Here is a 144,179-nt window from a genome sequence, read left to right as displayed (position 1 = left end):
GTTTTCTAGTTAAATTCAATTGATATTGTTGTGGGTAATGTTTCCTTGAGTTTTCTTATTGTCTCAAAGCTTTTCTAAGATTCTTATGGTTTTTATTATTATTCTATAATTAGGATTTTTTTGTAAGTTAAACTTATTTCACATGACATGATTATTATGCCTCAATGCGGTCCAGAAATTGAGCTGTATGAAGAATAAAACTGCTTGTGGAGAACTTGAAAATTTGTTTTGTTCTAAATTCTAGTGCTAAAATGCTAACAACAATCTTAAAAATGTTTTGTTATGGGTATTTTCATTTTGACTATTAAAATTGTGCATTGTACCATTGATTAAAAAAGGAAATTTGGAAAAGAAAAAAAAAGTATATATTCCCCAAAATAACAAAACAAGAACTTTTGACATTTTAGAACGCTTTTATCGTTCAAGAGAATTTCATTAAACATTTTTATTTAGATCGTTTTGGAATGCAAACCTGTTCCATCCAAGGTTATCTGAACAGCTGAGAAAACTCAAGTCTGATTCAGTTCCAGTTTTTAAAAATATCGATAAATGAAGAGTTTTGGATGCTGGGTTTTGCTACTATATAGGTAAAAGTCATTATCAGAAAAAAAAATATAAAGCATCCCTATTTGGATTCTAAACGCTTTCCAAGTTGCTTTCAGGTTTTAGATCAGTTCAATCTCTCGTTATGTATCATGGTAATGCATTTCATATATTTCTAGGCAACATCAAAGGTATTTGCCATTCCATTGCCATTCCACCACTGAAATACTGTTACTCTGAATAACTATTCCAGATAGACCCATATGAATGGCCAATACCATACTTTGCTACAAAATCATATTATAAGAATTCCCCATTTGATGTTGTTACTGTGATTTGGAAGTTCTCAGACAAAAATCACTCTTTCTTTTGCCAGGACGATTCGATCAGAATGCTGTCAGAATGGTTGCCTCTGAATGCAGTTGTGCCTGGGCAGAGGTCGGAGGTTTCTGTTGGCTTTCTGTGCTTTTCATCCTTCTGGTACCTGTCTTAATTGCCCATAACTTATTTAGAAAGATTACTGCTAGCAGTGAGGTAAAAATCCCAAAGATATGGGATATCAAGGAAATAATGAACTATTGCCATTTATTGCAGTAAAAGTAGACCTTTTTGCATAAGATATTAGTAGAGTTAGGGGAGTTGTGGGTAAAACCCATTCTTCCTTCAATTCCTTCCCTGCTGATCTGATTTCATGGTAAATTCAAGACCAGAATATCATGGTGATATTTTATACGTCCATAGGTAAAATAGTCAGTTATAATGAGAGCTTAGTACTATGCTTAGGTCTTTATAAGAGTATAAATCCATAGCAATTGCACTGATCTTCATAAAATACAGGTATAAATTAGATGAGAGTCTGTCAGTGTACAACATTCATGTGCTTTTTTTAAAAAAAGTAATGTCATAGGCTGAAGTATTTTAAAGGAAGGACCGGATTTTCATTTTGAGTTACGCTTCATTCATCAGGAGAGAAAAATTGCTTACACAGTGCTTTCCAAAGCAGAAAGTGCTTTCCAAAGCAGTGTGAAGGAGGCAGTTGATCAAATTTTCCATTGTACATTAACAGCATGTCATCAGGAATGTTCATTTCTTGGTGGTAGGACAGATTCCTGGACTAAGGAGACATTTTCAGAGTCATCAATCTAAATGTGAAATCTAACCTATTTCATTACAACAGTATCTTGACACCACTGTGGTCTACCTACTTCCCTAGAGGAATTCATTAGGTGTCCCTCTGTCCACTAGTGCCAAGTTAGCGAGCCAAGCCAGTTCCTCCAAGCAGCAGAAAGATCTAAGTGTGTCATCTGAAAAAAAAAAAAAAAAAAAAAAACCACCTTTCAGTGTAGTATATTAACCAGGGAGAAATACAAAGAACAAACCTGAAGTGGAAAGATGGAAAGACATGACTTTATCTACTAAGTATTACATCTCTGAATTCACCTTTCAAGGTCAGCCTTTACAAAACATAGCAGGGGACAATGCATGCTGTCTTCTCTTTGCTTTCAGATGGTTTCATGAGGCATGCAGTGGCATAATTAAGGAAAAAAATAGAAATAAAGACTCTATGGTACAACACTGTACAAACTCACCTGAGTTCTAGTAAATTATTTCATTTTGAGGATTCATCTGATAATGGCTGAAATCCGTGCCTAATTCCTCTTGATGAGTTAATTTATCATTAAATTGGAGGGGCATAGTTACCAGCTTTCTGTCATGTTTTAGTCCAAGGACTAGTTTATTATTTCTTCACAAATAACTTGACATTAAATAATTTCATCATAAAAATTAGCAACAGTCTGTGGTCTAGGTATTATTGTAGTTAAGTAGTATTCTGCCTGCATGTACGAAGTAATAGAAGACAGGTCTTCCAAATAATCACTGACTGCTACGTTCACACAATTATCAGTTTTGAGAGGGTATACATAAACGAAAGAAGGGATATGAAAAGATAAATATCAGGAAAGTCTAGTTGGAGGCCTGTAGCTAGCGGGGTCCCCCAGAGGTCAGTCCTTGGTCCAGTCCTGTTCAATTTATTCATCAATGACCTGGATGAAGGCACGGAGTGCTCCCTCAGCAAGTTTGCTGATGACAGGAAACTGGGAGGAGTAGCCGATACCCCAGAGGGCTGCGCTGCCATCCAGAGGGACCTGGACAGACTGGACAACTGGGCGGTGAAAAACCTCATGCAATTCAACAAGGCCAAGTGCAAGGTCCTGCACCTGGGGAGGAATAACCCCAGACACCAGTACAGGCTGGGGACCGACCTTCTGGAGAGCAGCTCTGCAGAGAAGGACCTGGGTGTCGTGGTGGACGACAAGGTGACCATGAGGCAGCAGTGTGCCCTTGTGGCCAAGAAGGCCAATGGGATCCTGGGGTGCATTAAGAAGAGCATCTCCAGCAGGTCGAGGGAAGTGATCCTGCCCCTCTACTCAGCCCTGGTGAGGCCGCATCTGGAGTATTGTGTCCAGTTCTGGGCTCCACAGTACAAGAGGGATGTGGAGCTGCTGGAGAGAGTCCAGCGCAGGGCTACAAGGATGATCAGGGGCCTGGAACATCTGCCCTACGAGGAGAGGCTGAGGGAGCTGGGCCTGTTCAGCCTGGAGAAGAGAAGGCCGAGAGGGGATCTAATCAGTGTACATAAATACCTCAAGGGAGGCAGTGAGGAGGATGGTGCTTGCCTCTTTTCAGTGGTGGCCACTGATAGGACTAGAGGTAATGACCACAAACTGAAGCACCAAAATTTCCACAGGAACTTAAGGAAAAATTTCTTAACAGTGAGGGTGACAGAGCACTGGAACAGGTTGCCCAGAGAGGTTGTGGAGTCTCCTTCTCTGGAGATCTTCAAAACCCGCTTGGATGCAGTCCTGTGCCACGTGCGTGTGACCCTGCGTGTGCAGGGGGGTTGGACTAGATGACCTCTAGAGGTCACTTCCAACCCTAAGCATTCTATGATTCTATGATTTTAATCTTCACTTATTTTTTATGGAACCCAATCCAGGGAGGTTGGACCAGATGACCTCTAGAGGTCCCTTCCAACCTTAAGCATTCTATGATTCTACGATTCTACGAAATTAAGAGAGGAAATACTTTTTTAATGAGCCTTAGGTAGATCAAACGAACCCGCAGATTCTGGGAATACCTGAAACACTTTGTTGAACTGTGGTCTGCATGTAACCTGTTATTATCAGAAAAAAAGAAGACAGACTATTGGCTGCAATTGCCTGTTTTATTTATTTTCTTAAGAACTGACTTCATGTATTTCCTCAGTATAAGCAAAGGCTAAACCATTAGTGAGTTGTAATTAATACCTCTGCAAGGGAAGGTGAATCCAGATATTGCACAATACAAATCTAACCATAAACAAGCCCTCTTCTCGTTAGGGATATATTTGCTACCTTGTATGTACAAGGAAAATGCCATGTTTTAAAGACAGTTAGTCAGGCAGCTTCATACCCTTCATGTTCCAGAAAGGCAAAATTCCCTTTTCACCCATGAGTAAACAGCGAAGTGTTGAAAGAGTTTTGTATGGTTAAGAATGTTTCCTCGTTGGCATTTATTTTTCTTTTTCTTTCTCTTTTTCTTTTATTTACTTATTTTTAATCAGTCAAGCCCCTTTTATTTCAGAAGGATTTTGTTTTGTTTCCTTTATACATAAGGTGTGTGATCTATTATCTAGCAAGTCACCAGATTTCAAGGAAACAGAGCACACACTGCTGCTTATGAAGGACTGCTCTGAATCTCTCTCATATGGAATATAGAATGGAAACTTTCTTGTGGGCTTGCTCTTCAGTTTCAAAGCACAGTCACCACATATTCATAGCTTCATAGTGGCACAGACATATTGACTTCATTATAAAAAAAAAGCTACTTATTTCCAATCTTTGTTAAATTAATTCAAAAGGGTTTCCATTTTATCTGAGAGAAATTATCTTATTCTCTTCCATATTATTCTTTACTCCTTTCTCACACTTACATCTCACCAATTTTAGGCCAATATTTTAGTCAAAAAGTATAGCTTTGGGAAATCTCTATGAGAATTCTTAGCTATTTCTGAGGTTTATTCCTGTAGGAATCTGAAATTTTATTTCATTTTGAATAAGCAGATACCAAAAATGAGCCTTTGCAGAAGCTCTAAATCAAGGAAGGGTCTTGAAAGAGCAGAAATTGGATGAAATTAAATAGATATAATCAACTGTTCATGAAAAATGTTTATTAAAAAAGTGTTCATAAAAATAGGTTTATCGAGTGTTCATGAAATATTTTAGGGAAGTCTTAAGAGAAAATATACTGAAGCACTTGTCAGGTTTATGGAGACAGATGAGTCACATTATCCACAGTCTTTCTTTCCTGAAATATAATTAAGGGGATATGAACACTTTGTACTCTTCTAATGATCTGGGTATGAATAAAGATTTACACCACAAAACACACCCTTGGAAACTGAGCAGCAAAAAGGCCAGGGGTAATCTTCCTCACTAGTTGCCACTGATAGCAAAGTAAGGCTCTGAATTTGATTATATTTGCGATTCTTGGGAAATCTACTGTGATTTTTGAAAGATGTGATAAACTTGACCTGTCATGGCAGCTAAAATTTCTTCAAACATGAGTGTGCAATCATGGAAGATCTTTCTACTAGCCAAAGCTGACCTTTAGATGACACTGGAAAATTTTCTCTTTTTTTTTTCACTTTGGGGTGTCTTATCTTGATCTAGAGGTAAAATACTCAAAGGGGTTGAGAGGATCTCTCTAGAAAGGCTAGGCTGCATTTCTGTGGGAAGAATGGGTACTGCAACAAGACTTTATGTTGCCTGCTTGCTGCTCATGACCTAAGCCCTCCTCCTCTGTTTTCTGTTATGTTTCTGAAGATAATTCATTCCTCCTCTTCTCCATTTCATTTGGCAAACCTTTGTAAGCTAGAATTTCTCTCTCTACATTTTGTATTCCCTAGAGAGACTTGGACTTTCTGTATTTCCAAGATTCAAAAATTCTGTACTTGCTTTGGGTTTGGAAACTGATTTCAGATTTCCTCAGTGAAAAGAACACTGAGCTACAGCAGCAGGTACACCTACCTTGGTTCTGTCAAGATATATAAACAGCAGCAAGCCTGTCAAAATATGTTGATAGATAGTGACCATATGAAGAACCAATAGTACTTCTCAAAACTAAGTTATGGGGCTTTTTTAGTTCTCTTTCTGTGGAGAATGTGGAACATTTTACACACACACACACACACACACATACAAAAAAAAAAAACAGTGAGGAGAGAGCAAATGTTAAAGAATTACTGAATATGAGCAGCAGCTGCCCATATTCTTGGTCATGCCCCTTTGTGTTATGCTTCTAGCCTTCAAACATCATGTCTGTAATGGAGCTTTTCCACAAAGATCTCAGCTTTTTCAGTGTGGTTACCGAAGATGGAAGTGTATGGAGGAAAAGGGAGCATGGTGTGAATCTGCATTTTCTTTTAAGTGCATGTCCTAATGGTGGATTGCCTGGATATTTTTCCCTCCCTTCCCCAGTCAAATCTGTTCTTCTTTGTTTCTCTTACTGCATGGATATACAGTCCTGTAAATATTCTTTGAAAGTCCTATAAAGCAGAAGGAATGGCTTTCTCTACTGAAGCCCAAATTTTCGCATGGATGCCTAACCGTAGTTGGACATTGCTGTTGTTACTCTGGTCATTTCCATGTTATCCAGCAGTGGAAGAACTAAATACTGAAGATTTATCACTTCATAAGGGTCATAAAAAAGGCACTTTAGAAGAGGTTCATAAAAGGCATTTATTCCTTTTTTTTTTTTTTTCCTGAGAGTCCTTCAGTCATCCTCAATTACGTAAGGCATATCTACATCTTGGCTGGATGGAGTCACAGGAAAAAAGATGTTTCATTGGGAGGTCATCTTTCCTATATTTGACTCAAAGTGCAGTCTTCTGATGTTATGAGATATATGTTTTATGTATGTATGCATATCCATGTATCCTATGTATATGAAATACTTCATAAAAGAAGATATATAACCTTTTTATACTCATGTATGTGTATATATATTATATGCACATATGTATTTTTTCATATGTGCATGATGCTGATTCCGTGCTCTTCTATTATAATGTACACATGCAATCTGCCAAAAAGTGATCCTTAAAGAGCATAGTTCTTTTTGCAAGAGGGAAACTGCTAGATGTGCTGTATATAGCTAAGTTCTAATTTGGCAGTGGTCTTCATCCCTGCTACAAATCCCTCCCTCCCACACATACACATTTCAAGTCTATTTTTCTTTGTTTATTTGATTTTCATTCCTACCCTAAGCTATTTTGTAATGTTGCAGCACTGAGCACAGCAGCTGTTTTGTGAGCATCTCACTTAAAGGGAGCACAGTCTCACAAACAAAGAGGAGCAAAACAGGGAAGCAGGCTCTGTGGGTTGCTCATTTTGGAGAAGAGAGGAAGGAAACTATGTAAATAAAAACACTAATGGTGAGCCTGTATGAGTAAATCCCTCTGGCTTTATACCAGCCACTTGTGTCAAGCAGTAGGAAAACACCTGTCTGCCTCCTTGCATTAATTTTGGTTTTAGTTTAATTTTAGACCTCAAATGTTGAGTTTTTGCTTTTTCTAATTTACATTTAGATCACAGCTGATACTTGTGATTTGATTGTGAGGCATGTGCAAAGATCACTTTTGCACCAGTATACAAACATATCCATGGATCACTAGTTGGATTTTCCCATATCTTTGTTTTTGTGCTTTTTTTTTTCTTTGCAATATCCCTTCAAAATACATTTGTTTTCTTTCATCCTTAACTTTGGAGTTCATTTAATGCTTAGCTATTCTTTTTCTACTATATTTTCATTTGAGTCACTTATGGATCTGATCCAGAGACTGTTGAAATCTACAGCAAGACTACACGGGCTTCAGGAGACTCCTAGCACCAGGCCCTTAATAGGCATTTAAGAAATGTGTTAAAGAAATTGCTCTGGGGTCTAAAACCCATTAGATATCCATATAGTGATTTTGTTTTGCCTGGTATATTCTGATTAACATGTCTTTCACTTGCCAGTCTTTTTTGTCATCAAAGATTAATTCTGCTAGACATAGTAAGTCTGTAACAACCTTCCTTTTTAATTGTTTTGTGCTATCTATAATATGGTAACAATTGTGAATTGTACAGGTTTCAGGGATTAATAGATTTTTCTTCCTTTCTGTCTTCTGTTTCAAGATGTGAAGCACGAAAGCACGAGATTTCCAGGCCACTATCAGGATGTGCTTAAGGTGAAGGGAGGCAGCACTGCCAGCTTCTCATGCATTAAAATCACTAAATTTCACCCTGAAAGGCTTAAGTGGGCAGCCTCGCAACTGCCAAGGAGGCTGTTCTCGTGATCTGGTTAATCTACCCCTTAGGGACTCACAGCAATTAAAGTTAGGGAGGTCTGAGGAAAAAACCCCATAGCTGAAGGAAAACGGAGAGAGAGCAGACTTTTTGCAGGACTGAATATGAGCCGTGTTGTAAGTGTTCCTCCACCTGCATTTTCAACAGAGAGGGCTTGATGCTGAGTCTGCAATTGCACCAAGTGCTCCCTTTACATATTGTGTGGGATCTGATAAATTTTTGCAGGATTTTTTCCAGCTGTGCTCTCATCACATTGATTTAATGGCCCTTAAGAGAAACCATAAAAGTGCTTTCTGGTTAGTGGGCCCCAGCTGTTCCTCATAGTATTGCATAATACAGCAGGCTGAGTTAACTATAGATTAATGATTATGAAATGTCTTGCTTAACCATATAATTTTTCAAATACACAAGACATTGGACTAAATATGGTTCACTGAGGTAACAAGATTACAACTTGCAAGAAGGAAAAAGGCTTAAGAGGTGAGGTAATTTTAATCTAACCAAGATAAGATTTTCCATAGGCCAGCCATGGCTTTGGCGAGTCAGTTATATATGTATGTGAGCCGTATGTATATGTGTACTCGCATGTACATGCATGCATGTTTGCGTGTTTCCCTTCACATGTGTTTTCCCCTTAAGGTCTAAAGGGTGATGGCTCACTGCTGGAAGCATTCCTCTGTTTTCATTACCAGGCAACAGTGCAAGAAGCCAACAATATCATTTGAGGATTATCAGGCTCTCTGATGAGCCTAAGAGCACTGCAGTCAGTGAGAAACCGAGGGCTCCTACGTCATCTGAGCTTTGCTGCTCTGTGAGCTGTAGTGCAGTTGAGCAACAAGCTAATGGGCTAAGCACTAGGGCCTCATCCTACTCCCGCTGAACTCAATGGCAAAGCCCCTGCTGGCTTGAGCAGAGAGGTGTGGCCAACCTCTGCGCAGAGGAAACGTCCTGTATGGGATGCTATTATACCAAGGGGCTCGTTAATCAAGTTTCATAAGAGCTTAAGATCCCCTATGGTCCCTGATCACCATAAAGGGATAACACGAGTAGCATAGCAAGGACACTATAAAAACAAATGAGAGCCAATGTTTCATTTTTTTCATAAGCAAGCCAAAAAAAGTATGCGCAGGAGAGCTAAAGTAGCGTTCACAAATTACTAATAGCGAACTCATATCGTACAAAATGGTCAGGGCACAAAAATTGTTTAAAGTAAAATAGACTTGCTGAGACTCTGGATTGCTTCTATCCCTTTGCTTTCACCTACTACTGTGTAGCATTTCGTGGGCTGTGGAAGTCAGATGTGCTTTGCTCAAAAACTGAAGTCGAACTAGAAAATGAAACAGAAATTATACAAGTTCTTATAAAATAGACTGTGAAAAGTCAACAGCAATTCCATTTGCATGCAATAAAACCACAGAAACCCAAAGAAGTCTCTGGTGCTCTAAAATTCAAGAAAGCCTGTATTCGACCTGTAACATCCTGAAATCAGGTGCACATTCTTTTCACCTTTTTATTTTTTTCCCCCCCTATAAGTGATGCAGCTGGTGTGAGTTTTGGTATGGTATAGTCTAAACATCTTGTTTTTTCAGGTGACCGAATGTGCAATGCAATATAATAATGTAAGACTAGAAGCAGTCAGCAGTATTAAGAAAGCAAATTAAAAGGAGTATTTAAAGCTGACAACATAGATTTTTAGTGGTTTATTTTCTTTTCCAAAGTTAGTAAAAAGTGAATGAGAAATAGCCCTTCTGAGAACTTGCAGCCCAGTAGATGAGAGTCCAAAGTTAAGATAGACTGTTATTCGTCATCTGTTATGACTGTAGATTATTTAATGCAACTAAACTACAAGTTTTGTTCTTAGATCTGCCAATGCTGGATGGTGAGTACATCAACATATCTTTAAGGTTAACTGCCCACAGCTTTTTTTCTTTTCTTTTTCTTTTTCTTTTTTTTTTAGCCCTTCGCTACATACCTTTAAACCATATAACGAAGTAACAGCAGCATCAGTAAGACATGGCTTAAAGATGGCTCATTTGTATGAATTTCTGGGTAGAATTTTAATCTTAATGAAAGGGTAATATCTTTTTTTTTTCTTTTTTCCCTTTCCTTTTCCTTCCAGCATAAAATAGAAATGCTTCATATATCTTTATAAAAAGACTCACAACTAAGAATTACAGGAGATAAGAATTAAATACTGTTGTCTCCTATATTTGTTGATGTCATTGAAATTTCTGCTTTCCGCCAGACTAATTTTCCATTGCTTAAAATAGAGATACATTGCGTATTCCAAGCAATAAGCTAGTTTATTAGCAGATGAGTATAATTTTCATATTGGCTTACTTGAGCTTGAATGCATTTCAGTTATGCAGAATAATCTCAGTCTTTTAAGACTTAGCTGGCTGCAAAAGGAAGTACGTGGCTTATACACCTTCTCTTATGTTTACCTACAAAGCAGCAGCCTCTTTTATGTTCTTGTGGGAAAAACCAATTGTTTCCTTCCTCTGGAACAGGAAACCACAGTCTGTTCATTCTGGCAGGTCTGCTATGACTGAGCATATTCCATTAACAGCTTCTGCTGATGGGAACAAGGAAAAGAGTTTATTCTGGATTTCTTCCTCATGCAATTAAGGAACAATTTAAATTGCAGGAAGTGCAGTGATTAGCAGTGAACCACCTGAAACACTACAGGTTCAGAGACTAACACCTGCATGCATTGGGCATGGATTTTGTCCAGCAACACTTATTAGAATGAATTTTTTCATTTTATGCAAATATAGGTTTTGGGGTCATAAACAATCTTTGTGAAGGTATTCTGTGGATATAAACACAAGTAGCTTAAGTTATACATGAATAATAGTCAAGGAGGTTCAAAATTTAATTAATTCTGAGTGATGGAGAGGGAAGGAGCCTCTTGGCTTGTTTTGTCTTGCTTGCAGGTCCAAGCGGATAGGACCCTTTGCAGAAGCAGGTTACTTCCTGTAAATTTAGCAACGTTTTCTATTTCTGCTAGACACATAATCCAACCTTAGGTGTTCTTTAGAGGGGTGCTTCCAGGGAGGCACTATCAGTTGCAAGTCAAGTGCAGAAATGGTTTATGTCTCATGGACACAGTAAACAGTCGTGATATGTGAGAATTCATCAGAGATTAGTTGACAGATTTTGCTGATTATTTTCTACCTATGGTTATCAACTTTTCCATGATCTTCATCCATTTCCTCCATCTACCTCTTCTCTTGTATATCTGCTTGGAATAAATATTAATGGTGCTGTGAACTGGAGAAAAGAGGTTGCAGTTGGCCCTGTAAACCGAATGCACTTCTGGGTTAAAAGCTGACAACGAATCATGAGAGCTCTGATGAAGTGAGCTCTGATGAAGTGAGTGCTGATGAAGTCATTCCTATATGCACACATCATAAGGCAAAAGCCCTTGTGAAAAGACATGAAAATGCCTCTTATGAGCTGAGGAATATGAAATAAGAGTGTGAATAATTCAAAGAAAACTTGTCTCACCTGATTGTTGTTCAAGGGTTTTGCTTTGGGTTCAGCTTTGCCACTATATAGACCATGCGCAACGAAGCATGTTTTAGAGTCAAGCTTCTGTCTTCCTAAAATAAGCAGAAGATACTTGAGGGTGGGCCTCACAATAACCAGTCTTCTGAGTGCAATGCAGAAGCTCAGCAAGGTCTTAGAGCAGTGATGCAAAGGACTGTCCTATTTCACTGGAGCATCTTGTCGACACCTAACGGAAGCCCTGAGTTAGAACAGGGGACATGGTGACTGTGCTGAGCTAAATTTCATGCATACTGGTGCAACAGGGAACAACAGGCATGCTTTCTCAGACCGGGAAAACAATGTAGACCAATCAAGACATATTTACTACAAGAAAAAGATTATGGAATATTGTTTGTCTTCATGGACAGTAAATTAATGGGGTAATTCAGAGACAGGCCCAAAGGGTGATTACCTAGAAGAGACTTTTTAATTAAATCAGCTTGATTATAAAGGTTATAAATAGGTATAATATTTTATCTTTGAGGAAAGACTGAAACTGGAGTGTGGGGAAAAAAAAAAAGATTAAATACTTCACCTAGAGCCAGTGCTATAGTATGTTTCAACAAGACCATTTCACCTGGTCTATATGAGCCTACAAGAGTACCCTTATTTTAATGTGGCTATTGTCAAATTTGGATGTAATGTAAAAATCATAAGTCTAACAAAAAAAATCTATTTCATCTTGCATATGTGCTATTATGTGTGGGTGAAAACCTAGACAATGTGCTTACAGCATTGCCACTTTCAGTAGGTAAAAAGCACTTCAGCTTTTCATTCAGAAACTGAAGAATGAGAGTAGTACTGGTAATATATCTGCCCATAATATATCAGAACGCAGTAGTCAGAGGATTTATGAAGCTATCAGCACATCCTTAGCCAAACAGTTTTAAGACCTTTAATTAGGACTAGGTTTATTTTAAACATAGCTGGGCTGGTTGCATGGCAAAACTTTCCCTTGGATCAGGAAGAAATGACATGTTATAAAGATGAGTCATTCTAAGGAAATGTTTTACTGATAGTGAAGATCTTCATTACCTGATGATCAAATAATTGGTATTATTTACGAAAAAAAAAAAAAAACTATCAATTTGCCTAAACTGGATGTTGAAAAGGGAAATAAATGTGGGAATGACACAGTTCTACAAATCTTGATATTTAATAAATATAGATGAGTCCCCAGATAAAGATTTTGGATATGAATGTTTAAATACTCTTCTCAGGAGACCTCAGTCTCTCCTCTCTTTACAACATATCTATTCTATTGACTTTCCACCCACTGAAGGAAGCGAATTACTAAGTATGGTACTAATCATGATACTGAGCTGTGATCCCTCTCTATTCAAGATGTCAATTAGATGTGGAAGGGGTCTTTTAAGAGGATTCAAGAACCCCCAGAACTTCGTCAAGATTTGTACACTTATTCTCCTGCTAGCCTTCAAAATAGCAGAAGTTTGGAATATCTCTTCCCATCTCGAAGCTTCTTTTTTTTTTCTTCTTTTTCTTTTTTCTTTTTTTAAATAAGTGAAACGTTACATTTTAGCAAACAGAATGTTATTAAATGAATGGTTGGGCAAAAGTCTTTTCAGTAATGGAGAGAATGATATAATGCCTTTTTGAGAAAGAGCATCTTCATTACAGTGACACTATTTAACATCTGGACAATCTGATACACCGTCTAGCCCTGATGAAGAAAATGGATCCTGCTGAATAGGTATGCTTTTGTTATTAAAAAACTGATTCCCTTAGCATTTTATGAACAGCCTTTACGATATGACCAGCCACAACGTTTTCTTAGATCAAGACCACAACTCTGAAGAGTGTTTAAATTGTTCCATCCTCCTCAGCAATATGCTAATTCCTAAAACAAGACTGAGCACTAATGTAAGTAAAATATACATGAATAGCATATCTGATTTATATGTGCATTTGAGAAATTACGTACCAAGTGGCTGAACTCACAGTGAATCAAAATCCTCAAGTGCCTTGCACAGGATTTTCATACTGAATAATTGAGAAGGCAAACAACAAACTAGTAACAAACCTGCTAACATTTTTTTTTCTTTTCCATTTTCTATAGTTTTTTAATATTTAATTTTTTGAAACCTAATTTAACTGGAAGATGGAGACTTCTGGATTAAAAGAATATCTCAACTTAAAATCATTACTTAAACTGTAATATGCTTTGGAGAAATAATTTTATACTACTTCAAGCATACCAAAATTATATAATTGAAAGAAATAGAACCCTGGAGATTCAAGTAATAGTAATTAAAAGAAATCATTATAAATTTGCTTGAAACTTCATCCAAATTAATCAATTTTGGAGAAGGTTGATTTCATTTAATTTGACATCCTAAACTAAATCCATTCCTAAGCTGTGATTCTAAGTAGCATTATACTTTTTTTCATAACTTTAGATTTTTTTAGAGTTTGTTTTACATGCACCCTCCATGTATCCAATAAAATTAAAAGGCATCACTAATACAACCTAGTATACACTTTCTTACGAACTGCTTGTAACACAGTATCAGGACTCAGAAGCTGCATGAATGTACAAGCTAATGCAGGCAAATGAATTTGCTGAATATGCATTCTAATAATGTTAACAAAATAACTTGTACTTAAATTTTGGCTAAATATGCTTCCAATGATTTCTGTGGAAAAAAAAGCAGTACAAATAATTCAAGAAGCAAGCATACAATTAGTTTTTCAAGTCTTGCAGATAGCAGGCATGATCTCAAAGTGGCTTTTTGAGGTGATTTCTATTAAAAGGTTTCACATTAAAATGCCTTGCAGAATGTAAAACAGACTGGCTTGGCCAAAGTCCAGTGTTCAAGCAGTTTTAGAGAGCTATTGTTAGCAGAAATGATCACTTTGGTGAGATAATGACAATTGTATGCAAATTCTGAAGTCTGCCACAGACTTACTATTTGTGGTAAAATTGTGGCAGCTTTCTTAACAAGACTGACGGAAAATTGCCAGTAGTAGAAATTGCTGGCAACCTCAAAACTGCAGCTGTGGTTGTGCTCTCAGATTACTGAGAAATTATAGCAGAGTTTGTAACAAAACTTTAAATTATTATATTGAGAGCGAAAGCGAGAGAAGAGACCCTGAAGAGATAAGTGCAAAGGATAAGAGAAATACCAGTCACTCAATATTGAGTAATCTTGTTTCAACTTAGTAAGGACAAAATGGCTTCTGGCTCAAAGGCTGACACTGTTGGTAGTTACAAGTATCTTTAAGCTGTTCATTTGTCATATTACCACAAGACTCGAGCTCCTGCCTTGTGGAAGAATTAGAATGATTTCTGGCCTTTTGCAAGGGTGATGACCACGGTTGAGCTTTCAAGGATTAATAGGTTAGGGCATCTCCCAATTCCCCCAGATTCTACACTGAGACCTCTGCTTAAACCAGAGATGCCTGCCATGTGCAGGCATGTGTCTGCTGCAGTGTCTGAGATGAAGAATGATAACCTAAAACCAAATTCTAAAGCAGTGGGAAAGAGTAGATGTAAGTAACTGATCCTGGGCACTCAGATCTTACATTCACAACACCTTGTACTCTGAACACTTTGGAAGAGCTACCCTGCTTCCTTGAGAAGACTGTCCCTACAGATAGTTCCCTTTTATAGTTTCTGTCAAACCTGGCCAGTCCCACAGAGCCCAAATCTCTGTGCTGCTTCTTGCACATCTTGTGCATGAAGAGGATTTTATGGGTGTAAAGATGTTGACTGAGAACAGCAAATGAAAATCTAATAGAGTTCTGAAGTAATTGGCTTACTGAGGAATGAAAGCCAAGTGATTTGGAGAAAGAACATGCATAAGAGAACCAAGAAAAACAAAAAAGTGAACAGGGATTATATTAGATTACATATATAAGTTTTTTTTTTTTCTCTTTAGTATCACAATGAAATCAATTTCTAACTTCTAATCCCACCATTTCTTTCCATAACAGTTATCTTTCCATGAAATCCCTTAGATATCCATGAAATCCCTTAGATAAAGATTTCAGGTTTTCCCTTATTCCATTCTTTAACCTTATATGCTTGCTTTTATTTTATGTATGGCTGAAAGTAAGTCCTACCGTGATGCCAAATGACTCAGCTAGCTCATCTTTTTAACATCTTTGTGTCTTCTGTAAGGAAAATTTATGACATTACCTAAGCACTGGAGGGTTCCTCTTTCACAGAGATTATCTAATCTAAATACAACTTTCTTGGTACAATAAAACAATGCAGCAGTGTTTAAAGCCCATGTTTATAGTTATATATAGCATCACTTTCAATAAGTGTAGAGGAAGAACCATTCAGTAGAAGCAGAAAGAGTTCAAGAGTTGACCTGAAACAACTAAATCTGGGCAAACTCCAAAAAGGGGATTCTGTGCTTGGGAGACAGATGAAAGAACTATGAATTAGAGGGAAACAATCTCAGTCCTCTTGTTCTGAAGGCCACAGGATTTGTTAATTACTGCTACCAGCTAGCTTGAATAGCTGATACAGACATATCAGAACGTTGTCAGGAATTTAACTCAATAAGAATTATGATATGACAGCTAGGTCATAAATGGTGAAATTTTTAGTGTCAAAATCTTGATTTACTTACCCAATGTGAAATCTAACATTCACTGTGATGCTTCTAATTCACATCTATATGCTGATCCTATAAATTCCTAATTTTAAGACAATACTATAAAGTTAGATGCCAGCTTGAATGTTCAAGGCTTGAATCTGTTGCTTGAAATATGTGCTAAAATATATGTTTAAAAGAGGTGATACATATTTTGAATACAAATTTTAGAGCATAATCCCTCCTGTCTTTCTTGTCCAGAACATAACTGAAAAAAATGAGAATAAAATACATTATTTGAGATTAATTCAAGTTTAAGTTGTCAAAAAAAATTAGGCTAGACATTATTTTGCAAAATGTTTAGCTTTCTGATGACTATACATAGATTTTTGCTTTTGAAGTTTAGCATTGGTTATTCTAGAATGATATTGCTTTCATTAAATCTATGAAAGTCATCATTTGATCTTGCTTCAATCATTTCTTAATGCCATGGTACGTCACCAGACATTGTTGATAATTTTGCTCTCTCTCTTTCTCTCTCTTCCTCTCTTTCTCTTCCTCTCTTTCTCTTCCTCTCTTCCTCTCTTTCTCTTCCTCTCTTTCTCTTCCTCTCTTTCTCTTCCTCTCTTTCTCTTCCTCTCTTTTTCTCTCTTTCCCCGTTCCTCTCTTTCCCCTTTCCTCTCTCTCTCTTCCTCTCTCTTTCTTTTCTGGATTTGCTAATATTTGAAGCTTCATTCGGTCTGTGACTTATTTTTCAGCCCAACAGCCAAAATGGAAATTATAGAAGGTTTTCTGGTTTCAGCTCAGATTTTTTGTCAATTGTTAATTTTTTCTCTCTTTATGGGTGAGATGACCAGTGTAAAACTGTTTCTGTTTTGAGCTTGAGTCAGAGCAAGGATGTAAAAGTGAGGCTATCTACTTTCTAACCACTAGAATATCAGGAATTCTGGGATCATTTGAAGCTAAATATTTTGTATTCAGAGGGTCAAAAGGACAGGTAAGAATGTCTTCTTATTCAAAGGCGAGGTAGTGCCCCCTCCAGGAAGATAAAATGTTCAAAGTGTGGCTCACAATCAAATAGATTGCCCAAACTGTAGGCTATATGCTGTAATTTTCTCCTCTGGCTGGTGTGCTTTGTTTTGTTTTTCTGGAATATTTTTTAATGTGCCTTTTGAATCTAGTCCAGAAAAGCAAAGTACTTCATTTTGGAAATGCTGAAAGGAACTGTTTGGAAATTTCTGCATTTTTTTCTTATTAATCAGAAACTTTTTGTCTTTGAATTTATCTCTAATTAAAAAAAAAACAACTATGCTTCAAATAAAATTACCATTTTTGGTGAATAAACCAGTTATTAAAAAGAGTGGGGTGCCCACATGAGTCCTCCACTGTCTCCATGTGGCCCAGACCAACTGGGCATGTCGTATATTCTTCCTATATAGCACAGCTACTGCAGTACAGAAGAGTGGTAAATGACTGCAACAAGGAAAAGAGAAGAATTTCCTTGAATATCTCAGATATTCAGGAGAGATTGGAAGCTTTTTGCTCTTTGGGACAAATACAGGGGCCCAATTCTGGCATCTTTTGAAAGCAGTAAGAGCCTGTTTTAACAGAAATGAAGCTGTTCTACTGATCCTAAAATCTGTTATCATAAGAGCAGGTAAAACCAAGATATCCACATGCTTTCTTTGATTCTGAAGGAACCTGAAGACACTCATTTATTATGGTTATCTGGCTATGGAGAAGGCAATGGCTTACAGAGCACTGCACTGCAAGTAGGATGAGGCTTGATGAACACCAACGAGATTTCATGGTCTTAGAGGAAAAGCAGCACAGAAAAGGAAGTTGTTGCTATTGCAATTGTTTCTTCTCCTTCTGTGAACAAGCAGAGGAGAAGAGCCCTAACAGTGGCTCTGCAAATGCCCCTCCAAATAGGGAGCCATCAGCTGTTTCCAGCGGGGAAGCGGCACCAGTGACTCTGAGCTCCCTTTCTTGGACCTGGGGTAGCTCTTCCAGCCATCTCACTTCTCAGTCGGTCCTAGTGGCTGCTTCTAAATGTCTATGGCCCTTCCAGATGAGTTGGTGGGAGAGATCTACCTTTTCGGGGCTGAAAGTAGAAACCTTGCTGATTCTCCATTAGGTGGCCGACTGGATAAAGCTAGCATCCGTGCATTGCTGAAAGCCTCACATTAGACAAATTTTGTGTGTGTGTGTGGAAATTTGCTTCAAAAATGTATTTGCTCTCAAATAAGGACTTGTCTGCCAAGTTTCACCCAGAAAACATTTTTGCAGCCAAGACATAAACCCCTCCAAGTAAGGGTATGCAATGCAGCCATGAACACAGACCAAAGCATAATGGCACCAGTTAGCTCCCTGAGAATGCCACCTTTATGATCTGTTATCTTCCTTTGCCAGCTGCAGCTTGACATTTCATGGGACTGGGTTGGGCAATTCATTTTAAGCTTAGTTTTGGACTTAGCTATCAAAATAGGACAGTAAAGCTCTCAAACATGCTGTATGTTCTTGGAAAACACTGGAGAAAGACAAATATTTCACTTGGACTGAAAAGAGGTATAAATCTCACACAGAATGTCTGTCAGCAATTTTAGCTAATATGCTAATTGTCTGAGGAGCGGACTGATGGGATATCCTATCTTAAGACCTTAATGTGGAAAAATCCATATCGGTCTTGTTCTGTGAATGTCACGTTAAAAAGATTCATATAACCCCTGAAATGTTTGTGTAATCACAGAAATAGTTTTGATATAGTTTTTTTTTTAATTTTATTTTAAAGGTATAATTTATTATTTCTGATAGTTGGCCACAGTTTTCAAAAACTGAATTCTGACTGGGATTAACACTGGGACCATTAGATATTTTTGAGCATATTGTTTTAATTGATGACAGCTTGCTAGTGGAGGCAGTGTTTATCTAGAGATTACAGGGCCAGTCCTGGGGCATGGTGAATTCTGCAGAGTCCCATTTCCATGGATTACACAAACACAGCCCAAGGGACATAAGGATTGGTGGTTAATCGGTCCCCACTGATGTAGCTGGAAGCAAGGACTACACCAAAGACCAGGCAATGCATAACACATGCAGGATAGCTCGAAGGAGAGCTCTTGCTCCCTTCCTGGATACACACAGCTTAGCTACCCCTTTCTAGCCAGACTGCTGCTGTTCTAATGCTGCACAGCAACATGCCCTTTCCCCACCAAGAGCCCTTTTGAGAAAAACATAAGTGTAAGTGACTGGCTCCCAAATCACCTGCAAGAGGGTGCCAGGGCCTGTTGACAGACCTGCCTGACCTCACCTCTCTCAGGAGGCCAGGAGCGTTTGGAGAGAAGAAGGCAGAGAAGGTTAGGGCAGTACAAGCTACCCCCAATTAAACATTTTTGTTGTGTAGTATCACCAGCACAATGTTCCCTGATGTGTCTTGGGAGAACAAGCTTGCAACCCAAAGAGAGCTCTTCTGTTAGCTATGGAGCATATTTTTAAATCACTGTACATCCATTTTCTGTCACATTCTAGGCACTGTGGCTGCCATAAGTTTAAAGCTTTATACAAAAAAATCAGCACTAAACACGAAAATATAGACAATGTGTATAGACATAGTGTGCCCAGTACTTTGGGACCAAATCCAACTTGTGTTGCAGAAGGTCCCATAAGGTGACTTATTTGTGCCTTTTTTCTTTTGAGGACTGTGAGTCAAACTCTGTTTGAAAAAGAATCGATCTATCACCCCTATACACCTCCCACAGCTGGTGGTACCTTTGGTATGATTCCGTATGACAGAGAGTAGTCAGAATACAAAATTTAGGTTTCCCAAAACAGTTTAGTGGCATTCAGAGCACGTACAAAGTGCAAAAGAGAAGATAATTCAAACATTACAGAGTTACAATTCTCCTTTTCAGTATTAGCACACTGCTGCCAAAAATATTTGCCAAGGTCTATTTGCTTTGCCCTCGGTCAGTCCCACTGACTTTAAAGGAATAATTTCCAAACTGAAATGCTTCAAAGTACCTCCTGCTGACTTCAATACCTCATTAGTCTCATTTAAGTTCATCTTTTAATGAGAAGACTGTACACCTAAGGAAGCACCCGGAAATAAAATCCAGGAGCCCTTCTAGCTTGATTATTAATGAACTAGCTACAGAGACTTTGTACAGCTGTAACTGAGTTAGAGCCTGGAAGATTCATTTTAATGTTAATAACATAAAATAGTTTTATCTGTAGCACTATGGACTTCCACATTTTTTTCCACTGCTCTATGAATATTATAAAGAGCTATGTCAATATTGCTCTGCAGTATTTTTCAGAACTCCATGAAGTCTGGAGTATTTGTTCATCTCTCAGAATGAAGACTGTAACCTGCTGAGGCCTTTTCATGTATTTTAACTTAATATACCAGAGAAATATTTTTGAAATCAGGAGGATTCTTTCCAAGTACACACATCTTGATATATAGAACATATCTTGATTTGGTTTTGCATTTAGCAGTCGAAGCATTATTTGATCTGACAGTGACTGTACCTCACTGAGGAACCCATAAATGCAGAGCTGAAAAACATTGACACTTTTTCTGAGCCATTGATATGACCTTTCTGTTCAGATGGAGGCATTTTATTTAACTCTGTGGGGAGAAATCTCTGGTTGTGTCAGTTATGGATAGTTTTAACACAAAAAGAATGCATTCTGAAAGATGCGGAGTTTTTTGTTTGTTTGTTTGTTTTTCTATGGTGAAAGTGATACTGGGTTCTAAATGAGACTGGCAGCCTGACTAGAACTTACATTAAAATGAATGTAGCAAACATGCTTAATTGGAGCCACATCCAAACTCCTGTTACACTAATGGAGATGACTTATAACTTTAAAAGTATGTTTCAAAAGGCACCCTGATGGGCTGTCATATGCCTACTACATTTTTCTTCTAAGTAGCCGCCGCAGCTACCAGAGAAGACAGTAGATGTCAATTCCTGTCTGCTGCTATTCTTTCCAGAACAATAATAGTGATGAGGAAACAGCACATGATTTTCCTAAAGTTATATTAGACATATCTGATCTTCATGTTTGCAGTAATCTGACTTTGGCAGGCTTTTTAAAGACGGGTTAGGAGTATTACATTAGACAGTGGTGATAGGCAGCCAAACTAATGATATTTTGCGGTTCCAGAAAAGAAAGCTCAACATAGCCAAGATCTGAACAGGGCAGATATTGTATATTAAAACAGGCTGGAAAACCGAAGAGAGAAACTTCCAAATGTTGCCCAAATGAGCAATTGCATTGGCAACTTATGTGGAGATGAAGGTCTGAATTAGATAGACAAAAACGGGGAGATTGTAATCCCTTTAATATGGGAAATGTGCCCTATGGGGGGCTGCTTGTCCCAGCACGTAACTGCAAAATGTCACCATGCTCAGTCACTCTTAAGCAGAATTCTTGAAAAGCATTTGAAATTACTTTGACACAAATGATGTTATGGACAAAATGGAGGCCATTGCTTCAGACACTGCTGGAAAATAAATCTCTTGTCTGTGTCCAGAAGAGGTGGCAAAGATGTGAAATTATGTTGATAAATATTTTTGTCTAGTTGTACATCACTCATAAGCTGTTTTGAACTCATCGCAGTCATTTGAGTTATGATGCTGTGAAAGAGAAATTTATTGCAAAGGTACTAAAATTAGCCAGCTGAGAAAGTCATTTTATTTTTGGCAGGGTGAACATTGTAGAAAATAGTATACTCTAAAAACAGAGGCAAATAAAGGAAATGGGCCTCGGTTACACTTTAAAATGGAAAATAGGAGATGTTTCTAAATACCAATTTAAAATTGAAGGGTCATACAACATGTATAAATGTTTAATGGTGTGACTTTACAAATTAAACTGAAATCAATCAAATGTTAAAAACAAAATGCAAGAAAAAAATACAAGAAAATTTAGAGCCATATATCTTCCATCTGCTGAAATGTCTTGCTGTGATACAGCAATAGAGGAGCATGCGGGATTCTTTCAGATTCCAGGATCAGTCAACTGAACTCATCTGATCATCATTTATCAAGTACGAGAATTTATTAGATATGAGAGGTTATAAAAAAGTTAAAATATAGTAACAGAACTGAAAATATATAGAGAGATCAGAGCCTTACAGGTAAACCATGGATGGTACAATGACCATTCCCCACTTTCTTACGGGTCGCCTCTCCAGTTTAGTTTCCGCTGACTGAAGCCATGGATGCATGGTAGAATCAATGGTCTTGCCTTTTCCTTGAGGGTCACTCCTCTGGTATAGTTTTCTCCGGGTTATTTTCACCATGGTTTTGGAATTGGGCAGGTCCCCACTGATGGGAGGATTCTCGGGTCTGCAGGCCAACTGATGGTGGTCCACGTCCATGGAAAGGTATGTGGCTTCCTCTCTTTTATATTCAATCAAATAGTGCCAGCCCACGGTTACACCACAGCAGTGGCATGGGCTCAGGCAATAACTGCATGAATTGCACACATCAGCAAAGACTTAGTATTCAGCCCACAACAGTGATCAGTCGACAACTGTGCACTCATCAGCACGTCATCCAATGGGGAATTCCACTGCAAGGGGGGATGGTCATGGTACGAATTTGCAGAGTCACTTCCTCTTGGCCAGACTGGTTTTGCTCCACAATCAGAGATTCATTAGAAACTATGCCACTAAGTTACAGCAACCTCACAGCATGGTGACTCCAGATGTAGTGCATTCAGGGTTCCCTAACTCTTGAGGAGCTCCGCAAAGCAACCCCCTCTTGTCTTGGCTGTGCCCCATCCTGAGTACCATATTAGCCCATCAATTGCTGTCTGCACATGTCTTCCATCTTCCAAGATAACCACAGTGACAGGTGCCAGCTCCACGTGGGTGCAGATCCCTCATCCAATGACAAGTTTCTCCAGAGTCCTATCTTCAAGGGCAGCTTTTTAGGGGAAGAGTTCATAGCTCCACTTTGACGATGGAAACAGAATTTCCAAATTACTGTTTAGCTGTTCTCCATGGAGTGACTGAATGCACATGTATATTTGCAGATAAAATCTACAGTGAGGTTGAAAGTACATACACAACAGTGATTTGGCACAAAATGCTTTTACGAGGCTGTTGTGGTATTCCTAAAACAAACATTGCAAGATCAGAAAATATAATGAGTAAGACTAAAAAACCCAAATATAGCAACATACATATTTGCACATGAAAACTACCAAACAACTTTACTTCTGCCTCAAAGTAGCACGATTAGGTATATATCAAGCACCTTAATAAATTACAGTCCTAGGCTAGATTGAACTGACATTAATGATTCTAAATCTCTCCCGATAATCATGAAATTATTATTTTTAGGTGTTCATAAAATAGTCATGTTAATTTTAACTCATTTCTGTGAACTACTTGAGTTTATAATGGGATTTTCTGATTAGCATGTACAGAAACACTGAAGTAAATAAAGTACATAAGTAATTTTACATAAAAACTCTGTAAATAAAGCAGAGTTAGCTATGCTTCAGCATTTCTTTTTGTTGAAGAATTTCATTTAAAGATGGTGAATATATAGCCATTTCATATGTGAACACTAAAAAAGAAATTCTAGAAGAATGAACCAATGTCTTATTTTTGATTATTAGTGAGTGTTTCCTTTTCAATTTCTTGGGTCAGATATGTTTCCACTCTTTTATGCTATTTTAAAGAACACAGAAATCAGATGGTTTGGCTTCTGATTGGAGCACTGTCAAGGATGGTTGTTGATGATTCCTTCCAGCTCATGTGCTCTTAAGGTAGCCAAACTGGCTGAAAACACTGATTGGAGAGCTGGGAGCAGTACAGAAGGGTGATGAGAAGGTGAGCTGCGGTCAGTTTGGAAAGAAGCACTGGGGACCAATTTCTGAGAGAAGGACAAGAAAGCTGCCTCCTCCTGAAATAGCTGCCAGCTGCAAAGTTCCCTTAGGAAGAAAGATGACAGTGATTGAGGGAATTCCTCAGGCATCACATCTACCAGAGTTCCTCTAGACTTGACATATGAGGGAAGTCTTATGAGGTTGTTTGGTAATTTAAATTGGTTAGGCACCAGTGTAGTGCTAAGTTTAGATAAATCTCATCAGCTTTGACTTGTCAACAAACCACTTATAGATTCTTAAAAAAAAATCATTCGATGGGTAGGCTGTTTTATAACTGTGAAGAGTAGTAGATTATGTCTTTAGTCTTTGAAGTTCTCAATTCCTTCTATTTCATAAAACAGAACTTAGTCTAATGTCTCTAGTCTACTGGCGGCACATGGCTGACCCTGAATACTTGCACTCCCCTTAACCTCAGTGATGTTCATGGGTAGTAAGGAGTATCACTGTTAAACCTTTCTAATTTAAAGATTGGAAAACTGATTGATTTTAAGTTAACCTGATCAATAATTATTCATTTCTGTTTGAATTGTTGAACTGATTAGTCTTCCTGTAAATGGATGCTAGGATATTAGGTGATGAAAAGCACTGAGTAGGTAGAGGAGATGTACTTAACAGAACTTAAGAGAACATATTCAACATTAGAGATGCACCTCTCTGCGGGGGGTACTGCAAAGTGTAAATCTGATATAAAGTTAGAGGTAGGTTTCTGTTATAAATCACCCTCTCAAGAATTCTGTCTCTCCACTGACAGCCTGCCTTGGCAAGGTTTATTTTTTGCGGCTCTCTCTCTGACTCCTGGCATAATCTGTAACACTCAAAGTCTTTAAATCAGGACTGGATACTTTCTGTAAGACATACTGCAGTTCAAAGAAGGGTTATAAGCCTCATCCAAAATCACTCAGTGATTTTCTTTAACTTTCTTTAACTGACATCTTAGAAACAAGATTTTCCAATCACGGTAATTCCTTTAGGCTTTATGATTTCTAAGACATGAGGTAAGCATTAGCATAACTAACTAATTGGAAATATGCATAATTTAATTTTGCTGACTTTCCAGACTTGTTGGGAAAGACAGCATACCTACTTGGCAGCTAAAATGGGACCTGTATAATTTTAGGTGCTTCTTCTCTGGAAAACAATCTGAACATCCTATAATCCTATGAAAGTCTCAACACACATGCTCTTGAAGCTCAATTGCATGTCCCTTCTCAGTTTGAACGTTTCCTGTGTACTAAAAGAAGTTAGGCACCTCTGAAGGTGTAGAAGCTCCTAGGTCTGAGGAGAATGATGGTTAACTCCTGTACAAATTTCTACAACTGAAATATTAATCACAAGAGGAGCCTAAATTTGATTTGATTGGAATGTCTAGAGAGATTCAATACACTGAGTATGCCTGTTGCATCAGGGGTGGTACTGAGTTCAGCATAAAACACAGCAGACATGGTTATTATCATTTTAAAAAGCCCACACAAGTGGTGGTGGTGGTGGCAGTATCTCCATATGTTGAACCATTCTACCACATAAATTGGAAACCTTTGAAGGAGTTTTCTGGATCCTGTGCTTTAATGCCGCATAGGCATAGGTAAATCCCTTATCATAACTTCTCACTTAATTTTGGTTAGATCCACCACAGTGTGGGTTTCTTGGGAAGTGCTGAATGCCAGTTCTTTGCTGCCGTACTCAGAAATGCTTCAGGATCCAGCACAGGATAGCTGTGGTTTATATATTGTTCTCAGTAAGGGTGCTTTCCTGACTGGGAAACACAATAAAATTACATGAAAGACATTTCCAGATGAAATCTGAAATACTCTGGTTGTGTAAGGACACACTGAAGAAATATCTTACCATGGTTCAATGAAGAGCCTCCTGTTTGGAAGAAAGTTGAGAACTGAGACCACCCCATTCTTCCTTCAGGTGAAGATATGACTGATGGAAACAGACCAATCAACCTAACCATCCTCTGGACATTAAAAACAGGAGACGGTGAAATTCTAACAATATTAAATGGAATGGGGATGTTTCCTTTGACTTTGATGGATCAGATTTTAATTCAAGGAAACTTGTCAGATTACCAACAACTTACCTGACTAAACTTCAAGATGAAATAAAAATGTTTCCCTACATACTGTTATTATATATCTGATAAGATGCACTATTTTTGCAGTAGAGTTCTGAAGTAGGTTATCCTTTTGCAAGCAGAGAAGGCAAATTCCCTTTCCCCCAGGAACCCTGTAAAAATTTTGCCAATACAACCTTTCCTACTTATGGAGATAATAGTAAAAAAAGAAAGGTCAGACGTGGGTATTTAATAGTTTAAAATATAGCTTCAGCTCTCCTGACATCTGCATAGACTAAATGAGTTGTTGAAGGATTTGAACAGTTTTACAGAGTATATTAGGTTTCATGACTTGAACACAAAAAAAATATTCATTTAGTTACACATAGAAAATTCAGAGCCAACAATAACTTTAGGATTTATTAAAAGCAGGCCACTGTTTTAATGGGAAAATATTTTTATGCTATGAGCAGTAATGACTTTTTTACAACTCTTGTAAAAACTCAAAAGAAGAGCAGAGAAGTTTCTTTGGATGGATGGATTTTGCTGCTCTTGATTTAATTAGTAGAATAAAATAGTTGTTTTTAAATGGACACAGCACCTGTTTCTTTAGCTAACAGGACAGCTTATTTACTATTTAAAATTTGGAAATCATCCTACAAAAACTAAAGAGGAGCAGGCGTTAACTGGCTTTGACTTATTATTTGTGGATATCTTGAAATTGTCCATTTCTAATAGAACCACCAGCTACCTGGCAAGATTTCGGTAATAATTCAAATTATTTCTTGAACTAGTGGTAGATTATATTTCATTCTGTCTGTCACACTACATTAGCCTGCCATTATAGTGTCTCTCTTGGAACTGCCCTTTTGTCTGGATTTCTCCTGATATACAACAAAGTTTCCAACCACACTGAGAAAGGAGTTTTATTACATGGTTCTGTTCAGACAAACTATTCCTCTCTGAGTGCCCGAGAACAGGTTCCCTCCCATCCTGTTCAACTGAGCCAGGTAATGGCAAGTTGTACCCACTTCTGAACCACTTAAAGAAAATACCCAGCCTGGCGCAAAAAGTTCAGCCTAATAGAGTCCAGCCTCAGCCACTCTCTACATGATGCTCACTTTCAAATCCACTTTCTAAAACTTCAGGAAGATAGTGTTCAGAGAAAGAAGAGAAGAGAAGAGAAGAGAAGAGAAGAGAAGAGAAGAGAAGAGAAGAGAAGAGAAGAGAAGAGAAGAGAAGAGAAGAGAAGAGAAGAGAAGAGAAGAGAAGAGAAATAGAGAGAGAAAGAGAGAGAGAAAGAGAGAGAAAGAAGGAAAGAGGAAGGAAGGAAGGAAGGAAGGAAGGAAGGAAGGAAGGAAGGAAGGAAGGAAGGAAGGAAGGAAGGAAGGAAGGAAGGAAGGAAGGAAGGAAGGAAGGAAGGAAGGAAGGAAGAAGAAAGAAAGAAAGGAAGAAAGAAAGGAAGAAAGAAAGGAAGAAAGAAAGGAAGAAAGAAAGAAAGAAAGAAAGAAAGAAAGAAAGAAAGAAAGAAAGAAAGAAAGAAAGAAAGAAAGAAAGAAAGAAAGAAAGAAAGAAAGAAAGAAAGAAAGAAAGAAAGAAAGAAAGAAAGAAAGAAAGAAAGAAAGAAAGAAAGAAAGAAAGAAAGAAAGAAAGAAAATTAGCTGATATTTAGACAGGACTTTGTCTAAATGCTCTCTTTACCTTAGTATCCACAACTCAAAGTTTTTGTCTTCTCATTTCTAGCAGACCTGGAGAATTCAGTGTTTCAATGAACCCCATCCTGTTATTTTGCCATAACTTGGTACTCTGCAGAGTACAAAATTTAGATTACAATGTGAAAAACTTGTCTTTAGCTTCTTCATGGATCATTTGCACTGCTCTGTGCTCCATCTCTACTCATAACATGATTGGAATAACATGGTATTTTGAAATCAGATAAGGTTATATAGTTACTTTTTCATACTTATTGGAGGCAATAATATGGAATTTGGGTGAAAGCTCTAATTGTAGTGGGGACACTATTACAATGGAAGGGTTTTTCCTATATATTCTTCATATGTGGCTAATATCGCATATAACTCCCCAGCTACTGGTGCTTTAAGATTTATCCCTAAGGTGTTCTCCATAAATGAAAGCTGTTATGTGTACCCTACCTTGTTTCACAGCTCTCTCATATACACTTCCAAAGGCGTCCAAATACACTTCTACTTTCTTCTGTGTGGAAATGAGCTTCTTCTACCTTCTCTTCCTCCTGTATAAATCTGTTTCTAGAGACACACAAATGGAATGTCTTATGTTTTTCTGATAATAACTGTGGCAAATATTCAACTTATATTTGGTGCCTGAGTCTCTACATCCATAGCCAAAGGTTCAGAATGGGTAGTACTGACACACATCCAGATACTTAATGGCAAACTCCTCCTATTTTCTCTATTTTCTGATTCCATCTTGTTTGTCTCTCCAGAAGGTCCCCTGATTTGATTATATGCTTTTTTTAAAAAATTTTCCTTGACATTCCTGTCATATTCTGAACTTCTAAGGAGATCTATTACAATATGCACCTGTAATCCCTTCTGTCTCTATATAGCTCACTAGGGTAAATCTCCCACTCCTTCCTCAACCTTAAGGCAAAATGATGCATCTCTACTCTCTTCTATCTGAAGAGGGAAGAGGCATTGGCAAATTATTATGTATGCTGCATATTGTTCCTAAAATGTCCTAAGGGACATAGCAGGGTAAATTTACATCACCACCTTCTGAGTAAATAGTAGATGATATAGACTGCCTTAACACAGTTACCTTTTCCCATCCAAATAACTTCACAATGCACCGGCATATCAAGGAGTAAGGTACAGTGTGATGAGAATTTTCAGTGCAAAAACTACTTTTTCCAGTAACTGTATTTGTGTATGTTTATAGCCTGGGATAAATGTGAGATGATGCACAATGCATGTTTATAGACAACTATTGCAAGGAAGGTGGTCTAACTGTGGTGATTTGTTTCTGCTCCCATACCTTAGAATACCACTGTTACTTTCTAGATCTAAACAGTGAAAAATATTTCAGACACCAGAGTGATTCTTTAATAGAAAGCATTGTAAAGGATGAACTTGATGTTATGGCATTGAAAATGTGTTTTCAGAAGAGCCCCTTAATTCTTTCTCCTTTAGGCTTGTACACAGGATGGATCTGAGGCTGAGCTGCCTCCTTATGGAGTGACAGTTGGGAAAACATGGAAAAACGCATAACTTTTAAGCTATACTACTAGCTGTAGCCCATTTCAAAATAGCCAAAGAGGTAGGTAATTTCATCATGCCTGCCCATTGCTATTGAAGAGAAGGAGAACTGAGCATGACTGGCTGAGATTAGCTCTCTTACTGTTTCACTCAAACTTTCCCTTACATCAGGATTCGGCTTTACAGACATACTTTAAAATCATTTGGACATTTAAAGGTGCATGCAAATGCTCTGTGGGCATAATGTACATAGGCACTTACATTCATTTCAATGGAAGTTAGGAGATTTTGGAATTCCCTGTCCGCCTGTTTACTCCCACACATTGTGAGTATGAACTATCAGATAAGCATTAGCTTGTTCAGCTAGGGGCACTGTATATGCACATACTTTGATCTAATCTTTTCTATGCAATATTAAAAAAAAAAAGCTCACCTAATATGTCTTCTGCATTAAAAATGTGCCGTATATGTGTAAATGCATATCATCTAAAACTGTCAAATGCTATCTGCATTGCAAAGCCACAAATACAAAAGTAGTGGATGTCAGCTGTACTTGCACTGTTGCTGCTCAGTATGTGGCTCCAGACAATTGTTACAGCTGGTTGTTGAAAACCTGAGTATCATATGCAGAATAATTTAGCTCCTAGGCCCTTCTGCAATTCTCATCACCTTGAATCTCACAAACTGAGATGAAGTAGCTGAATATAATTATTATAATATTATGTTACAGAAGGAGAACCAAGATGCTTCCTTTTTCTTGCCAATAAGGGAAACTGGGAAAATCGAAAGTCTTTTTTTTTTTAATCTAGTATCAGAAGTATTGGAATAGATTTATCATGGCTGTATTTTCTATTACAGTGCAGTTAGATACTTGATTTCCAGAGGAGTAAACCAATGGACATGTAGCAGAAGCCTTTAAGATAAATAAACTTTTTTTTTTGGTGCATACAAAGGAATATCATATGCTAATATTTGGAGGCTTCTTTAGTTTAACCCTAACTCTGCATTTTAATAATTTAGAAAGTTGTGTTGAAGATAATTGCAACATCTCTGGATTTTTTTAAAATTATTATTATTGATATTTGCTTTTGACTTTATCTTCTTCAGAAACAAAGCACTTTCTTATTTCTTGCTTCTAGTGGTATATATGAATATATAGATAAGATATATAGTTAGTAATTATATACTAACACATATGCACTTCTAGGTGCTATAGCATGTTGAAATGGAGTTAAGGTACACTGTAGAAATGAGTAAATATAAAGCAAAACTACGTGCTTCAGGATCATGACATCTTTTCAATACTAGTGAAGAGCTACTGCCACAACCTCCAGGCTGATTCTCAGGAGAGGTGTGGAGAAACTTCTGGCTCTTGATTGAGACTTCAGTTCAGTGAAAGTTAAAGCACTGAAGCCCACAAGGAAATTGTTGCCAAACCCACAAAAATTGGTCTTTTTGCTGAATAGAGCCCATAGAAAGTAATCTTTCCTTCCGAGTATAGAATGCAATGGATACTTCATTTCAGCTGAGCTCAAAGCCATACACTTTGCATCTTTTAGCTGCTTGAAAAAGGAATATCTTCAATGACAAAAAACCTTTCACCCTCTCTGTAGACTTCATTTTATTGTGAACAGTTTTCCACAGATGGCAAATACAGAAGTTCACTCCATGACACTCTCATAGTTCCACTTAAAGTAATATATTTCTTTGTACCTCCATATAGGCCACAAATGCACACACAATTTAAAACAAGACATTTAGCCAACAGAAGTGTGGTAGAAGTCTATAGAATACCAAACTGAATAAGCACGAGCAATTTGAGCAAATCTTTTTGCTGGGACCTTCTGAAGATAAATACTCATCCATCCAGCTCCCTTCCTGTTTTGTAATGTCTCCCTGTCTAATTTAATAAATGCCTTCTTGCTCTTTCTTGGCATCTTCCAGAACAAGGAATGTAAACTGAAAAGACCGTGGAAACTAGTGTTGGCTCAAAATTCCACAATGAATAATATCAGGAGACACAGAGACGAGCTTGTCAACCCATACTTCATGCTGCCGCCTCTACTAGTGAAAGGTATTTGATGCTGTATTGAAGCAAGCACTTGTTATACAATAGTTAGCACATGTGGAAACAGGAGGAAAAAAACAGGAAAAAAAATCTATTTTTCTTGTACTATATCTAGCTCAGTAAAGGAAAAACTATTAAAATCAGAAGCATAATGCTAAAGGAAAACAGTACTGCACAACAACTATCCCAAAAGAATTATTGGTAATATTTTACCAAACTTTCTTTTTGGCAGGTAGAACATTCCAGAAACGGGCAGTAGCTACTGGCTAAATACCATTTGCATATTTCTAACCTAGAGTTGTCTTTTATTGTCTAAATGAATGAAACGAAGCTTGTACTGTGAGAGCTGTTCTTCAGAATTAGCACCACAGCTTTCAAAGTGTAAACTGTTTACAGTTAAGACAATTTCTTTTTAAATAGTATGTCACAAAACTATACATAAAATTCATCTCTTTACATGAAGTAGACTTTTTAGCATGCTCCTGAGATTTATTTTCTATTCAGTCACCAAAGAATCATTGCCATACACAAACACAAACAGGTATACTGAAAACTTCTCATTAATTCTACCTCTGGGTGGTCTTGGAAATCTGTGAAGTATCCTCAGACTCTAGTAGTATGCTTCCATATATGTTTGTCCTTCAGAAATAGCTCAGTGCTTGTCTACATGTTCATGTGCCCTAGCGCTGGATCTAGCGACAGGATGTCGATTCCTTTGCAGAAAAGAATATTTAAAGGGAAAACAGCTTCATGTAATATACAATATACAGGACATCTTTGTTTCCAGCACTGCTCCTAGACAGTTAGGTATCCATGAATGTGTTCAGTTTTGCTTATGTATTCAGCTATTTGTAAAAGCCTGCAATATTGCTACAGTTTGTTGAGAAATGACTTGGCAGTTATGAAGGAAGAGTGATGTTTTCCTGTTTATTCCAAGACTGGCTTTATAAAAAACGTTTAGGGCAGCTCAGAGATTAGGAAGATCCTTCAGAGACCCTTCAAAGGGCACACAGGAGTCACTGCCTCTACAGTCTCCCTTATCTGTTTCATTTCTAGCAAGGACATCCAGGGTAGATGACTAGGGATGATTGTTTCCCTTCCATATATCTGTATGAACAGGATTTTGCTCACTGGATGAAGAATTCTCTTGTCCATTTCGTGGCTTGCTTAGATGATGAAGCAAGATGTTTGTTATTTTCTGTTATTTGTTAGGTTTGTGTTCCTACCATTTTCAACAGTAAAGAGATAGTACTAGCTATGCATATCCTAGTGAAAGGCAAGTAACAAGTTGTCTCTGTTTTTCACAGTGAAAATCTTATTGTCAGCATTGAATGACAACCACAATATGGGTTGTGTTCTCAAGCACATGTGTTGCATCTTCTTCATGAGTCTGTGGTTTCACTGGCTTCAAAACAAGGCATTGCAGCCAGTTTGTGTGAATATCTAGTTTTCAGAGGCCATAATGATGAGGTTTTTGTCTCTTTTAAGTAGGCTGTTCCTAATTAGGAGTCCTTAATGGACTCTTTTATTAGTGCTCTTAAGACTTATGCTCATTTTCCATACAGAGATTTCACTTTTCCTCTCACACAATAGTTTTCCTATTTCACTTGGATTTCTTCATTTCATTTTCCACAATTTTGTCTTTGCATGCTTCTTTTAGGGTTACTGCGGGATTTTGACATTAGAAAGATCTTAGAAAGAGCACAGATCCTATAACATCCCCAGATCCGTCATTATCAATACTCTTCAGCTGACATCCCCTATACATTCATATAAATACATATAAATACACATATATATAAATACAATCTCTCACCTCTCCTTTTGACTCTAAATTTCAATTTAGTGGGGAAAATTCTGCCCTTCATCATGCAATGGGCGGCTAGGCATTACAAGAGTAGATCAGCAGCGGCTTGCCACCAAGGACTGCAATTCTTTCAGAAAATAATCACTTGGGTTTCCTGAGTCACTCTGAATTCACTGCAAAAATATTAAGATTATTATTTTATTAAGATATAATTTATTGCAATTAATAATCAGCTTGAAAAAACAAATAACAGAACAGTTTATAGCTACTAGAAAATTAGAAGAGCCCCAGGAACTTTTCTCTGTAATGTATGTATAAAATGATGTCATGATGCCCTCACAGACATTTTACTTGCAATTCAATGCTTAGTCTGGTGAGATACTATGATTTTGCTCTCAAGACAAGTTTGGACATGGATATGCCTTTTATCCTGAAGCAATCTATTAATTTTAAAACATCCATGCAAGAGCTTATTATCATTTAAAAACTCAACTATTAACCAAGCTGTCCATTTTTTAACATTTACTTCCAAAGTGACCACAGCACCTTCAATTTTAGAAATAGCAGTGCCCCCTGGGCAAGGTTAGGGGTAGCTATCTCCTGGCCAGGTGGCAGAGAACCTCTTAACCTCTTGATAGGTCACCACTTGCCTCAGTGGTAAACAAACCATTTGACTAATGTGAGAAAGATCCCCCTTACAGATGACTAGCATGGGATTTGAATATACTGAAAGCCTCATGTCATGAAAATACAAATAGAATTGAGCAACAATGGTCTGCACAAACATGTAAAATAGAGCAAGATGTGATCCATTACTAGCTCTTAACAAGGAATAGGAATTGCAGTGGTTAAGTAACTTGAATGTTGTGTAGCGGGAGTAAGTGACCCATAACCATGGTGTCTGGTAGTTGAAGGACAGGCCAACAGAAGACATTGGCATTTATAAAAGCTATCTCCAACTGCAAACATTCTGTAACCATGAATATGGGATTGAATCAAAAATCTTTTATAATCTACCATATTACTCTGCAGATTCTTTACTTAGCAGTCTCCACAATTAATGCATGAATCAAAAGCTGAGTTTTTGTACTTTCTGTACTTCTTTTTTATCCTTTTTGGTTCCACATGAAACATCCATGCTTGCCTAAGTGGTCAGAGATTAGATTCGGCAACACTAATATTAATATTTTCCAACAGTTGGGGAACATTTGGTTGGTCAGTACTTAAAAATTATCTTTATTTTGCTATATACCATCTTTTTACTAGTGTCTCCTTGTAGCACTACTTCAGGGAGCTGTGCTAATCCTTTGTGCAGACACATAAATAACTATACCAAAAATCAGGGATGAAATCAGATCTTTGGGCTTTCCAGGTCTTTGATGTCTTAAGTGCTTTCCTGATCATTTATCTCTTTTGGATATTAACCTTCTCATTCAGCACTCTTAATCCTGAGTTTAGTTTCAGGAAATAATTTCCCATATGGCCCATATTTTATGGAAATATGCACGTTTTCTTTTCTCACATTGTTCTTTTTGAAGGTGTGGAAATGTGTCAACCTAAGAATCGTTTTCTGATGAAAATTTGTGACTGTATGAATTAGATTATGTGCTATAGCTTCCTGAGAAAAAAATGACCTAGGTCATCCCTTCCAGTTCTACTGTATTCCTGTGAGATGGGAGTGGCTGTAGCTCTTGTTGAAAGAATAACTTTGTTATTTATTTAGTGTCAGGTATTCATTTTATACCCAAATGATTGATTTATTTCTATATTCATATACCGGCCTCTCAGCTAGCCTTATGGATGCTCTTCTTGGAGGCAAATAAATGAACAAACATAAAAGAAAAAAACCCATGAAACCGAAAGTTAGGGCGGCATTTCTCAGGATGTGACAATTCCCGCCAAATGGACAACTCCTGAGGCATACATCAAATATTATTATACATGATCTTTGAAACACAATGTGTACCTAATTTGGGTCTCGATAAGTTAGAAGTAGGGATAAGAGGTGTCACAACAAGTAAATGTCCAATTCCTCCCTAGAGAAATGCTAACAAAGCTCTACAGCCTCCCAAATCACACTAATTTGTATTTGGTATCAAATAAAAAAATCACTTAAAAAATTCTGTTTAAGAATGACTTAAAGTTTGCAGCAAGCTTTGTGTTATTCCACAGCTCTTTACTTCTGAAACAAGGTTTTTATGAGCTGAACAAAATTGTAAGATTTTTGATGGAAACTCCTGTGTGCAATGTAAAATGACTGATCAACAGCTAGCAGTGTGGTGACTCTAGTGTCCAGTGATGTTTTAAGACAGAAATACATTCTTTTAAGCATGGACATGTTTCTATTTCTACTGGACTACATAAAACAAATTCTAAAGATGTTATGCATTTGGTGTGGATGGAGACAATAGCCCAGAACAGATTCCTGCATCTTACAGACTGACATTGTAACACTATCTGGAGAAGAAATTTAAACAATAGAGTTAAAACAAAGAGCTTTTCTCTGAGACTAATTAGATTTGTGTAAGAGATGGGAGTTTGAGCTGTTCAGATGCTCCTACTTTGGAATAAGACTGTCACATGAAAAATGTCAGTAACTTGCATCTAATACGGAATAAGTAACTTCATTGTAGCAACAACAGTAGAGCTATTCTGCATCCTGAGCTCTGTTTCAAATTATATCTTTTGTCTAAATCCTTCCCTTGCCCTGCTGCTTAGCTTCCTCATACTGGTTATGCAAACAGTTCTGCCTGTGGATGGGAGATGGATTAATGAGCAGATTTAAACTGAGGTGGTCAAAGATGTACGAGAAGAGCACAGCAGTTTATCATATGGGTGCCATTTACCAGGATGTGGGGGCTGGGGGAGGTATAGTTTCCTCAGCCAACAACCATTTTTTTTTTTTTTTAATGTTTCAGTAAGCACAGAAAATGGAGGAGGAATCTCCTTCCCTTATATCTTAGCATTGCCTTTCCCAGGAAAACACTGGTAGCCTAACACATATACCACCTACTGCGAACACACAGGTCAGATATTTGTTTGTGACTTTTTACAAAATGTGGAGTGCCTGGGATAGAGCTGCCCCCTTTTTCAGTGTACTCCATCCTGCAAAGCATTTATTCTCCTACGTACTTGGAATATCAAGTATTTTTAATGATGTGGTCAAAGCAGTGCCCAAGGGATGACACAGATGCAACTTGGCAATGCTATGAAGCCATTTTAAAAGTAGCATCTATACTTGCATTCATACTTTACTACTGAATCCCATTCAGCATTCACGAAAGACTCCCATCTTCTGTAAGTTTCCCATTGTTACAACAGCTATAATAATATGGTTATTGTAGCATCTTTTTAAAAGTCTCTCTTTTTCTTTTTTTCTGTGCTGGGGTGTCTAAGTCATTATTAGAGACACTTCACAAATTAAATTAAATTGGTCTGTTCTACAATCTCAACTTCTGCTTTGTGAATCGCTCAGTGTGGGTGCCAAACTGTATCTCCCTACACAGACACCACTGAGAGGAAATTTATACATCTTAGTGTTCTTGGGCACTTTGTTGTCTGAGTACAAGGTACAAAGTTCAGGAATTACAGAGCTTCAGGGGTGCTTTTACAAGCTCGTATCACAGATCTCTATTGCTGTCAAGCACACACAATAGCATTTTAAGGGCATGGTATGTTCATTTGTGTTCCTTAAAACAACAGTTTATGAGCTACAGCACTTAAGTTGAAAGAGGTTTTGGCGATGGGACTACACACTGTATAAAAAGCAGTTCCAAACCACTGTCTTTGAAGTAGATGTAGTTAAATTACTTGTTGTGAATAAAGTATCTAAAAGAACTAAGCTTTTTTTTTTTCCCCTTGTTCACAAAATGTTCTTGCCCTTAAGTTAATTTTTAAGAATGGTTTATTATTTGTATACACTGACGAAGTTTTATGAACAACTATTTTTTTTTTTTCCCCTACAAGATTTAGCCTAGCTATTCCACACACATCCATGGCAGGTCATAGACTGTTTATTTTCATTACATTACTTATGCTGCAGAGGTAACTTTATTTAAAATACGGAAAATCAAAACCTAAGAAACAAGCAAAAGGGGAGCACTTGGCAAAAGGCAAACAGAAACTTCTAGTATGAATTGAGGTTAGAAAAGAAGAACTTACTTAGGGGATTTACCAGCTTGTTACCTTCAGTTATCCTTGTCTGTAAACCTAATGAAATAAGGCAACATTGCACTACTGTGCAGTGCTTAATGGCCTTAAATTGTGTAAAACTACAGACTTTCCATTGCAATTCTGAAGCCTGAATTTCTCTAGGATCTCTTCAATCTGTCACCTAAGCTGATGTGGCAGTGGTTTTCCTAAGCATGTTCTAATCACCAACAGCAGTGTAAGAAACACAAACAGCAAATACGGAATTTGAGCAGTTCCTGATGAAAAGTTAGTCTCTAGATACTACTGGAGAAGTAAGGGAGGAACAGAGCAGGGACCACATACTCCACTGAAGAAGGTGCTCTTGGAGCATATTTGTCTGTGAAATTCCTGTTTCTTCTCCTCTTGTCTGGCCACTGGGAGTTTCCCTTTGCCTTTTGATATTAACATTCATTGCTGTAGAGTCAATGACAGCTATAGGCCCTGGCAACAAGATTTGTGCATATGAGCAGTCTTCCACCTCCTTTTTGCAACAACAATCATAAAACAAAATTAATGGGCTGTTAATGCACATCCAACTCTTACTATTTATTGCATCAGCCAGATGTACCACAGCAAGAAAATTTAGCCAATTTACAGTTCAGAATCTTTAGAAACTTTTTTTTTCTCCTGGCTGAATGATCTGAACAGCAGTTTCTATTAAATATTTTCAGTAAGAGCTTAAGAAACATAGTAACAGAACAACAATCATGACATACTCCTAAATTCTTGCTTGTCCCTTAAACAATATGAAATAGTGAGTCTAAGGGCTTTTGGTGACCCTGGGAACTTTAGAATTGAACTGTAAAATGTCAGGAAGTCACTAGTTGTGTATATGAAGAGAGAGATAATACTGTGCTTTAGGTTTGGGAGGTAGGAGATTTCAAGTTTGTTTCCAGCTCATATGAAGGTTTCTTCTATCATCTCTGGTCCTGCGCAATCAAACTTGCATATCTAAATAAGAGTGTTCATGAAGGTGCTTATCCTCAGAACATCTGAAAGCCTATGGCTTAGAGCACCATTAAAGGAAACCAGTTTAAATATGTTGAAGTGTATAATTTTCAGTGAATGTTAACACTCACTGCTTAATTTTTCTCCTTATGGAAGACTCTGAAACAAGGAGATTACCAACCGGTAGGCTAAAACCATCATCAGGGAGATGGTAAGCTGGTGTCAAGCTCAAGTATATTTATTATATATCAAATTTAAGCATTCCTCCATTTGACAAATTATTCATTTAGTCCATGAAATGTTTAATGGTGAGCATTTTGGACTCAGTCACTTGCCATTTTATCCTTTCAGTTAATTATATCAATGTCCTAATGGAACAATGCATATAAATATTCCCCATTTCCCAAAACTTCAGGGAAATACGATTTCTCGCGCGATTTCTTACATGCAGTGACTGTTACAAAGCCCTAGACTATATTTCTTTGGAGCACTATCCTCAACTATGTAGGAACATCATGGACAAAATCTCTAGGTGTTACTCCTTGTGTGCAAGTATCTTTGGGAGAAGTTCATTGACACCATCAGCAAAAATCTACACATAAAGGAATTTGGATAACTGAAAAATACTATCCCATGGACACTAAGTTTATTTGAGGTGATTTAAGCAAGGGCAAGAGTATACTCAAGATAGATGCATCTTCAATCCAAAAAGTCTAGTGGAATTGACTGTTATGTAGGATGAGGTAAGCACTGGTACGTGCTGCTTCTCCATCTCCTAAACATCTAAGTCAGTGATGAGTGTGAATATAATGAGTAAGCACCTGATACAGAATCTCTAGTAAGAACTTATATAGAAATAAATTTTTGACTATTCTGTTAGCTATCTAGATGCTAATTCTGTGACTGAATTAGTGTTGTACTGACATATTTTGCTGTTACGCTTTATTTAGATGCTTCCAGTTTGTTAGTCTGCTAATTCAGAAACTGCCAGAGATAGACATTCATACAAAATAGTAAAGCTAGAGACAGAGAACTGTGATCTTGTAAAAAACTTACTTTCCAAATGCAGACTTTGTGAATCTAGTTGTGGATTCTTTTATTTATTTATTTTTAAATCTAAGCATGGTCTTAATACTAATTTTCTCACAAGCACACAATTTAGAGATAGAAAGAAATTTTACTGCTTTTTCTTCTCCAAAAGGCATCATTTAAGCAACTCAAGATCCATGCCATGTGGTGTCACATCACCACATTGTAATAGCAAAAACTTTGCAGGAAAATAAAATCATCTCTTTCTTGAAACCCTTCTTGAAACCTAGATGGTGAAAACCTCCACCTCTAATCTCGAATTATGTAGTTATCTAATTCTTCTGCTACAAATTATGACTGGCTTGTGACCAGACATTGCTTCCTTTTTTTCAATAGCAAGTTCCATTGCTACACTGATTTTTTTTTTTTTTTTGTGGAAAGTCCTTAAATTCAAATGCTATTTAAAGATATCCCAATACTTCTTCTGTATTCTGTATCACTACCATTTGTCTTTTTTTTTTTTTTTTTAGCTCTCTCCTTACTCCCCAAATCTTTCCTGAGTGGGCTGTTTTTTTTTGGGGAAGTCAGGGAAGTTCTGTATCCTCCTTAAAACAGGATAGATGCTGCACTTCTGTGCATATTAACTCTCTTTAATATGTAAGTCCTGAAGATCTTGTCATGTAGGACAGTGAAATACCAACTGGAAAAAGATTCCAAAGAAATCAAAGTCTAAAATAAACCAAAACAAAAAGAAAACAGTTTTGCAGATGTTGTAAGAACATATGAAAGAAGCAACTGGAAGGTTGCAACATAATTGAAAGTGTCTAAAAGTTTTGGGGATTCTAAAATATTTGATGGAAACAAGGATGCTGTTTTTCAGTATAACTTTACTAGGTATATTTCCTTTTATTGCCTGTGTGCAACCTGGTGATCATTCTTCACTCTTGCCTTTGACTTTAGTGATGGTTATACAAGCATCAAAAAACATACACGCTAGTATTAGTTTAAAATGACACTGATGTTAATTATATAATCATGTGCTTCTTGTTTTCGAAACAATGTAAACTTTTAATATAGAAAAGAATCAGGATGGTTGCAGAGTTAGCTACAGATAATATACCAATGCCTTTTGCATTCCCACTTTTCCAAACCTGGGGAATAGACTATCAGTAGCTTTCTGCATATAGGCAGATCTATCAGGTTGCAGAACTTTTCCTATTTTTGAAAATATTGGAGGGAGGCAGAAAGGGAGGGGGACAGTGTTCCAAAAGCTTTAACAGAAATCTGTTTATTTTTTATAACCTAAGGAATAAACTTTTGATTAAAACTACAGAAATTGAAATCCACTACTGGAGAAAGTGGTTTCAAAAGCTGATCGTGCCTAGCTGTGTTCATCTTGCCAGGATAGCTGAAGAAAAACCCACACAGAGCACATGACTAAGATATTTTTGGTAAACAAGGAACCTATGACAGCCTGTTCACAATTCTTGGAAGCAGATGCTCTAACTGACCAGAAGTCAGGCTCTAGCCGGCCAGAAGTTCAGGCAGATAAGTGTTCTGCACCCAAGAGATGCTGAATGCCCTCTCTAAGGGATTGTTGTGTGCTAAACCATTCTGCAAAATTAAATAATTCTTTTCTGTGAACTGAAGAGCTTAATTTTAGACATTTTTGCACACTTTTTCTGCACATACAGAAATGTTACACCATCCTAAATAAATCCTTAATAGAAAGCTTCTTAGTGGACCAAGATACTTATCTAGATGTTGACTCATCTCTCCACAATCCCTACTATGAAATATATGGCAAATTTGGTGTTTTGTTTGTAAATCTGTCCCTTCTGACAATGTGCTGCACAGGCAACCTCTTCCCTTATGAAGAAACTCAAAAGAGGAAAACAGTGGAAAAACGAAGTGTGAGCTGATATATCTCAGAAAACCTTTTCTGAGGGTTCATCAGCAGGCTGGTCTTACTGTCCTTACTGGAACCTCTCTCCTTCTCCCAGTTTGTGAGGAAGAGTGTATTCCTGGGGAGGGCGAGAGACATGGGGGTTGTGAGAGAATCGCAGCAGCAGTCAGGGCCTCAACAGGCCTCAAGAGAGCAGCAAACATATCCCCAGGCCAGACCCAGCCATGGGGGAAGGAGATTGACTTCATCTAGGGGCGCCATGGGAATGTGTGTAATTTATTGCATCCCAGGAAGCCACTAAGCATTCCTGAACTGCAAGAAGACTAGGGGAAAGGATTCCCTCCTGCAAAGGCCCAGTAGGCAAGGAGATAGAGTTATTGGCAAAGCTTTCTGCTTTTATTTTGTCATTTACCACAGATTTACATTTTCTCTGTTCCAAAAGTGACTTTATTAAGTACCTAGTGAAATAAGGTATATGTTTAGAGTTTAGAAATCCTTTTGGTGTGCCTGTTTTGAGGAAAAGGTGTATTCAGAACCATCATTCAGACCTTGGTTGAATGAGGTCACAAAGAGGAATGATGTAGCTGTTTCTTCTGTGGTCTAATAAGGGGTACCTGCTGCTCAGCCTCACTGCAGACTGACACCATCTAGAATTTTTAATGCTACGTTATAAGAAAGAAAGAAAGATTATTTCCCTGGTGGGGCTCTTATTTTGACAGACTATGTTAAAAAAAGTCAGCAAGTACCTTTGAAAAGTCTTTTAAACCATTCCTTTAACCCAGTGCAGGAGCAGCTACATTGCCAGAGAGAACTTGTTCAATCTCTTTTTAAGAAGAGTCAGTGATAAAGATTTCACAGTCTTTCACATCAATTTGTTCCAGGGCTTCACGGTTGTTCCTATTAGAGAGTCTTCTCTGATTTCTGACTAAAATCACTCTTGCTGAGTTTAGTTCACAAGCTCTTGTCTTGTCCTTACTGAACATGGAGAACTGTGGAACTCTCCACAGTTGTCCTACGTGTGTCTGAATACCATCATTATGTCTCTTTCAGCAGTTTTAACTCTGGATTAAAAAAAAAAAACAACACTAACAACAACAATGAAAAACCCTACGATTTTGTAAATATACAAAAATACATATTTAAAATTCTTTGCTTATTCTTGCTGCTATTCTGTGGGTATTCTCTGTTGAATTCACAACCTTCCTTAAATAGACTCCCTAAAATAAATGCATTTACTTTGACTTCGGTCTCACTGACACTGGACAAAGTAGACAGATGCTTTTAGGCAGCAGCCTTCCTTATAGGAGTACAGAGTTTTGCTTCGCCTCAGTAGAGTGGCACCATTTCACGTTCACACCATGACTCCTAACAGATCAGATGTAGATTTAGCTCCTAAAATTGATATAGATATTTCATACAATCCACTATAAGCTCCTGTTCTGCAACTCAGTGGCTTTGTAGTTTTTCTCTGACCTTTATTGGTCCAAAGGGTTATCCCTACATAAGGTAAGAGCTTGGAAAATAATTAAATGAATTTTTTTTTCCAGGCAGCACAGCTCCTGGCATCATCCCATAGTATATGGCTGAACTTTATTCCTGGTGGGAACCTGACTGGCATAGAATCAGCTCCATTAACTGTGAGACTGCATATTGAACACTGCTTGCTATTCACTATGTATTTAGGATTTTAATGATGGTCTGCTCTTAAGGATGAGTGGGAGTCGTTTGTCCTTTGCTCTCTCGTAATTGCTGTTGGAATAACAGATTGCCAGGAGTTCTTTCTCATGTTGGAGGGCTAATTAGATTCAAGTATTTTAGGGAAGCTACAAGTTTACTAAAGAATACATATGCAAATGCACAGCGGGAAGAAGGGAACGATAACAGTCTGGAGCTATGCCTTCAACATCATGATTGACAGACTCAATAGGCACATCTGGTAAGTAACGTGATGGCAGGATCGGCATGCATGCACTGTGAAACTGTAAATGTGGTCTGTAGAGGATAAGGGCTCCTTAGATCTGACATTATATTTACCAGGCTCACGCTTTTCTTGTGGGAGAGGCCCTTCATCCTCTACTGTAAACAGAAAGAAATGAGAGGGTCTCTCATGCAGGGCTGTTGGCAGATCACCATGAACTTGTTTCAGCCAGAGCACACTTCGGCGTCATGGTCAGTGAAAGTCTCTGAGCTTCAAAGGTAAGTCCTGTGCTCAAAGAGAGACATTGCAATGACCCAGGACTCCTGGCAGATTTGGTTTCAGTTACTGGAAGATTCTCAAAAAATTCAAAGGCACTTCAGCTCCTGTCAAACTTCAGCAAAGAGCAGTAGATCTCCTAAACAAAGCATAAAGTGTAGCACTAGCAGTCCAGTGAGAGCCTGCATCTTGATTTCACTAGAACAGATGTTATCTGCAAGCAATTAACATACTTGTCATCACCAGTGAAATAGATACAGAATTCTTTGAGTTTTTTTATTCACCCTAAAGAAAAGTGTTTGTGCAAAAAGCAAAATTTCCACATTAGTATTAAAATAACATTCAGTGAGGCAACTGGCATGTGTCTCTTTTTCGGTTTATTCAGTTCATCTTTTCCCTTTTCCTCTCCTCTCCTCTCCTCTCCTCTCCTCTCCTCTCCTCTCCTCTCCTCTCCTCTCCTCTCCTCTCCTCTCCTCTCCTCTCTTCTTCTCTTTTTTTTTTTTTTTCAAAAGAAAAGGAGCAAGATTCTTTTCAAAATTCAAGAGCAATGCTGTAGCACTTGGACCAGAGCTGGATAATATATTTCAGCACTGGTGTACATCTTTTAACAGAAGAATATTTGATGGCAATATTTTCTGCTTCATGGATTTTTGAATGCCACTGCCTGCTATGCACAGAGCAGTAGCAGGTACGTATCCTCTTCTCACAAGTTTCACTGCTATATGACCTCAGTGAACTCCAAAGAGCTGCTTTTTGTTTACATGGATATGTTAGGGTCCCAGGAACAGGGTCATGTATCATCAGTGTTCTCTGTTTTTAAAATTTTCTGATTTCAGCTTTGCAGAAGTCGTAACCCTAATTAATTAGAATATCTTATTAACACAATTCTTTTAACACCCTACCTCCAAGGAATCTTTTAATCAATTTAGATGATAATCTCTAATCCACAAGTCCTTTGTACTCACTATTATTCCTCTAAATTATTCCTCCATCTAGAGCATCTGTTTGTAAACAAAGACCTGTTCTACCAGATGTGCTTCATCTCTCAGCAATCTATACTTTAATTTGGGGGAAATGGAAAAGAGTAACTTATTTGGATACATTTCAGAGATACAGAGTTGGTTAGATTTTCAGGAACCTGGCTTTCTATTTTCAGAGTCATCATTTTCTAAACCCTGACTGTATAATAGGATGGTTCCCTTTACACAGCTCACTCTCACTAAATTCATATGAGTTGCTACTGTCTTAAGGAATTAAAATAATTTTGTGGTAATGATGCTGGGGGCAGAGAGGTGGAGAAATAGTCTCAGTTCTTGGAACTGCCACAGGATTCTTATGTGATCTTGGTCAAGTCACTTGATCCTGAATTAATTTATCTGTAATAGGATCCTGCTAATCACTTTTCCCTTCTCTGTAAGCTCTTCAGAGAAAGGATTACCTCTTACTACATGTTTCTGTTATGGCAGTTGTAATCTGATAACTTTTGACTTGGGCTTCCATGTATGAAATAAATACTAATAATTTATGCAGAGGGGTAGGAAACTTTAATTCCTTCCTTATTCCTTATGAAGGGTCATTTTACATCTCAGCTCCTCAGCTCTTTCCTCAGTGCACTTCTGAATTAGGCAATGTTAACCTCATTTGCAGAAGGAGCCTGCTTTCAAAAAGTCTGAAGTAAGCTGCAGCATCAAGAGCTAGCAAAAGGAGTGACTGAATTTTAAAACAAACTGCTCGATTCCATTTTATTTAATCCATCCTACACACGTATGCTCCAAGCTCTTTCTTGCAGCAGGTTCCATGGTGGTTATTGACAGGAGTGGAGTTAAAAAAAAATGTCTGTTATGCCAGAAGGACTTTGAACCACCAGATCTGGGACAAGTCATGCACCCGTAAGTCTAGCTATTGCAGTGACATCTTGAAGTAGCCTAAGGCAGAGAAGTTTCCTCTAAATAGAGCTTTCTACCCAACAACTTCTTGAATATTTTTAGCGAGTAAATGATTCTTCACCATGTGCTCTAATTAAAATCCTGTCAGGACTATTCCACATTATCCAGCATAACCTCTGGAGTTGCTTCTTAACCTTCCTCCACCTCACCCACCGAGCCTTGCTTGTTTACATTCCAGCCTGGTGCAGCCAAATTCACCTAAAATGAATCACACGAATGGGACGAGGAATGCCAGAAAGCATGAAGTTGTATATCAAACTGTGTGATATATTATACCCCAAAGATGGTCTGGCAAAGGAAGTTTTTTGTACAGCCAGCCCTTAGTACCATAATGAAGGTGGAAACAGGGACGATTAGATGATGGCTTCTGAAATTCTAATCACAAATCATGCTTTCTCGTTGACTGTGAGTGATGCTGTGGTCATGACAAGAGGGTTAGTTATAAAGCTATAAGATTGACATGGAAGTTCTATAGAATATCCTTTCGTCTCAACTAGCAGTCAAAAAGCTCTAAATCTTGTAGAGTCATTGAGTTAGAGAAGAAAAAGATAATATGAACCAATGATTTAAGTGCAGATCTGCTTATTTACATCCTATGGCCTAAGTGTAACTGTAAAAAGTGTAGTAAAATCATCTAAGTGTAGAAAGCCCTGCGTCCCTGAACAGAGGGCAAGGCAAAAAACTCAGAGACAATCTCCTTCCTTCTAGCACTAACGATCCTTCAGGATTTCTCAAAATTTTCTTTTAGGCTTCTATTATGTCCAATTCCATTTAAGTTATGCTGGAGTTCTATCTGTTTCTGTCTGTATATTTCTTCTGCATACAGAGATTACTCTATCCATAAGGGTAGAAAGAAAAAAGAAAAAAAAAGAAAAAAGCAGAAACATCCTTCTGATATTTCTTACTATCTTCATCCTGCAGCTTTTGATGATCTAAAAATGTAATTGGAAGCGATATCACAGGAAATTAATCTAATCAGTAAATTTTAGCATAAAATGAGTTTTAGTTTTAGAACTAAGCACCTTCCAAATATTCTTTCATGATTACGTGGAAAATCTCTCATCTGTAATTGAGAATGATTCTAGCAACCAGATTCTGGATTCTGAGTGGTTCAGGTATGACCAAACCCTCAATAAACACTTGAGCTAGGTCAAACACCTAGCAGCTGTTGAATCCACCTTATGTAGTTGAGTGACTCAGCTAGTAAAGATGCTAGTTTAAGAGAAGATGTTTCACATATTTGAGGCATTCTTCACGGGGAATTGTAGCAAATCATTTGGTTTCTACACTCTGGCTTCCCCTTTGAAGGTGGAACTTGGCATGACATATGAAGGCCATAAGCTCCGCAGGGCAGAGATCCTTTCTGAATTTATGCAATACATTTCATGGTTCTGGAATATAAAGAATGACAAAACCCCTGAGTCCTAATATTTGGCCTGTTTTTGAGCTCATATGTGGAAATGATTGCTTTTAACAATAGGCTAAAACACTCCTTACACTAGTGAGAAGCAGCAAAGCAGCTTCAAGAAATATATGCATAGTGAATGGAGGTAGAAAGAGGCAGGAGGAGGTAGAAATTTGGAGGATTTTCCAAAAAATGTTTAGGAGGATTGTACAGCTCTTCCATGACAGTTAATGCTGAAAAGATGCCCACACAAACACACTGTATTCACTGTATTCATAAGCACCAAAGTAATAAATAATGAGTTGTCTGGAGAACCAGGTACTTAGCATTCTAGTCAAGCTTAACATGTCACTAAGCACGTTTCAGTTTCATGTGGGCCAAAAAACAAAGCAAGGAGGATGAAAACTACATTTGCAATATGGATGGGAAATTGTGGAGCCTCAAAGGCAGGTTCCTGGGGGTGCTGGAAATGTTATAGCAGTGGAAACTTTAGTAACTACTGTATGGCAACAGAATGCTTGTTTATTGACTCTCTACAATATTAAACCATTGAATATTGTGGACAATAATGACACATTCAGTGTTGACAGGGTGTTTTATGCCAGGAAATCCAGGCTGACAGAAGAAAGTGGTTAATTATTATTGAAAAGACAGTCTTCAGAGTGTTTCTTTAATTCAGTTGATACCAGCAGTACTATGGACAAAAGTGATCAGTTCACAGAGACATGTGGGAGGGAAAAAAAGGAAAATCAGGATGATTGGAGCATGCCTCTCTTGAAGCAACAGTTAGAGTTAGAATGAAGTTAAACTTGAGAAGAGATTGAATCCTATATTCAAGTTGCTAATGGTAAACAGAGGATAGGAGCAGCTCTGGAGGTTTTCCTGTCTATAAGAAGTTACTTTTTTTAGTTGTGGCCAAAATTTTGCTTTCAAACTTTTGCTTCTTCCAAACAGCCCTACTCCAACTAAGATTCTAAAGTCTATTCCAGTGATATTAGCATGCAGCGTAAAACTTAGTGATGCTCAGAATAGCAGAGTAAGCATTCAGATCTTGCTGAAAGTCAGCACAGTTAAATATGAGCCTTGTTTATGAGTTGAACAGAAGGTTTTATTTTAAAGATTAACCCATAAAATCGATGAAGGAAGAAAATCAGAAAAAAACTTAAGCTGGAGGACATTTCAACTGAGTAAGAAATTGTATTGTCTTGTATTATCTATGTGAACTATATTGGCTACATTATATTGACTATTGTGCCCACATTTTATCATAGTGTTTCCAAGAGGATGGTGACATATTAATAGGGTAACAAACTCTAGAAACACTTCTTAGTACAAAAAAACTAAAAAGTTCCATCTATTTCATTTTATGTATGTCTGGAGATGGTTTTCTCACAGCCTGTTACTGGAAGAAGATAGATTTATAACAGGAAAAGGTATGTATCAAACTTAAGTGGTTTGCTATTGATTGATTTCTGTCAAAAAAAAAATGTGTATTGTCATTCTCACTTTCATTGGTTGCTTTCCATGGCTGCATCTACAGGGGAGTTCTTTGAGTTAAACGACAATCTTCTTGGATTGTGGTAAGAAAATACAAATGGTTGAAGTGGTTTGGAAATTTTCTGATGAAATGGTTTAATGAGAAAATACTGATTTATTGAAGCTGAAGTCTTTAGCAAAAACATCCCAGGTTTGAGGAACTGTAATTGAACCATGGACAAGATTCCAGCAGAGCAGGAACAGTGGTTTCCCTGGATAAGCCTGTTCTGGTAAATTAAATGTTCTTGGGACCATTTTCTAGTATTAAAGCCAATTGACATCGAAAAATCATGTCCAGATTGTGATGATGTCTTACTCTCCACAACAGGATGGTGACACCCAGTTTACCTGTTGGGAATGTTGCATAGCATCTGCGAGTTTTCAGACCAAACATGGGATGTATTTGGAAGAATGATAGCTGGCACTGGTCATGTTGAAAAAAACATTTGAGGTCATGTTCTACCATTTTGTTGGCAATAAACTTTCAATGCTCAGGAAGAATTCCTGGCACTCTTTCCTCAGCTAGAGTAGACACAGTTATTATGTCTTTCTGGAGATCCCAAGCCCCCAGGATCTGAGATTTCAAGGGCAGAGTGGGCAAACCTGTAAGGCAGCTGGATCTCCAAAAACAAGAGATTCTGAGAAGTCTAGCAGCAGCTCCTACTAAGACAGGCAAGAGAGAACTTTAGCTGACATCCTCCAGTAGTCTTGGGGATATATTTCTCTTCGGAAACAATCTACACCTCTGTTACAAAATGAGAACAAAATTCATAATCTTAAAAAACCTTGATATCCTAATTTTCATAGGCCTCTGAAAGTCACAAGTCTCATAAAACTAAATCAGTTTACCCTGCTAGTCTGGGGGAGCAAAATGCTTCAGCAGATATTCAGAAGAGTTTGATGAGGAATAGCTCCATTTCTGAGTTTCTAATCTCAGAAGCTTGATTTTCCAGTGTCTTGAGTGGGTCCTCTCGAAACAGAGTCACTCAGAATCATAAGTAACTTTGGGAAATGTGACACAGAAGACATTGGTGTATATACTCAGTAGGATGACAAGTAACTGTGCAAAGACACTACAGATGATGTCTGGCTTGAACTGTAGTGGCTTTGCACAGCTACTACGTACAGCTGCAGTGAACTGAAAAATGCTGGAGACTCATATTTGGGCTGTGCCTTAGATACTGCCAGTGTTATAATATGCCAATCTGAGTCACTGACAGCTGAACTCAGAAGTCCTCATGGGATGTTGTCCTGTGGCCTAGGACAACAGACTGTGCTTGATATTTGCTGCTTATGTCTATCCCACACAGAAACCCAGCAAGCAACATCTTTTAACAAACAGTTTTATATGCCATATCCTCAGCATTGATCACTCTGTCAGGGACTGCAAAAAGATTCTATTAACTTGTTTGGACTGGTTTCCCACTGCCAAACAGCTTTGCTATTTGATGTTTGGTCTTTACCAAAACAAAATTATTTTCATTTTTCTCAGTATGTAGGAAGGAAAACTAGGTATCCAGGTAAAAACTAGGTATCTAATAGCTGGTATCCAGTACCAGCTCCCCTTCCCTTCATTACTGTGTGGGCTGCCTCCTCTGCTATGCACAATCTCATAATACCCCTGTGGCAATGACAGCGGTTGCTTATGTGGAAAAGTAATACTAGGAAAGTATTTATGCATTTGTACTGTATTGAGTGTGATAAATCTTTTTCCCTTTCTGAAAAACAAAGCACTTGCATTGTCTGCATTTGTTCTTCATCTCCTCCCATCTGTTTTGTTTCTCTTAGCTGGAAACAAGAATAACAACTGACTCTCTGGGGGTTGCCGGTGGTCTATGGAGGATTTGAAGGCTTCTGCAACGCCTTTGAAGCTCCTTTTTAAAAGTAATTCTGTCTCAGTTCATGTGAAAAGTTGTATAATTCTTTCATCAGATCATAATTATTGCAGTGAAAGGACTAGACCTACTTTCTATCTCTATCAATAGCAAGGGTTTTGTGGCCGTATGGCCCACTGGTCAGCCAACATATTATGCTTCCAGCCATGGAGAAAGACCAGATGCATTTGTCTAAAATAAAAGCTTCATATTAGAGTTTCCTGCACCCAAAGTATCAAAGCCAGTATATCATTTTGGATTGCAGTAGAACCATAAACATTATCTCAATTGCCTGTGAAACTTCTGAACACGAATCTCAAACATTCTAGCCACTGTACATTATTTAGAACAGATCTGAAATTGTGGGACTTTATAGATATGATGGTAATTCTAATTTTTGCAGCAGAAACACAAGGCGTTTGGTACTTTGAATGGTGAATTGCCACAACCAATAGAGATGACTGGGTTGTGGTTGAGCTGCGTGGACCACTCTGCTGCTCTATGCAACAGAAGGCAAAAATACAACAAACAAACAAACAAACAAAAACACTGAATATCATGGTGAGTTTATCACAGTTGCTTAGAAATTATGACAATTCAAAATGAAAATCATGAGCTTCTGTACCTTTAGTAATAGAAATTTCATAGAAAAGTAAACACATGAGAGTAAAAAATATAGGAGTATACTTACAACATGGGAATATATTTAGTAAATATAATACATAGTTTAAGCAATAAATGTTATCTGGAGCTATAGCTCTCTCTTTGTTTGTTTGTTTTGTTTTGCTTATGACATTACTGAACAAGACCTGGTAGGATGCTACTTGCAAATTTTTTACACTGACACTGGCACATTTTTACACTGAATAAGGTTTGTCTAGTACAGAACCAAGGGGGACATGTGTTTTCAGTTCTTTTTTTCACAGCTCTTATCAGTTCTCAGTAATAGATTTTCATTAATAGCTTGATTTGGTATGACTACTGATGTAAGACACCACCACATAGCAGCCTCTGCCTAAATAAACGCTACAACTTTTTAAGGGGCAATTACAGCATAAACTGGAAGTAGAACCTGGCCTATAAGGTAATCAAGTTATTATGAAACTAATACACCCCTTGTCCCTTCTATTAAAAACAGAGCAGGAAGACAAGTTTCTATATGCCAGCTTAGCCAGTGAATAATATGTTTTTCTTTTTACAGAAGAGGTATTTTTAAAATTTTAGTTTATAACAAAGAACACAAAGAAATATTCCTTTTTTTATTAGTTGCACCAAAGTCATGTTGGCAAGTGAAGAAATAATAAACTAAAATTGTTCCATGTGTTTTCTCTTATACAATCAGCTGGTGGTGATGCAAAGGATAAGCCCAAACCACTTACCCACCAATCTGGCAGCTACAAAATTCTGAACCAGAAAAAATGTATTTTTTTCTTTTCACTGGAAAAGAAGTATTGTGTTCAGAATGAACACAACCCAGCTTATGGGGCATATATCAATTCAATATGATGTTTCTGTGACTGGTATTATAGCATGACATTACCAAATAATGTTTTGTTTAAACTCAGGGGAAAAAATGTTTTCCATGTACATTATTTGTTTTGACCTAATGTGCTGTAAATGGTGAATGGTGTATGCATGGCACTCCGATTTTTGTTGTCAGTTTATAATGTAGAAATTAAAATAAGGCTTTCCCCAAGTTTCTTCTAATTTGTTAAATACTTTTTTTCAATACCTTTCTTTGTCTACAGAGTATTACTTGCAACATTCTAGGTGTAATCACATCTGTCACCAAAAGCTTCTAAGAAAGGGGGGGGGCCACATGGTACTGAGAGATGAAGCGATAAAAGGGTGAAAAAAGTAAATATAAATCCATATAAAGTGAAATATAACCTAATATATAGAATGATAATCTTTGAATTGGCTGGTCGTTCAGAAAAAAAAATATTGAGAGATACAAAATTGTTGGTTCAGTGCTCCATCATGGAGAATTATACAGACGACTTGATTGTTCCACTGTATAACGAATGCTCTGGGGTAACCCCATCCAAAACAGTGTGTGCAGCCCTGCTCCTCCCACACCAAAGAGGATATGGATGGGGCAAGGTGGGTAATACAGGTGTTCAGAAGCACAAGAGGCTTTCCGTGCAAGGAATAAAAAAACAGACTCAAACTTTTTTTTTTTTTTGTGCAGAAATGAGGTTGTCAAGATGGTGTACAATGGGTAACTATAAAATCAAGAAAAAAATGACAACTAGGGATTACAGCTTTAATGTAGAGACGCAATGCAAGATGTCCTAAGGCTCAGAACAGCTTCAGGTGGGAGAAGTGTCCCTATATGTTTGCCATGATCTTTGCCTCCTCTCCTGGCTTTCATTGATGGTAACACCAAAACACAAAATATTGACTGCTGGAAATTTGCTCTAACCTACTGCAGCTCTGCTTGTGCAGCAGTTAACTAAGACCCTTTCATGCGCTGCAGTTTTATGCTGCTGTGGATAACACTGCATTTCAAAGAAGTGGCTTGAATTTCAAAATCACAGAATATTGTGATTGAGGTGCCTAAAGAGGGCACAGTCAGATACACTCCAAAGAGTCTTCCTGAAGGCCTTTAAGGCGTTGATAATCCCAGGCTGTTTATTAAAGCCCTTCTGCCTGAACTCCCTATCTCAACAGCAGAGCCAGCAAAACAAGTGTGTTTGGGTTGACTGCTTCCCTACAAAGGGCTCAAGGCTTAAGTACAAACTGATATAGTAAGCACTGCAGTGAGCAAGCTGAAGAATGACATGCTTTGCTGCAGAGATGGATACTTAAAGGTGGCAAGTGACGTGACAAGGTGGGGATATTTTAAAATCCCCAGCCTAGATTCCTTGGAATTCATCCATTGATATCCTTAGTTTCCAGCACATCATCAGGACTTCTTAAACTACAAAACTATTCACACATCTTTAAAATGATCAGCACAAAAAGTGAACAACGGAGGACGTTTATGGAGGACATTTAGAATTAAGGCTTTTGTTGTTGTCGTTGCATATGAAATAATTTATATAGAAAGACTATTTGCTCATATGTACTCATATGTGAGTATATAGGTTACTGTGACATAGTTTTAAGCAACAAAAACATGCTGCAACATAAAACTCCAACTGTATGGTCAAATTATAATTGTAAAAAAAATGTAACTCTCATGTACACACATCCTGTTGCTTTAGGAGGGAGTGACATTTTACCATGCTTAGAAAGGGAAAATAGATATTATAGTGCATATTTGTCTCCATTTTCTCCTCTGCATACAGGAAAAATCATAATATTTTAGCTTTCATTGTAATACAAGTATGTATAAATAACCTACAGAATAGGTGTAATATATACATGTATCTGTACAAATCTGTGTGTGTATCCCCTTGCCCATGCATCTTAATTGCTGAGTGGTTTATTCTCCCCTCACACTATATGTGTAAATATATATCTTTAGCATATTCTGTCACAGTTAATTAGATGGAATATATCAAATTCTACCAGCACTGACTCATTCATGGTTTAAGCTATTTAAAACCATATTTTTAATTTAACTGTAGATTCTTCTTTTTTTTTCAGCAGACAGAAAAACAAATCAGTTTACCTTGGAAGATAAATGTAAAATTTTTATTTTTAATGCTTTTCTTTTTGATCTGTGGGAGTAGCAAAAGAAAACTAGCATATGTCCCAAAATAAAAATGAATGTGTTTGTTCCTTAGGTCTTAAGTATAAGGACCAATAAAAAAAAAAAGATGAAAATGGCTAACTTGCCCACCTATCTCCCTAGATCTGATGTCTACTGTTTGAAACCTCAAGATGCCTTGCTCCTAAGAAATTGGGTTGGTTTTGGTGGCCATGACTGCATGAATCCCTCCTCTCTCTTACCCCACCAACAATAATGGCAGGAAAGACTGTGATCTTGGCCTGTTTGCATTTTGGCTTTCGAGGAGCCAGAGGCTGGGGAGCCCCTTCAGTAACACATTTTACTGCTAAAATTAAAAATTGTGGTAGAAGGCATTGACTCTTAAGCTTGAGAACTCTTGGATGATGAAAGATAATGGGTATGTTTTGCCACACAGAGTACTAACTTGAAGCTTCAACCTCATTACTAGCATGCCCTTTGAAAGGTCTCTCCCGTGTGGTACGCAGCCAGCCATTCTCTCTTCCCTGTCCATGGCCCACAAACCCATCTCAGTTCCTCTGGTGATGGCTGTGACCGTGCTATTGCACAGCAACTGAGGAGCTTTATGAGCCTATTTTTTTCTGGCTCCAAAACCACAAATGCCTGAATGTTAAAGAAATTTTGTGACTTGAGTTGACCATTTCTCTCTCTTTTTTTTTTTTTGTTTTCTCTTCTTCACTTCCCATGTCTGATCAGGATTGGAAACGGAAGTGTTGAAAGACTACACTTATATATTATTTACTGAGCACTGACATAGTGCTTGGAGTTAAAGGACTCAGTGAAATACCACAAGAAAGACTCATTTTATGGTATTTCAGGCCCGACCAGAAAGAGAAATTACTGGAAGTTTCACAAGAATACTCTGTTTTTGCAAGACTTCCAGGCCAGTTCTGAAGATCAAAGATGGTCAGAAAGTTTGGATGAGACCCAAATGAATGTTCAGATATTGGGTCCTTAGCCAAACCAAAGTGAGCCTCTGTATCTTTAGATTTTCTCCCTCTCCTCTCTTCCATCCTTCAGTATTAATAATAATCAGGTTGCCTGTCTCAACGTGGAATTTCTGTGTGATATCCAGATTATGTTTTGGGTCCTTCCTGTATGTTTTCCACGCTCTATTAGCAAACTGTCAAAAACTGGTTTTAAATGATTTGCTGTGAAAGTTTGCAGCTCACAATCTTTACAACAATAATTCATACCCCAGTGAATGTGAACTGTTCTTATAATATGTATTAAAATTAACAGTTCCACTAATTTGTTATAGGAAAGAATGAGTTACTTTTAACACTTGAACAAAGTTCTGTTCTTGTTGAGTTGTAAACTGTATATCTAGGTAGGTGTGTAAAGAAATGACAAAATTTGAATCCTTGTCTTTTTTTTAAGCTTCCTGCCACTTACTGTAGGCTGAGTGTTTGCAGGTAGATTCTGTCATATCCTAACTTAACCAGTTTCATTCCCAAACTTATATATATCCCAAGTGGTACCCACATTTTCTTTTATAAAATTAAGAAAAACATAAAGGAAATAAGTACAAGAATAATTTTAAAATAGTAAAGTCTGGCTCATGTGAAATGTCATAGTGACCCTCAGATCTCTGACCCTTGCAAGTTTCTGCCCTTTGCTGAAGGATTTTGCATATCGCTTCTCTTGTGGGCCAGTGTTTCTACAATTTTTCAGAGTTGTTTTCCATGGCTACCATCACATGTATGATGTAACAAAAGTATGATTAACTACTCCAAAGTCATCTACATGGGTATGAGTACAACCTTGTCACACTGTAGGTAAGATGTGTGATGACTTGGAATATGCCTGCCAGTTTTGCATGGCACAATTTCTCCATCTATGAAAGACAGTTATGTGCACTTCATAGCTTAAAATATTTTGGAAACTATGCCTGTAAAGAGCTCTAGAAAAGCTGCATATTATTATTTGATTTTTTTCTATAAGAACAGTTTAACAAAAATTCCACTTGCTTCTCTTATGTGGCAACAACAATTTAAAATTACAGAGCAAGAATCGGCCTCGCTACAAAGAACTGTATCTGTATTTCTGACTTTACGGACTAACTTAAGGGAAGGGGAGGAGAAAATTTTAAAATGTTAATACTAGGTCTGTTATAATGTTAATGAAAGTAAAATCAAAGACTTAGAAATAATTGGATTTTGCTTTTAATAATGTACTGGGAGTCTGCAGCTACAGTTTTAATGAAAATGAAACCAAAGCGTGGGATTAGGTATCTATATGTGTCATGCAGTGTGCAGTAAAAACTTGTTCTTGCATAAATCAATATTTATTGGTCAAATTTCAAATTTCCCTCATTTCCCACAAATGGTGAATGGGGTCATATGGTTCACTGTAAATCCAACAGCTGGAATTAATGAAATAATGTCCATAGCAATACAAAAAAATATGCTTGTCAATGCAAATTCAGCCCATCTACAGAGATCCATGTAAGAGGATAGTAGAATATTCTATATAGATCTATGGTAAATCAGTCTCTTGTGATATTATTAGGAGTTATGGGTCCTAATCTTTACATTTGACTATTAAATTAGTAAGGGCAAAGCCTACACAATACCAATGGCATTAGTCATGTCTGGTAGGGCGTCCAATACCAGATGTCACTTTTCTGATCTTTCATGCTCAGCCCTTACTGTTTTTGGCATGTCAGAGTTTGCATCTGAATACAATTTAAGTTTTAGCAATACAGTCAGCATGTCTAACTATTTTTGCCTTTTTCTCTGCTATTCTGGGATCTGGGTTATGGTGAGTCTCCGCTGTTTAATCTAAAAGCCTTCTCTGTCCCCTTCCTCTTGCCTCATGAGGTAATGCTGGGGGATGTCAGGGAGTGGTGGTGAGGAGCTGTTATTTGACAAGTGCTACTGGTTTTAACAGAGTTGTTTGTTCTTCAGCTACACAATTATGCATCTCATAGCATAGCATAGACAAAATAATGCTGACAGTAGAAGAGTAGTTTTTGTTGGTTGAAACGGCTGCAATCCACTAGTAGATTGTAGAAACTACTGCAACCCACTAATACAATCCACTTAAGTAAGTGGATTGTTTCACTAGTGGAAGGGGAATATCATGCTATACTATGTGACAAGAGAGGTTTGGGGGTTTTGTTCAGCAGACACACAAAAGCCTACAGCCTTCCTGATCAGTCAAAAGAAAATATATGTGGGCGACTGTGCAGATGTGCATAGCCTGCTCTTCTGACTTGTTATAAGATAAAGTAATCTCCCTTTATATGCAGATTATTCATGATTATTTATGACCTTCTTTGAAAAGAAAGACACCCAAATGCCTCTGGGCTATGGCCCAAAGTAAATAACTTGTCATAATATACCTTGCAAATGATAATGTAAACCACAGGAAACCCAGGGAGGAGATGTACATACATTCCAAAGCTGGGAAGTTATTGAATGTTTAGGCTTAAGGCACAGATAGTTTTGATTGGGGATACTTCCCTTGTTTCTGTCTGCTAGATGTATTACTCTGCATGAGTGATATCCACATTGTACTATGTTTATTCTTTTCCTCTCTGTTCACCAACCACTAGAATGTCTGCTCCTTTCCCAAAGATGTCCTGTATAATAAATATGTTGAATCTGATACAAAATGGGTGGTAATGCAGCATCAGTGCGCTCTGGGGTTAGTGAATGTTCTGGTTATTTTTGTGTGTCTCTGTAAGCACATGATGCAGGAAGTTGAGTAGAAGAAATCTTGACCCAAGTTCAATGCAGAGAACTGTCCACTAGGGGAGCTGGTAGCCTGGGTTTGAGCAGTCACACTAGGAGTTGCATCTTTACATTTTGTGTTGAATGCAGGTTTGTTGATCTGTATTCCAGTGTTTGGCTGTCCAAAATAAAAATGAATGCACATGAAATGAATTCATTCAATGTTTTGTTATGGATTATGTATGTATAGATGCCTGAGACCTAGGTATAAGCATGACTGCTTGTTTGCTCAATAAGGAAAACTCATTTCTAAGACAGAATTTTAGTGCTCTACAGTAGGACATTGAATAGAAATTTTACTACCTGTAACTGTGCTTCCACATCTCAATCTTATATTTGCACAACTTGCTTAAAAGCTTGAATCTTGACACAGCTGCAGATAAACAAGCTGTGATCAATTTGGTTATGTCTGCACAAACAATGTCATAATACCGACACATGATGACCTACAATTAATTCGTTATCTGCTTTCTGGTCTAGTTTTGGCTTATGCCAAAAGGCACTCTTTCAAACCATTTTCAGACACAGTTTAGGAGTTAGCAATTGTGAGCAGAAGACTACTTCTGATTGATGACAAGTTTGGATGCAACACACTTTGCCAGCTGGGTAGAGAATGGTCTCTGGTCCATTTTATTTGATAGGAGGATGCAAACTTTGAGTGGAGCACTGGGCGCCTTCTGTTGTATAAAACACTTTTTTTTTTCCTTTGAAGGTTTTCAACAACTATATATTGTAAAGTATATATTTTTTTGAGTATAACCTTCAGAAGTTATTTTTTAATATCTTTTAAAGATATATGGCCATGACAATCTATTTTCCCTTTTAAAACAAAGCCAAACAGATTTTCATAGTGCTCCTTAATTGCTCTGATTGCTTATTATGTTCATATATCCTGTATTGATTCTTTTTCCTCCAACATGTAGGTTCATGTTTAAAAGGCATTTTAATCTATCTTTTTTTTTTTGCTTTTCATCTCATCCACTTACATTGTAAGTTCTTGAAGCCAGAGCTGTCTATACATTATGATCATCTTACATAAAGTGCCTAGTACATGGATGAGCTGTTGTGCTCATGCTGTGTTTATGTATTACATCTGTGACTCTGGCATTGAATTGCTACTACACTGAAAATTTTGATTCTATATGTAAAATAAGCATCACACTGAAGATTTACCTGGATTCTTTTTTGAGTATCCTGAATAATTAAAAATTTGGGGAAAATATTGTCACAGCTGGGTTGTGTCTGACCTACAAAGCCTGGAGGAGTTTTGAGTCAGGCGCTCTTCTGCAGGTAGTAAACAGTCATTTGCACCAGTAAGAAAATTATGAAGAATTATCCTGAAGTGAATTAATTTCAAACATGTCAACCTACTTTTTTGTTTCTTTTGTATTAAAAAAGTTACCTCCCACATTTCTTGAGAATTAGAAGCCAAGACAGATTTCTTTTCTAGCGTGCTATGCAGTTTTGCCTTCTTCCCTAAAGAGGCAGGATTATGTAACCTAATAAATTGGCTCATTACAGAGCCAATGACAGACAGACCTATAAGTTGCTGCCAATGGGCATGTATGCTGAAGGCGAGTGTGCTGAGGGGGTGGTGAAGTGGATGGAGCACTCAGAAACCATCTGGCTGGAGGAGGTCATGCTGGTTGCATAAAGCATAGGGAGATAAGGATGTCAACATCATGGAGGGTGACATCCATCAATCAGCTTCTTCATTATAGCAAGAATGAGCACTGTGGATCCTTGGGAGGAAGAAGGAACTAGTGATCCTTCATCTCACAGGTGGCAACTCTAAAAAGGCTAACCTTTCACATTTCCAGGGGCAGACAGGATGAAGAATGTATTTTTAATGAATTACCCATAATCACACCCACACACAGACCTACACAATATCCTACTTTCATAAATATTTCCCCCTCAGGATAAAATAATTAAATTGAAAAGTCTTGTTATTTATTTTTAAAAAGCATAAAATTGTGTCTTACCAGGAAGCAATCTAATCAAGTAAATGACTCTCTGTAAATTAAATGCAGAAAATTATTTTCAACATTTCTATTTCATTCCAAGGATAGAACAGATAAAAAAAAATATGTCAAATGTAACTAAATGAATGCTCATGGCAATTTTAATTATCCTTTCCATGAATTAGATGGCTAATTACACCTCAAGCTTCAGTGCCTGAAGTATTAAAAACTCTGGTGCTTCTATGCATTCAAAAATATACGTTGCTACATTTTGTAGGATTTTTAAATTCCCTTCTGAAATGGCTGTTGCCATCAGAGGTAGAATACAATCCACATTTATAAGGGCGGGAAAGTGAAAACTGCACAAAACATTAAAAAGTTATCTTTAGTTGTTCTCCAAAGATGAGCAGGAGAAGATGACTCACTCATAGAGTGTGTATGTGATCCTGACTCTGGAAAACACATGTGGATGTGGTCCCTTTGCTGCTGGGAACTCACTACACGAGCCAAGTCCTGGTACCCTCCAACTCCAAAACAAGCACAATATACTTAGAGCTGCCAAAAGGATAGGACCAGAGCACAACCTTGAGTACCAATATGCAATTGCGTATGTTGACGACTTATTAGTATTCTCCTTGTCTTATTTTTGGCCAAGACTAAAAAAACAACTCCCAGGTGTTCTAGGAATTAGTCCAGGCAAAGGGCTGTTCATATTTCAAAGTTAGGATGAATCAGAAGCTCAGGTACTGCTGCTCTGTAGTGCTGCAGGGTTTACGAGAAAATCAGAACATTACTCTCACTAAACTTTCACTAATGTTAACTTTCTCCTTCATAGGGAAATTGTGATTTGGTCCTGTCTGCAAACTAACTCCTTGCTGTTCCAAAGTAGCCAGACAAGGGAGAAGTAGATCGATAGTGATGAGACAGATTTTTCACTCACTTCTCAAATGACAGCCATATTTTGGCAGATGAAATTAACACAATGAGGGAAACATTACAGAGAAAAAGGCCTCTTCAACAGAGAGTACGATTTCTGGTGTATCATTATCTCAGCCTTCACCTCAGAGTGTGTGCAATATAGATTGGATTCACCTTTTTACCTCCAAAAGCATCAGTAATCAATCAGGTTAGAGTTGAGAGAGCTAACAGAGCCTTCCTTTCTCTGGATCATTAAAAATGACCCAAGGGACCAATTTTCTGTTCTTTTGCTCAGTTTCCTTCTGATTCCAGCCATTAAGAATGAGATACACATAGTTACATGGGGAGACAATGAGAAAAACTCTCCTTTAGCTTATGCTGATGGGTTCTGTTGAAGTCAAATCGGACTGGGATAAATGAGAGGAACATTTAAGCAGCAGCTTGAACTCAAGCACGTATAAAACAAAATTTCTTTCCCAGTGAAGGGTGCCTCAAATGAAATCTGAAGTGACTGAATTAAATTGCATTATAGCCCTGAAAAGATCAGGGGCCAAATTCAAACTTAGTATAAGCAGCTGTAATGAAGTTGCCCACACACAAGCTGTCAGGCTGTCTATTCATTGTCTCAGGGCGCTAAGTTAATGTATGTTGTTAAAAAGTGCTATAGACCTTTTTAACATCAATGATGCTGTATTTTAACCCAGCAAGTAAACCGAGATGCTAGGAAAGGACCTGGATATTCAACAGCATAACTGTATGCAATAAATTTTGTGCCTCTGCTAATGAAATATTCATTCATTTCACTTACTTAGGCAATAGTTTAATATTGACATTTTTTCATTAGTAAAGGATGTATGCAGATGGGTGCAACAAGAGAAAATATGTCATCTGGCTTTCCGAATGTATAAGTTCTTTCTCAGCCATGCACATTACCATACAGTAGGCTCCATATACAATGAGATCTGCCTGCACAGAGCAGTTTGCAAAGTCTATTTATTTAAACAAACCTCAGTTTAATAAATCACACTCTGCATGCTGAATGCTGTAATATTATTGAGCCCTGAAATGGTGTGTAGACTTGGTCATTTGGATGCAGGTACTGTGCATGAGTCAGGTCTGATGATATATTGTTTTGCTATGATTTAATTTGTCATGCAAGAAGTTCTGAAGTAGTGAGCCACATTATGACCAGTATCTAGGCTGTGAAGAGAAACCTGAAAAAGTTTTCAGATCTTAATTACCTACCTCTGATAAAATACAAACTAAAACCTCTGTTTAAAAAAAATAATAATAAAAAAAGATTTTCAGCTTCTCTCTCTCTTTTTTACCTTAAAAAAGGAGGGGGGTGTAGCAGAAAGATATTTGGTATCTGTTTATATTCTTTCTACTTGAGCTTCTTCATTTCAGAGTTGAGAGAGGGCTATCATCAAAATCAAACCTGTCAGTTTGACCCAAGCATGGAATGCACTAGCTTTTCGGAGGGCAGAGGAAAGAAGAAAATAAAAAAGGATGTGGAGATCGAAAAAGAGGCCAGAAAATCAAAACAGAAGACAATTACAAAGATTTCCTGTAGGCATATGTTTTCAAATCCTCCTCATCCACAGGCCCCTTCATTCCCTCAGCAGCATTTGTAAGCTTTATTTCCTACTGAAAACTGATCCTGTGCAGGCCTCAGTTGGGCATAGGAACCATACTAAATTCTTATTGAATGTTTTAAATGCTGAAAAGAAGCTTACCTTGCTATTAACCATGGCAATGCAGACCATTCCTTTGCACTAAACAGTGTGGAAAATCTGATGGAAAATACAGGAAAACAGATCTAAACTGTACTCCATTTACATGGACACCTTTATCTTTGGCTAAAAGGAATACAGCATCCTTTCAGTAACTACTTTTTGCCTGGAACAATATTTTAATGCTATTGCACCTGGAATTTTTTAGCGTAATATCATGACTTGAACATAATGGTCATAATTCTTTGTTCAACAATGTCTGTTTTCTTAACCATTGAAATCTAGAATATCTGCCCTGAAAAAAAAAAATCTACTTATCCTGTTAGACTATAATATTAGCTGTCTCAAAACAAACAAACGGAAAGTTATAGCACTGTCTTTTAATTATACTAGATCAATAGCTTCTCACAGGCATCAAACATCTAACAAAAGTTTCTGACATCAAAGAATTGTAGGTGACAATATAAAGCAGCCGTTCAGAGACTCTGACTAAATTAATAATCTCCGCTATGTAGTTCCTGGTGCATTCAGACACTCCTGTTCCATTTCCTGTTCCATTTTTACATATTGTGATTTGATGCCCAAATCTCCAAAGCCAGTGCATAAATCCAACAGACTTGGATTCCTAAATCCTAGTTAACAGATTTTTAAAGGAGTTGTATAAGTAGATCTAGTTGTAAAATGTGATAGGAGATCTCTCCCTCTTACTTTGCTTTCTTATTTATTTGATGGAACACAGCGAGGGCTCATCTTATGTTCCTTGGTAGAAATTAATCCTGAAAGGAGGTAAAATATATGAAAGTTTGTTTGTTTTCTGATCAAAGAAAATTTGCATTTCACACGTAAGAATAAAATATTGTTTTTTAATTTGCTAGTTTAAAAAACAGAAATTGTACATCTTGCTAGACTAGCATTGCAGTTTTAAGTTATTCACTGTGTACTTTAGGATTTCTGGCAACGGCTGGTCTCCTACAGGTCTCCTGGGAAGTGATAATTGTGCTCACTTCCTTGTTTATCAAGACATCAAAACTTTTGTCTGCATTATTGTCATACGTTCTTTAGAAATTCAATGTCTTGTGTTAATTAGTTGTTTAGTCTCATCTAACACTTCTGGAGATAGTGTAGAACAGGATTGACTTGGTAGGTGAGAGAAGATCAAAGCCATGGTCTAACAAATTATTATGGTAATTAGTGTTAGTCTTGTAGTTTATCTCCAGGGGGTCTTTTAAACAGGAGCAGTGAGAACTTGGAAATACCTGCATGCAGGATAAGCATGCGCTTTAAGAAACAAAACCTGCCAGTCTCACAGGGCAGTCAGGCGGGGGGAACTGGAAGAGAGTGACAGAAGAGGAAATTGAAAGGCATATCAGGTAGTGAAGGGGAGAAATAATCTGTGTGCTATGTGATTTTCAAGACGTGAGACCCACTGGATCTCTGCATCCCCCTACAGCTCTGCAAAAGCCTCTAGCAGCCAGTAGATTTGTTGAGCCTTAGCCAAAAGGGCAGCAGTTTCTGGGGATTTCATCGATCACGGAAGCACTGATGTCAGAGATGGACAGTTATCTCTGCTACATCTGTTGGCATTTGCTGTGATCTAGTTTTAAACGATCGAAGCCATGGGTTATACTACTTCCCTCGGGAGGTTATTATGCAGCTAAATGAGAATGCTTCTCATGGAGAAGGAATTTCTTCTGGAGCTGTCCGGCACACAGCAGGGAGCATCCTCTTTCCAGGAGGTGCAGCAGGCACCTTCCTGCTCCTGCTGTGCTGCTGTGCTGCTGTGCACACCAGGGGACATGGATTGCATGGATGTCTGCACCTTGACTCCTCTGGAGTGTGTATTCCTAGGGCATGTTCCCCAAGAGGCCCAGGACTTGCTCTCCATGCACGGAGGGTGGGGAGGCGGGGAAGAAACATGCTGTATGCTGCCTTCAGCTGCTGTGGCGAGAGCCCTTTGCCTGGGGGCCATAGCAAACAGGGTAACATGGGTGCTGTGCAATGCACTCACTTGCACCCCAGTCTCCTCCTGCAAGCATGCCACAAGCCCGCCCTCGCTTGAAATCACTTCTCTCTCTGCCGCTATGCTTTGGACTGCATGGTCCACAGAGGTCCCCATGGTGATAAAACCTCTCCTTATAGGGAGGGTTGCGCCATTTTCCTCTTGGGGATGAAGGCCGATGTGAATGCTGGCTGGCCGTCAAGCCTGCGATCTGTCCACCACTGCCATCTGAGCAGCTGCTGCCTGGCCAGCGCCAGAGAGATTGGCAGTGCTTGCCTGCCAAGGCCAAGCCTGCCACTGGCAAGCAGTTTGGTTTCCACAACAATTAAGAGTGGCAGCACCTGCTCCTTGCACCTCCCAGCAGGAGTTAGCAAGCCGTATGGGAGAGGGACGCGAGCTGGGCACAGGGGGAGCGCAACAATGCGTCTGGTGAAGGCTGGGAGTGTGGCCCTCGAGGGGCTTGGGAGGAGGTGGTGTGGTGATCCCACAGGGTTTCTGAGGAGAACCACTTTTACCCAGATAGCGGTAAAAGAGTGCCAAATGATTTTACACAGATGTTCACTTGGTGCTGTTAGTCTCTCTGTTGCTGAGGTATACCTAATGCTTCGGAGAAACCTGTGTGGAGACGCCGATGACACTTCGGATCTGTTGGGTGCCAAGAGTGTAGCCGCCTCCGTCTGGGCGAGCAGAGCTCTGCTCTGCGTTGCCTGAACACACAAAGCGTCTGAAACAGGCCTTGCATTTCGCTGTGTGTATCTATTTAAGCAGTGAACCTGAAAAATGACATAGCTGTTCATCTTGCAGAGAATTACCTCATTCTGTCTAATCAACCTGTGCAAAACAAATCGATCTTTTAAAAAGCTGCATTTCTATTTCTTTTTTCTTTTTTTTTCCCCTAAGGAAGATGTGGGGATGTAGATGCTGTTGGTTCCAATTAAAATCAATATCTGTCCTGATTTGTGGCTGTTGTCTCTGTGACAGCAAGGGGGCTAGATAAGGGGACCCATCTGCTCAGTTTTCCCAAAGGGGCTCCAAACAAGTGAATGACCTGCAGTGTTTATTATTAAGTTTTCAAAGGGAAACTTGTTTTGGTCTAATTGAAGGAATAATATGCGAGGGGTTATTTCTGGTCAGTTCCCTGCTGTTTTCACTCTGGAGAATATATTCCAGGTGTTAGTTAGGCAGTGCTATGATACAGTATTGACTTTCCCTTGTGCTTAAGCATGCTAGTGCCAGTGGACCAATAAACTGCAGCTATGAATGTAAAGCCAGCCCTTTCAGAGGACTTTTTGCTAACTATTTAGTAAACCAGATGGTTAATGACTGCATTCATTTTCAAAAGCTCCATTCCCTAGGAGTAAAGCAATGTCATTTTTCAACTCCCTAATCCTACTTTTTCATCCATTTTATTTTCCCTCTTCTCTCCGTTGTTCTTAGTAAAAGATTGATTTGTGAGTGTCATTTTGTATTAAAATGTCAAAATGCAAAGGTCAATTGCTAACAGTATCTCCTCCTTTCCATGAATGCAAACTTCATGGGTAAAGTCAAAATGATAGGAAAAAAATGGATCTACCAGTTGCCTCAGTGTGGTAGATGACAGATTATTTTTATAGTACGATTATACGATATAGTACGATTATATAATATAGTACAATTCTGTAATGATGTCATCCCTGTATCATACATAAGAGTATCCTCCATACTGAGTCCCCATACTGAGCATCCTCACAAACAGAAAGAGATCCTGGTTTTTTGCCTCTTCTATCTCCTAGATGTTGAATTCAGCTACTGCTGCTGAAAGTGTAAAAAGCAATAAGTAAATGACAAAGATGTTCTTAATTTCTCCTGGTGACACTTCTCCTTCTTATCATCACAAAAGTCCTACATCTGGCCCTTCTGCAAGTAAAATCATCCTTGGCTGCCAACAAGCTGCCAGCAGTTGGAATAAACAGGGAAGTGGCCATCTTCTCCGGTGGGGTACCGAATCTTGCTTTTTCTTCTCTTGCTTTTAACTTCACTTCAGTCAATCTTATACCCTCTTTTTGATTTAGTTGCCAAACTTAAAAATTGTTATTCAAACAAATTAAATGCAGCCAGTAAATTTAATCCATTGGATTGTTTTAGTTCTCTTAGGGGTAAGAATAGGGTCTGTGTAAATTTTCCCTTGGCCTTTAAGCTGCTTATTTTATGGTACAAAGTCAGTTGCACTGCACCAAGAAGTCTTTATTAATCAAGCAAAAATCCATATTCTCTGCTGTGCTGGTGTGAGGAGATGGGGAGAAGCTGTGATCCTCAGCCAGCCATTGTTTCACCACAGAATGCTTAGGTGATTGACAGTTGCAAATTAACGGGAACAATTCTTAGACAGGCTTGTCACATAATTGCCAGACCATCCTGGACATGTTGTCTGTGCTTTAACTTTTAAATTCCATCTGGAATGTAGACCAAGAGACCTGGATGAATCCTGCTCTCTGTCCTTTTAGCTGCCATCATTTTGATTAACCTGATTCTTCAGCAGGAGCAAAAAGTAGCTGGCTTCAGTCCATGCAGACATCAGGAAAATAGCTGCTGTAATGGCCCAATGATCTCCACACAAGAGATCCTGGGGCTAATCTCCTTTTTCTCCTATGCCCAATTAAAAGCTTCTCTTCCTGTTTATATTAACTATTTTTACAATATTTTGATTGAATAATTCCTTTTGGAGCTGTGGATAGGTCCGAACAGTATTTATTTTTCCAAAGCAGGTGTTATGAAGGAGGGAGAAAATGGGAAAAATGGGAATGGAAATGTAAGGGGAAAAATGAGGTTAGACAAGAATGAATGTTTTTCAGAAATGAATCACAAAAGGGAACAACAGAAAACTGAGGACCTCTGCTTGCCATTTTAATGCCCTGTCTTCTCTAGGAACCGGGACAACTTCCATTTATTTTTGAGGAATGAGTTTCATTTACAAATAAATGTAAAATAAAATCACAGTATTCACATTTCTGAGTAATTCTCATTTTAAATACATTTATATATCCTTTATCTTGTATGTTTTAGAATCATAGAATAGTAGAATCATAGAATGCTTAAGTTTGGAAGTGACCTCTAGAGATCATCTAGTCCAACTCCCCTGCACACACAGGGTCACCTAGAGCACGTGGCACAGGACTGCGTCCAAGCGGGTTTGGAAGATCTCCAGAGAAGGAGACTCCACAACCTCTCTGGGCAGCCTGTTCCAGTGCTCTGTCACCCTCACTGTCAAGAAATTTTTCCTTAAGTTCCTGTGGAACTTTTGGTGCTTCAGTTTCTGGCCCTTTCCTCTTGTCCTGTCACTAGCCACCACAGAAAAGAGGTCAGCACCATCCTCCTCACTGCCTCCCTTGAGGTACTTATAGACACTGATTAGATCCCCTCTCAGCCTTCTCTTCTCCAGGCTGAACAGGCCCAGCTCCCTCAGCCTCTCCTCATAGGGCAGATGTTCCAGGCCTCTGATCATCCCCGTAGCCCTGCACTGGAGTCTCTCCAGCAGCTCCACATCCCTCTTGTACTGTGGGGCCCAGAACTGGACACAATACTCCAGATGTGGCCTCACCAGGGCTGAGTAGAGGGGTTTTGTAGTGGTTCCAAGTAGGCTGGTCAGACCTAAGTGTTCACTCCAAATCCTAATCCAGGTCTGTCTTTCCTTGACTTGAAATATTGGTGGATCCATCTTGAACAACAACTGAACGTGAGTGTTGCATTATACTTATGCTTCCTCAGTCAACTAGCCAGAAAAAGAGTGAAGAGGCCCATAAAGACAATAAATGACCCTTTTAATATCACTGTATGACTTCCAGAAAATAGCTGTAAGACACATCTCTACTTGCCCTTTCATCGTAAGTGCTACTGATGTATAGAATACAATTTTTCCCAGTTACTCTTAAAAAGTATTTACACCTGCTTCCTGCCTCTTGGAAAATTGTCTTCAGCCCAGGACTTTGGCAGATCAGTCACCCTGAGGTAGAAAACACTTTTGCCTTCCAGCAGGATCATCAATTTCGTTTTCCTTGCCCTCACGCCACCACAGTCCCTTTAGTTTCTGCCTGACAAACTCCAAGTCTGTGACAAGAACCAAAGGCACCCAGGTTGTACTCCTGGATTGAAGCTGGCTAGGAAGTATACACTCACCCACTAAAACACAGTGACAAGAAAAGAAGAGAAGACAAGACTGTTCCTAAGGAGTTAAGCTGATCACGTTGTGCTCTGAATCCAGGAATAAAAGTTCTGGAGCTAAGGAGATAATATTTATGTTCTTCTTTCCTTTTATTTTTTCCTTCTTCTCTTCTACTTCAACCTTAATAGCACTAGAGTTATTGCAGAAGAGCACAGTCATTTGCTGAGTCTAGTTACATAGTGACAAACTTATATTCCTCATCTCCTTTGGACAGCTTTCACTCATTGTGTGGATAATGCAAGTATGATTTGGTATAGAGCCAGAAAGAAGAGTAAATTAACACGGTCACTTAAGGTCATGGTCATAAAAAGCCGTAACCCCTCTACTGCAGGTTTGCCAAGGCTTTGGTTCCTTTTTGCAGGTTTCAGTGGAGCAAAAAAGTACAACTTATTTTTACTGAGTCAGGCAATGGGTGATACAGTGTCCTGGAAAGCTATGGGCACTTTTCAGCTGGAATTGAACAGTTGGTAACTTTGGGATGACATCTCAGCCCTGGCTGTTCCTTCTGACAGGGAAATCAGGGAATACAGGAAAAGAGAGGGTCATCAGTCTTATTCTTATTTATCTTTGAATAGAAAAGACACAGACATGGATGATACATGGGGGTTTTCAGCAAACTGCTCTTGCAGATAAAATGCTCATACTTGAGAGAACACATGAGAGAGCTGAGATTAGATTTCCATTTTCTTTGCAAATGAACAACAACCCAGTTCTTTTTTTCCCTTTATGTAGTAAAATTACTTATTACTCTGTGAAAGGTACAGCAGAACAAGCATGAGAAGAACTGTTAAATAGCTGGGAAATGTGACCCTCTGTCTCTTCTCTGGGGCCACCTTTCAGAATCGATTATTTCTTGTCTTTTCCTTTGCATTGCTCAGGCTTGGAATAAAACTACAGTAATCTGTGTTTTAACTGCCAAACATCTACCAAGGGTTCTGGTTGTTGCATAGCCCAAGCTGATGGCCACAGATTCTTCCTTGCTGATGGCCAGACTAGCTAGATTGCAGTTAGTATGAGTATCACATCACTACCCACCAGGACCTTAATGCAAGAGTTTCCTCTTGGGACTAAGAAGTGGATAAAAAGGTGGTGTTTGGTCTTAAGTATGGTATGGCTGGGACAGAAGAAACAGAGACTGCAGCAGTTAAAACCCACATAGAAGAAGCAGTGGAAAGCTGTTCAAACCACAAACCTTGACCGCATAAGTCACTGTGAAGCAAAGAAGTTTCACCTAGACATGAGCCTGAACGAAGCCACAGTGCAGGACACTCAAGAAGTGCGAGGGAAGTTCAGCACAACATCTTACTTGCACATCTAGCTGTGCAAAACCAACACTATGGATTCAGACACCCACACAAACTCAGAAGTATTTGGGTGTGGGTCAAGACTGTATCCTAGCTCCTTCCCAAACCTCGCTCAAACTCTCCCACTGTTTGCAAAGTACTTGCTTCAAACCCCAGTCGATAAACGTGTCTGATATTTGGGAGCCTTCATTTACAGCTCCTAGCTTTAACACTCTACTCCAGGCATAATCTTGACATGTACTTATGTGAAGTTCACTGAACCATGCTACTTAATAAAAGTCTCATAAAGGTACAATCTTGTTCTTGGAGGAGATCTAATTTATGGACACACAGAAAGCTGTGTGTATATGTGTATGCACTCTATAAAAAGTCCATTAGCCAAGGTGTAAGTGAAATGAATCTGACCTCTGTGTCATTAACATGCTGTCTGCAAAGGTGCCACTTTAGAGCATTCCTGACCTCACCCCAAACCCACAGTGAGAACTGAAAGCGAGAACAGAGTTAGAGGATGATTTTTTAAGTGAATCAAGCAGTGTTTTGTCTGCTGAGAGTAAGGATAAAAAAGTAAAAAAAAAAAAAAAAAAGTAACCCAAGCCCCTGATAAATCTTGGTGTGTGTCCAAGTCTCACTGAAAGCTGTAGCCAAAATGTAAGAAACAGTATCTGAAATGTTTGTGAGGCAAGGCGGCTGTGCCAGAATTCATCCAACAACTTCTGAGAGAAGAGAGAATTTTATATGTGATTGCCTTAGACTTGTTGCCGTTATCAATTAAGCTTAGAAAGCTCTTTTGATATGCTTGGCCATACTGTATGCTTGCCAAAAAGGCAAGACTTCTCCACAGCTGTGGCCCTGAAGATCTCTGAAATATTCTAAGGAAGAGAAGGGAGAGAATGTAGCTAGAGAGGTGATATCAGACATGCTGCACTTTTCCTTGAGGAAACCACTTGGATGGGGGCCCAGAGTTGGCACCTGGTGTATGTCATTGTGTGGTGCTCGTCACTTGTCAAACCCCGTGCTTCCTGTGAGTACAACATAGTCTGGTAATGAACTGGTCTTGCTGCATGCTCATCTCTAGCAGAGGACACACTGCTCTCTGTACTGAAGATATGCTAAAGAACCCCCTCATGAGTAGCTTATGTCTCTTTTATGTGACAGAAGGTTTGACATGATAACCATGTCATGGAAGAAGCAGTGACAACTCGAAACGTGGCTTTGGTTCTGTTAGCTTTGTTACGTTCATGTGCTTTGAAATTCATGTAAGATTCCTCTAGCTCATATACACTTTAACTCAAGCGAGACACAAGCCACATGCTCAAAAGCATCACTTTGCTTTAGATTTTGTGTGCTATTCGTGTTCTCCCTCTCCTCTTGCTTCAACACTCAGCAACCCAGCACACTCTTTTAGCAAAGGTATTCTCACAAAATCTGGAGCAATCTACACATTCAGCTATCTGACTGAGCTCCTGGGTCATTAGGTTCTGAATTAGTGTCATTTAGATTAAAAATGGAGGGAAAATCACATTTTGGGGGAAAGAAATGTGAAAAACTCTTCCCCAAATTCCCATGAAACACAGCCTAGAGCAAGCCTGGATACAGCTGTGACAGGAGATTGGCAGGAGAATGGGAGAGATTTTGTGGTGACTCAGCTGCCTCCTAAAACAGCATGGAACATTTGCTCCACTGAGACAGGGAAATAAAACTTATTATTAACCTACCCTATAGAGATGAGGGGACTTTTTCCTGCTACCTGGTGAGACAGAAGCCTTTCTGTAGGAGCAGGTTCAGCAGCAGGTTCCAGGTGGTTCCAAGTTTCTCAGATTCCTGTCCTTTCCATGCCTCTTGGTGTGAAGTCTATTGATAAAGACATACTTGTGTGTGATAGCCATGTGCAATCCCTACTTGCCCCTCAGGGTCAATGTTCTTCAGGTCATCTTATGCAAGCTCTCTGGGAACAGACACGGAGAGGAAGCTCTGCAGGCTTCTTTAGGGAGATTCATTGTCTTTTTGCAACTGAAATGAGTATGGATTTGGGAGCTAAGGAGATATTCAGGATGCTGTGGCTAGAGCACTGATAAATAATCCATTTCTGGGGGGAGACATCTCTTGGCAGAGCCCTAGTAGCAGCCCTAGGCACACTGTGATTGCCAGCCTTTCTTCCATTGCACATCCAGGCCTGGTGTTCACAACACAGATGTTGGGTAGATACCTGATAGTGGTGTAACATGCTTCAAGCATCAAGCTTCCTTTCCTTTCTTCTGCTAACAGTGTCCAGGAGACCTCCACCTCCTGCACTGTGTGTGCAGGATACAGTAGGGCAGAGCTGGGCATTTCCCAGAAGATGCAGAAAGTCCATTCAAACCGTGTCAGAGATGGAATAGGAAATTGTGTCCCAGGCCCATATGGCTGTTAGGGAAACTATACATACTTCTGGCGACCCTTTTGCCCCTCTATGCTTTCACGTTTTTTACTGTTAATTATAGGTCCTTTGGAGGTGAGTAGGCCTAATCAAAAACAAAGGCAAAGTGGCAGGGATATCCCCTGAATAAATTGATCCTTGAACTTTATTAGCCATAGTCTGATCCTGCATTCATTACAACATCTGCTCCATTCATGTCCAGACAGAATTTTCCAGGGCTGATCCAGCAGAATAGGCTCAGGTCTCCATTAGAGTGAGTCTGAGCTGTGAACTGCAGAAACCCTATGCCAGTCATAGAAGTCCTAATGTAACAAAGATGTGATCTGTTGTCAGGCAGTCTCCCTTTGTTATCTCCAGGCAATGGGGCAGCAAGAGTAGAAGTAAATCCTGTGCAGATAATTGTCAGTCAATATTTACAAACAAACAAGTAGATTCAGGAAAACAGAATAACTTTTTAAATGTGAATTTTGGATTATGATTCTCTTCTTAAGTCCTCTTAGGGACTTAAAGTGTTGGATGACAGAATATCTGAATTACAAAGATAGAGGAACTGACCCTCTTTTAAAAATATTAATGACAGTAAAATTCCAGATACCCTTCCTTTAAATAGATTGATTGAAGAGTGAGGGGACAAAATGCTGTTTCTTTTCAACACTTACACAGGCAGAAATGAGTTTTAATGGAAAAAAAAAATAAGGCACTAGTTTTGCATATCCTTTAAAACAGTGTAAGCCAGCACTGCTATCACTGTCATCCACTATAACTTCCGTTGTTCAAACCTCTTTCCCATCACTTCCTTGTGCCTGCACAAATGTCTGTGGTGTTGTATGTTGATCCAGACCAGCAAATTGATCTGTACTAAAAACAAGCTGTCCAGAAAAGAAAGTAAATGTAGTTTTTAGCCATGGTTGCTCCCTTATGCAAGTCACCACACCTCTGAGCCCTACCTTGCAAAATTCCCTTTAATATTAAATCTGTCCACCAAGGAGCTGTGTCAAAGCACAGTTCAGCACAGAGAAGGCATGAACATTGGGAAGGAGAGCTGGGGATAAAGGGCATGCGTTCTTTGCACAGGAGGCTCCTTTGCACAGCCGTGGTGGCTCGCATCGCAGTGTAGCATGTGGGTAATGGCAGCAGCTGGTGTTCCCAGTGCCAGACACAGTGAAACTGATGTGAATATTTCCTCAGTTCATTTTGAAAATAGAAGTTAAGCTCCTAGTTCAGACAAACATTCAGAAAATTAGAGACTAACTTGCACTGAGCCAGGCAAGCCAGTAGCAGAGTTGAGAGCAGAAGCCATGCTACCAGACACTGTCCTGTGATTTAATGGCCAGATTAAGTGGTCCTTCTAATCTACCTGAAGAAGATGCCATCTGGATAAACTTCCAGAGTAATTTCAGGCTAATACCAGAGTAATTCCAGGCTAAGGTATTCAATATTAGAAGTTACCTTCCACAGCTCTACTGATAATCATCTAACCTGCACTGGGAACACATCAGTTTTAAAGATGATCCTAGACAGTGCTGGAAACTGAAGCACATGTAACTTGCCCACCTGAATTGCTGCAACACTGAAACATGTGTTGTTCCTGGTTTTGGAGTTTTGTCAATGTTTTTCTCATTAAGGGAGATGGTAACTTCCATAAAATATCTAAAACCCAACATATATATATCTGAACTAAAGAAAGTTTTCACTATGAGCTGTTGGAGAAGAGGTCATGTGATGAACATCTGTATGCTCTTTACATTTTTTTCTAGATCTTCTGAAGCAAAGAAAATAAGGAATGGAATTAATCTGAGTAAAAAAAAAAAAAACAGCTTCCTTGAAAGCAAAATATCCTCTCTGAGTTTTGCTAATGGCTAGTGTAGGAAGCAAGAAGCCTTGATTTCCGGATTGTGTCCTTCTCTGACACTAACGCATCATGCACAGGGGATTCTTCAAGGTTTAGGAAGCAGGTACGTGATTTCAGAAACATACTCTTTGCATTCCTTTTTAAAATACTTTAATTCAGAAACCTGTTTCCAAGATGATGTCTATGATCATTTTCTTTAATTCAGATCAGAGATACAGGTAGCAGGGCCAGATCTTTAGCTTACCTGCACTTCGGTTTACCTTCCTTTAACACTGGCACAGAAATGCTATCATATTTCATAGAGGTGCTCTGATCCTTATTAAACAGGAAATGTTTTCAGATTTCTGGATGAAAAAGGTTTTATTCTGCCTGTACAAGATATGGATTATTGCATTAAAATTTAGTACTACTGTTGCAGTATATAAGGTTTCCCTGTTTTGTCCTAACTTCCCCTTCGTAATTTCATTGACTTTGAATATCTTTGACATTAATGCAAAACCAGAGGTACATTGACAATCTTCCTTTACTTTTGAGAGTTTTTATTTCATGCTGTGTTTGCATTGCTGCTAACAATTTATTGGTGGAATGTAAGGAAAAATACCACTGTCCTCTTAATGAGATTACGTAACAGGATGAAAGTATGAGATTTGTTGCTTGTATTGCACCATGGCTAGGTCACGTTTTAAAAATCCTGATTACTTCAATGGCTGTTGATTTTTTATAGAAATATTGAAATTTCAATTGAGTAAACAGGACATTTCAATGGAGTAAACAGGAACTATTATTCAATCAATAAGATCTTTAAATAGCTGTAAGTTCAGGGTCAGAAACAGCTAGCATCAGAAACTTAAGAAAAACAGCAAGAAATCCAGCCTTCAATGCCTGAAGAAGTATATTTGTGCATTTTTTAAAGTACAAAAAAAATCAGATTTTCCCAAAAACCACTGAAGCATGAAATAATAAATTTATCCTTTTTTTTTCCTTTTTTTTTTTTGTCCCTACTATATGCTACACTTGTGAGAGGTCTGAGCTTCCTTTACCAGGCTTTTTCTTTCTCTGGAAAGAATGAACTAGAACATTTTCATAGGCTCAGGCTGTTGCAGCTCCTGGGTCTTTGTTTAGATCATTTGTGCTTTTTTATTTTCTTAGAGGTTTTCACTGGGAGAAAGCTGCACCAATTGGAATATTCAAACCCACACTTTCTCGTTTTCATCTCTGTCTATCTGAGCAGATCTTTTTTTCTGGCTGGAAGTCCTCACATGGGGCTGGGAGGCAGATTGCACTTCTTCATGGGCTGCATCCAATTGGCTGCAGGAGACCTGGATCCCATCTTTATTTCTGTGGAATAACCTACTTTGGACAAGTTGTTTCCTTTGGTCCTTTGTGCCCTTGCTCACTGAGATTAGAATCGGTTCAGGCCAGAGCTGCCTGAAAAATCTTGCAATTAATTTCTGCAATATTTTCGGCATAGTTCCTCAGCCAGTGATGGCCTTTTAAACTACTGCTAAAGGACAAATGAAAGTAAGATACCTACAGCTGCTTTTGACCCATATCTCTCTCTCTTACATCTCATCCCATATCAGCCTTTAATCCCCTTATATTTTCCCTTTGTTCTTTCATTTTTCCCCTGCCAGTTTATATAATTTACTTAAATATTTTCCTTCCCAATGGTTCTGAACCCCTCAGAATGTCTGAACTAACATCACCATATTTTTACATGTAAAAAGTTCCCTAAAAAAGTGCAGTGTCATTGTACCAGGAGCTTAAGTACATGTCTCCAAAGACTGTGGCAGTGAAGAGGATTGATTCTTATCTTTTTGTTTTCCCTGAGTGGGCTTTTTTCCACTGGACAAGTCTCTGCAGCTTTCCTCGTTTCAAATTCACTTTCTGGGAGCACTGTGCAATTGTAGAGCACTCTGAGATCTTAGCAGTGGCATTTACCACCCCATTTTCCATGGGTAAAGAGGGGTTCACCAAGAAGCAGGTAGGAGATGACAAGTCTCATCATTTATAACAAGCAATGGAGCTGCTCGGTTAGCGTAAGAGCAGTTGTAAGCTGGTGTCTGAATCCCTTCATTTTAGAAATGTCTTCCCAAGCCAAAGAGCAGGGTCAGTTTGTGGCCACAAAATATACTAGAGCCAAAAGAAGCAGAGGATGTTAGCAATAGAAGGTGTAAGCGCTTCAGGCCCAGGTTGGCAAGTTGTTTTTGGTCCTTAGCTCCATGGGTATCCTTGTGGCACATATTTTTGTAGGAATATGTCCCTATCCTTTGCACTAAGCGCTGCTGTAGTTGGTTAAGTCTGATCCTGCTTTCATGCATTCGTCCATTTCAGGAGGTGTAGCATAAAACTTTCTGGAAGATCAGGTAAGTTAATTTTTAGTAAAAGTCCCGAATTATACCAAGCCTAAATAACAAAAAGTCTTGATTCAAAATACAGAAAGCTTTTCTTGATTTCATTTGACTTTGAAACAGGGCCCAGCATTTGTTTTTTGATGTCTATACTGATCTTCCTGCATGCACTTAATGCAGTCAATTGTTCTTCATATCTAGAGCTGTCCTGCAAATAACTCAGGGCCTCCTGACAGATTACATGAGTAAAAATTAGCACAAGATTATTGGAGACATCAAATCACGCCATGGACTTGTTGTTTGGATAATAAAGTTCAGAGGTACAGAGGATAATCTCATCAGAGAGACAGGGTGACCAACTCTCAGTTATCATCCCTCTGTACACTTCCTTTTTAGCTAATTAAATCTTAATTCTTCACAGGAAACAGTTTCTGCAAATTCTGCAATAGCTTGGCTTCATATTATTTAACATATCTCTCTCGTTTTTATCTGGAGAAACAGGAAAAGTGAAGTTCCAGCATGTAGACATAAAGGATTGGTTTATCGTTCCATTAATGTATTATTATTTCTCATCTGACATACTACGTGCTCCATACTCCAAGTATAATGATACATTTTTTAAACAACGACTCTAGGATAAAATTTTGTATGAATGAGCTTTGAAGCTGGGGAGTTTCACTATACCTCTTATTTCCTCTCTTTAGTACGATAGGGAAAGCACTCTGGCTCTTTAGATTTTACTTTCCACATCATTATTCACTGCCTTCTTTGTTTGAATAACATTATTTTAATGTTCCCAACATCAGGCCTTCAGAAACCATCACGTTCCTTAAATTACCAGTCAACTTGGGGTCTTTTTGTCATCCGGTGGCCCTGTCTGTAGGATTTATATTTTGAACTTTTCTTTACAACCGCAAAAGTTAGAAACTACTTCTTCTAATGGAATGGAACATGGCAGTTTCCTGTAATCATATGACTTCTGGAACTAGGGTTTTAAGGAAAAAACAACTCACTCTCTCCTAATAAAATCACAAGTGTTGGCAATTCTGTTCCGCCCTTTGACTACTTAATTTTTGTAGCAGGGTGTCCCAGCATGGTATCAAAGCTGAGCTGACTTTCCTTTTCAGAAATAAAATTTAGTTTTGCAGTAGGCATTTAAATTTATGGAAAAATCAGTCCTTTCTGCCTCCTATGTATGCTGGTTCAGCAGCACACTTGTAAGTGTGTGTGTTGACATGAAGAATCCATTCATGGTGAGTCCTGAATCCTGTCTGAAATTATGAGCATTCTGTACAAGGGTCAGAGAGAAACCCTTTTTATTTTAAGAGCCTTGTCTTTTTTACTTAATTTTGGATAAAGAAAAAAACATGTTGTGAGTAAAATTCCCCAGGCTAATGGCATAGATCAATTCTATCTACATGATTTGCCAAGGAAGGAAGGAAGGAAGGAAGGAAGGAAGGAAGGAAGGAAGGAAGGAAGGAAGGAAGGAAGGAAGGAAGGAAACTTCACCCAAGAGAAAGTGTTATAAAGAAGATTACCTGTTAATGAATATACCTGAAAGGTGTTCAGGACCACCCCCAAGGGATGATCAGAGAGGTCAGGTGAAAAGATGGGTATTTATGGAGAGCTGCTCCTTGTTTAGATTGAGCAGGGCTAGGGTAGGAGCTCACTGAAGCCTTCCTGACCCTGGTGTCCTATGTACATGGACACTAAATGAAACAGTGAACAGCAGAGTGTTTATGGTTTATTGGCTTTCAGTATCCCTTGTATGTTGTGTGTTAAGTGCAGAGTTGCATTGTGTTTAGAAAGTGCATATAAAACTCAAAGGTGAGTATATTACACACCACAACTAAGGATTTATCTAGGAGGGCTCTTCTTGGCCTTCTGGAAGAGAATCAGCCTTAGCTTTGAGGGTCTGTCAAGAACTGGTGGGAGACTATGAAGGCAGACTGAAGACAGTGATCCTATCTCTCAGAAATGAGGAGAAGACAGAGATCGAGTGCCATGCCCTGCTGTGACATAAGCTTCCCCAGAGGTTTCTGGGTCTTATTTCCCACAGGTGGACTCCTCACACAACAGGGGATCATGTCCAGCCAATGGGCAGCACAATCAGATCTGGGCTTCGAAAAAAAGCACCTTTAAAGTCTTGTCAAACCAGATGTTAGAGGGTTACTGAAATTAAATGAAAGAGTGGATGATCTGTGTCTTCAAAGGGCTACCGACTGAACCGGGAAGTGAATCTATGTTCACCTAAGCTGTCTCTCTGTGCCAGTCACTGGCTTCAGCTCTCATTTTATCCTGTTGATAGAAGATAGTTTTAATCAGTCAGCCGATGCTGAAAGTACTCTTCTCTTCTGACATGTACAAGGTAAAAGGGAAAGATGCAATTTTCACAAGGCATCTTGCACAGAAACTATTCAGATGATGAAACATAATGAAAAAGTATCTGTAAAAAAAAAGGAACAGGAAAACTGAATATCTTCTAATGCATTATTTGACTGTTCTACATACTTGAAAGCTAGACTCTTCTCCAGATAATTATAAAAAGCTGACTGGCTGTGTCATTAAAAATATCAATATGTCATAGACAGAGACATGCCCTGAATTTGCTTGAATGTGTTTTGAACTGTGTTTTATTACTACTTTATCATGTCATCTACAAATGTTTTGAGTGTTTCAAGCAGGCCTGTTTCAGAGAATAAACCAGAAGACCGTGCCTTTTTTTTTTCTTGGACTATAGAAAGTTTATTCAGCTGTTTCTGATGTCTTTAAAGTAATTCTTTCTTCAACCATCTGTTCTACTTTTTTTCCTGCTATGAAAATAGGCGGGTCTTGCACACTGCATTTTGGTGAAATACTTATTTTAACTTGTTGATTTCATTGGAAGAGAATGTAGGCTTTACATGGAATAAGCATATCAGCATACTCCTCCTCAGCATATCACTGTTCAAAGACTCTGCTTTTGTAAGGCTGTTTTCTTTACCCCTTCAGAACTGAAAATATTACTCCTCCACAAGCACCATTTAAGACCTAAGTGTTAATGAACCAGGCAGTGAAATGAGGATTACTTAAACAGCACATGATTCATGACAGTTTTAGGAAATTCCTAACACTTTGAGTCCTATTTCTTCCACGGATACAAAGGGACAGATTGTGCCTGACTTTGGTGGATGCACAAGAAGAGAGGTGGGAGGAGGGTAGGCTGACAGACACACAGAGCTTTCCCTTCTTCTTCTCTCTTCCCTATATGTTGCTCCCTTGTTGAAAGACTGGGTACAGTCTATCTTCTTGAGCTCCAAGGAGCACAAAGATTACCTGGGCTAAAGTAACTGCCATTAATCCAAGTTTTACCATAGAATGCAATAAGCCCCAATTGTATCCTAAGCACAGAATTGGCAAAAAGATCTGAAAAAAATCACTCATGATTTAACTTGTCATCCTTGCTTCTGCTGCATCTTAGACCTCTGTGTCTGTCTGCTCCTCTTACCTGCATAGCCTGCTCTTTGCTCCCCATGAAGCAATTTGGATCAGAAACTTGGACCATAACCTATGGAATATTGCACAATCATCTCTTCTAAGGCCTTTTTACACAATAAAAAAAAAAGGAAAGTGTCTCTGTTGCCTTGTGGTTAGGACTTCAAGGACAATGGGAGAAGCAAAGATTATAGCTTACCTACCTGATGCAAAGCAAGAATATTCTCTAGCCTCTATGCTTGCCTTAGCTATTTGGATATTGGTTAAACCTAAAGTGCATCCTTTATCTCTCTTTTATTTTGCCACTCTCACAAAATTTCCAATATATACACACATCAGTACAGACTGGGGACTGACCTTCTGGGGAGCAGCTCTGCAGAGAAGGATCTGGGTGTCATGGTGGACGACAAGTTGACCATGTGGAAGTAGTGTGCCCTTGTAGCCAAAAAGGCCGATGGGATCCTTGGGGTGCTTTAAGAAGGCCATCTCCAGCAGGTCGAGGGAAGTGATCCTGCCCCTCTACTCAGCCCTGGTGAGGCCGCATCTGGAGTATTGTGTCCAGTTCTGGGCCCCACAGTACAAGAGGGATGTGGAGCTGCTGGAGAGACTCCAGCGCAGAGCTACGAGGATGATTGGAGGCCTGAAACATCTGCCCTATGAGGAGAGGCTGAGGGAGCTGGGCCTGTTCAGCCTGGAGAAGAGAAGGCTGAGAGGGGATCTAATCAGTGTATACAAATACCTTAAGGGAGGGAGTTAGGAGGATGGGGCCAGACTCTTTTCTGTGGTGGCTAGTGATAGGACAAGAGGAAACGGCCACAAACTGAAGCATGAAAAGTTCCTCAAGAACTTAAGAGAAAAATTCTTAACAGAGAAAGTGTCAGAGCACTGGAACAGGTTGCCCAGAGAGGTTGTGGAATCTCCTTCTCTGGAGATCTTCTGGGTGCAGTCCTGTGCCACGTGCTCTAGGTGACCTTCCATGTGCAGAGGCTTGGACTAAATGATCTCTAGAAGTCCCTTCCAACTTTAATGATTCTATGATATATATGAACTTTCCTGTGAGGTAAAATGGTTTTCTCTACAGCATTAAGGGATGTCTTTGGATGTAACAATTGTAAGAAGTACATGTAAAGAAAACATTCTTGTGTGCTATTAGTTATTTTCAGTCAGTACCTTGAAGTTTCATCAGTGCTCCATTCTGGTCCAGTAATTAGGAAGCCAGGACAACTTGGATTTTTTTTTTTTGGTGTGTTTTCTTTTCTTTTTTTTTTTTTTTTTTTTTACTTTGTGCTTGTAGTGTATCGCTGCAATTAGAGTCTTAGAGGAATGGTATGAATTACTTTCTATGTTTGATAGAAATTCCTTTTTTTTTTTTTTTTTCTTGTTACTTCTTTACCCATCATGACTGAATCAGAGTCTAATAAAGACTGGATCTGGCTAAGCTCTAGCTATAAAAATTATCACTAATCCTGGGGATGTTGAAGGTGGAAATGAACCATTCTCTCCCTAGGTTGGAGTGTTTGCCACTTGCTATCCTGGTTTTGCTTCAGAAACCAGATGGGTTTCCCTTTTCCTATCCAGGCTATTGAAGATAGAAATAGTCATCCTTCTCTTACAGGGGAAAAGCTGCTTTGGACTGCAGAACTTTGTGCAGTAAGTCAGGCATAACTCAGCTCCCTATTGCGCTCTATAGGCTTCTGCTGTGAAAGTTATGTAAAAATACAGCTGATACAAAGTCTATAGCACATGTTAAACTTTTACACTTATAGCACCTGTTAAGCTTGCCTTGCAGGACACTTTTTTTCTCTCTAGCATCTTTTTTTCATTCTGTTAAAAGCCATCCACCTGGTTTTCTGGGTGTCATGAGGTACCAGACAAATGACTCAGTGAGGGCAGCTTACAAGTACAGTACACATATGATGAATGTTACACATAACTCTCGTTTTGGGTATAGGGTATGGGGACTTTTCCATAATCAAGGTCAGCCTGTAGGAATTTAAAGTATTTGTCCTCTCATGCCTGATAGTGAATGATATTGGGCCACCCTCCTCAAGGTGAGATCTTCGTGCCACCACAGCTGAAATATCTGCTGTGGGAAAGTCAGAGAGCCACCTTCATGATCGTCTGCCTTCATGAGGAAGCTGCCTCCCTCAGAGAGCGGAAGAAAGTTCGCCTCTCTTTTCCATGGTAAGAAAAGTTAAAGTTCATAAATGTTTTTTCTTTGGAATAGAAGGTAGAGAGTTATCCAAGGAATGATTTTTGGTAGCTTTGCCTGAGTGAAATCACTAATGGCAGGTACAAAGCTTGCTTCTGGTTCTGCCTGTCTATGGTGATCTGAGTTTGAATAGCAATCTCAAATCTGAGACAACATGCATTTGTGTTCTCCAGTGCTCAAATATGTTTTTTTAAAGTCAGTAAGTTGATAGTTTTTTTTACCTAGGATATTTCCTTTGGCTATGGGAACACTAAGCAGATATTGTGCAAATGGCTCTTCTGATTGGCCACAGGTGAGTCCAAAATACAAGCAAAAAACTTTTTGATGTCCAGGAAAGGACTTTAAAGACTTAGAACTTGCTATGAAGGTACTCTGCCTTGAAGGTCCAGTAATGAAAGGGAAATATGCTTTGATTTAAAGAGAGGCTTTAAAACATTCAGCTTTGTATTTACACACAATTAGGATAAAAGCATGCTGCTCATTTTGTTTTCCCTGTAATTATCATCTTAAACACAGTACTCGCTGGCCTTTTGTTCAAAAAGTGCTGTTTGATATGATTTCCAGGATGCTGCAGGTGTGTACCTCCTTCAGCAATAGCTGATAACTGTGCACATTTGCACGCCTATATCACTCTGTTTACAAAATATTTTTTCTTCACCTGTTGCCTATATACTTAGTATTAGACAATTTATCAGTTTGATTTCTGCTATAGAAAATTAAGTCAAATGTTTCCAATCCTGGTCCTGCATACATATTATCCTTACAACTAAATTAGCCTTCATGATTCTTCTAATCTATTCAAGAGTCTAAGTAAGGGTTTGAATTCAATGTCAATTTTTTCCACACAGGCTTGATAATGCTGGTCTAATTGTTTATCTAAAACAAACAGCTCTAAGATACTGACCCCTGCTCTGAGACAGAGCATTGTTATAAAACTCTCTGAAGTAACACTCCAGTCATCACAGTTTTAGCTGCGAGATTAATAACAAATGAGTGTTCTGAAGAGAAAAGCAATTGTTCACACCCCAGCTTGGTCTTCCTTATGACTTACTTACGGCTGTATATATAAAGCTTGACAACTCTTAAGCTGCTGATAGCCTAGATAAGTTTTAATCATCTAAAGCATTATTAATCGGGACAGTTGTCTCTAATAGATACAATGAAGAATAATAAGGATTTACGGCTTTGTGCACAATCATTTCAGGTAATTGGGGCACTGGTGCTGTTGAGCAGTTAGACCTGGAGGACTGCAATGAAGGTTCCAGGAAGGTATTGCAGAGAGAGATGCCTTGGACCTCCTTGACGGCAAGGAAAGAAGAGACTGTTGCCTTCATTCCGGTACACAACAGAATTTCATAGAAAAAGATTGTTTGTATGTATTTGGCTCTTTGCACCTCTTATCAAGTTACCCAGACTAACTCAGAGGTCAAAACAACTGTTTCAATGACAAGTATTCCTTTTGCTATTTTTCTCTTCATAAAAATTAAAGTAGAGCTTTCTTGGATATGGATGTATGATGCAGTACAGTACTGGGAAAGGAGCTTCCACACAAGTTTGAATAACCTTTTAGCAGTGTAGGAATACTGACTTGTACCTGGAATCTGTGTTCCCATGTCAGCACAACTTTGTCTTTGGACTGTTTGGTCCTGCTATTCTATTTTCAGATTTCTGCGTAGCACTGCATTGTGCAATGCAGATAAACCTGTATTTCTTTGGAATCCTATGTTTCTTGTTTCTTGCAGTCTTTTCTAGGAAAGAACTAAAGCCTGGCTTCTCCTTGATCAACAGAAACTGGATTAGTGGTGTCTAGCTTATTATAAAGGATAATGTAATGAAATCTTAACATTCATATCTAGTATCATATGATACTAGATGTGGATTTTCATGAGGATGAGTAAGCCTTTAACACTGGTGGGATACTTTGTAGTTAAAAAGGAAGATCAGATTACAGATCATTCCTTAGCCATTCTTACAACTAAAAATTATTGTTCCATTTTTGTAATAATACATCAATATCAGTGAGTGATTATGGAATAAAGTTCATATAATCGGAATAAACTTTTTACTGTTCATCTCATCTGCTGACAAAACCTTTTGTCTTTTCATTTCCTGCAATGGTTAGTATCCCATTCTATAATTACCATGCCATATATTGTGATTATATCATAAAGGGTCAATATTCTGATTTGAGGTATGTTGGTTCCAGTCAACATACCATGCTGATCATGGTTGCTATTCCCAGAAGCTTGGCTACTGGTTAGGAATTTCTGTTGTTTTAAGCCCCTGAATAATTTGGATAATTAGCACCTGAATAATGATTCATATTGGTGTTGAAGTCAAAGGAAGATGTATGCCTCCAGAGGTTTTTTTCTGGCATCATATTCAATGAAAATACGTAATCAAGCTGATCATCAGACGCTGATACCAGCTATGGGGCAATTTCCTTTGGCAAAAGCAAGATCAGTTTGAAATTCATGAGACAATATAGCTGTATCAGTTTGAAATTTCTTGAATTGAAACCAGGGCACAAGCAATGGCAGGATTTACATGTCCAACAATTTTTAAGGGGGCCAGTGTAAAAGCTTTTTAGATCAAAGGGATCTTCACTTCATGTGCAATTAATGTTACTGCCATCTGGAAGGAGTATTGGCAAATTCCAGATGGAAAATTACATTCCAGCTACTAGGAAGCACTAATCTGGATGCTGGAGGTCTCCAGATTTTGTTGTTGAGCCTAGCCCTGGCAGAATAGCAGAACAGTCCTTAACCCGAAGACGGAAAGATCCTCATGGGCCATTCTTAGGCATTCTGACCTGAACCTGGAGAGGGCATCCTCTTTCTCTTAGGGAAATATTTAGGTCTCTCTGAGCATTTTGTTCCAGACTTTCGGCTAGTGAATATGCTGAATTATGCACTGCGGTTTTCTACTGCAGACTGCTGTTCCCTCAGGAACAGAGTAGAGACCATGCATTTAACACAGGGCTTCAGATCAGACTGAAAACCTGGATCCCAGAGGAACAAAGCCAGTACTCTATTCAACACGTCACTCAGCTTCTTCCCACATGCTATATTGTTACAACATGAGCACTGTGGCTGGAGTCTTCAATTTCTCAGTAAAACAAGACTCAACCCTGCCATGTGGTAGAGGAATGTCAATCTATATTGATGTTAAGAACCAAAAAGTTTCGGATGAAAGAGCATGTCAAGATTTACAGTCCTGTTTTTAATTCATCTCAAGGTGCTGATTACTAGCAGCACTAAATCAAGCTCTGTTGCCTGTCTGGACATGGAACACCTGGGAAAGAAAACCTTGATCTGAGCAGTTGCCAGGGCAGAGTGGGAGGACGAAGACTTTTGGAGGACTGCAGGCGCATGCAACATCTCACCTGCAATAACCCTGCAGCCCTGCAGAGGGCTGCCCTGAAGCTCTCTCTGGGAGCATGGGGGTGTTGGTAGCCCAATTATCAGCAGAGGCTGATCCCACAGTGACACAGATACGGTAATGACCTGATAGCATGATCACTGACCTTTGTATTTAAAAACACAGATACTTTATAAATACAAAGCTGCAGACAGCCTGCCTGCAAAAGCTGTCTGCATCCCAGAACAATGCTATTGCACAATAACAGTTCCATTTTGTTTAAAGCAAACAAACAAAAAATTCTAACCCAGTTACTCAACAGCTCAGGGGAGTGCCAAATAGTTTTGAAAAATAAAAAGTCATTTTAGGCTGGAGCAAAAGGGCCTACCTATATATTATTTTCTTCTGTGGTTATTCTGCGGGCCTGTCTGATGTCCCGCATGTCTGCATGTGGAACGGTGGCTGCTCAACAAAGACTCACCACGGCAAAAGCAGCGTGAGTCAGGGCAGAGTCAGACTCTGAGTGACGTGGGCACTTCTCCTTACAACCGCAGAGCCCCATGCTGGTGCTTAGCCTGGAAATCGTCTTCAAACCTGAGATTCTGTTTAATAACCGTCATTGTTGCTTTGATAAGCTTTTGAAGTCTGCTCAAATATTGCTCTTTTGAAATCTATGACGTAGCTCTTGAGAATGACAGTTCCCTTATGAGCCTTAGCCTTTCCGGGATGTTACTCTGAGATGTTACCTAAAAGAGTAACTGAAGAGAGCTGAGAAGAACCTTTAAGATAGTGTTACTGCAAAAGTGACCTGTTAAAATGTTGGGTGCAAAATGGAAATAAGTGCTTGATAAACCCGAGTATGGACACACTCTATGGACCAGATCCTTTTCACCCTAAAAATCAAAACAAGAACAGTTGTTTCCTTTGCTATCTAGAGAGGGTCTAAATTCATAATATTTGCTCAGGGTTTAGATCTGACCCCAATACTGGGGGACCCAGTTTGGGCTGGCATCCCAGTTTGATCCCCTGTGGCAAGAAGCATAAGGCAAGCACTTTCCAACAGAATTCAAACTTTCCTGAGAGAGGAAACGTATCCAGTGCTCAATTTCACATCTGATTTTTGTGAAATGGAGGCAGCTTAAATTCCAGATATTTTCACATATTTTAAGCACTTCAGGGCATACACCTAACAAAACTCTAGTTTTGCACTATGCACCATCCCTCACAACCTCTCCTGCTCCAAATCCACATCAACAAACTTTTTAAAAAGCAGCTTAGCAATTTTCACAAACTATTGTTAGTTCTGCTCTGACTACTGTTTGGCCAATCTCACCTCCCATTGAACCTCTGAGAGTGCAGCATGACAATTTGCTCAAAAGCCAGCATGACCCTAATATGCATCTTATCCAAAGACATTTGTAAAGACTCGAAGGAGAATTCTCAGAAGGTGACACTTGATATATCTTGTGATAAAGTTTATCACCTTAGCTAGCTCCTCTTCAAATTTTGTGATCTCAAAGGTAACATCTTTGGAGAGAGACTTCTGAAAGGTGAAGATGGATGTCAAGAAGATACTTCCCTTTTGACTCAAGCACTCTTCAGCAGATGTGTGGTCAAAGAAGCAGAATTTCAGTCCCTCTTCTGGACCATTCGCTTAGCTCTTCTAGATCTCTCAAGGAGGCAAGCTAAAAAGGTTGCACATGGAAGAAGATATGAAAGCAGACATTTCCTCATTCAGATACCTCGATATTTTATGATTTAGAATGTATTTTAAACTGTTACAAAATAGAAGTGATTTTTCTGCAAGTGCCTCTGTGGTAAAATAATTTGCAGGACTATGTATGCCAATAACTAACCCAGAAAAATCACTGACTTTGACTCACTAGATTAACCATCTCAAATACAATAGCTAATATTTTTATCCAGAAAAGGTTGACTCTTTTTTAGGGAAAAATAGTTTTTATAACTTTTCTTTGGTAGTTTAATTCACTTTTTTGGAAGTTTAATTCATTTTTTCTTCACCTTTTATCAAGCAAGAACTCTGGTGACAATTTCTTCCCAGCGGGAACTCTAATCTGATGATGTGCTCTCATAACGGAAAGGGAAGACATACCACAAAACACTGGTAATGTTAAAAAAAAAAATTTTTCCTACTAATTTGAACTATGTTGATATATGCAATTTGTAAGAATTTCATAGTCTAAATAACCCAAATAAAAGGCATTTTTGTGGTATTTCTTTTGGAAGAAGCTCAACAACAAATAATGTAGCAATATTTCTAGCTGAAATAGTGCAAGGAGGCATTTTTACTTGGGATGGTAGAAATAACACAACTAAATTCTTTGGCCTAAAAGGCCTTTTTGGCATTCTTTCTGTTGAAAAGCAGTAGGTGGGAACATTTTTAAAGGGGGGTATGGGAATTTCTCAGAGTCAGCCATCGGGGCATAATTGTCAGTAAAAAATAAATGGGTTAAAACTTGGTCTTACAGACTGCTCTACCAGCCAATTTATTAACCTCGATACAGGCCACATCTTCCTCTCTCCAAGGAACTGGGTTACGATTAAATGAGGTATCTATATGCTCAAGTATTTCCCATAAGTTACACTCAAAGTAGATATCAAAACATTCAAAGAGCCACTATCAACATCGCAAGAACACTTACAAAATTTTCCAGAAACCAGCCACAACAATGTATAAAACACATACAGAAATATTTAGACCCATTAAAACATTTGCAGTGGCATGTTTTATATGAATTACTCTACCTTGAGATTGCATGTGCGACAGTACTGAAGCAGTACCATTTTATGTGCAACTGAATATTACATGTGAGAGCACAGATGCTCTTCTGAAAATCTGACTGCTATTGTCAGACCTGTTACATCTCACTTATTACAACGAATTAGTTTATCTTGCGTTTTCTGTGAAAAAAATGTACTTTTATTCCACACCCTGCTGCGTCTCCCATATTTTTGTGACCTCTAGCGTTTCCTTTACATTGTTACAATGCCTTCATGATGTCTCATGTGCATAGAGAAGACATGCTGGCCCTTACAGACACCTAGAGATTTTCCAGGTATATGTGAGAAACTCTGATTCATCTAAAGTGGGTTTATGTGTTCCTGCGCCTTCTCCTCTCTAAGCCTCAGTTATATGGGCAATTTCTGGGGCTGCAGCCAGTTGTACCTTGGCAGCCTTTTCCAGAGGGTTGTTGCAGGCAAGGTGCAAGTCCCCTTCATAGCTCAAACCACCCTATGAGCAGATCTGGTTTCTTGGGGCAAACTGAAGTGAACCACAATTATGTGTGTGTTAGTTCCCCCTTCTGTACTGCATGTAGCAGAAACTAATTACTGTTAATGGGTACTGAAAGAAGCAGTGATGCTGGAAGACAGAAATCTAGACTGGTCTAAATAAATAAAGCTTGTTGTGTGAAAAAAGGCTAATCTGTTTGCAACCTATCTTGATGGGAATATTCAGAAGTCTATTTCATACAATTTTATCCAAACAAATGTATTTAAAGTAGCACTTACAAGTTGACAAGTTTCCAGAGGAATCAATACCATTATAGAATCAGATTTTTTTCTTTTCACTGTTTAACTCAAAACCAATCATTTTTGCTTTAAGAATTAGATGTTCTTTGCTTTGCTTGAGGAAACACCTTAAATACTTAATCTCTTTATTTGAAGAGATTACATGGTATTTTGTATCACTGGCTTCACGACCTGAGGGCTGCATTTCTTCTTGCTAGATCTCTCTTACAAGCTTCATCTTGGTTACACTGGGGTTAATGGTAAAGCTTCCATTGACTGAAATGAGGAAAGATCAGGCTTTGAGCCAGAAAGGCATGTATATGCAGTTCCTCTCTCTGTTTCTGGTGCAGTAACTGTGGCTTAGAATTTTATTTCTATTTTTCAGTTAGAAATGTCTAAAGCGTTGTTTGGGGTGACTCCTCTTTCTTTTTTTTCCCCACAAGCATAATTGATAAGTATTATTTACTAACACTTACGATATATTTAGTGTTCATCTGTAAAATATAGAGAAAATAGTGTAAGTCTTTCAGATAGTGAAAGCTTTGGTTAAACACTAGTGAAAAGCTTCCTGCCAGAAACTCCTGGGAAGGAGGGACTGAAATGAATAAAATTTAGTCATTTGTCACGAAAGAGAAAGCAGAAAACCTCCAAGACAAGGCTGTTCTAGGAAAAAGAGGGAAAGGGGAGAAAGGACAAAAGGATGGCTTGGGAATTACATAGGTTTGGGGATCAGAAAACATGAAGAAATTAATGTGGAAGTGTGTGTACTGAGGTGCGGCTCTGCAGAGTTTCCAGGGTTTTTAATAAGAAGCTCAGCATAACTTGGGAATTTACCAGAATCTGCTGGAGGTGTTTGAAAAGGGAAGTGGCAAGGGGTTGATTTGTATGAGAGTAAATTGGATTTAGCAGCATTATGTATACACCAGAGGGAAGCATGATGAGATGCAGAGGTCAAAATGGCAGAGGTTGTAGTAGCTGAGGCTAAAGATTACCAAGACACATGTAGTGCAATTGTGGTTAAAATAAAACAAATTAATTTTATAGAATTTTCAGAAATATGGAGAAGCAATATGTTTCTAAACCATCTGATTAAAAGGGCAGAAGTAAGGAAGAAAGGGCTTCCCTACCTGGGCATAGTGTGGAAAACAAAGACAAATTAACAAATGGGTGAACTCAAAACACACTGAATTTGTCTGTGAAAGTACTCATTAGCAATAGAGTTGCTTAAGCTTTAAGCATAAATTTAAACAGATTTCAAAGGGGGAAGAAATATTCCTTAGCCATAGCTATGAAATGAAAATGTCCCTAGTCTGGTGGGGAGGTTCTTCATGTCAGAGGAGAGATCACATCTCTTCTTCAGGTAAGTAAGTGAGATAAAAAAGTGTTTCCAGAATCTTGACCAAGTGCTGTAGCCAGGGGTACTTAAATTATTAGGTAATCACTGCTCTCTCTTCACAAGCTGTGCTTAATCCCTCCTGTGAATCTAACCTCTTACGTCCAAATTCCCTTTTCCTTTCCTTAAGCATGCTTGAAATATTAATCAAATGTCTTTTGTCTGATTAGATATTGCATTTCTTTGGTCTATCAGAAATCAAAAAGAATTTTCACTTCTGGTTTGACCAAAAATTCTTTTTTTCCACCTTTATTGTGAGAGAACAACAAAAATTCAGCCCTCCAGAGAAGTGAGGCGGGTAAGAAAGAGGTAGCATGAGAGCCTTCCCCAGCATAAGTGTCCGCATGCCCTTTCCCCCGGCAAGAGATCTGGTTTGTTTTATAAAAGTGGCACAAATAGCCCTGAGATTTCAGCTTAGTGCTCTGCGATGCATGAGACAAATCTGCTGACAGCACTGATTAAAGCAGATTCCCTATCTGAGCCGAAAAGTAACCAAGGGATTAAAAATGTTAACACCAGATCTCCTAGAATGGATAAGCTATAAAATTCTTCCGTTTGCTCAAGTAGCAAGCACATGTATGCAGCTCCTTTCAGGTCTACAGAGAGTATTGGCAAGGAGCAGAACTTCTCCCTTTAAGAAGAGGATATCTCCAAGTTCCTTAAAATCTCTAAAGCCAGAAAATAGTTTTTAACACATGCACTACATTTAGTCTGTGCTAAATTCCAAAAGCAAGAAACTGTATATAAATGCCTTTCTGATGACTTTGGATCATCTGGTCTGAACAATATCACTACTGAAGATCTGCTAAATGATTATATTGTAGCATAAACAGTATGGGGACTACTCTAGCACATCGACCAGGGAAAGCTAAGACACACAATCCATGTGACTGAGAACAATTGCTTTCCTTGGAGGTGATTGATGCAAACTCCAAGTCAGAGTGAATAAGAATGATGAGTCTTTGCTATAATAGTTAAACTGAAAAAAAAAAATGTAGAAGATAGATTTTATAAGGAACAGTGGCAACTCTTTATTCCCAAGTCAGCCTGCATATGTCACATTATCTCGATACTATGTCAATAACCATATCAACTCATTTTTTTTTGCATGCAGCATTTCAGCTCAAATTTCTTAAAGAGCCAGTAACACTTGCAAGCACAGAGAGTGCCTAATGGCATTTCTCTGACTCAAGGAAGTTGGTAAAAAAGAGGCTGTGCAGTGATGGCTTTGTGTTCAGATTTAGACAAATTTTCAAGTAATATCCAAAACCTAGCTGTAAAGTACAAACATGAAGGCATTTAGGTTGAAGCTCAAACTTAACTTATGCTACCACTTAGTTTGACCTATACGAAATTCCAAGCTGCTCATTCTTTAAAGACTACAGTGCATGAGAACAGGAAAACCTTCCAGCTTTGGAAAATTTGAAAAACTCAGTTACAGAATGCTTTATCTGTAATTAAGCCAAATAATAAATGTCATTAGAATATATCTTTTTGTACCTTAATTTTCAGTTCAAACTCTGAGTGACTGAGTCATAACAAATTGAATGTTCTATGAAATTCCTATTATCTGCCGCATGTTCTTCTTCCAACAAGCTGTCTATGAAAAAGGCCAGGTTTCTTGAAATTATTCATAAGACATATAAAAAATAATGTTATCCTTTAGCTTACACATATTTTTTTTTCTGCTACTCAAAAGGAAAAAAGATAAAAATAGGATGGATAAAGATATGAGTTTTTCTTGCCACTGAGGGATCTCACTGTAACTCAGATACCAGTTACTAGATAACTCTTCTGAGTCACTCCATGCCGATAGTGATTTACTTCTGTAGCCTGTCTGCTCAGAAAATAGGAGAACAGTATAACGTGCAAACACAGCCTCAGCTTAACCTATAAAGATGAGAAAATTACTTCATTCCTTCCCTGGTTTCAGCCCATCGTTCCCAAACTGACAATCTAGTGATCTAAAGGAGTTGATAAGGCTGTAATGGGATATGCTGGGGATATTTGCAACTGTGACTATCAGAGACTGTATATTAAACCATAGAAGTCTTCTCAGCAGTAGATCTGCATCTATCACCATTGGTCCTTGTCAGGAAGGAAAATAATTGGTATATGTATAGCTCATCACTATATTAATTTAGATCGTGGCATACATGGCTAAAAAAACATTTAGTAGTAATTACCTAACTTTTAGTACTCAATTGCTAAGATATAATATTGAAAAATCAATTAACCTCAAATGAATATTAAATAAGATACCTTATTTGGAAGGTTTTCTCACTCCATTTAACTCAATTTTCCTCCAACTTGAACAAGCAGAAACACTCAAATGAAGCTCCCTTTGGAAAATGAGATATTGTGCAGGCTGTATTTGATGAAACTGGAGCTCAGGGCAGAACAGAGTTTCTGTTTAGTCTTCATCACAGGAAAACTAGTTTCTCTGTTACTATCTGCCTCTCTGTGATATTTACAATTATGTATGGGTTTTGCATAATCATATACTAATCCAGAATCTGGTCACATCAACAACAAAGCAATTTTAATATATGCAGTGAGCTAAAGTAAACAAGTTAGCCATTTTTTTCATAGTAAAAAGGATATTTGAACCCCAAAATGACAGGTTCCAAATAAAGAATGAACTATGACATGACATCTGTTAATTTAAAAATAAGAGCTTTTGTACTGAAAAAAAAAAAGTGACTGTCAAATCTGTCCCCAAATTGCTTTGACCAGTTTAACAAATTTTTAGCTTAATGTATTTCTTCCCTTGCACACAGGCACCAAAAGCCTTTGTTTTCTTTCCCTAAATTCCTGTGCTTGTGATGTGCTCTTGACAGCTGCTAGGGAAAGTAGAAAGCAGCAGAATTACACTATTAGATTCTCTCTGGGGTTTTGCTCCTATTTTCATTTCATTTTGTTAATTCATGGCAGTTTTAATAATGTGCTGAAATGAGCCCTGTCAAAATAATTTTGGACACCTGGAAACACAAGCCCTAAACTAACTTCCATCGGTGATTTTTGGACTATATATTTTTGGAAAACAATTTTCATGAGGTAGTAGAGGCAGCAATTCATCATGTGACTCTTTTATGCCACCATGCAAAGAGCTATAGTGATTGGCATTTAGGAATTTCATTCAAAGTAAGAATTCTCTACAACTTTCTCCATACTGAGAATTTAGAAGACAGAAAAATTGTTCAAGCTCTGAGCCCATAAAGAAGCTAGCACAGGATAACTACTTTTCTTTGGAAATAATTCTGTAAAAGAAAGTTATTTGACATTTTGCTGTAAGGTATGGGGCCAGGATATTATTCAATGTAACTCCATTAATATGTTTTACAATCTTATTTATAAGCACACATCTAAGTCTATCTTCTATCCACCACTGAAACTGACAATATTTGAAAAGCCGATTTTCCAATTACTGCATTTCCACAGGAAATAGAAATGTAATTTAGGTCTCTGAAGAATTCTTGGCAAATACTCAGAAGATAACTGTTCTAAAACAAAATAGTAACAAACAGCAAGATGTACAAATATGTATATAATAAGTGTATGCATATACACAAACATATATCTATAGCCTATATACAGCGATAAAAAATGCATATTACATATATTTATGTAAAAGTTAATATAAAGAAAGAATCATTACTTACGTAATCTGTACATTTAAAAAATTGTATATACAAACTCTTTTTTTAGGTAAGGCCTTTAAGCAGACTTAGCTGGAGAGAAGAACATAATATTTTGTGCTGTGTTTGAGACAGTGTTTGAAGACAGCTGGGGGGATGTTTGGGTACCAATTTTAAACTTACTTAGTTTTCAGATATGCCAGGGTGCATTATGGGGAGCACGGGAAGTCAAAGTGTGTGTCAAATTAGCAAAAAACTATTTCCAATACTTTGTTCTGTTACACCATAATCTACAAAATGTGGTGCTTATGAAATAAGTATACCCCAGTTATAAATCAAAATAAAAGGTGGTGATGAAAAATCAGATTCTACTTTATTCAGCCATTAAGACTTGCTCCCTTCTGATGCACAGAAGAAAGAGAATCATAGCAATAATTTCTAGCTCTTACATGGAATGGCCCTTAGAGCAGGTCTTGAGTGCTAGGGTTTCCCCTGTTTCCTTGGCTTTGGTAGGAGAGATCACATACACACTGGTGAGTGCATATATGATGGTAGGCTAACGTGTTTTTTGACAGTTTCTTTAGAAAGATAAGTCTTCTCTAAGGATAAACTCAGATCAGTGGTAATTAGGCCTATTTCTGACACTGCCTAAAACAAACTTGCACATCCACTGATGTCATTATTCTTTTTTTGTTTTTCTGTCTTGGGGAGATTTTGGCATCTGAAAGGTTCCAAGTTTGTTGGTGGAGACCTCCAGCATATTGGAAGGAAAGTGAACTCCTTCTGTCAAGCTTCTTGTGTTATCCAGTTTCTTACTTTAAGGCCACATAGTGCTTACTTGAAATCAGTGTTTTTTCTGCCCATTTTATGTGGTTCATGTCTTCTTTCATTTGTTGTTATAGAAATTGTTCTTATGAATAGTATGAAAGTTTACCAATTTAAAAGCCATGTGTTTGGAAAGGCTGTCTAGTGTTCCAAAACCAATTGTTTCTTCATACTACATGCCTCCAGAAGAACAAGAAGGTAGGTATGGATGTATTTAAAAAAGAGCTAATACCAACTAATTTTCTGCCACATGTGGGGGCTGTGCCCCATTAAGCTATTTAGAATTGACCTTGTGAGTAGTGTGCTTGGCTTTTTTTACTTGCAAAGATTTATCTCCATGCTTGTTCTCAGGGTTTTGTGGAGCTGTCTGTCTAGAGTTTCCACATTATAAATGGCTCTTGTTTTGGTAAAGTTTGAATTATTTTCATTAGCTGGTCACCTGGGGCCTGACCAGAGTCAGGCTAAAAACTTCAGACAAGCACTACAGCTTTTGCAATCAGTCTCCGTCTCTCTCTCCTGTCATCCCCAAGGAAATGAAAGGCAGAAACGTTTACGCTTCAGGTTAATGTTTTAAAAGTGTTTGAGGCAGGAAGTAAATGGACGTATTCATAAGTTCCTTGAGGATGTTTTGTTTCAGTCACAGAGGTTGAAGCTTTCCTGAATAAAGGCCAGCCAGCATGAACTGCCCAGTGGCAGGACCTGTCCTAGGGACATGGCCACCTCAGAGAGCTGCGTAGAGGCAGGGGAGTTGTCTTTCAGGGCCTCTCTTTCAGACCATATTTAGTTTTGACAAAGACTTTGCTATTTAAGTCTTGTATGAGACTTGTATAGTTCTCCTATTAAAGACAATACAAACTTACATTAGGCTAGGAAACACTGGAAATGTCTAGAGACATAAAAATTGCCTTACAGATCTGAAAAGAAAGAGATGGAAGCAGCTTATTTCATTTGAACTAAGGATGAGCTATGTGATTACTTTGCTTGTAGAAAAGAGGATCCTTCTGTATGGTGCTTACTTTTGACTATCAAATTACATGCCTAATTTTTCTCCCTATCATTTCTCATGAGAAAAAATATTTCTTCTTTTCAGATTTTAGATAGTGTGCAAGCTCTGAGCATAAGTCAGTGATCACAGGAAGGTAATGGAAATTTTGAAATAGATTCGTAGTGAAAAGATAGATGATGTAGCCTTTCAAGGCATTGAAATAAACTGACTGGTATTGCATTTTAATATTTAGGAGCATTTATTATAATGACCTGAGAACAGATGGTATTAAATCATCTTTCCTTTAGTAATCCAGAAGTCAAGGTCTGTGCTTTAGGAAGAAACACTGAAATATAGATGCCTTAAAGTGTTTATTGGTATTCTATTCTCCAGTATTAGACCATTAGGCCAGGTTTGTGATAAGAAACATACTTCGTTTTTAACAGCATCCACAGTTTAGTATCTTCATCTCACTTTTTTTCTGTTGTTCTAACCATGTGTTTTTCTTGTAGATTCTAATTCTGTAAGACATTTTGGTATATCTTATTAAGTGAAGTAATAGCCAATAAAGCAAGCTCAAAACAAAGCTGTGATCATTTATTTTTGCTACATCTACTTTCAATAGTGATGAATCCTCTCAAATTCCATGACATGCCTTAATTAAAATTAGATTTGAATTAAAATTTCTGCAGATAAACATGTACCAACATCATTACAATGAGTAGTGAAGTGGTTCATGATTGTTTTCTTATTTTGTGTCCTGTGTGTGCCAAAGCCTAGTACAGAAGAAAGTAAGGGGTACATATTGCAGGAGGAGCCCATATGAGGGAGCCCTGTAGCTTTCTCAGAACCCATTTTGTGATCACTCCCCTTGGAAGAATTTTCTTTTTTACATGTTCACCCTTGCAATATTTTGTGAGTTGACCTCTGATGTCTAAGTCTGGTTCTGCTTTGTATCGTTTGTCTTATTGTGCATTGCTTTCCCTGTCTGCTCCTGTGTTTTGGCTGGTTGTTTTCCCTGATCATTTTGCACTAAGGCATCTATAGTATTGTTTTGGCCTTTAGGGCAAGGGCAATATGAAGAGCTGAATATCTGAAATACTGTGAAAATATAACCTTCAGTGGTCACACTTTACTTTCAAAAGATAGTGGTTACTAGTATTAAAAATCTCATTAACACACACGGTTTCTGGTCATAAATGTGTAGTTTCAAAGGGAAGAACTTGTATCTCTAGAAGATAATGGGGTTTCAGGTTTTAAATTCCCTTCTTGTGACATGTGCTTTCCTTCTAAACTGTTAAACACCTCAGTGGCCTCCAGCAGTGCTGGGAACATGTTGCTCTTTTTCCGCACAGAAGCACGTCAACATAGAACTGATGCTTTCTCTGGTTGCAGGGCTTTCTGTGCCTCCCCAAACAAAAGGACTGCTGAACTGCTGTGGCCATGGAAATATTTATTTCCTTTGTTATTGAAATACATGTAATTTAAAAAATGAAAAATTCACCTTTCATGATGGAATGATGAATTTACAGATGGTTTCCAGATGTGTAGAACTTGGATCCATACTGCAGAAAACAAACAAACAAACAAGCCAGTTCATCTGTAATTATGACTAGCCAAAAAAAGTAAAGTCTAAGTTATGATGTTTTTCATTTTCAAGAATGATGAAAAGTCTTTCGGCTTCTATCAACTCTTTGTGAAAAGGCGTTGCTTTAAGTGCTCATGGCTATGATCATGTCTGATGGAGGAAATTTGTTTCATGTGGAACACTTCAACAGTTGCTAGTAAATCCGGATGTTCATTAGGGAGAGCTGCCAGTTTCTCTGTCTTCAGAGAACCACAATTCTGATGTTTCTGGTAGGAAGGTAGGGCAGAATCTAGCCAAGGACATTGATAGCCTTAACTCCAAAAACACTCTACCTCAGTCAGTTAAAACAAAGTCCTGAGCAATGGTTGGCTTGCAACCTCCTCTTCCCTCAGAAGACCAAACGCATCATCATCTACTACAATATGTGGAATCCATCCAATCTGCTCTAGCACATGGCTCCACTGTCCTGCCTGCATGCTTCCAACTCCGACCTCCCAGTTTGTATGGTAATGTGTAGTGGTTGAGCTTGCCCAGCCAGCTGGCTGGGGTGAATCAACAAACTGGAATTGACAAAACATTTTTTCTGACATATTTAGAATGCTTCATTGAGGATAAATCCCTGGAGATTCAACATCTGATTCTTCAGACTGTCCTAGGAGAATAAAATAAAGGAGAAAGCAACATTAAGTCATGCATATTCCAATTAAAAACAAACAAGATAGGTCAGATTCCATCCTCGATTGCAGCCACACTGATGTCTCTGCGGTTACGCGAGAGTAAGTGAGGACAGAATTTGACCTGGTGCCTTAAAAAAGGAATAATATAATGAGAGACAAGCACAAACTTGACTCTGAAGTTGCAACATGTTTCATCTTAGGAAGCTTGAGAGAGAAAAAGATCTTATATTGAGAGGTATTTAATTCCACATAGATGAAGCAAGTTAAAAAAAATAAGAATTTGCAAAAATTGAATTTTGGCTGGCAGAGTGAAGTGAATTTTTGTCATCTGACAGCTATGCATACTGTATGGCAAATGATTAAATAAACAGATCACTGCTCAAGTGAGTTGCTTTTAATTTGAGAAGCCAAAGCCACTAGAGCAATTTCTACCCACGGAAAGAAAATCACTTGGTCGCATAGTGATCACACAGAAGGTCTTCGGCATCAGCAGTGCTTGCCTGTGAGAAAACTTTACTGAGGAACAGCTCTGTATCCTCCATAACTTTTCAATGCAGACATGTAGTTAACTGAAGGCAAGCAGACCTCTGCCAGCTACAGGTGGGGTCTGCACTGAGGAAACATCAAGATAAGTGATGTCAGTGCATATTCTTGTCTCTCCATCTTTCATCTTTCTTTCTGGAAGCTATAACAGAAGCCGGAGTTGAAAGGTCTCACCTCCTGTGCCCATAAGAGCTATTTTATAATCCTTTCATACAAATTTAGGCCCAGATAGGCATGGAAAACATATGTGCTGACACCAGGAAGTTGGAAACTACTAAACAACAAGAAAGCTTCCATGTTCCTCAGTGTCACATATGACCTGAGTGAGCCCATTCCAAAGCTCCTGTGTAGTCTTTTGCCTTGTGTACTGTACACTTGTGTAGTCTCATTCCCATAGTTAGCCTGACACTGCACCCACTCATGAGATAGTCCATCATTTTCACCAGAGCTCATGATAGATCTGAAATGGCAGCCTGCATGACTTTATAAAAGGCTGTGATTTAGTGCATGTCCGCACATGTAGTGTCTTTGGAGTTCTGTGTAGTATCATCCTATCTGCTTAATCTCACAATCCAAGGGTTAGGATTTTTTTGTTTTGTTTTGTACTTTCTAAGCGCCTGCTCTGTCATCTGTGTACCACATTGCACTCCATATTCATCAAAGATATTTAGCACTTGACAGGGTGAGTGCTCTAGGACTCTAAGATTTCTATCAAAACTCTAGCCTTTCTTAAAGTGAGATCTTGCAGTTGCCTCATGCATGAAAAATACATGGATTTCTCAGAGTCTACAAGAACAGAAGACAACCTTTCTTTTTATTCTTCTTCCTCTTTTTATAAGCTTGGTGCCTTTCATCCTTACTGACAACCACCTTCAAAATTGTACATGAATGAAGAGAGAAGCAGATGCAGTCTATAGCAAATGAGAAAAAAAAAAAACATCTGGAATGAAATTCCTCTAAAATTCTCTGCATATGAGGAGAAGAGAATTCAACATTTTTGCACGAAGGGAAAGGAAGTTGTATGTTTGGACTTCGAATATTTGCTTTGGTTTCAGTGTGACTCTGTGCACCCTTAGCCCTTGGCATATTTTCATCATCACCAGAATATACAGTTTCAGAAAGAAATTAAAACTTTTGCTCCGCATCTTTTTACCTTTGCCATTGAACAGTATCTGATATGAGGGTCTCTGTACTCTGTACTCTGAATGGTGGCGCGGTAGGAGATAATGTCAACGGCAAAGTACTTACCATTAAATAGAAGCAAGAAAGGATGAGGCACAGAAGAAAAGGGAGGGCTCAGAGTCATGGAGCAAGAAACTGAACATGTTTCCCCTATTTTCTGATCCAGTACTTTACATCCTATTTACACATTGCTATTCCAACAGGAGCAAAGATGATATAAGAGCTTGCCAGAACAGAGGTGAACTTCCAATTGACTTGAGCTCCTTTAAGGTGCTGTCTTGAAAGGAGACATAATATAGTTGGCCTTTAGTTTTTTTTCTCATCTGATGTTTCCCACTGAGAAGCAGCTACCTCATCAGCCATCAGAGAGAAACATAAACTGCAGAGGCGCTGCAGCCAAATATACCATGACTCTGGGAACAGCCAGCAATGCTCTGACTTTTGTTTTGCCAGTCCAAAATGCTTAGAGTCAAAATCTGACTTTTTATCAGTATTGCTATATAAATAACATATGGATTTTAAACAGTGGAGTTAACTCACACATACAAGAAATTGGAGGAATAGCGGATAATTAACTATCTTTGGATTGTTGCATGAGGGGGGATGGGGAGCTCCAAAAGTCTCTCAAAACCTGTTCTTCATGGTGTCTTCTGCATTTCTGGTCCCTTGGCCAATTCTTCATGAAAGAGACCGTGTAAGTAAAGTTTGTGCTTTTATGCTAGCTTTGCACTGAAAAGATTATTATTATTTAACTTGGTTAAAATAACCTTACTAATTGTTTGAAGTCTCCAATTTTGTCTTAAGTAAATGCATGATGTACTTTTTTTTTTTTTAAAAAAAAAGCATCCCATTCATTTCTGTGAAACACCTGCAGCACAGACACAGTCTGTGGGGATGTGGTTACCTCCTCTCTTGTATCTCACTTATCCTCTTAGCTGGGGAATAAACCTACTGCCATCCCAATAGGCACAAGCAAACTTAGCTGTTCTTCTCTCTCACCCACTGTGCAGATATACATGAGAACAAGAACAGTAGAATCAAGACCAAGAGTACCCTGCTTGTTCATAAGGAAAGAAAAGAGGCAGAAAATAGCACTTGTATTTAAATCAAAATAAATCTTGCAGGTTTGATGTCAAGACAAGCAGACCTAGTGGTATCTTTTAAAAGTACAGGAAAAGAGGAACAGCCAAACTTGTTCCCTATGACTTGTTCCCTATGACAGCTTTTTTTTTTTTTTTTATGATCCTGAAAGCCGATGTAATCTCTCTGCATGCCAGTCTTGAGTGCCAAATTCAGCCACAAATTATGGGATAGATAATTTGAGAATTACTGTTCAATAGCCAAGTATCAACAATCTGTCAAGTAAATGTCAAGAAAACTTCCAGGAGCGGCATGTAGGCTTCTCATACTAGCTAAAGGCACGTGTATTTTCCTCATTAGTAGGCTTCTCACTGCTCCTTTAATCTTTATTTTTTTTCTACAAGGGTGCACTGAATTTGTAAGAGTCCATGCAGTTTACACAACCCTACAAGTGTTTCTTGGATCCTGAAAACTCTGTGATAATGCTTAAAATATAATTCCTCAAAACTCTTATTGCCTTCACATCTGCAGAACCTGTTGAAACTGGCTTACAACCTGTCTGAGTACTTTTCCTCAAAACAAGCATCTTGAGCTGTTCATCAGAAAAAGTAAACAAACAAACAAGCAAACAAAAGCCTTAAAATCTCACCCTGTGCTCTGCCATCAAGAACAGAGATAAAAACGGTGTATAAAATTCCTAATTTGTTTATTTGTTGTATGTAGCACCGAGGAATGGCAAAAAAAGATGTAACTTTCTTCTTTGGCAGTATTAAAAATGTTAGAGGAAAAACTTTTCTTAAAGATCCCTATTTTTCCGTGAATCTTGGTAGAAATGCGCCTTTGGATTAAAAGATATTAGGAACAAGAGGGGAAGCAGATAGACAGCATGATCATAATCTGATCATTTCACGGGAAACTAGGCTAAAAAGGATCACTAAAAATTGCTAAGGTCATCAATGCAGCTTTATTGCCTTTGCTTGCCCATGGACCAAAGCCTAAATAATCTTTAAGCAAACATTTTCCATCTGCCCGTTCCCGACTTGTCTTCCTGCCAATATTGAATTTTCATCAGAACTTATGAAGAGATGAGACCCTTCTTAATGGCAGCTCGGTCACTGAAGAAAGCTTGTTTTGCTAATGCAGATATGGGTTTCCCAGTGTGGCTTTTGTCTGTAGCATCCATTGCTCTCTTGGACGTGGTGACAAAGGCTAACAAGCTTCCTCTTGCTGTTGAGGGGAGAGCCCCAGCTGATAAAGAGGATTGCATGCTAGGAATGGAATGAGTTTTAAGTAATCTGGGCAATGACAGGCCTAGGGCTCTGCAACTTGCAAGCAGCATGGACACTTGCTGACCTTGCTTTCTTTGCCTCATTTCACCTGATAAATGAGTGCTGTGCACAGGGAGTTAGGTTATCCCCGCCCACGGTTGGGCCATTCCAGCCAAGCGATAATTGAGTAAGCGAGAGGATTTGCTCAGAGATCTTCCGCAGCGTTGCAGTTGCAGAGGGAAACCGCTTCCTCAGTCTGGCCGAGCTCTGAAAGACGAGTCAAACAGCAATCAGTCCAGGCAGAGACAGGACAACCAGAAGTGAGAGGAAAAATTCCACATCTGAAAATGAGCTGGCCAGATGCCAGCTCATCTGAGAATTTGATGGACCCAACAGACGGCTTCAGCCTCAGCAGACTTGGCCGAGCACGTAGTCAGAGCCAACACAGTGCGAGCGCGTGTGGATAGCGCTCCCATTTCTTCATCTAGGAGACAGCTGTCAGGAATAGGGAGGCTTGCTGAAGCTTCTGCGCGAGTGCTGTGCAGATGGCCAGCACATGTATGATGTGCTGGGTGCACGCAGCTTGCTGGGCATTCGCTGATGAGCTCTGTCTGACATGTGCAGGCAGGCCTGTATGCTTTGCTGCATCAGGAAGCAGAAAGGAGCAGAGAAGAAGAGAGAGCCCAAAACTCTCCCACACTCCTCTAGATTAATGGTGTGCTATAACTATATCCACTTGCTAAGGATAGACCTAAAGAATAGGTTTCAGAACTTGCGTACATTTTCATATAAGTCTAATCACTTGTAGGCTTTTCTTTACCTATAAACTGCCTCTAGAAAAGACTTTTGAAACTGTGCTAAGGGTGCACTGATGCTGCCACACTGGAGAGTTCCTGATGGGAATTTGAGTGCTAGCCCACCAATTGCCCACATGGGCAGTGTGATGGATCACACTTGTGCTTTATGCTACCGTGAGTGAAGAGATTTGCTCTATCTCCACTCACAATCCTTGGGCACATGGGTGTAAATGGGGCATTTCTGATGGGTCACCTGGGTGCTGCAGCAGCTACACCACTACTGCACAGGACCCAGGGGCATGGAGCCTGGCAAAGAGCTGTGGCTCAGTGCCTACACACTACCCAGGCCAAAATCCTCAGGTTCTTTTTTTTTTTTTCCTGTGAAGTTTTAAGCTGCAATTCTTTTTGTTTTCTGGAAATATTAGACTCTCTTACATTCTGCTGTATTCATCTGGGAAAGGTAACTTTAGTTCTTTCTTTACCAAATTCAGGGTGATGTGGAGGTAAATCTTCTATTTCAAATCAAGAAGGACCACGCAGGATCCCAGAAGAAACAGCTCACGTTTCACTACAGTAATGGACATTTCAGTGTGAAATTAGAATACATGTTAAACCTTGAAAGTTGCCATTAAATGGAATTGTCATCATCTAGTCAGCTTTTGTTTCAAGCCCCTTGACTCCTAGAGAAGTCAATAAGAAATGAAGGTGCTGAACTATTACAGGATTCAGCCTGTAAGAGTGCAGACATGTTCAGTGTAGGCTGCTGATTATGGCTATTCTTCATGACAGTCATTCATTATATTCAAATATAACTTAAACATATGCAGAAAACTTTGGAAAGACTAATCCTTGGAGAAATGGGCTCCAGACCAAATCTTTACATGATAATCCTTTAGAATAATCTATTGTTTATTTCAGAGCATGAGAACATGTGAGTGTCTACTGGGCTCTCATCTTTTAGACAAAGAGATGAAATTTAACATTTATGAAAATTAGTGCAAGTAATTCAATGCTAAAACAATAATAAGCTACACTCTTATAGAGCTAATGAAAATGCATGAGGAAAAATAACTTTTCCAGACATAGGTTTTACTTGCACCTATTTATGCAAGCAAGTAATTTGACACACATTTATGCAAGTAGCCAATTTTTAATCATTTGATAAATCCAAAAAATCAGTAGCTCTATTCACAAGGCAGAACTAATTTGCATGCATAATATTATGTGCATATTTGCAGACAACAGGGATAATTCTATGCTTATGCTAGCCTGTATTACTTAAGCATACCTGTGGCTTGAAAACTTCTCCAGAATCATTTGACATTTCTGAATATACTGCCTTCTTTCTGGTAAACATTGCCATCACAAATTTAGATTCATAAAGAGAATGGTAGTTATAAGACAGGAAAACAACTACAGGTCTTGAACTGTCTATAGTTCCAGTGGCTGTTCATATTAAAAATGCCAGATAAGTATCATGTTATGTGCTAATCATGATGTATGGCAAAATAATTAATTTTCTGGTTTATTAATGTTAATAAAATTTGGTTGATTGATGAAAGAAAATGAATAAATGAATAGCATAGCGATCATGCAGCTTTCTGCACTGGTGCTATGTTGGAACAGGTTGGGCAGTGGAGACAACATGTGTTGGCACAAATCCTGCCTTCAGGCCCGTGTTGTTTTAATTATCCCTTCCATGAACTACAATGAGGAACTCATGTGGTGGCCTTTGCCTTAGGTCAGTTAATATCTAAATTAAGATAAAGTAGCTGCCTTCAACTCTAAGGTGATATTCCTACCTGGTTGGTTGTTTGCCTGTCCAGGATGTTCAGCAATGTGTTTCTGACCAGACCTAGGCAAGCTGGCTTCTTGCTTATTCTGCTCAGCTTCAAATCTTTCCTCCCCTCACCATGCCACACCCCCCCACCAGATCTTGAGATATTTCTTAGAATTCTCTTCAATACAGGACTGTGATTTCATATATAATTGGTTAGAGCATTTTCTACTAAATGCTTCAAATCTCTCACAGAAAGAACTTGATTTTTCAACAATATTATTTCTAATCCTTAATTTTCTTTGAACATTGTATGAAAGAGAAACATTTCTTTTCTTTTTTTTTCTTCCTGTTTTTTTAAAGGTGATTATGATGCTGGATGGATAGCACCCTGTTTGATAGTCCTTATGGAGGACATGTGTTCACATTCACCAGGGTAAGAATATTCAGTCGGAATTTGCTTATTTAAAATTTAAATAAATATATTTAACTGCAATCTTTACTGACCCTCTGTCTTGCTGTTATCAGTTAGTATTCTCCAGACATCACGCAAGACATGAATATTAAAGAGCAATTGTTAACATTTTGATGTTTTGTCAGCACTTTGTGTCAAAACATCTTCCTACTGGGATGTTGCGTGATGACACTGTGTCAAAACAGAATATCATCACCCTGTGCTGAAATGCTGCGATGTGCTGACATCTTGTTCTACATGCTGCAAAAGCTATTTGTACCACAAAGTCAAACCTTTCTTAAGCCGGTGGTGGCACTCTGGTGGCAACCCAGGCTGGAGAGCAAATCCAAAGGTGAAAGGACAGCACAGAAACAGCGTATCAGAAAAATTGGAAGTGATGTGTATTAATCATTAACAAATACCCATTCTTGAAAGCCAGGATAAAATCACTTCTTCTGGCAGAATCCCTGCTTTTCAACAACTGATTGCTTCCTGGATATTCCCACTGACTCACTGCACCACTGATTTTAAAATTGTCATTGACACTTTTTAAAAATGAACAACTTCCCTTTGAAGGGGAAAATAAAAAGTCAGGAAAATTTTCTTTTAATCTGCTTGTCCTCCCCTGCCCCTCCAAAAAAACAATTGAAATGTACTCTGATTTCAGTCCAATTTAAAAAAAAATCTGAACGTCTGGCTGAAAAATCTGAAAAGGTTCAATTTTAAAAAATGTATTTCATAGTCTGGAATTATTGCTTTTTTTGTCTTTTGTTCAGTTTACTTCACAAGTGAAGTCCTGGTTAATAAGAATAAAGGGATTTAAGTCCCTTTTTTCCCTGGTGTTCAGTATTTCCTACTTTTATCTTTCAGAAAATCACTAATGGTCCTAACTCCCAAGTAAAACACAAAAAGAAGATGAATTTGATATCCAGTCTTAAAGACCTTAGTTAGGACCAAGTTCATATCGGTTTTACATGTCTATAATTCCAGTGACTATGAAGATACTTCTCTGGATATACATTAAAGAAATGTGACCAGAACAAATTCTCAAGTTTTGAGAGACATTTTCCTTTAGCACTATACTTCCAACACCTAGTGCAGTCAGCAGGAATTGCAGCTGCGGTGGCACTCAGCACTGGGCCTCTTCTTCTTCACCTGAAGACTTTTGCTGAAACAACAGCAACGAAGTTTTGAAATTCAGTGATCAACATGTATTGTAGCATTTCAACAAGCATTTTGTGCATCCGTTTTGAAAGCAGCCTTCACACTCAGCTAATGATATAGCTGGCCCTTTTCCAGCCTAAACAGCATGGCCTCCTCAGCTTTACCATTGTTGCAGACTCTCACAGCTTTAGAGGTAATGTGCAATCAGGTACTTGAGACTATATTACATATTGGCAAATTTCTCCCAATGGAAAATGAATATACTATAGTCATAGGCCATCATAATTATTTTCAGTGTGGTGAAATTTAAGGGGCTGAATTAATCCCCAGTGCAATTCTATTGATTTGAATAGCATTATACAGGAATGAATGTGGTCTAAGAGAATTACATTCATAAATACGGCAAGTTACAGAGTTGCTGTTTCTGTAAGTCAAACTCTAATACAAAATTCTGCTCTCAGTTACACCTGTTTGACTCTGCAACCACTCTACCAGCATTAAAGGAGTTATTTGAAATGAAATATCTATGCAAATGAGAGAAAAAAATCTAGCTACAGAATCTGCTATTTTGCTATAAGAGAGGTATACAGTGTCACAAAGCAACTGCTGTCCTGTAATTGCCAGCCAAGCACTCCATGGCCACCTCTAGACTGCGGGGCTTGGTGGCACTCTCACTACCAATCTCTCCTCCAGGCCTGCAAAGGAGCCTTCCTACACATGGAGTGAGGCTGACAGGAGAGAGGGGAGAAGGTAGATGTCCAGTATGGAGTCAGGCCATGAGTCATATACTCACTAAGGTGCTCCTATTTAGGATTTGGGATGCGGTCCCAAGTTCCAAAGCATAGACACAGACAAATATATGAGCTCTTTTCTAGAAGAGTCTCACAGACACTCTTTTCTAAAAGAGTCGTCTTTTCTAGAAGAGTGTATCACAGACATTTATCCTGTTATTACATGGGAATGCCCTGAGTATTTTTTAATCTTAGTGGAGGTCTCATTTGTTGGACAGTTTTTGTCTGCCCAGGTTATATTTGTATGGAGAAATATTTGGAAGTTTAAGCCATGCTCTTAAATTCCCAATGTACTAGTTATTTATGGTAACCGCCTCCAGGCATCTGAGACTCTGCTTGGGTAAAGGTTCATGTGTGCTGCTGCTTCATTCTAGATCCTGCTGTGATGCCTCCAAACTTTACCGTCTTGGGTTAGCCTGATGTTATTTGGTTTGTCTTTTCCCCTCTTTCTTTTGCTCAATATATGCATCCAGTATGTTGGCAAATCAACTTGAAGATAATCAGGGTAGTGATGAAGCTTCAAACAGAAAGGGAGAGACAGTAGGAGAGATTTATTGGTTAAAGATGATGATGGAAGATGAGAAAAAAAAAAGGAAAAGAAAGAACTAATGAGAGAGGAGCTATATAAGAACTATGTAACAGTATTCACAGTGATTTTTTTTTTGGTAGGACTGGAGCACACTACCAAGTACCATATAAATTAAACCAGAAAGATAATAATCATCTATTGTCCTGTCCCATGACTGAAATAAAATCATTAAAAAGCCAATTACCCTTTTCCACATTTCAGAGAACCTCATATTAACTGATTTAGGGAAGAAGAGCGTTGAATAGGCTATTTTATATGTCGTAATTTTGCACATCAATTAGTGCGGAGTTTCCTGTCCCCTATGTATTCAGTCATTGTAGTGGAGGCCACAAATTAAGTGCATACCCATGGCTGCTCTCTTGCACAGTGACAGTTTATTAACTAAACAATATATTAAACAATATATAGTTTTACAGAGCATGTTTTTCTTGGGGAGGATGGAGAGGAGCTGAGCAACAAAGCCTGCAGCTTCTCACTTTCAACTAAGACTTGGAGATCTTTTTTTGATCACCTGTAAAGTTGAAGAAGGAGATCATCCATTTGTATCTTAAGTGGCTTGACAGGAGGCTGCCACAGCAAGCAATTTGCTGAGGACAATTCTCACAGATCCGTTACTTTGTGGGCTGGGGACCAGAACAGGGACTGAAGGAGATGATAGTGGCATTACTGCACAAGATATACGAAAAGTCTTGAACATGTCTTCATATGATTACTTGCCTCTGCTGCCACCATACCCTGAAAAGGAAGGGATGTTGTTCTGTAAAGCAGCATTATTGCCTGTAGCAATGCCCAGTTTTTCAGTGATACCTCAGAACAGGCGTCTGCCACGCAAAATAAAAATGCTGGAATATCTTTGCATGGTTATGTATCAGTGGAATTACTGGCACAGGGAGGTTCCCATTTTGCTGCCTTTCCTTAGCAGTAACATGAATTTTGTTCGTTGCAAATTCTGTCACTCTTTTGTCTGAACTTACATCTCTTCTTTGCATCAAATTGCTAAAGGAACCATGTAAATAAAAGTCTGCTAACTGCCAGTAACACAGAAAATGTAGATACATCACTAGTGGAAGCACAAAGCATAGTTTAAAATGATGAGTAGCAGCACAATGGATTTCATGAAGAGTATCAATGAAAATAAAGTCATGTGGAGTGGGAATCTCCTTTGTTGACTGCAGATATCTGACCGTTTTAGTAGATCATTAACTACTTCATGGTCCTTTATTTTCTTTTTTCTTTTTTGATAATTATGCATACAGCATGCAGGCTTTTGCGCATGTTTGTATGTTTGCATGCACACAAATGCCTCTTCTTCTCTGATAGATGCTCCAGCCTCTTAGCTGACTTAATGGGCCTTTGCTCCAGTAGCTCAATGCCTATCTTGTACTGGGGAGCCCAGAACTGGACATGCCACTGCTCCTTCCAAGAGTATTGATTTTTAGAATGCACAGTTATAAGCATTGGTGTTTTTGTTTGTTTGTTTGTTTAATTCCGGGAATTACTTGAATTAAACCTTTACTATTACACAGTTTTTACTATATCCTGTGACCTGTGCTCAAAACATTCTTGCCCTCTCTGATAACCAACTTGTCCTATAAGCACAAAAAGGCAGGAGATATCCAAAAAGCACAGATTCTGTCCAGAGAATATTTCTGTTACAGGGCTTAGTAATAGGGAAGAAGACGTTACTGTAACTCTAGAGAACATCAGGTTATATAATAGCCACAAATTTGCATACCTGCTTCTGCCTATTCTCAATCATTTGGAGAATATTTACAAACTGCTGGAAGGGAGGAGGTATTTTTAAATCACATCCATTTTTACAATTTAGAATAACATTTTAATCCCAGTCACAGACCCTGCCAGAATGCTGAACACTCCAGAGCATTAAGAAAACATATATGCAGAGATGAATTTTGCAACATGAGATCATCCATAAAATAAAACTTCCCACCACCAGCACAAATAAACATATACACACGCCATGAAATGAATGCTCACATTTTTGTATGCTGTATGCATTTTAATACTTTTTTAATAACAACATGGAGAAGATATCAGGGAGGAGAAAAGCAGCTAGTCTGGGTAAATTATCATGGCATAATGCACAGCCTGTAGATTGAGATACATCTACTATTAAAATGACTGGTGCTTTGACTGCTTTAACATTTTACTGCTGATTTGGAAGAGAGGAAGAAAGCAGTGGCAGAGGGTGCTCATTTGAATAATAACCTAAATCAATCCCATATGTTGACCCCATGACCAGTCCTTGTAGGCAAAAAAATCAAAACAAATCGGTGGTGTTTTTCAAATGGCCTCCAAGTAAGAGACTGCATTCACCTATGCCAGGCTACATACACACAGAGCACTTAGCACCTGCATAAATAAGGCATTGTCCTTTATTGATACCAAGGAAAATCCCTCTATTTTGGTTTCTGCATAGAAAAATAATTGTGTATAGAATGAATGCAGCTTGACCACAGTATTAGACATGGTTGTACTGATACCCTCCTATTTTTCTACCTTTAACAAGTAAGGCTTTATATATGTCTGCAATTTTATTCCATGTGTGCTTTGGAAGGAATTAAGAAAGATTTTGATTTATCCAGAAATGTTAGCTGAATACTCATCTCCCACCTAAGATGAACTAACGCACATTGAAGTTCAACGCAAAATGATTGAGTAGGAACTGAACAAGACCTCAAAATTAGTAGGTATACCCACAGAGGAGAGGTTTGGAGAGAGCTGAAGGAGTGCACTGTGGTTTTGTGGAGAATCCAACAGTGACAGAGGCAGTGGACATGCTTATATTTTTCGGTTATATTAGAAGGACAAATCCAGAAATCTGGGAGCCCAAGGGATGGTAAGAGGTTAGGAGGTCTCAAATAAGCAAATAGCTGTTCTAGATGGCAACTGAAACCAAGAATCAAAATAAGAATTAACCCTCTGAAAAAAATTTTCTATTTCCATTCACATTGAAAAGGCTACTTGAGGCTACAACAGCTGAACTAATTTTATCCCTAGGGATTATGTCTACTGGTTTTCTTCCCCATCAATAGCTGAGATTTCTCTTTACTGAGAATTGGCAAAGAAAAGATATGGAGATTTTATATTGCCTTGTAAGGTCCCTGCAACACTTCTGGGAACATTCCTCCATATTTAGGAGCATAAATACAGTTTTTCAAGACATAAAAGCCAACTATATCAGCAGTTTTTCCCTCAGAGCTTCTCTTTATATTTGGTAGAGGAGCAAGATCTTATCTACCTACCTTTGGTTGTGATTTTGATACTGAAAATAATTGTTGTTTGTGTGCAAAATCTGAGCTTTTATGTAATATTCACCTCCTCCTGCTCAAAATTACACCACTCTCCTGATAACCCTTCACTTAGTTATACATTTGCAAAATAAGTTCTTTTTTCATCCTGCAAATCTGTGTCATGTTACAAGTAATGTTATTTACTCTTGTTTACATTTCACAGTAGCAATTCTAACCATAATGAGGGTTCTTGTATTTCCTTTAGGATTCACTGGACAGAGAAACACATGTTGCACACACAGGGCACCCAGAATACCCAGGCTGTGCCAGATCAGTTATACCTGCACTCTGCAGTCTAACAACAGTTAATCTGCCATGGACAGGATGAGCAGGGTTGATTTCTACCTGTTCCATATACCTGTCATGTCCAGTCTGAATGGATTGATCGCGACTTGGGTCTTTTCTATGCCCAGCAGTCTGACTGGGTCACTGTTAATTCTACCAGAGAACAAAAATCCTGGCCAACACTCTCATTACTTTACTTCTGAAAAAAAAAAAATCTGGAGTGTAAAAGATGTAGAAACACGGATCTGGACGTAACAGTGGACACTGTCACACTGAACAGGCTTTGGCCCTGTTTCAGTAGTCTACTGCTTTCATAGATCTGGTGACTAGGATCACTTAATAGCACAGCTTCTGCTTCAATTAATGGGTATGATAAAACAGTGAGCAGCCATCAGCACTTCGTCAATCACTAGCTGTTCATATGCTATGTTCATATTTTGTCCAGTAAGTGTTTCTCTGCAGACCTTAAACCTTAAATCTAAATATCCAGCATCCTATCTGCTGGATATTATTGTCTTCTTTACTCAGCATAGAAATGACCAAGACACGTAATTTAGACCAGATCGTAATTTTGAAATGCCTAAGCCTAGACAATATTAATGATCCTATTGTTTCCTAAGAAACTGAGTCATACTCATTCAGTCCATCTTCTTTCATATGTGTCTGCCATTTATCCCACTAACATTTGTCTAACCTAATCAAATTTGACAGAAGGACAGAGGATTCAGAGATAATTACATTTTTACAAACCTTGTGGAGTCAGTGGCTTGGTAATGGAGGAAAGCCCAGATTAGGGTCTGTGAAACAAACAAACAAAAAAAAAAACTGCAGGGTGAGCGTAGTAAATATCTATTTATTTGGTTTGGTCTGGCAGTCTTGCACCAACAAGATGTTGTTGAGGGCAGGTATAGAGAGGAATTATTATATCTGCACTTCTATTTCCAAGCATGATGGAACAAATGTAGGGACATCTCCTGTGGTATAAAAGCATTGCTTTTCTTTCTGATAAAAAGACCTATTCTGTATGGTGAGTGTTGTTTTCATTCATGTCCTGTAGGCATGCACTTAAGTTGTAAATGTAGCAAAAGGTTTTAATAGTCAAAATAGATACGCTTTTTCCACGTGAAGCAGTTTTTTAACAATACTCTTCAGAGAGCCTCTGCTCTCTGTGAGTCAGATAGGAGCTGACTGGTTATAAGCTGCTGACCATGAAGACAGGGTGCAGAGGGTTTGTTATAGTCTTAGTCAGCCATCTGTGGCATGTCTATCCAGGAAAGAAGCCAGGAAGAATTTGAATTTGTATTGAGTTTGGTACTTACTGGGTGGTCCAGTAAGTTCGAGGTTTTTCCTGCATCCTCCTTCCACAATAATCTGTCTTTTTCTCTATATTTTTTCTTCAGTATAATGTATATTTTTTTCTAAACTAAGAATTAAGAAAAATCCCTGGGATTCTCATGCCGTCTTTCAGCTTCTGCCGCTCTCCATGACAACGCTTCAGGAAGGGACAAACAAGGGAGCCACTGACAGGATGTTTTTGATGAGAGGTTCTGATTTCTGAGTTTGCTTTTGAAATTCATAACCTGGAATGCTGACAAGATCTCTAAAATTTCCCACCATTTGGTGGGAGAAAGAGTAGGCAGAGGGGGTATATTTTTTTCCATTTTCCTGGCTGAATAGCATAGCTGTGCTGGCTGGATTATTCAGATCGGTTATTGTACATTCTGCAATAAATAAAATTATTCTTATAGCTACTCAGTAGGGCTATGCATTTAATTGGTTTGCTAAATGAATAAATAATAGTCATTTAAAATATCATCAGCCATGTGATTTGTTGGATTGCCAGTGCCAGTGTCCTTTCCACACAGAAGAACATGCATATCTTCCCCATATATTTTCCAGAAGCACATACAGGTCCTGAAAGAATTCCTTCTCTCCTGTAGAGAAACTCCATTTGTTGCTTTAGTGTCCCTGGCTTGTTTGCAGCTGCAATCCTTTCTTTCTCTTTACTTTCTTTTTTGATAGGAAAAAAGTTACACGCAGCAGTTTCACCCATGTTATAAACCTCTTAAGAATACAAATCTGCTTGTTTGGAGATGGTTTTTGGCCTGAGTTGTGTTGAGAGGAGCTGAAGTTCACAGCAAATGCTTCTGGCTTACTAACTTAACACCCTATGGCACCCCTCTGATTTTTAAGATTTCAGGAAGATTAATTTGAAGGGGGAATATTTCATGAGTCTCTTTCAGTAAAACAAATCACTCCTGTGAGTCCTTTTTTTCCCTTTTTGAACCAAAGCCATTTTTTTTTCCTTTTGAGACTCTAAAGATATATTATAGCTGCACCCATCAACTGCCTCTGTTGAAGTCCAACAGAAGATGGGGTTAACAACATCTGGAGTATTATTCATTTCTAAGTAATCTGTGTGCTTGTTTCCATTTCTTCTTGAGTCAGGAGGTCTGACAAAAGCAAATGGTCACAGCCCAGCCAGGCCGTTTTGCAACATTCACTTGAGAGTGCACTGCAGTAACACCAGATAAGGTGCCATTGCTGATTTATTTGTATTATATAAAGTAGATTCTGCAAAACAGTGAAAAAAGCCCTATTATTTCATGCTACATGTATGTTGCCTTTTTTCTGTTTCTGTTCTGAGGGATGAGGAACTCTTCTGATCACTGCCAGGACCTGCTGAATTGTTTGCTGTGAGAATTACCTAGGTTTGGCATCAGCTGCGGTGTGAGATCTTGTTCTGGCCAGAGCTGTACAAGTGGGAGTAAAATAGCCCTGGGTGGCCCAAAGCCTCTTCCATGCTAGATAACTCAGGGTTTCTATAATGATCCTGCTGAAGATTCAATGGCACAAAATCTCACCAACTACTGCAAGGGGACCTTGCTGGGGCACCAGTACAGAGCACCGTTGTGGTGGGGTCTGCTTCAGTTTGTGCCTCAGGGCAAGTTGCTGTTGTTCAGATGAGTACAGAGGAGTTGGGATGAATTTGCAGCTCAGGGAAAAACATTGCATTGACTTCATTGAGGCAAGGATGTTTTTCCCTAAGTCCTCAAAATGAAAATCAGAAAAAACTTTTAGAAGGAGAGAGGAGGCACCCCTGTAAAAACAAACAGCTCTTCTAGGTAGCACCTGGCTACCTCACCAGTCTCATTAGGTTGTCCTTTTTGTGTAATTTCTTGTGATTAGGAAATAAAAATACCTCCATCTCAGCAGAAGATAGAGTCAACTGTCAGCCTCCAACCCAAAAATTACTTCCACATATAGCAATAGTCACTCTGGACAATCATCATACTAAGTAGTTCTCTCTCACTGCCATTCTTCCTCTCCTCACAGGTTATTTGGGTCTCCATAACTTTCTAGTGCAACAGAACTTGTGCTAGGCTATAGGTATTAACACCTCGATACCTCTGCCTGACACCTCTTTCTTTACTCTCTAATAAGGGAATCTGCCTCACTATTCGGACATCTGAAAATAACCATGGTGTAAAACACCAAAGATTCAGTGCTGACCCTGTGAAAACTAATATTCACTTCTCAGAGAAACACAAATTCTGCCAAAACTCATTTTTCAAAAAGTACAGAAAAAAGAAAGACTATATACTCCAAATGAATAAAGAGAACATTACCTGTGCCTTGGGACCACCTTGCCGAGCTTTGTCCTGTCATTGCTCCTGATCCAAATTCCCCAGGATTCCTTCTGCTACCAGCAGTCTTGGAGCAGGCATTTGGCCACCACTTTATCAGATGGACTCCTAGGATCAGTGGTTTCAGAGGGAGCAGCTGCTAACTTTGGAAATACTGTAATTTCCCCAAAAGATATTTAACAGGTTCTCTGAGAACTAATATTCAGATATCTTCTTTATCTGCTGCTGATCCAAATGATAATATAGTCCAACCTCTTCTACAACACATTTTAATGTTAGATTTTAAGGTAATTGAGAGAGGACATAAGCAAGGCCACAACAGGCATGGGATGAGGAATGCGTAACACCAGCACCCTTGGAGGTGGTGTCAAGCGAAGACTATCGTGCCTGAGGTTACAAACAATTCCTGGTGCCATTGCCAGTGCTTAAGGGGAGCAGACCAGCATGACAGGGTGAGCACAAGGGGACAACTGCAGTGTTGAAAGACAGCAGTTCAAATTTACATCTCTAGGGATCAACAATTATCATTATTTCTAGAAATAGGACAGTGTAGTCATTTCCCCAGATTTGTAAGCAATCCAAAAGAACAATCAAGGCCATAATTTATGCCTCTTTATTCCCAGGACAGCACTCAGTCTTCTGGATAGCACCTATAATATGTGCATTGTCTCCAAATAGAAGATTTTTTTTTTAATATGGGCATTATTGTTTAGCAATGCTCCAAGAAAAATTTAAAGAATCAAGCACAAATTAAGTATTTGTTTAAATTAGTAGGGCCTTCATTCAGCCATTTTATTGTAGAGGGGATAAAGGGAAATTTTAAGATGTTCATCACACAAAAAAAAAAAAATTGTGGGCTTTAAACTGCAGTTCCACAAGAAATATTTCATCAGCTAACACTGCTGCTTTTGATAACAAGCCCAGGTAGATAAAATTAAAGTAGTTAAATACAGAGGCAAATTCTCCTTCGTGAAAACCCTTTGCTCACAGAACATTACTGATGTTGATTATGATGATTTCCATTCAGGAAAATAAGACCTGCAGAATCTGCTCTAAGGAGTTTTGCAGATAGTGAGAGAATCTTTTAATTTTGGTCCTTGAGGTGAAGAATTTTCTCACAGGGAAAAAGAGCTCACTGAAGAGACCGCTCACTGAATGACAGAGATATTTCTTAGGCTGAGCATCAACAGCAGCCACGACCTTCTTCCACTACTTCAGGGTTTGTAGTCCTTGCACTGAAAGTCCCTACTTATCATCTATACCACCAAACAGCCAACTCTTTGGTGATATTACCAATTACTTCAATCACCAAATGTTTATTTGATACTTGAAGGATTCCCATGAAGGACAAAGGAGGACTAGTTATTGTAATAAAACCACATTGTCATGTTTCTTTAGGCAAGAGCACTCCTGTGGACTTTTCTGCCTCTTCCATGTTATATAATCTACTATACTTGTGTGCTGGGAGAAAAAGCAAGAGGAGGGAAGAGGAGGCATACCAGGTGTTAGGAAGCGAAGCATGCAAATTCTCAGGATGCTAACTTTCCTTTTTTAATTATGCTATGGAAAAAAAAAAAGAGGGGATGGGAGGAAGAAGAAAGTGCTGAGCTAATGAAGGGGACTGGTTGATCATAGAAGAGAGCAATACGATGACTTTTACATGAGACTAAGCTCACTACAGGAGGCAGATGTACTCAGATTCATGATACTTCATTATTTGTTCCTTTCTTCATTTGGGCCTTTCAGTGAAGTTATGATCCGTGGCAAAGCATAAGGGTTGTAACAATAAAAAGCCTTCTGTTTAAAAAGAACTAAAACCATATCCCTAACTACATCCCTATCTGTTACTAGGGAATACATCGGCATTAACAAAACAGTTCAGTATTCCCACTGTTATTGTAAAAAAGTATACTATTTTCCATAGGGAATATAAATGTTGCCTAAGTTCAATATAATTAGTCATAGCTTCCATGAGAAATTGCTTGTGAAAAATTCTAATTAGAAAGCACAGAAAGAAAAGAAGAAATATTACTGAGGTCTAAGATGCCAGGAAATGTGCTTCTAAAATTCAGATGTTTTTATAATGCATAGTGTTCTTTGCAAAAAATAATCCCCACTGCTCATAAAAATGATGAAATGATACAGTTGCAGAGAGTTTGCACACCCTCTTCCTGCCTAACCATGATTGCATATTTAACCTCAGCATTAAAAAATGTGAGAGTTAGAAGAACTTTTTCTTTCTATTGCTGTTCATGAAAACATGCTGTATCCAAGATATATTTATATTCTAAAGATTAGCTCAAAAGTGCTCTATGTCCACAGCAGGGTTCAGAGGAATAACTCATAATTTCCACTAACTCAGTGGAACACAGTGGGTACCAAGCTGAGTTCTGGAAATCTGGTTTGAGTGCCTAAACTATGCACTTAGGTCTTGCTGCTGAATCCTTTTGCAGAACTCCCTTACTTGGTCAAACAAACAGACAATAATAGCACTTGCCACTTGAATCCTATGTGCAGTTCCAAAGAAAAAGGTAAAAACAGAAAGGTATGTCAGAAATGAGAAAGATGAACAAAACTGGGCAACGACCTCTATACAGTGAGACAAAATAGAAGTATTCATTTTGGAAAAGAGAAACATAAAGATATGATATAGGAATGAAATGCCATGAATGGCATAGAAAAGGGAAGAATTATTCAAAGACTAGCAAGTTTTTCTAATCAGGTTAGGAAAAAAATGGGGAAAAAAGATTATTGAGCACAAAAGAACAGCTTTTCACTAAGAAGTCTTTAAACCGCACACCGCTGAAAAACTGACCAATATACCTGAAAAGGATGGTTGCATGCTCATGTTGTTTTTCCTTGGGTCTCTGTCGCTAGCTACTGTCAGAGATGGGATAGTGTCCCTGACGGACTTTTGGTTGGACAGAGTACAGCAGTGCTAATTCTTATAAATTGTTAGGCAATTTGAATAGCAGGGAACCAGGCTCATGGTGCAAGAGGTCACTTCTCTCTCTAGTTCATGGTTGAATAAATAGGCGGCCAGCGAGTAGGAGTGGAGAGGTAAATTAACCTTTGTACCCAGCGTTGGGAAAAAGATAACACATCATCACATCAACTTCTGGTAACTATAGTTTTAAGAGGACATCAAGAACTTGGAAAGGTTACAAAAAAGCACCACGAGAAAGAGGGGGATTAAATCTACCAGTCAGAATTCATCTGTTTACTTATCAAAGAGAGAAACAGAAGAATGTATCAACACTTACACTAAAAAAAATAAAAAAAAAAACCATAAAAAGCCCATCACTCAAAGGCTTCTTAATCTTCTGGGAAAAGAAAGAAGAGCTGAAAATTAAATCCACACAAATTCAGGATGGAAATAATGCACACTGAGGGAAAGGAGTAGTGCTTTTGTTTTGTTTTGCTTTGTTTTCTCAGCCTGGGGAATGTTAAACTATTAGAACAAATTACTTAAAATGTGGTGGATTTTCCATCTCTTAACACCTTCAAATCATGACTGTATGTCTTAATGGAAGATTTTCTCAGTCAAGCATATTATTAGATTTTATACAGGGATAACACTAAAATCCCCACTACACTTATATTACATAAAAAGATACTCTATTTCTTCTAATTTTATTCTAGCAGTTCTGCCTAGGTTTGCTCAGTTGGTGACTGAAAAGCATCTGATCTGCTATGTACATTCCTCTGAGTGCCTCCCTCCAGCCATGCAGAGCTCTCCATCTCTTCATTTATCCTGAACAGCAAACAAATACCTTTAGACTCCAAGTTCTGTTTGATGGGTTTGTTTAATCTTCATAAATGGCTTTCTATATGCCTCTCCCTTGGTTTATGGAAGCGAATAAGATGGCAGACTGCAAATGGCTTAATGGTCATCTATCTCTACTGACTAGGACGCATTCTTCAAATCACTGAACTGTGTCATTAAAATCAACTAATATTTGTTTGCTGGTCATGCTGTAAGGTTGAACCATATGCAACAGAACCTTGCTTTTTTGGACTATTGGGATTAGTTATCTGTGTACTTGAATCACTTCCACTGGGGATTTTTTTTCTATTTGAACTTTTTTTTTTTCTTGGAGAACTACTATCCTGCTAATTGGATTCCCTAGTGTGAACTTGTCTTTCCATTTAGGTGTAGAAACTTTCCCTTAGTGTCTTCACATGGGATCACTGTATTTTTGGATCACTTCTCCAATTCCTCTACATCTTTTTCCTAACTCCAGCGCAACTATGGTTTTCCTAAAACATTATGTTATCTACAAATACACTAAGTCTGTTTAATTCCTTCTCCATCTTTCTTATAAAAGTGCTGAAGAGAGCCTGGGGAAGGTGCAGGCTTGGAAAACTGCTCTGGATACATCATCCCGCGGGACAGTGAAGTGTTATGAATCTCTTGGAAGTTTTATCTCAAGGGTTCCCCATTCCAATAGGTCTATGGTTTCCTGTCCTGTTTGCTTGGTATGATGCATAATGTCAAAACCCTTGTAACAGTCAAGATATAGATGTTTCTGTACTGATGTACTGCTACTCTGTAGTCTGGAAATTCTATCACCATTCCATAGAGGGAAATCAGATTCACCTGTTCTCAATGAGTCCATTCCTATCGTTATTCAACTCCTGGTGCAAAAATACTACTGCTTATTATTTTTTTTTTACTCTCTATCATCTCTTCTGTACTGAATTTAAGTTATCTAATCTATAATTCTCCATAACCCTTCCCCTTTTCAAAAAAAAATTAAGAATGTCATTTTCTAGCCTTCTGGTACCTTGTCTGTCCTCCATTACTTCTTAAATATAACTGCTAATGCTTCTGAGATTGCTGCAGTCAATTCTTTAAATATTCTAGAAAGAGGTTCACTAGGATCTAGTTAAGTTGCAATATCTAATTTAAGAACTCTCTAATCTGATATTTCTTTATTCTGAGCTGCGATATTACTTCTTTGTAGTGGTTTGAATTATAGCCATCTCCTTACAACTGACCTGCTTTCTTCATATGAAATAGAGATATTTAGCACTTGAATCATCTTTCTCTGAGTGGAGAAAGATGCTCTGCTCCTTGGCCAAAAAAGACATATCTAATTAAGGGGCATCAGCTTCTGCAGTCTACAGTGTGCAAAAGAACACAGCATCTGCATGGATTTTTGTTGCCTGTTAGGACCTAGACTTCCCAGAAGTCTATTGGCACTTGAGGTGAGGGGGCTCAGACTCAAGGCCCTTAATCCTTAGCAAGATGCCTCAGTATACTATAAGCAAGCAAACTTTTCTAGTTAGTAAGCATTTTACTTGCATCGTACTCTATGCAAGGACACTCATGTGGAATGCTTGAGTGGGGCTTAGATCCCTATGCTAGTGAATATTTATGTTATTTATACAAAAGACAATAATATCAGTACAAGAAATGGAGAAAACTGCACCTTTGGAGTAGAGTTTATTGTAAAGTGATTCAACTAACAAGGTAGCAGCATCTCTAATATGAATAAATCCTGAGAGAGGTGGGACTGTTCAGCCTGGAGAAGAGAAGGCTCAGGCAGATCTTATCAGTGTATATAAACACCTGAGGGAAGGGTACGAAGATGATAGGGCCAGATTCTTCTTAGTAGTGCTCAGTGACAGGGCAAGAGGCAATGGGCACAAACTGAAACACAAAAAGATTCACCTGAACACAAAAAAAATACTTCTTCACTGTGAGGCTGATTGAACACTGGAGCAGGTTGCCCAGAAAAGTGAGAGAGTCTTTGTTCCTTGGAGAAGTACAAAAATCCAGCTGTACATGGTCCTGAGCATAGATGGACTGGATGATCTTTGGAAATGTCTTACAGTGTCAACTGTTGTGTGACTCTGTGATGATACTGTGAACCATACTGCTTAGGTACCTAAACCTTTCAGGAAATGGCGATAAGGTGCGTAATCAAAGCTGTTGATTCCAGGAGGTAATAAATTAACAAGAAGTTATTTTATTTTGATAATCTAGATAATGCTAAAAATGTAATTTTCAACAGATAATTCTGAAAAGGTCATTTGCAGATCCCTGCAGTGACTCCACTAGCTACACTTCTGCTGGAGTCATGGAGAAAAAAAATGAATGGTAAGGTGAAAACCTCCAACAAAGTTGGTTTTAGTTTCATTATATGAAGTGATATCTTGTTATGAATATGAATATGATTTTCTTAGGAAAAAAAAAGATGCATTTGTAGGCCCAGGCCCCTGCTGTTTCCTGGCAGAACCCTACCTTACCTGAAACTGGTGGATCTTGCCCATCCTCAGGCTTCAAAGTCACTCTTCAGAAAGATCCCCAAACTCAGCAGTGACCTTTCCTTTTCTCCCATACAGACAGAAATCTTGTGCTGGCATGATCTGAAGTGATGAGGATAACAAATGCAGATACCATGTTATCTGCACAGAAAGCATAGCTCCTGGGCCAAGCAGATTCCTGGTGGAAACAAGTGCAATTACTCCCATAAAAGACTACAACTGTGGTGGGTACTTTTGTCACCCTGTAGTGTTTTCTGAACAAGAGTCCAACACTTTCAAGGCTAGAGCTGTGTAAAAATATAATCTACATTTTCACTTTTCATATCATATTTACCTCAGAGTATTCATCTAAGGGAGAAACTCCTTCTATGCTGAATTCTTAAATTACTAGAAAAATAGATGACTTATGAAACTAGATATCTGCAGCTAGGTGTGTGGGTTAAATGTGATTTTTAGCAGAAAACCTTTTATTTAGCTAAGCTTTTTTTGCTAAATTCTGGGCAGACAGTAATATTATTCTCTTCCTTTATATGATATAATATAAACATGAACCAGAATCCTTATGAGTCCAGAGGAAAGACAGGATACTTTTCAGTGGTGGGTTTGTGCTAGTGAAAATGGAAGATGGTGAATCTATATGCACATAAATAAATAAAATTAAATAAATAAAGTCAATCCAAACTCTTCTTTTTAACACAGAACAGGAGTGAAAGATTGAAAAGAGCTGTCCCATGAATACATTATAAATCCTTTATCTTCATGACAAATATTTCCAATATACATTCAAAAAACAAGTTCCTGTGTGACCATGCTACATGCAAAGAGCCCAGACCAATATGTGGCTAGGACATCTAGCATATCACTGTGGAAAGGGCACTTGTATTGCTAAAGAACAGGGAAAATAGATTTTCTTTAGTTTTGTAAATGAAAAAAGAGGATGGATAATCCTGGGAATTGGGTGAAAGAACAGTGTGCAAGTGTAGGCATTAAATTTACATTTTGTTGGAAACTCTTCAGCCAATCGTATTGCCAGTGGTAAAAACCTGGCAATGAAAATCAAAGTTACTAGTAAGAAAGTAATTAAATGATATTTTGCGTTAACTATTTGTCTTCCTAAAAAAAAAAAAAAGTTTATAATTTGCACCCAAACATTTTTTTTTAACTTTGAAATGTGAATTTATACTAAAAGTAAGGTTTGACTCTGGTCAGAATGTGCTTTGGATTCTGGATATGCAGAAATATTTGTCCTTTCTGACTTGGGGTGGGAAAATAGTCTGCAGTCTCATACGTTCTAACAGGAGAAGCAAGCTATTACCTATCCAGATTTAGGAAACAATCATGCATCATGTACTCTACTCTGTGACTAATTTCCTATATTATTTTGTACAGTTAAAAGAATTCCTGATTACTGCAAATATCAAAAGTAATTATGTGAAAAATAACAGTTTCAATTCTAGGAGAAATTCTGCATATAAATTGGTCAAACTATGACTAAAATGGAAATTTTTCACCAAGAAGTAGCACAGAGAAAATTATAAGGCAGTATGTCTGACCACAGGGGAAAACAAAAGGGAAGGAAGGAAGGAAGGAAGGAAGGAAGGAAGGAAGGAAGGAAGGAAGGAAGGAAGGAAGGAAGGAAGGAAGGAAGGAAGGAAGGAAGGAAGGAAGGGAGGGAGGAAGGAAGGGAGGGAGGGAGGGAGGGAGGGAGGAAGGAAGGAAGGAAGGAAGGAAGGAAACTCATTGATTGCTCATAAATGCAGACAACTGAACATGTACCACATGTCCATTAATACTATTTAACACCCTGGAAGGAACAAATCAGACTTAATCTTCTGCCATTGTCAAAAAAAGTGATTCTATTATGCACCTCACTTTACAAACAAGAATATAAAAGTTCTTCTTAACTTTGAATAAGCCTTACTATAACAAGGCTGAGCAGCAGAAAAACATACTTAAGCAGTTTTATGGAAGAAATGTCAAGGCCCTCACTACTAGGCTGAGACGTGCCTGTAAAGAACTTGACCCCGACAGAATGAACTTTTATCCATGTACCCACCCTTTCTTCCTGAATGATTCCCTTCTACCAAAAGAATAGGATAAAACAGCTGCCGAATTCACATGAACATGATTGCCTTAAGGTCTGGACCCGTTTTGAAGGGGAGCTACAACAGAAAAGTGTGTGCCTTGTGCCTTCACCACCTACCATGCTGAGGGATGGCAGGACACAAAATGGGCCAGAGTTCAGCTGGCATAAACCAACAGTAGAAGTTTTGAAATAGTGCCTAGTGATTTATATCAGCTGTTCAAAAACAGAGGCAAAAACTCTGCTTCCAGCTAGCTGAATTATGGAGACATTGTTTGGAGCCAGCTATGCAGATCAGGTTTCTTTCTTAAATTCAGAGCATAGGGAAAAAGTGAGATAAAACAGTTAAATGTGATGTTCTTCAGAGTCTAACTCATTTGCAATTCTAAATGACATTCTGATATGGCATTTCCAGTCCCTCTTCCAGTATTCTACCAGCATTGTGCAATAGGTAAAAGTGATGTAGGTGATATAATGAACAGTTTCTAGATTGCTCAACAACAAAAAAGATGTGAGGGAGAAAGAAGGAGTTCTAGAAGAGAAATCCAGAATCTATCTCCAAATACTGGTACTTGAAACAGGCAGGCCAATTGGAAGAGTCTGTGCAAGTGGCTATGCTTGGCCATCTCATGCATGTATGGTTGCTACCCACACAGTGCTACTTGGTCAAAAGTTTATATAATTCCCTTTCCCTCCTCCCAGCTCTTTTGCACATCCACAAAAAAACTCATGTCTCCCGGGTAAGCACAGGGCAGTATCAGCTTTCATCTTCTGTAACCACAGAGATCCACGTTCCGGGTGGGTACACAGTACCAACTCACAGGGGACTGAGTCCAAAAGGAAGGGGAAACACCCTAAAAAAACAGCTGATTTGGAAAGAGAGTCCACGAATAGTGCTTGAGAAGCAGCTGAAGTTTTTGAGTCTTGCCATTATTATTGCTATATAAGAGACAAGGGGTGTTGAAACTGATGCCTTGTCCCTGCAAACAAGGGGGCTTCGCAGTTGCATTTGGTCCCACCATGAAGTTTGATCTGGGAATAGCTATGGGTGTTGTGCTGGTGACAGAGCTAGATGGCAGGCATAGGCATGGCTTTTGCTGCATTTTAACCTACTTGTTGTTTATTTGTATTTCTGACCCTAAATTGATTTCAAACTCAGTGCTAGCTGCTTCATCGACATACTAGGAACAACATTCCCACCTGCAAGAGTCAAACTAAAACAGATGTTTTCACAGCAGTTTAAACTTGGACTTTGAATAGAGGCTACCTATCCAATTCTTGTGGTCTCTTTAATAAAATCAGTCATACTGTAAGGAGAAGCCAAATCCCTCTATTCATTACTGTTAAGATATCCATAAAATAAAAAGTTCGTAAGTTCACCTAAGCATAAATGGAACATCAGGCTAATGAGTTTAAGGCCAGAGAAGCATGCAGTGTTTCCCAGTGAGATGGGGCAGGTCCTGATCCTCCATCAGGCAGTCAGACAGCCAAGCTGCACATCAGAACATCGAGGCCACCCAAGCCCCCAAGTAACACTAACTGTGCCTATTTTGCTCCTGACTGCTGCCTGTCTAACCTGTACGTACAGGCATCTGCTGGAAGACAGTCCACCGCATCCCTAGACAATCTACTTCAGGGCTCCTCCAGTCTCTCCACTGGAATGTTTTTTTTTTTGCGAATTATGAAATTCATCAAATTGTGAGTAATCATTTAAAAATGTAGTTCCATGGGCTTTAGGAGCCTTTTAGACACAGTGCTGTCCAGTCTGATCTGGCAGGCAAGAAAGCAAAATGATGGATGAGAATTCCAGCTTCCAGTGATTAACTGCTTGTCTCTAGGAACATAGGTTTGACTAGTGAAAATAGGCTAAAAGAAAAAAAAAAGAAAAAAAAAAAAAGAAAAGCAATGTTTTGTTTTTCAGACCCAAGAATGAAGGTGAAGAGACATAGTGGATAAAGAACAGACATTCAATACTAAGCTAATGGATCATGAGGGAGAGTTCAGGACAGAATGCAACCCATCTGAAAATATGGCTCAGGTTGGGAAGAAGTCATTTCAATCTTTTGTGATGCCTTTTTTTTCTAAATCAATTTGATTTGCCTAGTTAAAACAAACAAACAAAAACAAAACAAAACAAAGACAGAGCTAATGTCATCTGCAGAAACTGCAATCTGTACAGCAGATCTGCTTAGATAGACTAGTTCTCTGAGTGTGGTTCCTGCAGAATTTCAGTGATTGGTTGACATTTTTCCCTATTCTCTGTGATTCAGGATTCATTCTGAAATCTTTTCAGAGATGTGAAATATTTTGGCTGATAGGCTGTCTTCTGCTCTTTTTTGAACCAGTTTGTGATAAGAACGTCTTCATTCATCAAGTGTGTTCAATGATTGCTTTTTCTGAGCAAATTTGGATTTGTTGTCTGTTCGCAACAGCAGACACCTCCTGTTGTGGGTCTTTGCTATTGTTTTTTGCACTCCTTAGCTGACCTCCTACATCACTTTATGCTAATGGTTTTTGTGTTGAAAAGTTTTTGTCCCTTTCACTGAAGCTTTGAAAACCACAAGGCATTAAACCAGTTTGCTATGGCTTTGTCAGGTTTCAACACACAGCAATGTTACTGTAATATACATGCCAAGAGGTTGAAAAACAGTCTTGCTGGAAAACAACGGGTAGATGTCTGCAAGGTGAAGCAGCGAGTCTGTTTTGTCACGCCACCCTGCTGCCCAACACATTCCAGACATGCATTTAATGGATACCAGACCCATTTTACACCAAAATGAATGAGTGACTTCACAAAGATCCTTTCTAAACATGTCAGTGTCAAAATTATTACTTCATCACATCATGGGTAAGTTCAGTCAGCTGAGGGAGGCATCTCTCTTCAGTTCCCTTGGCTTTGATGACTGGTCTGCACCAGTTCCAATCTGATGGAGCAATCTCGCGGCTGTTGGTGCTCCTCAGAAGGCCTGAGCCTGCCGTATGGCTAGGGTAGCTATCAAAAACACGCAGGGTAACAAGACGTTTCCTTGCAGAAACCTGAAATGTCAGGTGACAACATTAGACTGGGTTCCTGGATGCGATGCAGTGCTTCATATAGCCAGGGCACAGAACAGCAGCTGCACAAGGTTTCTTAGGAAAGCTGGCCCTGTGCTCACTCAGGCATTCACCACACATAACACCAACTCTACTGCCACCCACTGTGGCCACTTCCCAGTGCTCTGCAGCAAACCACCAGTATCTAAATGGCATACTCGGCTGCACATCTGTTAGCATTTAGCCAGAATGTTGGCTGTCCTTCCTAATAATTCATCTTGAATAGGCTAAAGTAACAAATGGGTGTTCTTTCTCTCTCTTTTTTTCCCATTGTGCCATTCAACAGGCTCCAAAGCTGCTAAAGCCACAAAAATGCTAGAGTGATTATTGGCCCATGTCAAACTTATTTTGGAGCAGTCGCCTTACATTGGGTAGACATATTATTTACCTTTCTTATCTAAGCTTAATAGAGTTAAACAAATCCGTGTTTCCTGTTGAGAGACTGCTAAAAAGTAATTGAATGAGCAGTGTCATTATGAAAGCACATGTGCCTAAGCTTGGATAATTTTTTACAGCTAATCTCCAGTGCCCAGTATTGTAACATTATGATTGTATTTCCAGCTTTAGTGTCAGTTTTACATCATCCAATGTAGCAGAATAAAAAGAGTAGAAATGAAAAAAAATCATCTTCTTTTATGTTGTAATTCTTCTAGCATATGAATTGCCCTAGAATATATGGATGAACTACAAAAACAGAAAGTTTAAAAGTGAGAAAAAATAGCTTTTTTTTTTCTCTTAGAATGTTTTAAAGGAGTTTTTCTTAAAGGGAGCAAATTCTTCAGGGAATAACAAGTGGATGCCCGATTAATATAAAAGACATCTTGTAACATTAATTAGAAAATAGGATCTCTTATCATAGCATAAGGGTTGCAGAAAAGTCTGAAGGGGATTAACAACAGAAGCTTTACACTTCATTTTACCCCTCTGAAAAAAAAAAATGTTAGAGAAGAGAGTAGGCTGAAAAAAGCCAGAGCTCAAAACTATATTGATAGACGGCTCATCTTATCTGTCTAAAATAGCACACTCATCAGTGTGGTATCTAAAATCTTAATACTTCAGCTGATTAATTCTTACACCATTCAACAAGAGCTGGAATGCTCCCTCTCCTTGAGAAACATTTATTGCCTTCTACTGGGGCCCTTTAGCTTTAGAGAAGTGAATAGGGATTAACCAAAGCAACAGTCAACACAAAGTTAAAAGGATAATGCCCGTTGTTGCTGTAGACCAGGGTCAGCAGGGAGACAACAAAGCCAGTTATCAGTGGCATTCTGCATGATGAAAAATTGATCTGTCTGTCTCAGCTATGGGGCAACTGATCTACCACAAAGATGTCTGAGGAAACGCTAGGGGCCAAGGCAGTCTCTGCCTGGGGAGCCTAGTAAAATGCTTCTAGTTCCTGCTGATTCTGGCCAGGGAGAAAAAAAAAAAAAGTACTCCTGGAGCCAGAAGTGTTACTGAGAGGTTGTGGAGACTGCACACTGCAGGTGATCTGATTCACCAAATGAACTCCTTCCTGGATTACACTTGATGCTTTCACAGATGAAGTTAGAAGACAGTCACAGGGGAGGCGTCACAGATGGCTTAGGCTAGTGTTTCACAGTCAAAACATGGGCTAAAGTGAAAAGAAATAACACTAGCAATTAGAAACTGACCTTAGCATCTACTCTGTATAAGTTATTTATTTGTGTAGCTTTTCCAAGGTCTTTCTGACCAGTCAGGCAGACTGGAGTCAGCCTCTCTTAAAACTGCTACTGTAAGGATAGTGGGGAGGTGATGCTGCAGTGCTGTTAGCTACCCTGTGTTTTAGAGTAAAAACAACATGATTTTCAGCAATCTCCAAACAGAAATCTCACTTGTCCTCCCACCTTGTGCCATAGGAAAGGGTTTCAGAGGCCCACGGCCTTCTGAACCACACTAGCTGCAGAGCGACTGCTGGCTCCGGAGCAGGCAGCTTGGCTCACCTCATGCAGCCCAAAACACCCCTTGCTCTGGTAGGGCACCAGTGAGACTGAGCGAGCTCCCTCAAAAGCCCTCTCTTGACATCCTGGACACCCCTCTTTCTGCACCGTCCTTGCAGGCTGGCTCGCTGCCCGCTTCTCCCCTTGTGGTTCACGACGTAGGGCAGGAAGCCGCAGTGGGTGGATGGTTCAGCAGGCACAAGTGCAAGGAGGGTTTTGGGAACCATTTCCTTGCTGCTTTCAAGTGGTCCCTTGTTTTTGCTGCCTTGGGCCTAGCAGAGGCTGCATGAAAAAATGTAATTTGTCCTTGCTTTTCATACTTCCATTAAGTGAGAGCCTGTGAAAGGCCGCCCAAGGCTGGGCATACAGCACCAAATGTGTTTTTTAGACAACAGGGGACTGACATTATAGGCAACTTCTCACTCAAAACTCTGCACAGCAAGTTAGAGACTGGAAATGAACCAAGCCTGTGGTACTTGAGGGAAGGCGGTTTGTGACTCATTGGCAGAGCCCAAAGCCCACAAACCTCACAGGAACATTATGCATGCCCTCCAACCCAAATCTGGAGTTACTGAGGCTGGGAAAACAGCATGGAGGAGAAAGGGAGCTCCTGACCAGCCTCCTCCCACTCAGATTACCCACATTCAAACAAAGAAATCTGCCATGGCTAGTGGGAGCTGGCAAGCTCACTTGCATGCTCCTATTCCTTTGCAGAATTTCCTGCTTGTGCTTTTCCCTATACATGTGAAGGTTGCCTTGCTGTCAAAAATGACTTTCGCAAGCTCTTCTGGCTATTTGGTTAGCAATTGCAAGTCTTACCGTTGTTCCTGAGCCATCTAGAAAAGCACAGCTTGGAGACATCATTGCACTGCTGGTATGGGGTATGCATCTCTGTAGCAGCCTGCAGAGTTGCCACTGAAAGGCACTTTGGGAACTTCACAATGAAAAATGAGTGTAGCTTAGAAGAGGAGGGAGATTTGTTTCATAGAACGGAGTCTGCTGTTTTATATGCAGCAGTATGAACACTTCAGCTGTTGACACAGTGCCAGACTGCATCACAGGTTCCACATCATTGTCCTGCATGAAGGGTGAAAGGAAGAGTGATGTTATGTCTCTGCTCCTATTGGCAGAGTACCCAAGGTTTTTATGGGTAAAGTAACTTCAGTCTTGAAGACCAGTATAGTAAGTGCAAATATATAAATGTCTTCCTCAAAAGACTTTCCATCTTTTTTTTTTCCCCTAATCAATGCTGAGCCTACTATCATTGGTGATATTTTTATTTATTACATGATAATCTGGAAGGGAATTGTATAGGCCACTTGCAAAAATGATTCATCAGAAATACCAATCTTGTTCTGATTTGCAGCATAACAGAAAACAGCAGCTTGGTTCTGTGCTACTCCCCTGTGTGTTACATCAGTATGTGCCAATGATGGAAAACATGGCCTGCCTGTAAAGCTGCAATTAGGGCTAGTTTCCATGGACATAATCAGTTGAACAGAGAGAGGAAACATATATATATACACACACACACACATATATATATATAAAATAACTGTTATGCTGTGGGACTTCATATGCCAGAACATGAATGACTTTAAGATATATGTTTCTACTGGCAATTATTGTCTTTTTTTTTTTTTTAATCTCAATGAGACTATCGAAGTTGAAAAGTTCATGTTTATATGGAAATAAAAGAAAAAACTGAAGAAGCCCCAGGTTTATAAACAAGACACATGATACATTAATATGCAGCTTCCAGAGTATTCTACTTTGGCATCTTCTGCTTTAGATAATTGGAATTATACTCAAAGGAAGTAATACCAAATAAATACCAGAATAACAGCAGAGAAAGGCAGGATATTCACAAAGATCCCAAAACTACTGCCACTACATCAGGACAGGGAACATTCTGACAACTTTATACATGCCAAAAATCACAAGTGGTTTTTTTTTTTTTTTAAACTTTCAGACTGACAAAATTGTTTTATGCTATTTTTTACCCACTAGAGTGTAGGTAATGAACCAAAATTTCACAATAATAACAAAAGATTTGGCTCCTAATTTTAGGCACCCAAATTTGAAAGCTTTGGTTTCAAATGGCTTGTGTAAGCCATTTGTGACATATCAAGGATTATTCCTCATAGGGTGCACATCCAGATTTGAGAAATGCTGAGCTACCTCATGCAGACTATAAGTATCATCCCTCTTCCACAGCCAGTCGTATAGAAGGTGAGTTTTGTACAGTAGGGGTATTTTGTGGCGACACTAGTAATGTTGCTTCTTCCCCTTCTATTCTTCACTCCAAGTGATGATAGCCAAAGCAAAATGAGAATCCGTCTCAAAAATCTCTTGTGTTTGCTAAGCCTATATGTGTCCTGCCTGTAAGAGAGTAGTGCTGGTCTTGCTACTTTAAGACTCTAAACTCCTCTGGGATACTTCCCACTCTGTGTTACAGAGCTAGACTGACGTGTCTCTAGTTAGGCAGCTGTAGATTTCTAAGCCGTTATAGTATCGTTTCTTAAGTGTAATAGTTAACTGGGACCTGGGAAGGAAATGTGCAATGTAAAAATATCCTTAATGATTTAAATGTATTCTATGTAATGCTATGTAACTGTGCTTAAAGTACAGCAGCACAGAGCTGTGTTTTTCCAGGTTGTTACTCTGTCTCCCTGGTTCTTTATACTCAGAAAACTTTTACCATGTGCAAACAGATTCTGCAAATAGGGCATACATAAAAACAAAAGATGACAAAACAATTCTTTACTGGATGATGAGTACAACAGATAGTTAGCATATAAGGGGCTAAGCATTAGCATTAGGTGCTAGACTAAGCATTAAGATGCTCATCACTGCCAGCAAGACACCCAGTTAGACTTTGTTGGCTGGCAGTCACAACTCTGATAGGGAGCATCAGCCTCTGCTGTTCTTGGGAATAGGCTGGCCTCAGTGTTGCTGAGTTGCCATCTTCCAGCTCCCTGCTTTCTCCTGAGGAGTTTATACGTTTTCATGCCAGTGGTTTTCATCTTGAAACCTTGAGTTTCTACCTATGCCTCTCTCAGTGAGCTTACTTCTCTCTCCAGTTTTACTTTTTTTTTTTTTTTTGACTTGGTTGAGTCTAATCTGTATATTTTCTCACTGCTGTTTCTCCTATCTTAGCATTTTCTCAAGTTTGAGCTGAAGTTGCACAGCTGGACTGTATCAAAAATAACCCTTGAATCACAGGCACCTGAACTCTTAGAAGGAGAATCATGGGGTGGGAGAGGGAGGAAAGTCCTGTTTTGTTGGGATTGTACCATATGATACAGAAGAGGAAAATCCTGTGGATTTACCAGAGTTTTGAGGAGGAGAACTGTGGTTCTAAGCTGGAAAGGACAGAGCTGGTTTAGCTTTGCCAAGCCAAATAGCTAGGAGATGGATCGCTAAACTTAAATCTGATAAAAGTTTCCAGACACCTGCCGTCAGCTATTTCTTTTTTTGAAAGTATAATGAATAGATGTCAGCAAATGCTTACTGTGGCATCAACCCCAAGCCCAGGAACCCTGGGAAGAGAATGTTACGAAATTCTCTTTTGGTAAAGAGAGTGCTGTACATTACTTTTCATACGAAAGTAATGTACAGCATTTAAAATGGTAATGAATACACAAGCTTTCCTCTACTTCAGCTATAGAAGAAATCAGAACAAACTCCTGAAGTGTTTTTCAATAGACAGTCATTTGCTGAAATATCACAATAATCCAGAGAACAGGGATTGTTCTGTGGGTAGTATATGGGTACAGCATGAAACATGAATACCATCACTACTGTTCATGATCTAACAACAAACAAAAAGAGTGAGACAGACATTTAATGATAAATGAGATCGTTTTGACACCTGAGTTTTGAAAGGGGACTTAGGTTGTTGAATTCAGGCCTGCATAGGCCAAAGACAAATGGCCAACCTTCAGCATTTCCTATGTCCCCACTTAATTAGAGGTCTATTGTGAAGCCCATATAAGACTCTAATTTTTCTTCATTTGCCACATGAGGAAATATCCAATTCTAGTCCAGATCCAGCAAACGATTGTTAAGTATTATTTTTCGAGAATGATATCGCTTCAAGAATGAGCAGTAACTTTGTTGTCATGACTTGAGTGGGCATTAAGTGAGTAGCTACTTCAAGGATCTAGATGCCAGACAGCAAATTAGGTGTGGTGATGTCATACCTAAATCCCCTTGTAGACCTAACGCTAAATTTACAGAGATTAAGTAGAAAGAATTTATGTCGGACTATAGGCCAAATCAACCTTGACAATATGCTTGTAGCTAACATATGAAATGATTTCATCTCAGAACGGTTGTTTTTAACATTAGTTCATTTCTTAGAATCTTGAGAAGCTCTTTTTTATTATTATTTTCCTGAACAACAGGAGAATCTTATAGCCTTACATGCCATAGAAGGGCAATAAAGTATGTGCAAGGTATGGTTTTTATTCTACCTGCTTTTCTTAGACTACATTGAGTCTCCATTGAGAATATCCAGACTTTAAATGTTGTGCTACACTTTATGACTGTTGTTGTACACTTTACGACTGTTACGTTAATGCACCACATCACATGCAATTAAAGCAGCCACAAATATTAGTCCAGTCAGAGCACGTTCCTTCAGAGCCGGCACGGGAGTTTCTGCGCTGCACTGTTCTCTGTAGATGGGACTGAAGAGCAAGCAACTGCCACTGAAGCATTCTCAAAAGGCATCTTGTTCATTTTGTCCCTACAAAAAAAAAAAAAAAAAAAGATCTTCATGAGAGAATGTTTTTGTATATATGTATATATTGTGTATATAAATATATATGTATATATTTAAACACTTCTTCCTGTCATGTACTCTATATTAATCACAAGAGAGAAGAAAGGGAGACAGACAGATGTAAAAAAAAAAACCTGTGAAACTCAGTGGAACAAGTGGGATAATTTCCAATTTCCTTACTATGTGTTAGATCAGGCCCAGAGGAATCTCAGACTGAGATCCAGTCTGCCTGACTTAGACGACTAACTTGAACCAACATTTCAGGCAGCTAGTAAAGCCGTTTTCCTAAAGTCAGCACCTCCATCCCCTTGGCAGTAAAGGGGGAAGATGTCCCTGAGGACCACCAAAAGAAAACTCTACTTGCCTGGTGCAGGCAGAGGTACCTGTTTGGAAGCTTTCCAAGATGCTGCCTCCTCCCTCATTAGTGTAGTCAGGCAATTTCTTTAGTACCATGGCCTCACTGCACACTGAATTAGATGCCAAAACAAGGTGGACTGGATGTATCGCTGAGCAACTTGCATTAAAACTTCAGTATTAAAGAGGCTCTCACATTCAATTCTCAATAAAATTAGGTTTTGATTACTGGTGCTTCCACTTCTAGACCTCGACCCTTGCTACAAATTCTCTTTGAATGCTTTCTTTCAGGCTGATTCCTTCTTTGTTTCAAAAATCTCTTTGTAATTCCCTGATTACTGTTTACTCCAGTTTATGGTCATCTTCCTATTTAACGTGATGAGTTTAGGGGCTCCCTGCTGGAAGATTTGTGTATTGGATCTACATGTGCTGTTTACAGTCACATCCTTATCTTAACAGGTGGTGTTATCCAGGCCTTGTTCCAAGGGTGGGCCCCACAATGGACCAAGGATCATTTCAAAAGGACAGTTTGGGATTCAGCCATCCTATTTTGAAGGGTAAGAGCATTTAATTGTATGGACACAGACTGTTATGTGTGAGTTGAGCTCAATGCCAGTAAACTATCCCAGCACCTTTAATTTACTAATATAGACAGAGCCAAGGATGACTCTCACATGGAAAATAAGCAAGCAAACTTTGAGGCACATGCAAGATGCAGAGTCAAGGTCTTGATCTGAAAGATAACTCTCCGGCAGTGTTCAATGGTTTATAGCTAGGGTTTCTGTTCTCTCTAGCATACCAATAAAAAATGACCATAAATTTCAGAGCTTAATTTTAACTTCAGATTCTGATGTTTTGTGTGCTCCAATGGGGCATGGAGCCAATGTTTTAGTTCAACACCATTTCTAAAACATTGTATTAACTTTGTGTCACATGCAATAAAAAGGTAAAGTCTTTTGATCTTGGTCTACAGCCAGGTCACTCGAGCTCCCTCCCTCGCCTCTTGAGCCTGCACAAGGTCTCACTGACTGCTGAGCTGATTGCAATATCTGGTTGCTTTTTCCAATCTATTAAGTTTCTTTCTAAAGACATTCTTAAAGTGATAAAATACAGACATTGAAATGGGAAGGAACATTCCCTCTTACTTGGTCTGTGCCTATTACAGTCACTTCTCTGAAAGACTACAGATGACAGGAATCTCAAAGAGGGCAGGGTTAGTGCAGGTATGGTAGAACTTTTATAGAAATCTCACATTTTTACACATTTTCTGTCTCTCTTCTCAGCATTGAAGACATCACAAAATTAAAAGATGAGAAGGAATCCTAGATGAGGTTTGTATTAGTGGCACTGTGCCCACCAGAGTTCTTCCTTTCAGGTGCCCCACAGGTCTCTCTTGATTACACTTTGGTGAATCATGTGAATAAAACCTTCTTGAGATGAACCTGCATAAGGTGGAACATGGATTCCTAAAGATTTTATTAAGATTTTATTACCACCTCAAAATAATCTGAGGAGATTACAGGTTAAAACAAGCAGACAAATTGGGGGAATGACAGAATCTAAAGTGGAAAACGCTTCCTTCCTAAAGCAGTGATGAGGATTAACTTGAAGAAGACTTTGTGGTGCTCAAGGGTTGTTATGTTACAGAAATGATTGCAAATTTATCCAGACTTTCAATATGGACTCTGCCATTTCACCCTCATTTCACTTTCCTTGAGCAAATACGGATAAAAGCCTCTCATAGTAAAAGATTGTTTCAAAGTCCACATTAGAATCAGAAACGAGCTTCATAACACAATAACTTTGGTGGCAAATTTCAGCAGAAGGAAGAACTGATAAAACATGCTATAGGGTAAGGGAAGAAGAACTATGGGAGCCAAGGGCAGGAAGAAGTATCTGGATTTGAGGGAACTGCCTATAGGGTTCTGAGGAGAGTAACGAGAGTAGGAGAATGAGCTTTGACCTAAAGACTGCAAATTTTATTAATTCAATGATGCTGAATTAGACTAATTTGGGGGCTAATTTGGGGACATGAAAATATAGTATTCTAGAAGCTAAGATTTGGAGCTGGTGGCTGCCTGGCACCCCTCACAGACAATACATTTTACAAAAGAAAAAAGAAAAGGAAAAATCCTACTGTGGCCAATAAGTTAAATGTGGTTTGTATATGCAACTTGCCAGTAGTTGCAACACTACATTCTCTGGAAAGTAAAAAAAAAAAAAAAAAACCCTTCGGTATTTTTTCTCATAATGTGCACAGCATGATGTCAGTCTGGCAGAGGAATTCAAAAATAAACAATAACACACATTTTTACCAAACAGAAAAAAATACCACTTGTAAAGGCAATAAAATAACAGAAGTAATACTTTCTGCCCTTATTTTCTTCATGACTGAAGAGGAAGTAGGTAGGCGGCTGCAAAGCTGGAGTTTCAGGGCAAACACTGTTTGCAAGACTTTGGGTAGTACATTTATTCTGACCAGTGTTTGCACTGGCCTTATCTCTTTTCCAAACTCTGGAACCAGGCAGACCTCATAAAGGTGTTGCCATGAGAAGAAGTAAAATGCTCCAGAAAGCGAAGTGCAGTGCCTCGATGTGTTATATCCCCCTTCAATGACATAATGCACTAGTTTATGTTATATATAAACTGATAGCATTTCTTGTGTGTGTGAAATGGACACATATGAGTTTTTTCAACTCATAGAATTATGTCTTTTCAAAATGATCAGATCAGATAATATTTATGAATCTGAAGTTTTGACAAAATCTTACTCTCTCATTAGTTCATTGTTTGAAGTAGTATTGGCTTCAACAAAATGTTAATTTAACAGAATTTTATGTTACTGAGTTTCAAAGGAGAAACTTTGGGTCTTAAATATCTGACTTAAATTTAGATGTTCTCTAAACAAATGTCTCCGTCTCGGTTAATAACCCTCAAAGACTGGGGAAAACACAATGAAACTAAGATGGTGAACTTTTTTCAACCTGGACGGGAATGTTGACTAATCTGATGAAGATTTTGAAATCTAGTGCTTTCTGTGCGTGGACTAAAATAAGAAGCATTGCAGGAAGGACTGTAAATAAATCTAAGTTTTTGATATGTAACCAGTTGTTCAAAACAGGCACTGGCATTTCAATGCCTATTCACACCCAAAATTATGTATTCTAAGGCAAATGTCCTAAGGTAGAAACCTAACAGGGTAAGTGTATAATATTGTAGAAATACAGTTTTTTCAGCCTAAAAATACTTGTGATTATAAAGGGAACCACTAGGGTTACTTGAAGTCATCAGTAGTTGTTTCAAATAGAAGAAGCAAACTGAATCCTCAGTACCTCACCATCTATTTTAGATTTTAATAGATAGAAAATGTAGTTCTTATTTTAGATCCAGTTTCCCAGCTGTGCTGATACATTTCACCTGAAAAATTTTATTCTAAAACAGGCATTGGAAGGTCTTGAATTTGGCTTTGCAGATGGATAGATACATGTTTTGCTCTGAAAGTGCATTTTGGATATTGTTCACTCTCAGATTTGGGGGTTTCTTCCAATATAGAAGAGAAATGAATTAAGAAACATCAAAAAGAATGTCCATTGCTCCCTGGGCACCCTTTATGTTAACTTTCTCTGATTTTGAGTGAGCTGGATAATATTATAACTTTTTTTTTTCCTTAATGTATTTATTTAATTCCTTATTTCTTGCTCTAAGAACATTTTTAAAAATTATTTGAAGTAATATATGATTTGCTTAGATCTTCTGAAGTGGAGGACTACATTGATCGGAAGATTCCTTCCAAAAAGAAGATTTTCCTTCTTTCTTTGTTTTCTTTCAGCATTTCTGGATAGGGCTCTTGAGGCATCTGTCACAGCTGTGGTATGGATTTAAGAGACTGGATTTGGATTTGTCAGGCTAAAACACCACATATACTGTCTGTAACTAAGTGCCACAAGACAGACCATATATAATATAAGAAAACACTGCATCATCGAAAGAAATTGTTTCATTTCTGTCCTTCAAGACAGTGGATCACTGGGAAAGCCATGAATTTCAGACTGCCGAGTGAATAACAAAGGAAAAGAAGTGAATTATTAACTTGGAGGAGTTCTCAGATGGTTCCAAATTTCACTGGTGCCTCGGCTGGCCACTCATCACTGTCACATGATAAATACTCTGAATGACAGCTATCACCATTACTGAAAAAATACCAGTGTGGTTCATTGCTTCAAGCTGCACATCTCTGGATTACAGAGGATCCCTTATGGATCACAGTTTAATCTCAATGGCTTTCTGCCATGCCAGCTGACCTGAAATACTCCGATACTTCCAGATAGTTTTGTCCATCTGTGTTTGGATGACTAATGTTATTAGAACTTTGCACAGTGAATTACATGATGGTGAAAAAGAAAATATAACAATATCCTCAAATGACTTTCAGGACTGCAGAAGAATGAAACTATTTATCACTTTCATATTTTCTATTAATTACATCTGCTTCCTGCAGAGAAAAACATCAATGCCAATAACAAGTATGCAAATTACCATGTAGGCCATAGCTTCAAGTCTTTAAATAATGTTGAATACTTTTTTGGTTCAGTCAGGAAATTTTCTAAGGCACTTTCTTCCAAACTGCTGCCAAAGGCAATGTCTGTTTTTAATACTTGAAAAATAATCCAGATTTGCACTTTTAAGTGGCCACATTTTTACAGCTCCTTTTGGACTCCTGTGCAACATAGGAGTTTATCCCACCTTATATGCTTTCTCTTTGCCACCATGCTCAACTGATCTACGCTCCATGGCAATGCTGAAGATCAGAGTTCTGATAGAAAATATCTGCACTGTTTTGTGCACTTTGACTCATTATCTAAAAAGAAACACCATCACCTTGGGACTAAATAAGCTCATTTCAGTGTGAAGTGAGGACCAAAGCAGAATGGCAATCTAATAGAGTAGCAGAATGATGACATCTAATAAAGTTATTTCTCTTTATGATTTTCTATAACTCTAATCGGTCAAATGTGATTGGCTGGATACAGAGCTTGAAAGCCGTGCTAGCTGTATGCTTGTTGTGCTTGTTAAGAGCAATCAAGCTTTCAATCCTTTATAAATTATATTTATTCAAAATATACATAAAAGCATGATTTGGGAAGAAAAATGCAATATCTGTCCCTGACACATAACAATTGACTACTAGCATAACTTACTATACAGAAAAGATCTTGTGGTTAATTGTTATATAGTAGGGTTTTTTTTTTTTTTTTTTTTTGCTTCAACAATGACTTTGAAGATTAAGTGAACCCATTGATGCTATTCATTATTATTCACATTTTAGTCTGTATTTTAGCCCTTACCATCTGATAAAAAATAGATACTTGTATATAATTTTTACTGTATATTGAACAGCATTGAATGATAAATGTTCAGCATTATTGTAGCTATTAACATCTCAGGGCTCATTCATTCCATAAAACTGACAACCCTAGAAACCACTGTCAGCTCTTGTGAGACATCCTGAATTGTGGAAGAAAAGCTGAGGGGAGGTCCTGTCTTTGAAAAGGAAGTGATCAGACTATTGATGTCTTTACTGCAGAACCAATTATCTGTGCTCACTCCAGTTCAGTTTTCTTAAATGTTTCGTTCACTAACCAGGCAAGCCTCCCCCAGGCATCACCTATAACTACATTTTATTCTTCTCACAAGTTTACTTCCAACATATACAGCCGATGATACAGTTGAAGGTGCTGCTGTAACCCGTAGTCTGTGTGGAAGAGCCTGGCATGGCACTGCCACTGCCACTAGCCCAAGGACATAAACGGCACCTCCAATGTCATCACTGGTGGGCATTATCTCAAAAGGATCATGGTCCTGGACATTACAAAAATATAACACAAGTATTCTTTGCCTTCAGCACCTTGCAGCATCATGAAAGCACGCAAACTGGAGGTGCAGTGAGGATCCAGGCCCATGGTGCTTGCCGCATTCACAAAATGAGTGATGAGTTTGTGAGCACTTTCTCTCTGCAGGATAAAATCATTTCAAAGACGAATTAAGTTAAAGAAAATTCTAGATAAAACTAGAAACGCACACACACAAATAGATAAATGATTAGTCTAAATGTATTTTCTGCTGCTGAATTTTTTTCTCACCTTTGCTTTTCCCCAGTTGTTCCTAAGTGGAAATGAGCCAAATTATGCTTGTGTCTGTTTATGAAGATTATATATTTAGTAAGCTAAAATTCCGAACCAAGCCCAACTTTCCTTGCTCAGACTCAAAACTAGTTTAGAAGTTCTGTGTATTGCACATCACTGTGCCTATCCCTGCTCAGCATCAAGACCAGGGGAAACCACGTGGACAACAGCTAGGATTATTCCTGTGCTTAAAGCTGCTAAACAGATCCTGTAAAGCACAGTTTGATTCCTTATGGTTTACTTTCTTCTATAAGGTGAAATAACTATGTAACTATGTGTCAGTATGCAGAAATAAAATATTGCTGAATTACTGGATGCAAGTATGCAACTTTACAGAGTTACTAGAATTTGCTAAAATCATATGTCAATATAGGTAATTTTTCCTCCTTGGTCACTGTAGAATTTCATTAAGCCGAACTTTTCATCTGGAGGACAGACCGATTTTATGTTTATGTTGCAATGACACAGTAACAACTACCACATCTAGCCACTGTACGGTAGATATCACACAACCAATTCTGAATACCTACCATACATGATCATTTGAAGACCACTCACAGCTGTTCTATAACCTAAACCTAGATTATCTAAGTAAGTTTCTCACTGCTTCTGATTTTTAATATCTATGAAATGCTTGGAAGGAGGAAGTTCTTCATGAAAACATAACTCTACCTTGGATTCTGAATCTTAACAGGACTGTTTCTTCCCCTTCACAGAACAGCCTGTGAATGCTCCTTTGACTCAGATTTTCCTGTAGCTCTTTTTAGACTCCCCCTTACCACAACAAACTTAATAAAATTTGGATGCTTTGTCATGCTTTGGATGATTGTCAATGATCACATGTAATGAAAAACAAATCTATTTCCTCCATAAACCTTTCTTGGACCCAGAGCTTGCTGTGACTGTGGAGGGTCTGTGAATTGCAAAGCTGGATCAGGTTACTTCAAAGAAAAAGAAAACCTATCGTAAGAGCATGAAATGTTATAGAAGTACTGAAGAGACATCTACTTTAGATAAGGATGGAGGAAAGACAAAGCAATCTTAGAAAAAACAGAAAATTTTAGAAAAAGAATTTCATTACAGGTAAGAGGTAATAGAATGCAAGAGGAAAATGGTCTAAAAGTTTTAGACATGGATTTTCTTGACACACACAGTTTTCCAAATTATTCCATTTCCTTCTTTTCCTTTGGCCTTGCCGAATCCAAACCAAGATAGTTGTAACAATGCCTTCTTCTGCCATTCTGGCACTGTGGTAGAGCAATAAGGTAAAAACTCTCATGTGCTTCATTTGTGTTTTGAGTCAGAGCTTTTGGCACAGAACTGAAAGCCTCCAAGTTCTGCTCCACTCTTTGACTTTTTTTTTCATTTTGTACCATTAATTTCAGTTTTCTCCATATGTGAAATGTTACTTTGATTAATTCCCTGCCTCCCAATTATGCCTCACTAATATTTTTCATATAAATGTCTCCTGTCAGAAATCTTTTTTTTTTCTTTTTTTTTTTAAACTACATGAGGAGTCTTTGTAAATAACTGATCTCACAGTAATTTTCCATGAAGTTTTTCTTTAACTCGTGGCAACAAGTTCTACAGAAAGTTCAGGCCTGCATTTTTTTACGACAAAATACAAACAAAATACATTTTGTTCCTGAGTTTACAAAAAGAAACTGAAAATTTCTAATAGCATAAAACATTTTAAAAAATATTAAAAATTAACGTATCTCGACTTGTAACAAGGAAAATCCAACATTTACAGTGTGTTCTGAAATGTTTCTTCCATAAATAGCATTAACAGAGTTGCAGAGTAATTATATAATATCTCTAAACACTTTAAAAGTGAAAAAGAATCTTTAGAAATTGAAATGTAGCAGCTACTCATACGTTTTACAATAAATGCATAGCCTTGCCTCATGTATAATCATATAAAATAACTTATAATTCTGTTAACATGCAGACATTCCTTTCTTTTAGCAGAATAAATTTGTATGCATTTATTTAACTTGTCATTACATCATACTGTACATCAGTCACTATGCAATTACAAAGGTAATGGTTACCATGTAATACTGACAAAGCCACTGTTTGGCTCTTGTAATTGGTAGTCAGTAAAATGCATTTTCCACATGATGAATGAAGTAGCCAGCAAAGCAGTCAATGCTGCATGAGATTTACCAGAACAAAGATTAGTTTTAGAGTCTTGTATGAGTTTAAGGCACAATAGTGTGTCTGTTTCTGTTTTTTGCAGTTTTGATAAAAAACTCTCTAGAATAGGTGCAGCAGGGGAGAATAGTGAAGGAAAAGAGAGCATATGTATAGAGTGGAAAAAGAAACTCAAAAGTGTAAAATTTGCCATGTGTAAAGGTCATTCCAAGGTTCATGTTACTCCTAAATCACATAATTTTAATTTAAAAGCTTTCTTTTCTTCATCAACTCTGCCACTGATTCCTTGAAAGTGTCAGAGATGCTAGGATCACAGTGAGCCATTGAGTAGCTCGAGGTGATACAGCACACAATTAGGACATGTTTCTCCTGGGACATTTCTCTCTCTCCCAGACAGAAGAGAACAGACTACCTTTAACTAACAGTTAAACTTGGCTGCCTTACTCCCCTCTCTTCTTACATCTGCTCCTACAAACACATAAACCCTCCTGGAATCAGTCCTTTAAGTATTTGTGAAGGCCATGTTCATAAAATTTACAAATAGAGGTTGGTTTACAAATAGAGATTGGGGAAATATTGTCATGATGAAAAATCTATTGAAGGAAAAATGACAGGGAGGCATTGGGTCTTTTTTCTTGAATTAGATAGTGACATTTGAATCACTGCAATGTCAGGAGCTTTTACTCCTTAAACTGAGCAAAAGTTCTTGACACTGCAGTGACTTCCACGTTTTATACAGTAATCTTGATCAGATTTTATATATATTTAGGAATCTGATTCCTCATGCATGATATGTGTCACATGCCTAAAAATCTAGATAGAACCGTTTGTTTATTTCCTTTTAAAATGCATGCAAGTTGTTTGTGAAATACCTTTTGCCACCCTCCAAACCTTTGAGAGTCCTGGATCATTTAAGCTTGGTGTGCCATTCCCAGGCAGATATGGGGGATTTTCTACACTGTTTACTTCTGCTGTCCAAAGGAGAAGTTAGCCTTCACTGAGGGATCAGGATGCTGAAGTCTATAAAGTATCTGGAAGATAGAAAATAACAGTAGAAATTGGCAATCTAACCAGTGTGCTTCAGTTTTTGTGATGCAATGCTGTGAAATACTTCATATTTTTTTCCCAAAAAGCAAAAAACTCAGAAATTTCAACTGATTTAATTACTAATTTAATTTTAAAAATGAAACCAGCAACAGTTCATCTAGTTCAGCATCGTGTCTCTGACAAACATGAAAGCTCATTGCTGAAGGACAGTTCATAAGAAATGAGAGCTTATAGAAAAATCTTTCCTCTCAATTCTTCTGGCAAACAATGATTTAGGGAATCACAGTCATTTGCAGTCAACTCCTACTTTACCTCTAAGGCTAAACATTCAGAGCTTTGGAGTTCTGGGGAAAAACAGTCTTGCGGAAATTACTTGTCTATACAACCACTACAAGTACGAACAATTTTTCAAAATATCTTAAGCGAATTGTGTTATAAAGAAACCTAAAAGAAGAAGAGATTTTCTAATGAACTGTGTGATGTCTTCCCAAGGTAAATAGCATACATTTCATTTTATGGGACATAGAATCATAGAATTGTTAAGGTTGGAAGGGACCTCTAAAGGTCATCTAGTCCAAACCACCTGCACACACAGGGTCACCTAGAGCACGTGGCACAGGACCCCGTCCAAGCGGGTTTTGAAGATCCCCAGAGAAGGAGACTCCACAACCTCTCTGGGCACCCTGTTCCAGTGCTCTGTCACCCTCACTGTTGAGAAATTTTTCCTTAAGTTCCTGTGGAACTTTTGATGCTTCAGCTTGTGGCCATTACCTCTAGTTCTGTCGGTGGCCACCACTGAAAAGAGGCCCGCACCATCCTCCTCACTGCCTCCCTTGAGGTATTTATATACACTGATTAGATCCCCTCTCAGCCTTCTCTTCTCCAGGCTGAACAGGCCCAGCTCCCTCAGTCTCTCCTTATAGGGCGGATGTTCCAGGCCCCTGATCATCCTTGTGGCCCTGTGCTGGACTCTCTCCAGCAGCTCCACATCCCTCTTGTACTGTGGAGCCCAGAACTGGACACAATACTCCAGATGCGGCCTCACCAGGGCTGAGTAGAGGGGCAGGATCACCTCCCTCGACCTGCTGGAGACGCTCTTCTTAATGCACTCCAGGATCCCATTGGCCTTCTTGGCCACGAGGGCACACTGCTGCCTCATGGACAACTTGTCGTCCGCCATGACACCCAGGTCCCTCTCTGCAGAGCCGCTCTCCAGAAGGTCGGTCCCCAGCCTGTACTGGTGTCTGGGGTTATTCCTCCCCAGGTGCAGGACCTTGCACCTTGCACCTTGGCCTTGTTGAATTGCATGAGGTTTTTCACTGCCCTGTTGTCCAGTCTGTCCAGGTCC

The sequence above is a fragment of the Tinamus guttatus genome, unplaced genomic scaffold (genome assembly GCF_059628265.1).
Source record: "Tinamus guttatus ecotype Peru unplaced genomic scaffold, ASM5962826v1 Tinamus_guttatus_pri_ptg000366l, whole genome shotgun sequence".
Taxonomy (NCBI): Eukaryota; Metazoa; Chordata; class Aves; order Tinamiformes; family Tinamidae; genus Tinamus; species Tinamus guttatus.
The sequence above is the reverse complement of the archived record's forward strand: the minus strand, read 5'-3'. Positions refer to the sequence as shown.